At 45.2% G+C, this 144179-nt stretch overlaps 1 protein-coding gene across 1 annotated transcript; it reads right to left on the bottom strand.

The window, feature by feature from the left end:
• Window positions 1–71242: 71242 nt before the first annotated feature.
• On the bottom strand, window positions 71243–72587 carry LOC100502240 (uncharacterized). The gene has a single exon (NM_001196717.1). It carries the CDS (start codon window positions 72079–72081, stop codon window positions 71323–71325), a length of 759 nt encoding a protein of 252 aa, NP_001183646.1. The 5' UTR covers window positions 72082–72587; the 3' UTR covers window positions 71243–71322.
• Window positions 72588–144179: the final 71592 nt, after the last annotated feature.

Below are 144179 nucleotides of genomic sequence, written 5' to 3'. Positions count from 1 at the left end.
AGTTCCAAGGGGAGATGTGGTCGGGTTAGAGAGATATGGGGGTGGGAAGTTGTCTGTGTCCTAGCTGTCCAAACCGAGACAAAACTTGTGCCAAGTCGTGTCAAACGACTTTGGGTTTGGTTCAAACTTCTCCACGGTGTTCTAGAGGTATTTTGGCGCCACTTTGTCAATTGGTCCAATTGGTTTTAAGTTTGGGACCAAGGTGAACATGTTTGATCTTTGGAAAGGGGGTGGTTTTGGACTTAGAAGAATTCTGATTTTTCTTTTGTGCTCACCCCTTTGGTGAATCTTTTGGGATTTTTCTGAATACTTTTTGGGGTCACTTTCTTACTATCATTTGTAGGGTATTAAGTGTACTACATCTTTTATAATTGGCCCAAGTCATGATCATGTGGTTTTCATACCCTTTTATTCATGCTTATTTCTAGTGCTCCACTTGTCCAAAGGGGTTTGAATTAGGGTTTGGGCAATTCTCCTCATTATAGGTGCATAACAAGCCAAGGTATGACTTCTAAGGTGGGTTGCACTTACTTAGGATCTTGATCTCCAACTTTGGTGTACTTTTCCCAACTTAAGTCACATGTGATGATGAGCTTACTTGTGTAGTCTTGGGTGAAAACCCTAAGTAACACCTGGGATGTTACAGGTCTAGAAAAAGACAAAATTTTAATTTCATTGGTGAATAAAATGAAAGAAGACGAAGCTAAGTATAATGCTCAGGCCGAAGCCCAAAAAGCCGAGGTTGAAGACCTTCAGAGACAACTGGCAGAAGCCAAAGAAAACTGTGAAGTTGCGAAGGCCAGCCAAGAAATAAGTGAATGGTGGAAGGCCAGGCTGGAGCAGAATATTGAGGAGCTTCTTGAGTCCAAGGAAAGATGCTTCGAAAAGTCCTTGCACTTCGTGAAAAAATTGAAAAACAGCTTTGCAAAAGTTGGTGCCTACTCCTCTGAGGAAAACTTCATTCGAGGCAGCCCCGAAGGCGTCATTGAGTGGATAAGCAGGGAAGCCAAAGCTTTTGAGGAGATTTTGAATGATCGTGGAGATATTTGTGCTTTCTCCAGCGCCCGGGGAATCGCAGCTATTCTGGAGAAGGCTGGATGCGAACACGTGAAAGCTGCAGCGAATGCCGAAGCTGCCTTCTCCATAGATGATACAAAAGATCCTTTAGCCGAAGCGACTTTGATGGGCGGAAAATTCTATTCTGATATCTGGGTGAATGGTGGTCGAGAATTGGCCCATGAAATTATAAAAAAGAGTGAAAAAGACACCCACGACACCCGAGAAGAAGCTAGGCGAACTGAAGAGGCTGCTGAGCGTGAAAGGCACATATGTATTGTTTTTTGAATTTTAACTTTGGTACTTCCTTTATGGCTTCGCACTAATAGTTTATCTATTACAGCTAAGCTATCACCGCTGCCGGAGCCGTACAATCCCCTGGCCGATCCGGAGATGAAAGAAGCACTGGACGTTATGAGCCTTGGAAATTCTATTATCGATGAAGTTGTCGATAAATTATTAAACGAAGCCACAGAGAAGATCCTTAGAGAAGAGTAGACTTTGTTGTAATAAAACTTTGTAACTTCATTGTAAAAATAGTTTTGTAACATTTGGTGTATGGAACAATGGACGAGACATGTAAATTATTGTAATATATTTCTTTACGATGTGTGAAATTTACACACATACCGTTTTTGAGCCTTCGGCGAAAAAACACCTTCCCTTCTTTTCATCCTTCGTAAAGAAAGAAATCCCTTCTATAGCGAGTTTGATAAAACTATATTTCCCGAAGCTTACTTCGTGCCTCGGCACATTTTCATTTTGACGAAACATTTGCCGAAGATTTGCTTCGTATTCATTTTTTTGTGTCGTCGATGCAATATGATGTAATGTTATGTGAAATGATATGATATGATGCAAAATGATGAGGATGCCGAAGACACACACCCATGCGCCTACACTGGAATACACAAGACTCTGCATCCCCTTATGAACGTCTTTTGAGTCTTTAAGCTCTGTATCCCCTTAGGAACAACTTTTGAGCTTCTTCACCTTCTATTTCGGTGGCATTTAAGCTCTGCATCCCCTTAGGAACGACTTTTGAGCTTCTTCACCTTATATTTTGGTGGTATTTGGCTCTGCATCCCCTTAGGAACGACTTTTGAGCAGAAAACTTACGCTGCGCTCCCTTAGGAACGACTTTTGCATCTTTGGATTGTTGTAACGCCCCAGGTGTTACCATGACCATGGTACACTTGTGCACTAATGACTGTGATCACATGTGGAAGAGAAGAAGAGCATAAAACCTTGGAAACATGGGTTAACTAAGAGAAGTGAATGGCAAGGGTTTCAACCACACAAGTGGAACAATGGTCATTTGGAGCCAAGAAGATTAAACCCTAAAAAGGACACCTAAGAGCACTAGACTTCCAAGTCAGAGATCAGAGGATAAGTCAACCAAATTGCCAAAGCATGATCTTAGTTCTTAAACAAGTTTTAGTAACCTTGTAACCTAGCAAATGCACAGTGGGAACATTGCAAAAAGACCCCTTGAAGACCCCAATTTTCCCCCTTAAGGAGAGAGCACACTAGAGCTCTCTAATTCTTTCTAAGTTAAATTTTGAGCCTAATCTAAAGATCCACCGTGTTCACCTAGTAAATGGCACCAAACCCACATGGGTTGTATACTAAAAAGGTGTCATACCACCTAAGGCACCCACTGGAAAAGTTTGAAACCGAGCCCAAGACGTTTGACAAGATTTGGCATGGTTTTTGTCGCGAGGTGGACAGAGGGACAAGCCAGTTTTGGCGACCGCAAATCTCCCTACCTAGGGCATATCTGCCATGGGGACTCACATATAAGAGACAACCCTAGGTGCTAGGAGGAGGCCTGCGCCGGATTTTTGCCAAGATTCGCACGCTTGCGATCTCGGCGAGCTGTTGAACAAGGGAAGAAGAACACTTCCACGTGTTCGACGCGCTCTGAGCGCGCCAGAGCACGCCCAGCGCCCGACCCCACGCGCCCCGTGCCACGCCAAGCTGCGCCCGTGTCTCCTGGTCGCGCCCGCGCCTATAAATCCCACCAAAGCTTCAACCGTACTCCCCCGTGTGCTCTCGACCTCACCGGAGCCAGAGATCACCGGCATTTGCCCTGAAAACGGCATGCCTGCGGCCACCTGATCCACCGCCACCGTAGACCGGCCAATAAAGCTTTTCCCAGCCGCGCCCAACCCTCGGAATAGACCGTGCATGCCTCGGTGAAGCTCCCCGAGCAAGGAATCGGACTTTGCCTCGCCGGAGAAGCCAGTCCACGGTCACCGGACTTCACCCGATCGCCGGTGAACGTAGACCGGGTAAGTCTCTGCACCATTCCCCGATTCCCTGCGCACATAGCTTCTACGTCATCCCGTGGAGCTCATTGTGCCATTTAATTGAACTAGATCGCCGTGGTTAGGCCGGAGCCCTCGCCGCCGACGAGTTCGCCCGCCTGCGCACGTGGACCGGTCGATTCTGGCCACCACCGCCATCGAGCCGTACCTCGCTGTGACCGCCAGGACCTCCCGAAGCCAACCCCGCCCCTCGCTGGACCTCTCTCGCCACAGCGGTAAGCCGCGCCGCCCTTTTCCTTTCCGCGGTTACTGTTTACATAAGGGGAGGGACCTCGGGGTAGAAGAAGAAAAGGCCAGGGGGTTTTGTGCGATGTCAGTGACTCAGTGGAATAGTGGCGCAGGGGTATAACTGAAGGAATTAGTTTAGTAAGAACCCAGGGTCTTCGATGCAAAGTAGTTTTCCAGGAAACCTTTTAAATATTCTGATTTAAATCCAAACAGAACTTGAAAAATTCATAACTTCAGTTTGGTTTACCCAAATTGAGTCAAATCAATTTTGCCAGATTCTAAATAATGTAAACTACTTAGGAAAAATATAAAACTCCTAACCTGTTACAGAAAACTTTAAAGTTTTGATTTAAATGATTAACTGGTCAAAAGCTAAAAGAAATAAAGAAAAATAGCTACACTATTTGACTGGGGTTAAGAATATTTAGAGAAGTACTTAATCACTTCCTAACCTGTTTAAAAATAATAAACCCCTCTGTACACCAAGTTAAGGTAGAGTTTACCATTTAAATCATTTTTAGCCTAAAGTTAGAGAAAAGATTAAAGGTAGTTTAAAATAAGAACCAGGGAGCACCCACATTTTTGTTAGCTCCCTTATTCAATGTAGTTCACTAGAAAAATTTATTATACCCTTGTTTAGTGCAAAAGAAAGGAGATACCTTTTAAATTAGAAAAACAAGGAAACCTTAGAAAAACCCTAGAAAAATAACCCTGAAAAGAAAACACCCCAAACTTTGGGATAACTAATGTTTTGTTATTATGAACATAGGAAAAATATAGAATCTGTTGTTTGATATTTTTCAAATAACAAGTTAGTTATAAGCACCTTTTTGGCATAAAACTTTAGAAATTCACAACTAAATATCCAGTAGGCTATTTTCTGTGCTTTTTAACACAGAGGCCTAATATCACCTATGTATTTGGACAAAAATAAAATTTGGTACAGAAACCTCACTTGAATCACAGCTATAGTGTAAAGTGCCCTTTTAAAACTTGTTTTTGTTAATTTTGCACAAGTAATATCTTAATCAGCAACCACCTCAAATTTATAGGACAGACTGCAGTGACAAATAGTAACCCACTGTAATTTTGATAGAATTTTTGGGAAAAGTTAAATCATTGTTATAGTTCAAACCTACCCCAAAAGCATAAATAGAAAAGGAAAAAAAGGAAATTAATAATGGAGACTAATGTTACCCTAACTAAACCAGCAAAACCCCTTGAGTACCCAATAAAACATTAAAGGGGTGTTCCAAGTCTCAATCCATTATGCTTAGGCAAGAAACTCAAACCTAAATTGGTAGGCCTAAAACCCTAAGAGCCTCTTATAACAAGAAAACCCTAAATGATTAACCAACTTAGTTTTTCTGCACTAAGGCATAATTGCTATTAATTTCTGCATATCATAGCATGCATATATCTTATTCATTTCATTTGAAAGATTGCAACCTCACGGACGGAGAGTACATCCTCGTGCCAGATCAAGGAGTTGCTCAGGAGGTAGCCCTGGATCCAGCACCAGAGCCTGCCCCAGAGGATCTGCCTGCCCCAGCCTTGGAAGGCAAGCCCCGGTTTTATGAATAACCTATTTATTGTGCTATTTTACTCCACTTAATGATTGTAGGATTGAATGTGCACTTAAGTGTAGGAGTTGTTTGAAACCCTAGTTGCATGATCTCAGGAATCCTTTTGTGATGGATACTAGTATGCTAGGTCGAGTAGTTGCTTTACTAATTAGGGATCTCGGTAGAAGTCGAGTGATTTTTCTAGCACTCGCACGAGGTCAGGAATTGCTTGTATCCATTTACATATCGTATTGATGATGGTCTGTGGACAACGGTCCATGGGGATGCGTTGTCTACGAGACAGAAATTGGAATAAGGATTAAGGTGTGGTACCGTGTGTCAAGCATTTGAACGTACTAAGCACATGGCGAGAACCTGCCCGCAGACTTTGCCCCTCACGCGACCTGAGACGTGGTCTCCCATTCCGGTTATGGTGGGTACAAGTGCGGTCACTGCACAACGGCAGTCGGGGTCAGTGAGGCATTGTACGCCAAGGCGGTGAGCCCTAATTTGTTGCCAGGGAATCGATGGGGACGGTTGATGTGTGTGGGGATGGAGTGCCTCGCCATGTCGTGTGTGTTTACCTTGCAAGGTTTAAAAACTCGATTCGGATCGTCTGCTTCTCGCAGCTAATGAGACTGCTTGATCCATGCTGCTACATTGAGTAACAAGTGGAAATGAGACGACTTGGCAAAAGTTGTTGATTGCTAAATGTTTGATACCATGTATGATTAGATAGGTATACATATAGTCTTAAGAGAATCACACTAAAACTTGACAAAGCTAAAACTTGATTTATAAACTCAGCTAGTGCTTTTGGCAACCAAACCCCTCAGCCAAACAACTGCATGTCTAGATGTAGAGGAGTAGACTCCTCACACCGGGTAAGTCTAGCTGAGTATTAGTATACACAGCCTTGCTTGTGGCATAATTTTACAGGTTCTCTAGAGGACATGGTTGCTGGAGTGATGTCATACCCGGATTTCAGGGGCACCAAGACCCGGACGCGAACATAATCACTAGGTGTGCTAGGACCAAGTCTCACACATATGATGAATCATGGCACAGGATCGAATGTCACATCTTTACTATATAATAGGAGTTCAATACAAAATAAATGAATAATTACATTATAAGGAGTCAACAGTCCAACAACCCAAAGTTGACTGGGAGACAACGGCCTAGACCTCTCACGAACACAGCACATCATCCTCCATGCGCCTCATCTTGCGGTACCTGTTCTTGACCTGTGGGGGGGTGTGAGACAGCAAGAGTGAGCTCACATACGTTCATCGCTCAACAAGTTGTGGGGAATAATGTGCATGAACTCGCCAAAGGTGGGAGCTCATGTGAAGTGTAAGGCTTACCAAAGAGTTGGTCATTGCTTTTAAAGTTGGTAAAAATTTTATTAGCAATTACTAAGTATAAGTAAATACCAACCCAATTAAGTAGTAGAACAAAAGTAACAACATCACCTGCGATGCAATGCATATGACAAATTGAATTTAAGTTTCATAATTTAATCATCAGAGTCCTGAGATGCTCATGACCGTGAGCTCGGCTAGTATACCAGTTTTACACTCTGCAGAGGTGGTACCCTTTACCCACAAGTCATGTTACCCATCTGCCAAGGGATCGCGACTTCCCATACACCTCTACCGAGGAGGCGAGGCAGGGTAACACTACGAGGCCTTTACAAAGTTCCACTAGCTTCAGAAAACCCGCTACAGTTTATAGGAAGCTCCAATGCAGGGTTCTTGCCTGACTACCATCGCAGCAAAATCAACCAAGGACCTCCCTACACTGACCACTCCCCTATTGCCCTTGCCCCTTTCGGGTAAGGTAGTCCTCCACTAGCTTTCCTAATTAATCAGCCAAGGGCGTCCATAAACCCTTGTGGTGGCACGTGTTTCTCAAGTTAAGCTCTATGTTCCAATTAACATTAATGATCTTGACATGAACATAAATAGAATAACAAAATAACTGGAACATAGATATGATAAATAATTATCCCAAATCCATGTAAAGCAATAGCAAACTACCCAAGTGATTCAGGGGTAAACAAGGTAATGAGATAGACAATCTAGGGTAACCTATTGGGTCCCATCAAAATTAACCTATGCATGAATAAATGATATTAAAGAACATTATTGGGTAAAAAGTGGTCAAGGGCACAACTTGCCTGGGACTTGAGATTCCAGGTACCACTTGCTTTTCAGATGACTCGTGATCTCGCGCTAGTCGTAGCAATACAGACAAACATGTATAGGAAAAATTAACATCACACCAAACATAAGGACAAAATACATATTAATAATCTACATATTAAAATAAGATCATAGGAACATGAATTATTAATTTTGGAAGTATAGATTTTAAGTTATGAATTTTTGAAGGTTTTATGTGTTTTGCACAAGATTAACTAGGATAGAAATTTTATTCTTATATTCATGTCAAAACAGTGGTATTAAACGATAAACGATAATATTACAAAATTATAGGAATTGGAATGGATAAATTTGAACTTAGTATGAATTTTCTAAGGATTAAATAAGTTCTAGTAATTATTTTACATTAACAATCATTTTAGAAATGAATTTCCCAGATTTTATTATTGGCTAGACTGCGAACCAAATAATTAGAAACTCAGGGGCCCCGGGGTAAGATTTCCTAAGACACAGAGCGACCCTGGGTGTACTGCGGGTTCATTTGTTAAAAGGACAGGGACTCTTTAGTAAACCATACCCGCGAAGGGGTATGATCAAATCTGGGCCGCACGATCGCGAATGGACGGTGCGGATTAGATCCCGATTCACTCCGAACCGGTACGCAACGTGGGGCATCAGATTAAAATCCTGCGGCTAGAATTTTACGAGGGCGGGATCTAATCTCGGTCATCGAAATACCATCCTATGGCTCAGATACATTTGACGAAGGGGTACGCTACACGCGATCATGGCCGCCGGATCGACATCTAACGGACTAAATCCTTTCTTCCTCCCCTCCTCTCTCCCCGACGAACAACACGGCTGTGCACAGGAACCCAGCGGCGGCACCATTGCTAGAGAGGCTCCACTACGGCCCGGTGCCTAAAACTTCAACCGAGTGGGTCCTACACAATGCGGTGATAAAAACGAGTTCGGGCAAGCAGCTATTACCAAGAATCTGGCGCGCAGTCGCACTATCCACGACGAGGGGCGGCTCCACCGCGAGTCAGTGACTCCGGTGACAGATCTAGGGGTTCCTGGTCGTAACGACCGTGCACAGACGGTGGAGAGCCCGACGGTGAACCCTTAGGGACCGCGAGCAATCCCCGCCGGCGAGGAGCCCATTCGTGCACGCTGACACCCCGATGATTTCTCCTGGCGGCGGTGCTACCCCCGTTCTCTCTCCTGTTGCGCGGCAATGGAGGCCAAGGAAGCATAACCACGGAACATGTCAAAGCAGTAGCACCCGCACGACGCAACCGAGATCCGTATGCGGTCGGGGCGTGGCGGAGCTTCTCCCCACACATGGCCATGGTGGCGCGGATTCCTCCTCCCCTGGTCACTTTCTACCTTCTCTCTCCAGCACTAGCGGCGGAATACAGGTGGGGATATTGCGGCGCCCTGCACTTATATAGCCCAGCATCGCCCCGTCCCTCCGAAACGCGCGCGCAGAGCTCAGGCGGAGACCGCGGGATTCGCTTGAGTTTGTTACGGAGTCTGTTTTGCTGTAGAGGAGCCCGCCGCATTGGTTGGAGATGACGATTCTGGACAGTGGGCTCCACACGTAAGCGTGACGGAAGAGCAACAGAAGACATGTTGTCCGCCCAGTTAACTGACCGCGAGGCCCCACCAGTCAGGGTACCGTGTGCGCAAGGGTGAGTGCCTGCCCGCGGGCCCGCATGTTGGTGACCCACACGCATCCTAGTGAGCGCGGTTGGTTATATGGGCTGAGGTGTTGGCTGAGCGGGGGTTGGGAGCCAAGTGGGCCGAATACCAAATCTGCGGCCCAATTTAGGTAGTTTTCCTCTTTTTCTTTTTCATTTCTTTTCTAATTCCAATTTTAAAGGTTCAAACTGAATTTTAAATTTCATGTTTTAAATTTCTGAATTTAAAATATTAAATAACATTCAATTGTGATTATATTATCCACTATTTCTAATATTTTTATTTATTATCATCCTTGTCATCTATTTATAGGAGGAATATAGAGTTTCATAAACATTTTCTTTCTCTTTCAATCCTAAGTCTGATTCTGAATTTCAAGCATATATTTGATGCATCAAACAGAAATCACAGCATGACAATGCAAGTATAAATTATATATTTATTTATATTGGTTACTTTGTCCATGCCAAAAAAAACATATAATTCAATAAGGCATGATTTATGTAAAATATCTCACCATATTATTTAGTTGGGAAAATAGTTCAAATACATAGCCAAAATTTATATTAACTTTTTATTTCACTTTAGGAAAATATTTCAATTGATAAACTTATTAGAAATACACTTTTAAATTGTAAATCTTTAGTAAATTTTTCTCAAATACCAAAATAGGATTTTAGGGTGTTACAAATTCTACCCCCTTAACAGAAATCTCGTCCTCGAGATTTGTAAGAAAAGGGATATAAAAAGTCAATTGTTGGGTTGCAGTTTAGCTTCAAGTTTTTTTTCCAAATGGTTTTAAGCACAAATGATTTCTATATATTTTTTTTAAGTCATTTAAATAAGGAAATGATTAGGAACACATGGGTATACTATGTTTAGCTATTAGGCAGAAGTAGAGAAGGTTGCGTTAATAAGGATTATGGCAAAGAAAGATTCCATTATGGATGGTAGATCTTGACTCATCTGGTGATTCCATTTTGCCCTTCGAGACTTGAGTTGGTTCTTATCCTCTCTTGACGAGGTTGGTCTTCTTTGGCCCTTCTTCTTGGAGTTGTCATCCGAGTTAAGGACATATAGTTAGGATAACCGGGGTACACGAGGTGGGTAGGTTTGAACATAGTTTTACTTTGCTTTTTGAACAAATGGATTAGACAACCTATGATGTAGGTTAGGTGGTTGTTTACGGACGAATTAGTCCAAGGTATTAATTTAGGGTAAGATATGTTTATAGAATTATGGCCTAAAATTTTTCTTTTGTCGCCAACATTATCTAACTTATTTAAGTAACTCAATTTGGATTAGATCATGTTAGATTAGGTGGGATCTAGATCAAATTGAAATAAGATAAAATCTTTTCAAGATAAGATGAATCTATTAAGATAAGAGAGAATCTTTTAAGGTAAGATGGATCTATCTAGAATAGATACACTTTAATGGAGGATAATCTAGTTTGTCTAGTTTATCTTATAATTTTTTCCCATATGTATATGCAGATGTAATCGTGGACCTAAATCTACAACCCATCACACTCAATCAAAGATCCAAATCAGACAAGTGTCACAAGAACAAATATTCAAGCATACAGATACCTATAAAAATAGTTTTATTTTTTTTGTTCCTAAGAGTAGGTCTCCTATTCCTAAAGGTCACTTTAGGCACGAGATTTCAAGAGTGTGAAATCCACATTTGTCTTTAGAAGGAAAAGGTAAGAATAATCAGAGTAAGCGGAAATAGATGAGAAAAGATTAAGATAAATTTAGAAAGAATCAGAGTAGCAAAGGTAAGTAGATAAGGGTTATCCATTTCTATCTAGGTTTCGTCCTACAGTCAACATTCCTCTGATACCACTTCTGTCACACCCGGATTTCAGGGGCACCAAGACCCGGGTGCGAACATAATCACCAGGTGTGCTAGGACCAAGTCTCACACATATGATGAATCATGGCACATGATCGAATGTCACATCTTTACTATATAATAGGAGTTCTATACAAAATAAATGAATAATTACATTATAAGGAGACAACAGTCCAGCAACCCAAAGTTGACTGGGAGACGACGGCCTAGACCTCTCACGAACACAACACATCATCCTCCATGCGCCTCATCCTGCGGTACCGGTTCTTGACCTGTGGGGGGGGTGTGAGACAGCAAGAGTGAGCTCACATACGTTCATCACTCAACAAGTTGTGGGGAATAATGTGCATGAACTCGCCAAAGGTGGGAGCTCATGTGAAGTGTAAGGCTTACCAAAGAGGATGGTTAGAGTTGAGCACTGCTTTTAAAGTTGGTCAAAATTTTATTAGCAATTACTAAGTATAAGTAAATACCAACCCAATTAAGTAGTAGAACAAAAGTAACAACATCACCTGCGATGCAATGCATATGACAAATTGAATTTAAGTTTCATAATTTAATCATCAGAGAGTCCTGAGCTGCTAATGACCGTGAGCTCGGCTAGTATACCAGTTTTACACTCTGCAGAGGTGGTACCCTTTACCCACAAGTCATGTTACCCATCTGCCATGGGATCGCGACTTCCCATACACCTCTACCGAGGAGGCGAGGCAGGGTAACACTACGAGGCCTTTACAAAGTTCCACTAGCTTCAGAAAACCCGCTACAGTTTATAGGAAGCTCCAATGCAGGGTTCTTGCCTGACCGCCATCTCAGCAAAATCAACCAAGGACCTCCCTACACTGACCACTCCCCTACTGCCCTTGCCCCTTTCGGGTAAGGTAGTCCTCCACTATCTTTCCTAATTAATCAGCCAAGGGCGTCCATAAACCCTTGTGGTGGCACGTGTTTCTCAAGTTAAGCTCTATGTTCTAATTAACATTAATGATCCTGACATGAACATAAATAGAATAACAAAATAACTGGAACATAGATATGATAAATAATTATCCCAAATCCATGTAAAACAATAGCAAACTACCCAAGTGATTCAGGGGTAAACAAGGTAATGAGATAGACAATCTAGGGTAACCTATTGGGTCCCATCAAAATTAACCTATGCATGAATAAATGATATTAAAGAACATTATTGGGTAAAAAGTGGTCAAGGGCACAACTTGCCTAGGACTTGAGATTCCAGGTACCACTTGCTTTTTAGATGACTCGTGACCTCGCGCTAATCGTAGCAATACAGACAAACATGTATAGGAAAAATTAACATCACACCAAATATAAGGACAAAATACATATTAATAATCTACATATTAAAATAAGATCATAGGAATAGGAATTATTAATTTTGGAGGTATAGATTTTAAGTTATGAATTTTTGAAGGTTTTATGTGTTTTGCACAAGATTAACTAGGATAGAAATTTTATTCTGATATTCATGTCAAAACAGTGGTACTAAACGATAAACAATAATATTACAAAATTATAAGAATTGGAATGGATTAATTTGAACATAGTATGAATTTTTTAAGGATTAAATAAGTTCTAGTAATTATTTTACATTAACAATCATTTTAGAAATGAATTTCCCAGATTTTATTATTGGCTAGACTGCGCACCAAATAAACAGAAACTCAGGGGCCCCGGGGTAAGATTTTCTAAGACACAGAGCGACCCTGGGTGTACTGCGGGTTCATTTGTTAAAAGGACAGGGACTCTTTAGTAAACCATACCCGCGAAGGGGTATGATCAAATCTGGGCCGCACGATCGCGAATGGACGGTGCGGATTAGATCCCGATTCACTCCGAACCGGTACGCAACGTGGGGCATCAGATTAAAATCCTACGACTAGAATTTTACGAGGGCGGGATCTAATCTCGGTCATTGAACTACCATCCTACGGCTCTGATACATTTGACGAAGGGGTACGCTACACGCGATCATGGCCGCTGGATCGACATCTAACGGACTAAATCCTTTCTTCCTCCCCTCCTCTCTCCCCGACGAACAACACGGCTGTGCACAGGAACCCAGCGGTGGCGCCATTGCTAGAGAGGCTCCACTACGGCCTGTTGGGTCTATGCTTCATCGCCGAAGGTCTTCAAGGGAGAAGCGACTTAAAATGTGTGAGCAGGTATCTTCGGACTCGTATCAGAAAGGGAAAAGCTACAAAGGTTGACACAGCGCCGAAGCTGTGAAGCAGGAAAGCTTCGGCATGTTCGCAGAAAAGGGAACCGACTTAAAGATGAAAAGGCCATTTAGACCTCGATAGAGTGCTATAGAATTATCACCAAATGTAAAGGGCATGTATGTAATTTTGTATGAGTTGTACCCCGTGCCTATAAATAGGTGAACAGTACCCCCGTGCTGTTCACGTTGACTTGGCATTTGCTTTTGCGTCACACTTGTATTTTCATCTCCTTCCAAGCCGAAGGTACATTTATAATTCGATATCGTCTCTATTTCTCTATGATGATATAATAAAGTTAAACGAATAATGTTATATGATTATTCGTGCTATCTTTTATGTTTCATATGCTTCGTCTTTCATTAATGTATACCGTGATGATGAAGGTTCGTCCTTCATGACCTTCGTCCGGAGATCGTTATATCCTAAGGGAAATAATGCCTCAAAGGACGAAGGACTTTATCGTTTAACATTCTCTGTGTTGCCTTGTTCTTAACTCATAGCATTTGAGAACAAGTCCCCAACATTGGCGCCCACCTCCGGTGAACTTACTTCCACTTTTTGAGCTGATGGCTTCGTTCAACGACCAAGCTGGAGCTGCTTCGGACCCGAAGCTGGTGCTCCCGATCACAGGTGGCTCGTCCTCAGAGCCAGCTAACAAGAAACAGAAGAAGGAAGCACAGAGAAGGGTACAGCATGTTGGGGTGCAAGGACCCTTCATAAAGTCAAGATGGTCTCACATTCCTATTACCTTCTCCCAAGAGGACCTTCAGCTCAAAGATTACCCACACAACGATGCCATGGTTATCTCTTGTATTATCAAAGGATTTCTGGTCCACAATGTTTTGGTTGACACAGGCAGTGCAGCTGACATCATATTTGCTAAGGCCTTCAGACAAATGCAAGAGCCAGAAGATAAGATTCATGATGCTACACATCCTCTCTGTGGCTTCGGAGGAAGACAGATTGTAGCATTGGGCAAGATCACCATGTCAGTGACCTTCGGGTTCATCAACAACACTAGAACTGAGCAAGTTGTGTTTGACATTGTCGACATGGAATACCCTTACAATGCAATTATTGGTCGTGGTACTCTCAATGCCTTCGAAGCAATCCTTCATCCTGCCTATCTTTGCATGAAGATACCTTCGGATCAGGGACCCATCGCTATCCATGGAAGTCAGGAAGCTGCAAGAAGGGCCGAAGGTAATTGGACTGACTCAAAAGCAATTCATAACATCGATGGAGCTGAAGCTTGTGAACAGTACAAATTCAGAAGGGAGAAAGCAGCTTCAGCAGACCAGCCGAAGCCTATGCTTTTATGTGAGGACATAGCAGAGCAGAAGGTGCTGTTAGGCTCTCAGTTATCCGAAGAGCAGGAGAAAACCTTGATAAGGTTTTTGTTCAATAACAAGGATGTTTTTGCATGGTCAGCCAATGATCTCTGCGGAGTTAATAGAGATGTTATCGAGCACTCACTCAATGTCGATCCATCCTTCAGACCCAGAAAGCAAAGGCTTCGGAAGATGTCAGATGATAAGGCCGAAGGTGCTCGCAACGAAGTCAAAAGACTCCTCAGTGCAGGAGTTATCAGAGAAGTGAAGTACCCAGAATGGCTGGCTAACACTGTTATGGTAAAAAAGGCCAATGGCAAGTGGCGAATGTGCATCGATTTTACAGATCTTAACAAAGCTTGCCCGAAGGATGAATTCCCACTACCAAGGATAGATTCTTTAGTTGATGCAGCAGCTTCTTCAGAGCTCATGAGTCTGTTAGACTGTTATTCAGGCTATCACCAAATTTGGATGAAGCAGGAAGATGAGCCGAAGACTAGCTTCATAACTCCAAGTGGCACATATTGCTATCTTCGGATGCCTGAGGGGCTCAAAAACGCTGGAGGAAGTTTCAGCCGAATGACTGCGAAGGTTCTCCAATCTCAAATAGGCAGAAACGTGCTAACTTATGTTGATGACATCATTGTCAAAAGCACGAAGCAGGAGAATCATATTGCTGATCTGCAGGAGACCTTCGCCAGTTTCAGGCAAGCTGGCTTAAAGTTAAATCCAGAAAAATGCGTCTTCGGAGTGAAGAAGGGGAAATTTCTTGGATGCTTGGTTTCAACAAAGGGGATTGAAGCTAATCCAAGTAAAATTGAAGCTATACTTCGGATGGAGCCACCAACTACAAAGAAGGGGGCTCAAAGATTGACAGGAAGATTGGCATCTCTCAATAGATTCATATCCAGATCAGCAGAGAGAAACTTACCATTCTTCGAAGTACTGAAGTCAGCCGAAGTCTTTCAATGGGGACCAATCCAACAGAAGGCCTTTGAAGAGCTAAAACAGTATTTAATAGATCTAACAACATTGACTCCACCAATGCCAGGGGCTCCTTTGTTATTATATGTGGCAGCTTCGCACTCAGCGGTAAGTGCAGCGCTTGTCCAGGAGAAGCTTGATGGTCAAGTCAAGAGGCAGGCCCCAATATATTTTGTATCCGAGGTTCTTAGTTTGTCAAAGAAAAATTACACAGAGCTGGAGAAGGTATTGTATGCTGTCTTGATGGCCTCCAGGAAGCTTCGGCACTATTTCCAAGCTTACAACATAATTGTTCCTTCATCACAACCTCTGAAGGATATTATGAGGAATCGAGAAGCTACTGGAAGGATTGGAAAATGGGCTGCAGAGCTCAATGAATTTTGTATTGAATATGTTCATAGATCTTCAATTCAGTCACAGGCGCTGGCAGACTTTATTGCTGATTGGACGCCAGGGACTCAGGAGGAGGAAACGAATAAAGACAACGAAGCCTGGACAGTGTTTTGTGATGGATCTTGGGGAACCTTCGGAGCAGGAGCGGCTGCTGTGTTGGTTTCACCTTCCAAAGTCAAAATTTGTTATGCGGCAAAGCTTGATTTTAATTGCACAAATAACATTGCTGAGTACGAAGCATTGGTTCTAGGTCTTCGGAAGTTAAAAGCAATGGGAATCAGAAGGGCCATACTTAAAACTGATTCCCAGGTTGTTTCGGGTCATATTGACAAAAGTTGTAAGGCTAAGGATCCGAAGCTTGAAAAATATCTGGATATGGTTCGAAGAGTCGAAGCTTCCTTCGAAGGGTTTTCTGTCAAGAATATCCCTCGAGGACAAAATGAGCATGCTGATCTGCTAGCTAAGTCAGCAGCACAGGGGCTGCCTTTACCTTCGGATGTGTTCTTCGAAACAATAAAAGCACCTTCGGTGGAACTTCTTGAAAGAGCAGTTCTTAATATATCTCCTGTTTTTAGCGAAGATTGGAGAACCGAGATCATCTCTTACCTTCAGGGTAAATTTCTTTCAGATGACGAAGCTTATAACAAGAGGATAGAGGCAAGAGCTCGTCCATATGTCATGATAGAAGGGGAGTTGTACAAACATGGAGTTTGTGCTCCGCTGCTCAAATGTTTATCCAGAACCGAAGGTATAGAGTTAATGAAAGAAATACATGCAGGCCTGTGTGGATCTCACATCGGATCTAGGCCGTTACTTGGAAAAGTTTTCCGTCAAGGGTTTTACTGGCCGAAGGCAGCTTCGGATGCAGCAGAATTGGTTCAAATGTGCGAAGGATGTCAGAAATGTGCAAGAGATCAAAAACAACCTTCGTCCTTAACACAGCTCATACAACCCACTTGGCCATTACAAAGGTGGGGCCTTGACTTGTTAGGTCCGTTACCACCGGCCCAAGGGAACCTGAGGTATGTTGTAGTAGCTGTGGAATATTTTTCTAAATGGATTGAGGCGAAGCCTTTAGCCACAATAACTTCGGCTACCGTCCAAAAGTTTTTCTGGCAAAATATTGTTTGTCGTTTCGGGGTGCCAAAGGCTATCACTGTGGACAATGGAACACAGTTTGACTCCGAAGTTTTCAGGGATTTCTGTGACCAAATTGGTACGAAGATCCATTTTGCATCAGTTAGGCACCCGGAGTCAAATGGACTCGTTGAAAGAGCCAACGGCATTATAATGACAGGAATAATGAAGTTAATCTTCAATCAACCCAGAGGAAAATGGCCAGATCAGTTAATCAAAGTGGTGTGGAGCCACAACACGACAACATCAAGGTCTACAGGCTTCACTCCATTCAAGTTGTTATTCGGTGACGAAGCAATAACTCCAGAGGAAGCTAAAACCGGATCAATAAGGATAGTAGCTTCGGCAGAATCAGATTCCGAAGCTGCTTATTCTATAGAAAAAGATGCTTTAGAAGGGATCAGACTGCAAGCCGTGGAGAATATCAATAAATATCAAGCTGAAACAGTTAAATGGCGGGATAGAAAGGTTCGGCTAAAAAATATTGGGCCAGGGCACTTGGTGCTTCGGAGGGTGGCCAACTCGGAAACAGTGGGCAAATTGCAGTTGAAATGGGACGGGCCTTTCTTAGTAGCATCTTCGTCAAGACCCGGTTCATACAGATTGAAAGATATGGACGGCAATGACATTCCTAGATCTTGGAATGCGGATGAGCTTCGGCGATATTATGTATAATTCGATGTAATTTTTCAAATTTTTTTTTCTAGTTCTTCTTTCATGGCACCCTTTTCCTTTCCGAAGGGGGAGAAAGGTTTTTAATGGGGCCATCACGTGTAATTTTCTTTTTTAGTTCTATAAGAGCAAAATCCCCCAAAGAATGTAAATGTAAAAGCTGAGAATGCACCATCGAGTGCCAAAAAGAAAAAAAAAGAGAAGCTCCAAAGACGTTCCTAAGGGAATGCAGAGCTTACAGCGAAAAGTCAACGCTGATTCCGCCAAAAGTAAAGGCGAAGAAGCTCCAAAGACGTTCCTAAGGGAATGCAGAGCTTACAGCGAAAAGTCAACGCTGATTCCGCCAAAAGTAAAGGCGAAGAAGCTCCAAAGTCGTTCCTAAGGGAATGCAGAGCTGAGGTGTGATTGTTTTTAAGAAAATGAATATGGCTTCGGATACGTGTTTGGCCATTCATTTGCACATCACATTACATCATAGCATTTGCATTCATAAACATTCATCTAGGCATATGTAGGATAATCATCTTCATCGCATAAAATGGTTGCTTCGGCAAGAAGAGAAAAAAGAAGGGGAAAAATTTCTATGAAGAAGAGCTTCGGAGAAAAGGAAAATGTTGTTTTTTATGAAGGAGAGCTTCGGAGAAAAGGAAAATGTTGTTTTCTATGAAGGAGAGCTTCGGAGAAAAGGAAAATGTTGTTTTCTATGAAGGAGAGCTTCGGAAAAAAGGAAAATGTTGTTTTCTATGCTTCGTTGCGTACGAAAAGAAGGGAAGGTGTTTTTTTCGCCTTCGGCTCAAAAAAAGGAAATTTCGTCCACATCAAAGCATTTCTCATGCATCAGTGAAAGGTTAAGGATATATTACAAGGTATGAACAGCATACATTAAAAACAAGTTTTTGTTTACATTTACAAAAGTTATCTCAAAAGTTTTTCAAGTACTGTCTGCAGTCTACTATCTAAATCTCCAAGGAGCTTCGGCTTCGGCGCTATTTTTGATCATCAGCTTCGGCTTCGTCATCCTACATGAATAAGGTCGTTGGAAGTCAGAACCAAGTTTACAGGAAAAGGTAAGCACAAGGTATGATTTCTTACTGGATCAAGGTGACTACGAGCTTCGTCTCCAGCTTTCTCTCGACCACCTTTTGTCCATATCATTTTTACAAATCGATTCGAGATGCTTCGGGCGAGATCAGGGATGTCATCCAGGATTGATGGTGACAAAGTAAAATTTGGCCTATTGACAATTTTCCCATGATCACAGCCAGCCTTCATGAAGGCTGCAGCAGTCCCTCGAGAAGCCACCCAGGCACAGAAGTCACCATGCCCAGCTATGACTTCGTCGAGCTCGTCAATCTCCCCCTCAATGTGTTCGAAGGTTTTTGGTAGATCTTCAGCTGAGGGGGTAAATTTTTCGCTGCTAGCTCCAACCGAGTAAAAAATCTTTCTTAGTCGTTGAATGCACTTGTTGCTAAATTCCAGGCATTTTTCTTGAAGATTTGTCAGTAGTTTTCTTAAATCCAAATTTTGCTGAGCTTCGGCTTCAAGTTTTGCATTGAGATCTTGCTTTTCTCGTTCGAACTGCTCAGACTGGCGGAGAAGCTTCGAGTTCAGTTCTGATATTTTTGCTTCAGCTTCCGCCAGTAAGCCTTCGGCTGCCTGAAGCTCAAAGTTCTTTTTCTCAAAAGCATCTGATTGCTCCTTTATTTTGTTTTCCAAATTTCCGATTATAATTTCATGCTTTTTATCTTCAAGATCTTGCTGCATTTGCAAGGCTTTGCTCAATAACATACTCTACACAAACACAACCTTCGTCAGACATGTTTTTATTAGAAGCAATAAAGGTTAAAGGACAAGTCATTCACCTTGAAGTTGGAGTAAAATAAACTACCAACGACATGTTGTCGTCGGTAGCGGCTGATGTCTGTTTCTAGCTTCGGGAATCCAATACTCTTGGACAGAGTACTGATAACTTTGGCCCCTGTTTGGTCCCGAATACACTCTAGTTTCTCGTCATCAACGCCTCCGAAGAGGAGTGCCCCAGGTTTGTATCCACAGGATTGGGCATACTCTTTAAGCTCTTCTATTTCAGCTTTTGTTAGATGTTCTCCAACTAAGTTTTGGAACGCGAAGGCTTCGTTTTCTGAAGCTTCATCAGCAATTTCTTTTCCTTTCTTTGACGCTGCGGTCACAGTCTCTTCGGCAGCAGTGGCAGCTTCTTCTGCAGCCATGTCTAGCAGCATTTGGTCAATATGTTCAATTGTGCTCTCTAAATTCAAATCTTCAGCTGAGGTAACTTCGGCGGCTGCGGCCTCCGAAGGTGCAATTTCAATATCTGCCCCCTCTAAAGCTGCTCGTGTTTTTTGGGCCGAAGCTCTTGGCGGCGTTTTGTCAATTACCTCTGTCACGGTAATGATTCTTTGTTTCCTTGCCTTGATTGTTTTCTTCGATTTCTCGGGCTCCTTGTCCTTCTGAAAAAACTTTGTCAGTTGAGGACCCAGTGGACTTAGCTTCGCAGGTAAGGATTCAGTCATTACCTTCAGAATTTCCTCAACAACAGCAGCAGAAGGTGATGCGGGAGTTTCTTCTGCTTCGGATATTTGTTGCTTCGGAGAAGAAGCTTTCCTTTTCTTCGGAATTTTCTTCGTTACTGGCTCTTTTTCACCTTCATCTAAGGCTTCATTTACCCTTTTCCTTTTTTGGCCTCCGGCACCTTTGTTCAGATTTTCGTAGTCTGGGTATTCGAAACCCAAGGCGTCCAACACTCGATTTAGCCTTCGTTTTGGACGGGTGCCGAAGGCTGCGGTCATCAATTGATCTTCTTTTTTGGAATAATTGCCAAGTATTTCATTACACATCGCTTCAATCGTATCTAGCCACTCTTGGCAGGGTGCTTTAAAGTACTTTTTAAACTTGAAATAGTAAGGTAAACGTACGAGTTCACCTTCTTTCTTTTCCCCCTGTAGCTTCGGCATTTCCCATTCTCTCAAACTGGGAAAAACTTTGAATGCTAAAAACTCTTGAACCAGGTCCCTTGTGCTGATATGCTCTGCAATAATTCTAAATTCACTCATTGCTTGTTGTGTTGGACCTTCGGGTGTCATATTGCAGCGAGGTCGGGTTTCTCCGAAGATTAATTCCAGCGGGCTTTGTACAAGCTTTTCCTTGTCGTCATCAATCTTGACATAGAACCACTCTGATTTCCAGCCTGCTGCCCACTTGCTTCGGTAGCTAATTACAGGGAACTTCGTAGTTTTCCGATAGGCAAAGTTATAGCAACCAAAATTATCGTGTAATCCATCTTTTCTAGCCTTTGTTTGATAATGTAGCTCGTGAACCCGGCAGAAGCTGTCTGCAAATGGTTCCACTGCTTGGCTTCGGAGTGCCCAGATATAAACAATAAGCCTAACGATAGCGTTAGGGGTCAGCTGATGAAAATAGATACCGAACCTCTTCAGTACCTCTCCAATAATCCCGTGTAGGGGGAACCTTAATCCAGCCTTTAGAAAACTTTTAAAAATAACAATCTCATCCTTCTCTGGCTTCGGGGTAGTCTCTTCTCCACCGAAGTGCAACAACTTCTTCTGATTTTCAGTAAAAAAGCCCGCTTTTACCATCTTGGACAAATCAGCCTTCGAAACAGTAGATTTCCCGAAGTCCAGGTGGCTCGGCTTGCTAGGCATGGCAATGCGGTAATCATCTTCGGAATCAGTTTCCTCAATATCTTCTTCCTCTGCTTCAGCGATTGCTTGTTCTGCTTGTTTTGCATCATCATGAGGGATCTTTTCTGAAATCACTAGACCCGATCGTTGCATGGCTTCGGAGATGGGAAGAGTCTCCGAAGCTTCAGTTTCCTCCCCCTCGCGCTCAACCCTGGCGGTAGAGCGGACTCTGGCCATTCAATTATGAACTTGTGAAACTTTAAAATTTTCTTCCTCCGAAGCAGGTTTCAAACTGGAGCTTCGTTCGTTTCTAACGGACAAGCTTCGGCGATGGTTAAAAATTTTGGCAGGAAAACAGTGCAAATAGCAATGAATGTTGTGGTAACTTCACACCTACTCGTCTGTTTATATAGTGCTGCAGGTAAGAAGGCGAAGCGCCAGAGTTTTTACACCAGGCGCACACCCGCTTGCGCTCGCTGCGCGGTGGACCGCAGGGACAAACAGTAAACTCTGCAAGGTGGGACCGCTGCGTGCTGGGAAATTAAATCGTTTCTCGGCAACGAGCTCAGGGAAGGTGTTTTTTGGACCTTCGGCTCCCCGAAGCTTAAGAGACTTTTTTCACGGATCAAGCTCGTTACGAAAAACGATCTAGCACCGCGAAAGGGGCTACTGTTGGGTCTATGCTTCGTCGCCGAAGGTCTTCAAGGGAGAAGCGACTTAAAATGTGTGAGCAGGTATCTTCGGACTCGTATCAGAAAGGGAAAAGCTACAAAGGTTGACACAGCGCCGAAGCTGTGAAGCAGGAAAGCTTCGGCATGTTCGCAGAAAAGGGAACCGACTTAAAGATGAAAAGGCCATTTAGACCTCGATAGAGAGCTATAGAATTATCACCAAATGTAAAGGGCATGTATGTAATTTTGTATGAGTTGTACCCCGTGCCTATAAATAGGTGAACAGTACCCCCGTGCTGTTCACGTTGACTTGGCATTTGCTTTTGCGTCACACTTGTATTTTCATCTCCTTCCAAGCCGAAGGTACATTTATAATTCGATATCGTCTCTATTTCTCTATGATGATATAATAAAGTTAAACGAATAATGTTATATGATTATTCGTGCTATCTTTTATGTTTCATATGCTTCGTCTTTCATTAATGTATACCGTGATGATGAAGGTTCGTCCTTCATGACCATCGTCCGGAGATCGTTATATCCTAAGGGAAATAATGCCTCAAAGGACGAAGGACTTTATCGTTTAACATTCTCTGTGTTGCCTTGTTCTTAACTCATAGCATTTGAGAACAAGTCCCCAACACGGCCCGGTGCCTAAAACTTCAACCGAGTGGGTCCTACACAATGAGGTGATAAAAACGAGTTCGGGCAAGCAGCTATTACCGAGAATCTAGCGCGCAGTCGCACTATCCACGATGAGGGGCAGCTCCACCGCGAGTCAGTGACTCCGGTGATAGATCCAAGGGTTCCTGGTCGTAACGATCGTGCACAGACGGTGGAGAGCCCGACGGCGAACCCTTAGCGACCGCGAGCAATCCCCGCCGGCGAGGAGCCCATTCGCGCACGCTGACACCCCGATGATTTCTCCTGGCGGCGGTGCTGCCCCCGTTCTCTCTCCCGTTGCGCGGCAATGGAGGCCAAGGAAGCACAACCACGGAACCCGTCAAAGCAGTAGCACCCGCACGACGCAACCGAGATCTGTATGCGGTCGGGGCGCGGCGGAGCTTCTCCCCACACATGGCCATGGTGGCGCGGATTCCTCCTCCCCTGGTCACTTTCTACCTTCTCTCTCCAGCACTAGCAGCGGAATACAGGTGGGGATATTGCGGCGCCCTGCACTTATATAGCCCAGCATCGCCCCAGCCCTCCGAAACGCGCGCGCAGAGCTCAGGCGGAGACCACGGGATTCGCTTGAGTTTGTTACGGAGTTCGTTTTGCTGTAGAGGAGCCCGCCACGTTGGTTGGAGATGACGATTCTGGACAGTGGGCCCCACACGTAAGCATGACGGAAGAGCAACAGAAGACATGTTGTCCGCCCAGTTAACTGACCGCGAGGCCCCACCAGTCAGGGTACCGTGTGCGCAAGGGTGAGTGCCTGCCCGCGGCCCCGCATGTTGGTGACCCACACGCATTCTAGTGAGCGCGGTTGGTTATATGGGCTGAGGTGTTGGCTGAGCGGGGGTTGGGAGCCAAGTGGGCCGAATACCAGATCTGTGGCCCAATTTAGGTAGTTTTCCTCTTTTTCTTTTTCATTTCTTTTCTAATTCCAATTTTAAAGATTCAAACTGAATTTTAAATTTCATGTTTTAAATTTCTGAATTTAAAATATTAAATAACATTCAATTGTGATTATATTATCCACTATTTCCAATATTTTTATTTATTATCATCCTTGTCATCTATTTATAGGAGGAATATAGAGTTTCATAAACATTTTCTTTCTCTTTCAATCCTAAGTCTGATTCTGAATTTCAAGCATATATTTGATGCATCAAACAGAAATCACAGCATGACAATGCAAGTATAAATTATATATTTATTTATATTGGTTACTTTGTCCATGCCAAAAAAACATATAATTCAATAAGGCATGATTTATGTAAAATATCTCACCATATTATTTAGTTGGGAAAATAGTTCAAATACATAGCCAAAATTTATATTAACTTTTTATTTCACTTTAGGAAAATATTTCAATTGATAAACTTATTAGAAATACACTTTTAAATTGTAAATCTTTAGTAAATTTTTCTCAAATACCAAAATAGGATTTTAGGGTGTTACAAGTGACTTAGCCGTCCATCTTGCCACTGGGTTGGACAGTCGAGTGGGACCCTGCCTCGGCTGAGGAGGAGCATGAGGAGTGATGGGATAGGCTTCCCCATCTCTCTATTTATTTATCGTTAGTTTTATTTCGCTGCACTTCGAACAATGGTGACTACTTTTGCTAAAACTCCGATGATGATGTAATAAGTTTAATACTCCTTAATGTATGGTTTTATGCTTTATTGTATTTGCTCTGTGACTCACCATCGAGTGAGACTGTGGTACTTGATCCTGTCAGTGGCCTCGTCGGACTAGATCCGAGGGATTGATGGGTTATTCCCATTTAAGTGTGGTCTAGCCTCTAAGGCGGGACTTAGGCACTTAAGTTGGAATAATTCGGGCAGTTCCGCCACAATTGTAATTTTTGGCTCTGCATTCCCTTAGGAACGACTTTTGAGCAGAAAACTTACACTATGCTCTCTTAGAAACGACTTTTGAAGCTTCAGATCGTAATTTTCGGCTCTGTATTCCCTCAGGGACGACTTTTGAGATTCAAAATTTGCTTTGTTCCCTTAAGACTCATTTTTTGAGCTTCGTAAATCTATGAAAAAGATATATTTCACTCTGGTGTAGGCACAATTATTACAAGAAATTGAAAATAAGTTCTTCATTACTTGTTTCTCACACAGAAAATAAAATGGCATAAAAGATAAAAGTACTTCAAAAGTAGGATATTCCTCAGTATAAGTGCTTCGACTCTGGTGCTGTGCTGTTGACTGTACGAGCTTCGGGCTCCTCCCTGAAGTCGTGTTGCTGTTTGTTGGGGACTTGTTCTTAAGTGCTAAGAGTTAAGAACAAGGCAACATAGAAAATATTAATCGTTAACATCCTTCGTCCTCCGAAGCATTATTTTCCTTAGGATATAATGACTTGCGGACGAAGGTTATGAAGGACATACCTTCATAAATTCATTAAACAATGACGAAGGATGAAATATAAAGAATGTAAAAGAAAACATGAACAATCATTTATTATTATTGAGCATAAACAAAAATATTATTGAACTACAAGTGTACCTTCAATCGGAAGGAAACGACAGTACAAGCGTGACGCAAAAAGCGAATGCCAAGTCAGCGTGAACAGTACGGGGATACTGTTCACCTATTTATAGACACGAGACATAGCCCTTACAAAATTACATTCATGCCCTTTACATTTGATAATAACTCTATAGTAGTCTATCGAGGTCTGAATAGCCTTTTCATCTTTAAGTCGGTTCCACTCTTTGCTGTTACGCCGAAGCTTTCCTGATTGACACCTTCGGCTCTGTATCAAGCTTCGTATTATTCCGGTCTACTTCGATGTCGACTTTAGTCCGAGGGTACCTGTTCACACATTGTACTACAGAAATACTGTTAGATCCTGTTTTTGAGGACCTTCGGACGCCGAAGGTCCCCAACAGTAGCCCCTCGCAATATTAATTTGTTTGAAATAATAAATTTAGATTGCGATATGGACGAAGGCTTTACGCCGAAGGTCCGAAAAAACACCTTCCCTTTGCTAGAATAGCAACATTCAATGACAAGTGGGGTCTTTCAACTTTCAACGCACCGAGCGTATAAATACGGCCATACCGCAAACTCATTTTGCACGCTTTCTGGCCAACCACTCCCGCTCACTTCAATTTTTAGCTCCTGTGCACTGTGATTTGCTAAGCTTTTAGCTTTGAAGCTTCGGCTTTGAAAACAGTTTTTTAGTGTCTCCGAAGATGTCTGAAGCTGCTAAGAAGGCTGCTGCTGAGATGAAGCTGAGTCTTGATGAAGAGAAGAACTTAGGATTTCTTATAGCGATGTCGAAGACCAACACAGAAAAAATCACCAAGGAGATTCTGGAAGGGCTGTCTGAAGATACTGGTGACAGTGAAAGTTATGATGTGGACAGTGGTGGCGAAGACTCCGAAGATCGCCCCTGGCGACCAAGCCATTCAGTTTATGGTAAATCAACTATCAAAGAGAATCATCTTGTTAACATGAGAGGAAGGTATTTCCGGGATTTGTCCGTTGTGAGGGCCGATGAAGGGGAGAAGACTTGTCCACACCCCGAAGAGAATGAAGTTGTAGTGTTCCGAAGCTTTTTGAAGGCTGGGCTGCGATTGCCCTTGAGCAGCTTCGTCGTGGAGGTGCTGAAGATTTTTGAAATCTATCTTCACCAACTTACCCCCGAGGCAATCATAAGGCTGAATATCTTCGTGTGGGCCGTGCGAAGCCAAGGTCTGAAGCCTGATGCAAAAAGTTTCTGCAATATGCACGAATTATCATACGAGACAATACCTTGGGGTAAGGAACAGTATCACAATAACTTTGGCTGCTACAGTTTTGTTTCTCGGTCTGGGTCAAGCTGCCCCGTGCCAACTTTTCGGAAAAGATGGCCCAGCGGCTGGATGATAGAATGGTTCTATGTAAAAAATGATCTGAAAGCACGAGAAGATATCAAGGGTATAATTATGCGCCCTATTTGGCAAAGCTTCGGCCTTCGCAGGCCGAAGGTTGAAATGAATGAAGCTGCCGAAGAATGCCAGAGAGCCTTCGGCATTGTTTGCTCTTTTATAGGAACAAGGGACTTAGTACAAGAGCACATCGCCTTCAGGGTGTGGCCGCTTGCAGAGAAATGGGAAATGCCACAAGAAACCATGAAAGAGGCCGACGAAGGTGAACTTATCAGGTTTAAGTACACTTTTAAGTTTGGAGATAAATTTATTGAGCCAGATGATGAGTGGTTGAAAAGCATTGATAATTTAAGTGATGAGCTTGGGACCTACTCGAAGGCCGAAGATACTGCAATGTCAGCAGCCTTCGGAGGCCGAAAAAAGAAGAGGTTGAATCGGGTATTTGATGCCATCGGGTTTGTCTACCCCGACTATTGCTATCCCACCCGAAGGCAGAAAAGAAAAAACACAACCTCCGCAAAAGAAGAAACTGCAGCTGCTCCTAGCGAGCCGGAACCGAAAAGGAAGAAGATAAAGGTTCTTACGCATCGGCCGCGCTATATTGAACCAGCTTCGGTGCCTGAATTTACCGGAGAAACTTCTTCGGCCATCGAAGCTAAAAAACCAGCCGAGCCAACTTTGCTGCCAGAAGTTGCAGAAACGGCCGAAGTGCCAATAAAGACAAAATTGGAGCAATCAAAGATTTTGTTACCAGAAACGAAAGAGAAGGCCGAAGCGCCATTCACAGAAAAAATGGAGGAGATAAAGGAAACAACTGAGGGCTCCAAAACATCAGAAGTTTTGAGTCCTACAGCAATCATTGGGACAGCAAAAAATGAAAAAGTGCCAGCCGTAACTCCGAAGAGAAAGAGAATGGCTAATATGCTAGATGTACTAGAAACGATCAAATCTTCGAGCACACCTCCGAAGAAGGCTGCTGCTACTCCTGAAATAACAGTTGAAACTTCTGGTTCTAAAATTCCAGAGCAAGGGGCTGAAGCCGAAGCTGGGCCCTCAGAGCCCGCAAAGGGAAAACCCTTGGAAAGTGAGGCAGAAAAAATAACAAAGCCAACTTTTGTTGAAGAAACCGGTGTTGTTGCCCCCGAAGCATCCCCCGAAATCCGTGATTATATTTTCCGTCATGCTTCGGGGAAAAAATTATCAGAAAAAGAAAAACAAGAGGCCCAGCATTATGCCCAAAAACTGAAATATCCAAAGGGGGCGTTAATATTTAATGGCAGTGGAGAAGAAGACTTCTTGTATTGTCTTCCCGACAGCAAGGAAATTTCTGTCTGCCGGGAGATGAGCAAGAGCTTCGGATTCCCGACTTTAGAAGACGGGCTCTCAGTGCTGTCGAAGAACGATCTGGCCGACAGCCTGGCTTACAATAGCTTAAAGGTACGATATATGAAAATCCTTGTATTTTTCCGTTCGTTTAAACCTACTGACACACACACATATTTCTCTTTGCAGGGCTTGATACTTAGCAATGCTCTTAGAGCACAGAAAGATGATGAAGACGAAGGGTGTACTATAGCCCTGAGCAACCTTCGTTCCGAAGTAATTGAACTGAGGAACGAAGGTCTCGAAAAAGACAAAATATTATACTCATTGATAAATAAAAAAAAGAGGACGAAGCTGCTTTTAAAATTCAAGCTGAAGCTCAGAAACGCGAAATTGAAGACCTTCGGAAACATCTGGCCAGAGCCAAGGAAGAACGCATACTTGAAGAAACAAAGCGTGAACTCAGCGATCAATGGGCAGATCACCTAGAAGTGACTGTTGAAGAGCTTCGTTCGTCCAAAAAGAGATGCTACAATAAATCTATAGATTGTGTCAAGAAATTAAAGGCTAGCTTCGCCAAGGTCGGCGCATTCTCAAGTGAAGAAAACTTTTCAAGAGGCAATCCCGAAGGTGTCATCGAATGGATTAGCCACGAAGCCGAAGCCTTCGAAGAAATTTTAAATAGCCGAGGAGATATATGCGCCTTCTCTGGCGCCAGAGGGATTGCCACTATCTTAGAGAAGGAGGGCTGTGAACATGTAAAAATTTTAGCACAGTCCGAAGCTGCTTTGTCCTTTGAAGATACAAAAGATCCTTCGGCCGAAGCTAGTATAATTGGTGGAAAGTTTTTTACTGATATCTGGGATAATGGTGGCCGAGAGATGGCCGGAGAAATTATTCGAAGAAGTGAAAAGGGGATTCACGATGCTAGAGAAGTAGCTGAGGCTGCTAAAAAGGGCACAGAGGCCGAAGGTCAATTAGGTATCAACTAATAGTTTTTATCGTGTTGTAATCTTAGGCTTTAAGATTTGTTTATGATTTGTAATAGCAATATAGCCGTGTCCTGTCCTTCCTCAGATCCTACTGAAGTATCTCCGGGTGCTCGGCCTAGGGGTGATGATGAAATTAAAAAGATGGCCGAAGCTATTATGGATGAAGTTATCGATCGACTGTTGAACGAAGCTGCAGAAGTGGTACTTAGGGAGGACTAAATGCTATTGTAAAAACATTTTAAATGTAACATGTGTAATATCTTGTAATCCTGTATGTAATATATTTGTCTTATTTTTCTTTATGGTTCAGTTCTTTACGATGCATGAAACGTTACATACGTACCGTTTTTGAGTCTGGCGAAAAAAACACCTTCCCTTCTTTTCATGCTTCGTGAAGAAGAATTACCATTCATCACAACAATATCCGAAGTATCCCGAAAAGTGTTGAAGCTTCGTAGAAACATTCCTCAAGGCTTATGCTTCGGAGATCAATATTGTTTCTCCTTGTGACTTGGCATGATTTGCCTCTTTTTCAAAGCGTTTTCCCGAAGATTGATATCATATCTCTTTCTTATGCCACATGCAGTATGATGTATGATGCTTATGTTATGCAAAATGATGTGATGATGTTATGCTATGTAAGGTGATATTCCGAAGGCACACGCATATTTGCGCGATAAAACACAATCTTTTTGCGAGCCAGCGTTAACTTTTCGCTATAAGCCTCCCTTAGGAGCTTCTTCGCCTTTTACTTCAGCGGAATCAGCGTTGACTTTTCGCTGTAAGCTCTGCATTCCCTTAGGAACGTCTTTGGAGCTTCTTCGCCTTTTACTTAGGCGGTATCAGCGTTGACTTTTCGCTGTAAGCTCTGCATTCCCTTAGGAACGTCTTTGGAGCTTCTTCGCCTTTTACTTAGGCGGTATCAGCGTTGACTTTTCGCTGTATGCTCTGCATTCCTTTTGGAACGACTTTGGAGCAGAAAACTTACACTGCGCTCCCTTCGGAACGACTTTTTGTGACTTCATCAAACTTACTCTGCGTTCCTTAGAACGACTTTTTGTTGCTTCGAAGAATTTTCGATAGTCCGAAGGTCCTTTTTATTATCACAAGCCGGTGAAGAAAACATATTTTCCTTGTAGGAACCAACGAAACTAATTACATGAAACCTAACCAATGTCCTTTATTATAGAAAATAAAACTGAATGAAAAAGATTACTATTAAGGTAGGATATTTGTCAATAGATGTGCTTTGATTCTGGCACAGTGCTGTTGACCGTGCGAGCTTCGGACTGTTCTCTGAAGTCCCTTTGATGCGGAGCATATTGGCTCCCTTCTGGCTGCTGGCCTTGATGCAACGGAGGTGGAGGCGGAGGCTGTTGCCAGGAAGCTTGAGGCTGACTTGCCGAAGCAACAGAGACTGCAGGATGGTTGCCCACATATTCTGGGATGTAGGGCGAATGATACGAAGCTGTATGCATGACCTGCTTCGGCTGAGCTTGTTGTGCTGCTGCTTCAGCTATTTCCTTTTGCTTCTGAATAGTGACATGGCACATCCTGGTAGTATGGCCTTTGTTCTCACCGCAGAATAAGCAAAAGATTCTTCTCGGTTGATCGCCAAATCTTCCTCCGAAGCCCCTGGCGCCTCTGCCTCTTGGAGCTGGAGGTCGGAAGGAACTTTGTTGTTGCCCTGAAGCCTGTGAGGAGTATTGTGGCCTTTGTTGCTGACTCCCTTTATCATCATTCTGAGTGGAATTGTGAATTGACCTGACATGCCTCGGGTAAAACCTTCCTCCGAAACCCCTGGTCATTTCAGAAAACCTGAAAGCCTCCTCCCTTCTTTGACGAAAATCATTGTCAACTCGAATGTATTCGTCCATCTTCTGGAGCAGCTTTTCCAGCGTTTGTGGTGGCTTCCTGGCAAAATACTGTGCTGACGGCCCTGGCCGAAGCCCCTTGATCATAGCCTCAATGACAATCTCATTGGGCACTGTTGGCGCCTGTGCCCTTAATCGTAGAAACCTTCGGACATATGCCTGAAGGTACTCTTCATGGTCCTGAGTGCATTGGAAGAGAGCCTGAGCAGTGACCGGCTTCGTCTGAAACCCTTGAAAGCTAGTTAACAGCAAGTCCTTCAGCTTCTGCCATGAAGTGATCGTTCCTGGTCGAAGGGAGGAATACCAGGTTTGAGCAACGCTTCTGACAGCCATAACGAAAGATTTGGCCATGACTGAAGCATTGCCACCGTACGAAGACACTGTTGCTTCGTAGCTCATCAAAAACTGCTTCGGGTCTGAGTGGCCATCAAATACGGGGAGCTGAGGCGGCTTGTAGGACGAGGGCCAAGGTGTAGCCTGCAGCTCAGCGGACAGGGGAGAAGCATCATCAAAAACAAAATTCCCATGATGGAAATTGTCATACCAGTCATCTTCGTTGTGAAAACCCTCCTGATGAAGATCTTGATGCTGAGGCCTTCGGTGTTGCTCATCCTGAGCAAGATGGCGAACTTCTTCAGAGGCTTCGTCTATCTGCCTCTGCAGTTCAGCTAGCCTGGCCATCTTCTCCTTCTTGCGTTGAACCTGCTGCTGAAGGATTTCCAGATTTTGAATCTCCTGATCTAGATCATCCTCCGGAGGTGTTGGACTGGTAGCCTTCCTCTTCTGGCTTCGTGCTTCTCTAAGAGAAAGGACGTCTTGATTGGGGTCCAGTGGCTGCAGCGTGCCAGCCCCTGGTGTTGAAGTCTTCTTCGGCGGCATGACGAAGGTGATGCTTGCCGAAGGTGTTGAAACGCTCAAAAAATGGAAGTGAGTTCACCGGAGGTGGGCGCCAATGTTGGGGACTTGTTCTTAAGTGCTAAGAGTTAAGAACAAGGCAACATAGAAAATATTAATCGTTAACATCCTTCGTCCTCCGAAGCATTATTTTCCTTAGGATATAATGACTTGCGGACGAAGGTTATGAAGGACATACCTTCATAAATTCATTAAACAATGACGAAGGATGAAATATAAAGAATGTAAAAGAAAACATGAACAATCATTTATTATTATTGAGCATAAACAAAAATATTATTGAACTACAAGTGTACCTTCAATCGGAAGGAAACGACAGTACAAGCGTGACGCAAAAAGCGAATGCCAAGTCAGCGTGAACAGTACGGGGATACTGTTCACCTATTTATAGACACGAGACATAGCCCTTACAAAATTACATTCATGCCCTTTACATTTGATAATAACTCTATAGTAGTCTATCGAGGTCTGAATAGCCTTTTCATCTTTAAGTCGGTTCCACTCTTTGCTGTTACGCCGAAGCTTTCCTGATTGACACCTTCGGCTCTGTATCAAGCTTCGTATTATTCCGGTCTACTTCGATGCCGACTTTAGTCCGAGGGTACCTGTTCACACATTGTACTACAGAAATACTGTTAGATCCTGTTTTTGAGGACCTTCGGACGCCGAAGGTCCCCAACACTTTTGGGGGTGTTGGCGCCCTTCTGGCTGCTGGCTTCGGGTATGAGCAGGTGGCAATGGTGGTGGCAGTGGGAGCTGAGGCCAGGAAGCTTGTGAATGGCTTGCCGAAGCAACAAAAGCTGCAGGTTGATTGCCCACATATTCTGGTATGTAGGGAGAGTAGCACGAAGCAGTATGTAAAACCTGCTTCGGTTAATTTTGTCGCGCTTCTGCTTCGGCAATCTCTTTTTGCTTCTGAATGGTGACCTGGCATGTTCTCATAGTGTGGCCCTTGTCTTCACCACAGAATAAGCAGTAGAGTTTTCTGGGTTGATCCCCATATCTACCTCCGAAGCTCCTGTCGCCTCTACCCCTTGGAGCTGGTGGCCTGAAGGAGCTTTGTTGCTGCCCTGAAGACTGTGAGCTGTGGTGGGGCCTCTGAAACTGGCTTCCTCTGTCATCACTCTGACTGGAGCTGTGGATTGATCTGACATGCCTAGGGTGGATTCTTCCTCCGAAGCCCCTAGTCATCACAGAAAACCTATAAGCTTCTTCCCTTTGGCAAAAATCGTTGTTGGCTCGGATGTACTCATCCATCTTCTGAAGCAGCTTCTCCAGGGTCTGAGGGGTTTTTTGGTGAAGTATTGAGCCGTAGGTCCTGGCCGAAGCCCTTTGATCATGGCCTCAATGACAATTTCATTGGGCACTGTGGGCGCTTGCGCTCTTAGACGCAAGAACCTTCAGACATATGCCTGGAGGTATTCTTCGTGGTCTTGCGTGCACTGGAACAAAGCTTGAGCAGTAACTGGCTTCGTCTGAAACCCTTGGAAACTAGTGATCAGCATGTCCTTCAGCTTCTGCCATTATGTGATTGTTCCTGGCCGAAGAGAGGAGTACCAGGTTTGTGCGACATTCTTGACTGCCATGACGAAGGATTTCGCCATGACCGCAGTATTGCCCCCATATGAAGATATGGTTGCTTCGTAGCTCATCAGAAACTGCTTCGGACCTGAGTGCCCATCATACATGGGGAGCTGGGGTGGCTTGTATGATGGCGGCCATGGGGTAGCCTGCAGTTCTGCTGACAGGGGAGAAGCATCATCAAAAGCAAAATTTCCAATATGGAAATCATCATACCATTCATCATCATCATAAGGATTGTCCTGACAAAGCTCTCTGCGTTGAGGTCTTCGGTCCTAGTCATCTTGAGTGAGATGACACATTTCCTTAGCAGCTTCATCGATCTTCTTCTGCAGATCGGAGAGACGAAGCATATTCTCCTTCTTCCTCTGGACCTGCTGATGGATGGCTTCTAGGTCCCTTATTTCTTGATCTAGCTCCTCCTCCAGAGGCGTTGGGCTTGTAGCCTTCCTTTTTTGACTTCTGGCTTCACGTAGTGTTTCCTGATTGACGTTGAATGGCTGCAGTGCAGCCCCTAGCCCTGTAGCTTTCTTCGGCGGCATGTCGAAGGTCATAGCTTGCCGAAGGTGGTTGAATGAGTTCACCGGAGGTGGGCGCCAATGTTGGGGACTTGTTCTCAAATGCTATGAGTTAAGAACAAGGGAACACAAAATGTTAATGGTTAAAGACCTTCGTCCTTCTGAGCATTATCTCCCTTAGGATATAATGATCTTCAGACGAAGGTTATGAAGGACATACATTCATCATCTCAGTATATAATAATGAAAGTACGAACATGTGAAACATAAGAAACAACATGAATAATCATATATCATATTCATGATATTTTTATTATATCATCACGAGTAAACATGAACAATATTAGATTACATTTATACCTTCGGCTTGGCAGAAGGTGAGGATTTAGGTGTGACGTGCGAGTGAATACAAGTCAGCGTGAACAGTACGGTGCTACTATTCATCTATTTATAGACATAGGACGCAGCCTGTGTAAAATTACATCCATGCCCTTAACATTTATTACTGACTTAGGGTAATCTATCAAGGACTAGACAACCTTTTCCCCTTTAAGTCGGTTCCATTTTTCAATGTTAAGTCGAAGTTTCTCCACAGGTAGCTTCGGAACTGGTTCATCCTTCTCCCGAACCGCGCTTTTCATATCGTGTACAGCTTCATCCTAAGGCCGAAGGTCCCTACATATATATATTATACATGGAAAACATGTTAGCCGTGAGGACCTTCGGAACATGAAGGCCCCCAACAGTGTCGTTGAACACTAAGGCCCCCTTCGGCCATTTCAGTTCTCAGGCATAGTGTTTGGCTTCTGAAATTTCTTCTTCGGACAATTTTTTCCCGGAAGCATGTCGAATAATATAGTCGAGATCTTCGGACAGTGCTTCGGGAGCAGGGGATTTGGCTTCTTCGGCCACATTCTTCTCCAGAGCTACGCTAGCATCTGGAAACTCTTCTTCGGCCCCCTGCTCAGTTGCGGCAGGTTCTGCTTCCGCGGACGCTGAGGGCCCAGCTTCAGTTTTAGCACGCACCACTACAGCTTTGGCAGCTATCTTCACAGGGGTACGAGTTAAAGACCTTGTTCTCTAAATGACAACGTCTAGTACGCTAGTCATTCTTCTCCTCTTGGGAGTCATGGCGGGAGCTTTCGCAACCTTCAGCAATTCTGCTTCTACCGGTGGGCTCAGAATTTCTGGCAGCACTATTGTTTTTTCTAACTCTGGCTTTTTGGCCGCCTTATCTTCGGCTTCGACTGGCTTAACTATAGGCACCTTCGGCACTATAGTTGATTCCTCAGCGCTCCGAGCGGCAGGAGCAGCTTGTTATGCTTTGGCAGCGGAAGATGTCTCTTCACCAAATTTTGGCACTGTGGCCGTCTCAATATACCTCGGCCGATGCGTCAGAACCTTGATATTTTTGCCCTTCGGCACAACAGAGATGGCCAAAGCGATAGTTTTCCTCTTTTTTTTCCCTGCCTTTGCGAGGGGTATATGAAACCAATTGCATCGAAAACCATGTTCAACCTTCTCTTGCCCTGACCCCCGAAGGCTAAGGACAAAGCATCATCTTTGGCTCTAGTATATGCCCCAAGCAACTCGTCGTTAGTAGCCTCGATACATTTCAGCCAGTCGTCATTTGGTTCATCAAACCGGTCTCTGTATCTGAAGGTATATTTCAAACGAATTAATCCATCTTGACTAGACCCGGCAGCAGTTTCCTTCGGCATCTCCCAGTTATACACAAGTAGCCATACCCTGTAGGCTATGTGCTCTTGGATCAGGTCTCTTGTACCAATGAAAGCACAGACATTGCTGAAAGCCTTTTGACATGCTTTGGCATCATTTTCCATCGTCACGGTCGGCCTTCGAAGGCCAAAGCGAGACCAGATGGGGCGTTGGATAACCCCCTTTATGTCTTCCCTTTTAACCAGATCATTTTTGACATAAAACCATTCCTCCATCTAGGACCCGGGCCACCTTTTCCGAAATGTTGGAACCGGGTAGCTTGCATTAGAACGAGCTATGAAGCCATAACAACCAAAGTTGTTGTGATACTGCTCTTTGCCAGTGGCCTACGTCTCGTACAACAGTTCGTGCATATTGCAAAAACACTTCGCGCTCGGTTCCAGTCCTTGGCTTCTCACAGCCCAAACAAACAAACCCATTCTAATTATAGATTCAGGAGTAATTTGATGAAGCAAGATCTGAAATATCTTCAACACTTCAACCAAAATTTGCTCAACGGGAACCGAAGACCCGCCTTCATAAAGCTTCTGTAGACAACAACCTCATTTTTTTCGGGAGCAGGGGCGGTGCTGTCCCCTCCAACCCTAACAATAGACATGTCACGAAAGTATCTTCCCTTCATGGCGTCAATATGACTTTGTTTAATGGTCGACTTTCCAAAGATGGTATGGCTTGGCCACCAGGGCCGGTCTTCAGAATCTTCATCCCCACTTTCCACATCATAGTCATCGCTATCATCATAATCTTCAGACAAATCCGCCATTATTTCCTTTGTGATCTTCTCTGTATTTGTTTTTGCCATAGATTCGTAAAACCCAGCAATAAAAGGGTCCACAACTTTCTTCTCCTCAGACATCTTCTTCTCTTTAGACATCTTCTTCTCCTCAGACACCTTCTTCTCTTCGGACATGCAACATGCACCTGTGTATATCACGAAGCTCGAAAATCAAGCGAGAGCTGACAGCAACAGTTAAAAATTTGAGAAAATAACACAAGCAACAAAAATGGCGTTGCAAATGATGCTGCTGTGGGTTTCTATTTATACGCCTACTGCATTGCAACTTGGCGGGCCCCATTTGTCATTGACTTTCGCTATTCTAGCGATGGGAAGGTGTTTTTTCGGACCGTCGATTAAAGGCCTTCGTTCACGTCGCAGTCTGAATTTGTTAGATACAAGAACAAATTAATACTGCGAGGGGCTACTGTTGGGGGCCTTCGTCTTCCGAAGGTCCTCAAAAACACGACTAACATGTTTTCAAAGTATAATATACTGTAACAGGAACCTTCGACTTTAAGGTGAAGGTGCACACGGTATGAAAGGCACGGTCTGGAAGAAGGATGAATCAGTTCTGAAGCTATGAATGGAGAAGCTTCGGCTTAGCGCAAAGACAGTGATGGAGAATGAAACCGACCTAAAGGAGAAAAGACTACTTAGTCCTCGACAGATTACTCCTTAGTCAATAGCAAATGTAAAGGACATGGATGTAATTTTACCCAGGCTGCGTTCTGTGGTTATAAATAGATGAACAATAACATCGTACTGTTCACGCTGACTTGTATTCACTTGCACGTCACTCTTGGATTCTTACCTTCTGTCAAGCTGAAGGTATAGATGTAATTTAATATCGTTAACGTTTGTTCATGATTATATAATGAGAATATAGATAATCTAATGATTTGACATGATTATTCATATTCTTTATATGTCCCATATTTTCCTGCTTTTCATTTCATATTGAGATGATGAAGGTATGCCCTTCATAACCTTCGTCTGAAGATCATTATATCCTAAGGGAGATAATGTTTCGAAGGACGAAGGTCTTAACCATTAACATTTGTGTTGACTTGTTCTTAACTTGTAGCATTTGAGAACAAGTGACCAACAGTGGGTTTCCTTTTCATTTTTCTTTATGATTTTGGTGGCTAATTCTCGGCCACCGTTCACCCAAACATCGGAGTAAAACTTTCCGCCTAATAAAGTAGCTTCAGGCGAAGGGTCTTTGGTGTCATCTGTGGAGAAGGCAGCTTCGGTCTAGGCTGCAGCTTTAACATGGTCGCAACCAGCCTTCTCCAGAATTGCCGCAATCCCTCGAGCGCTAATGAATGCACAAATGTCCCCGCGATCACTTAGGATCTCTTCAAAAGTTTCGGCTTCCCCGCTTATCCAATCAATAACACCCTCGGGGTCACCTCGAATGAAATTTTCCTCGGAAGAATATGCACCCACCTTGGCAAAGCTGGTTTTCAATTTTCTTACACAATCCAAGGATTTTCAAAGCATCTCCCCTTAGATTCGCGAAGCTCCTCAACATTTTTCTCCAGTCTAGTGTTCAACCATTCACTTATTTCTTGTTTTACTTTTGCAAGTTCAAAATGTTCATTGGCTTCGGCAAGTTTTTTCCGAAGGCCTTCAACTTTGGCTTTATGAGCTTCAGATTGATCGTTAAATTTTGCTTCATCTTTCTTCACTTTGTCCACCAATGAAAGCAGAATTTTATCTTTTTCCACGGCTTCATTTCTCAGCTTGATAACTTCTTACCGAAGGTTGCCGAGGGCTATCTGGCAGCTTTCATCTTCAGCATTCTTTTGCGCCCTCAAAGCATTGCTAAGAATTAAGCCCTGCAAAAGATAGAATCAGCACAAGAATACAAGACAAGATAATCTATTTTTAAGTTCATCACTCTCGTACCTTTAGACTGTTGTGCGCAAGGCTGTCCTCGAGGTCATCTTTTGACATGGCGGAGAGGCCAGCTTCAAGCTTCGAAAATCCCATATTTTTGGCCATCTCCCAGCAGACGGATATTTCCTTGTTGTCTGGGAGACAGTATAGGAAATCATCTTCGTCTGTGCCATTGTACACCAAGGCCCCCTTCGGATATTTCAGTTCCCGAGCGTAGTGTTTGGCTTCCATGATTTCTTCTTCAGATAACTTTTTCTCGAAGCATGTCAAATAATAAAGTCAAGATCTTCGGACGGTGCTTCGGGAATAGGAGATTTAGCTTTTTCAGGCGCATCCTTCTTCTCCAGAGCCATGCTAGTATCTAGAGATTCTTTCTCAGATCTCTGCTCAGTTGCAGCAGACTTTGCCTTGGCAGGCGCTGAGGGCCCAACTTCGGTTTCAACACGAGCCATAACAATTTTGGCAACCTTTGTTGCAGGGGCAGGAGTCAATGCCCTTCTCGACTCCATGACAGCGTCCAGCATGCTTGCCATTCTCCTCCTCTTGGGATTTATTACAGAAGTTGTTTCCACCTTTGACAATTCTGGCTCCGGTGGTCCTGCCGTTTCCTCTCGATCTGGCTTCTCGGCCATCTTTCCTTCAGCTTCGGCAGTTTGTATCGGCACTTTGACTCATCCAGTTGCAGAAACCTTCGGTGCTACAGCCGATTCTTCGACGCTCCGACCAGCAGGAGCAGCTTGTTCTGCTTTGACAGTGGAAGATGTTCCTTAACCAAGTTTCGGCATTGTGGCCGTTTCAATGTATCTTGGCCGATGGGTCAAGACCTTGATCTTCTTGCCCTTCGGCACAACAGAGATGGCTAAGGCGGCAGTTTTCCTTTTCTTCCCCTGCTTTCGCGAGGGGTAAATGTAGTATGGGTACACGAAGCCGATAACGTCAAAAACTCTATTCAACCTTTCCTTGCCTCGCCCTCCGAAGGCTAAGGTAAAGGCATCATCTTCGCTCTTGTGTACGCTCCAAGTAACTCATCGATAGTCGCCTCAACACATTTCAGCCAGTCATCATTTGGTTTGTCAAACTGGTCTCTATATCTGAGGGTGTATTTCAAGTAAACCAAACCACCTTGGCTGGACCCGGCAGCAGTCTCCTTGGGCATCTCCCATTTATCCACAAGTAGACACACCCTGTAGGATATGTGTTCCTGAACTAGGTCTCTTGTGCCAATGAAGGCACAAACATTATTGAAAGCCTTCTGACATGCTTCGGTATCATTTCCAAGTGCAGTAGCCGGCCTTCTGAGGCTAAAGCGAGACCAGATGGGTCGTTGGATAATCCCTTTTATGTCTTCCCTTTCAATCAGGTTATTCTTAACATAAAACCATTCCTCCATCTAGGCCCCTGGCCACCTTTTCCGAAATGTTGGAACTAGATAACTTACATCAGAACGAGGAATGAAGCCATAACAACCGAAGTTGTTGTGATACTGCTCTTTGCCAGTGGCCTTCGTCTCGTATAGTAGTTCGTGCATGTTGCAGAAGCACTTCGCGCTCGGTTCCAGCCCTTAGCTTTCATGGCCCAAACAAAAATACCCATTCTGATTATAGCTTCAGGAGTAATTTGATGAAGAAAGATCTCAAATGTCTTCAAAACTTCAACCAAAAATTTGCTCAATGGGAACCGAAGACCTGCCTCATAAAGCTTCTGTAAACAACAACCTCATCTTCTTCGGGTGTAGGGGCGGCGCTGTCCCCTCCAACCCTCACAATAGACATATCACGAAAATACCTTCCCTTCATGGCATCAATCTGACTCTGTTTGATGGAAGACTTTCCGAAGATGGTATGGCTTGGCCGCCAGGGCCGATCTTCGGCATCTTCATTCCCACTTTCAACATCATAGTTATCGCTATCATCAGAATCTTCAAACAAAACAGCTAGTATTTCTTTTGTAATCTTCTCTGTGTTTGTTTTTCCATAGCTTCGTAAAACCTAGCTAGAGCAGGGTCCACAACCTTCTTCTCCGTATACATCTTCTTCTCTTCAGACATCTAGCGAGCACTTGTGTATATCACGAAGCTCGTAAATCAAGCGAGAACTGACAACAAGGAAATTAAAATTTGAGAAAATAGCACAAGCAATTGAAATGATGCAGCAAAATGTTGTCGTTCTGGGTTCCTATTTATATACCTAGTGCATTGCAACTTGGCGGGCCCTGCATGTCACTGACTTTCGCTATTCTAGCAAAGGGAAGGTGTTTTTTCGGACCTTCGGCTAAAGGCCTCCATTCACGTCGCAGTCTGAATTTGTTAGACACAAAAACAAATTAATACTACGAGGGGCTACTGTTGGGGGCCTTCCTCTTTTGAAGGTCCTCAAAAACACAACTAACATGTTTTCCAGTATAGTATACTTCATAGGAAGCTTCGGCTTTGAGATGAAGAAGTGCATGATATGAAAGGCCTGGGAGAAGGGTGAACCAGTTTCGAAGTTGTGGATGGAGAAGCTTCGGCTTGGCACAAGGACGGTAATGGAGAATGAAACTGACTTAAAGGAGAAAAGATTGCTTAGTCCTCGACAGCTTACCTTTTGGATAGTAAAAAATGTCAGGGAGATGAATGTAATTTTGCCCAGGCTACGTCTAGTGCCTATAAATAGATGAACAGTAACACTGTACTGTTCACGCTGACTTGTAATCGCTCATGCGTCACTTCAGGACTTTTGCCTTCTGTCAAGTCGAACGTACCGATGTAATTTAAACATCATTGATGTTTGTTCATGATTATATGATGATAATATGAATAATCTAATGATTTGAAATGATTATTCATGCTATTTCTGCGTTTCACATGTCCTTGTTTATATCTTTGCATATTGAAATGATGAAGGTACGCCCTTCATGACCTTCGTCTGAAGATCATGATATCCCAAGGGAGATCATGTCACGAAGGACGAAGGTCTTTAAACATTAACATTAATTTGTGTTGCCTTGTTCTTGATTTATAGCTTTTGAGAACAAGTGACCAACACCTTTCTTATTTTTCTAAGGTTTGGGCAGAAATAGTTTTTAATGGACATTCTTGGGTTATTCTTGTATACTGGGGTGCTTAGTATTTTTAAACAGTGTGTATGTTGGGTATGTATCTCTACAAATTTTCTTCAGCCTAGTATAGAAGTATTCCTATTTTTCTCTGGATTAATAAGGTTTGGGTATTTTCCTAATTTAAATCAAAACTCTAGAAAGTATTGTAGGAACCATGGGGTTTACTATTTTTGCTTGATAGTTTATAATATGTAGGTCCTAGCAAAATTTGTGTTACCAATTTGGTTGACCATAACTCAAGTTATGAATTTTTCAAGTTCCCTGTTCATTTGGAAAAGAATAAACATAAAAGTTTAAAGGAAAACGACTTTGCATCGGGTCCCTGGACTTATTCTTATCCGAGTCGTTTAAACCGTGCCCCTAGAGAACTATTCGTGTGTCACTGACTTAACACTTAACCCCCTGTCCTTTTACCCTCTCTAACCTACACTCCTCCCTCGCCTAAATAGTAACCGAAGAAGAAAAAGCAGTGGCGCGGCTTACTGACGACGGTAGAGGTCCAGCGAGGGGTCGGGTGAGGTCCAGGGGTCTTTGGCGGTCACGTCGAGGTGTGGGTCGCCGGCGGTGGTGACCGGAGGTGGGCTGGTCCACGTGCGCAGGCGGGGAGTTCGTCGGCGACGAGTATTCCGGCCTGCTTACGGCGAGACAGTTCAATTAGTTGTCTTGGGAGGCTAGACCGGGTGAGGCTCTGCTGGGTCTGAGGGCTTGGGGAGCTTCACGGGTCTCTAGCGAAGCTAGCTGAGCCGAAATCGTGGACTGGGGGTGGCTAGGGTGGGCTGGCCACGGTGGCCGAAGCTCGGGTAGCTTGGCGAGCGGTGGCGCTCACTCTCTGTGGCGATCTCCGGTGATCTCCGGCTTGGACGAGAGTGAAGGCGTGCGAGGGAGCACGGCTAACACCGTGGGTGTACTTATAGACGGGGCGAGGCACAGGCGCGCGGCGAGAGGCGACCACGTGCGCGGGCGCGCGCTGCCGCGGCTAGTCCGTGCTCGGCAGGCCTGACACGACGTCGAGCATGTGGCTCTTTGCTTCTGCCCGAGTTCAAATGCCCATAGGTTGCAAATCTTCGCATATTTGGGCATGATCACTGTACAAGATATGTTCCCCTCGATGTAGCTTTGTCGTTTGTGTGTGGAAGTTGAGTGGTTTTGGGTCATGGACAAAGAGTTGTCGCATCACCAATATGTCAGTATCTCACGGCCGAGTCTCGAGGAAATCTGCGCCAAGATCATGTCAAACGGTTGAGAAAATTTCTCAAACTTCACCAGGGTGTGTTCAAGGTAGTTTGGCGCCACTTTGATATTTGGACTTTGTGGATTTGAGTTTTGAAAAACAGAGAACACAATTGATCTTTGGGAAGAGGTCGAAATTCAGATTCTGAATTTTCTGAATTTTTCCATAGAGGCTTTACTTCATGGGCTATTTTGGGAATTTTGAAAAATCCAAATGATCAATCTTCCTTACTACATTTTGTAGTTTATTTAATGCACTATAACTTTGTTAATTGGTCCATATTAAGATTTTGTATTTTTCCCAAGTCTTTTCTCTAATTCCCTTTTTGTGCTCAAATGACCAATTTGAATAGTGTTAGGGTTTTGAATGATTTTCTCACTTGAGATGCATGATGTGCTTAGTGTATGATTCTTAAGCTGAAAAAGACTTAACTTGGGCTTTAATCCCTTAAGTTTAGGTGTCTCTTGCATCATTAGGGCCACATGTGATAATGGTCACAAGTTGGGGTACTGGGAAAAACCCTAAGTAACACTGGGGTGTTACAGCCTTCCCCCCTTAAAGAAATCTCATCCCAAGATTTGGGTCGGAGTCCTCCGGGGTGAAGAGAAGGTTATGGCTTGCTTGCTTGGTGTGGATTTGTTTATTGAGGTTCTTTAGTAAACTGCTCTTCGAATGTCATCCACTTTGCAACTTCAGAAGGAAGTCCTTCTTGAGTTAGTTTTATAGCTTAGTTTATGTTAAGATCATCTTTCTTATATTTGGATTCAAAGGGCAGGGGGAGGGGCTGGGGCATGGTTACATACCGATTCCCTTAGGTAGACAATCAGGGTAGTTCGATCATAGAAATTCCTCAGTCTCCCAAGTAGCTTCTTCCTCTGAGTGATTGCTCCATTGGATCTTATACATTTTGATCGACTTCGCACGAGTTGATCTTTCCTTGCAATCTAGAACCTTGGAAGGGTACCCTTGATATGATAGATCTAGCTCTATCTCCACTTCTGGTTCTACTATAAACTCGGTTGGCAAACGAACACACTTCTTCAATTAGGACACATGGAACACATTATGGATGGCACACATTTTCGGAGGTAGCTTCAATTTGTATGCCATGGATCCACATGCTTCCATGATTTCATAAGGTCCAATGTAGCGATGGGCTAACTTGCCTTTGATCCCAAACCTTTGCACTCCTTTTGTGGGTGATACTTTCAGATATACGAAATCTCCTATTTCAAACTGGAGGGGTTTTCTTCTCTTATCATGGTAGCTCTTCTGCCTGGCCTGAGCAGCTTCTAGATTCTTCCTGATCAATTTGTCTTTCCTTTCGGCTTCAGTCACTAGGTCAGGTCCAAAGATTTCTCTTTCTCCAGGCTGAGACCAGTTGAGGGGTGTTCGACACCTCCTTCCATATAGGGCTTCGAAGGGTGCCATCTTTACGCTGGATTGATAACTGTTGTTATAAGAAAACTCTGTCAAGGAGAGGTACTTATCCCAGTTCTTGCCGCAATCGATCACACAAGCTCTTAGCATATCATCAAGAATTTGATTTACCCTCTCGGCCTAACCATCTGTCTAGGGTGGTAAGCTGAACTTCTTATTAGCTTAGTTCCCAAGGACTCTTGCAATTGCTCCTAGAATCTGGCCACGAATTGGGCTCCTCGGTCAGAGACAATTGTCCGGGGTAACCCGTGCAAACACACGATTCGATCAATATACAATTCTGCATACTTCTGAGCCTTATCGGTGGTGTGCACTGGAAGAAAATGTGCCACTTTCGTCAATCGGTCCACAATGACTCAAATTGAATCATGATGCTGAGAGGTGTTGGGCAGACCCACAATGAAATCCATGCTAATGTCATCCCAATTCCATGAAGGTATTGATAGGGGTTGCAAGGCACCAGCTGATTTTAAGTGGATTGCCTTTATCCTCTGACATGTGTCACATTCTGATACATATTAGGCTATTTCCCTCTTCATTCTGGTACACCAATAAAGGGGCTTCAAATCATGGTACATCTTGGTGCTTCCCGGGTGCATGGAGAATTTGGAGAGATGAGCCTCATCCAAGATTTTCTTCTTGAGGTCTTTATTCTTAGGAACCACCAATCTGTCTTCAAACCATAGTATCCCCTGCTATCTTGGCGAAAACACTTATACTTCTCCACTTTCTGATGAAGATTCTCCTTAATAATTTGCATTCCCTTGTCACTGAGTTGGGCCATAATTATATGGTCTTGCAAAGTTGGCTCAATGGAGTTGTGAGACAAGGTAACCGAAGGAATCACTTCGATCCTCATCTTGCTCAACTCGTCACACAGGGTATTGATGCGAGAATCCATCATCATACAGTTGCATTGCGACTTTTGACTTAAGGCATTAGCTACCACATTAGCTTTTCCCTAGTGTAGTGTACTTCCAAGTCGTAGTCCTTGATCAATTTTAGCCATCTTCTCTGTCCCATGTTGATATCTGCCTGAGTAAAGATGTACTTGAGGCTCTTATGATCTGTATAGATGTTGTAGTGGGTTCCTATCAAGTAGTGCCTCCACATTTTTAATGCATGAACCACGACTGCCAACTCTAAGTTATGAGTGGGGTAATTTTGCTCATGAGTCCTGAGTGCTCTTGATGCGTAGGCAATGACTCGGTTGTCTTGCATCAAAACACAACCCAGTCTAGTGCCAGAGACATCACAATACACATCAAATGGCTTGTGGTTGTCAGACTGCACTAACACAGGGGGCTATGGTCAGATGCTGCCTCAAGGTGTGGAAAGCATCTTCGCACTTCTGATCCCATTCAAATTTTGCTCCCTTCTTCAACAATTCAGTCATGGGCTTCGCAATTCGAGAGAAGTCTGGAATGAATCGTCGATAATACCCGGCCAATCCTAGAAAACTTCGAATCTGGCGGACAGTTGTGGGTGGCTTCCAATTCATTAATTCTTGCACCTTATCTGGATCAACATCTATGCCATCTTGAGAGATAGTGTGACCTAAGAATTTAATCTCTTTAGCCTGAAATCACATTTAGACAGTTTGGCATAAAGACGGTGTTCTCTCAGACGTTGGAGCACTACATGCAAATGACCGGCATGCTCTTCTTCATTCCTTGAGTACACCAAGATATCGTCGATGAAAACCACCATGAACTTGTCTAGTTCAGGCATGAAGACTGAATTCATCAGATACATGAAGTATGCTGGCGCATTAGTTAACCCAAACGACATCACCAAATACTCATACAGCCCATATCTGGTTGAGAAGGAAGTCTTTGGAATATCACTTGCTCGTATCTTGATTTGATGATAGCCGGAGCGAAGGTATATTTTGGAAAACACTTTGGCTCCGACTAATTGGTCGAAAAGAACATCAATATGAGGCAAAGGATACTTCTTTTTGATAGTCACCGCATTGAGTGGGCAGTAATCTATACACAGTCTCAAGCTTTCATCCTTCTTCTTCACGAACAAGGCTGGACATCCCCAAGGTGAAGTACTTGGGCGGATGAAACCCTTGTCCAACAACTCTTGCAGCTGTTTCTTCAATTCTGCCAATTCAGCGGGTGGCATCCGGTAGGGCCTTTTGGAAATAGGTGTCGTTCCTGGTTGCAATTTGATGTCGAATTCAATATCCCCGTCTGGCGGCATTCCTGGCAACTCGTACGGAAAAACATCTGCATAGTCATAGACCACTAGAATTTTCTTCATGGGTAACTCTATCATAGCAAAAGCATTAGACCAAGTGATTTCTTGGCTGGGCAGAAATAAGGTGAATCTTCCACAGATTGGGGATTGGATTTCAACGATGCGGTTGGCTACATCTAGCACCACTTGGTGCAGGGTCATCCAATTGGCTCCCAAAATAATATCCACATTATCCATCCCTAGAATAAGGAGGGTGGTTTTGACAATGTTGCTTCCCAGTCGAATAGGCACACTTTGATTTAATTGATTTGTTGCAACCTTGCCTCCTAGCGTTGCGATCATAAGAGACCCTCTGTGGCGGAACCGCCCGAATTATTCCAGCTTAAGTGCCCATACGTCTTTCACATGGCTCACACGGTTGCACCACATGGTGTCATCCCTCTTCTTAGCGGGGAAGAGTCCCAATAGGTGCATTACCATCTCCAAGGGATGGTAGCTGCAGAAAGTCATCAGGGTCTTCATAGCTGCAGCCTCGGTGTTGTCGTTCGACCTGAATCCAATAGTCTCGGAGTCAAGGGAACACCAATCCGGCTGTAGGGGGTGAGCCTCCAGAGTCGGCCAGACTCGGCAACATGGCACCCGATGCTCCTCGTATAGCAGCACCGTGTACAAAGGGGGTGTAGGGTAACCGGCGGAGCTGAGCACCTCCCACAAGATGGAAGGGAACCCTCGTGGGGAAGAAAATAGGAATTGAAACGAGTGTCTCCTCTGTTGGCAGGGGTGGGTGAAGTCATCTGTGGAAAGAGGATTAGACGTAAACGTTACGGTAGTGGAAAGGAAAAAACATGTGCCCAGGTTGTTGAAAAGTGGTGGGTTAGATTTGATTCTACTCCTTATGTTATTTATTATTAACCCTATTTGCGACATTCACACTCGGATGCATTTTCCTTAAATTTCTAATATTTTCATGTTTTATGATGCATGCATGCTAGAAAGAACGTCTCCTCACAGATCAGAAGGGTGCTTTTAGGGCATCCTTGCAATCCTAAGATTGGCCCATATAGCCTATTTAATTAGCCACCTGTTTTTCCCCACTATTCCTAAGGCCTTTCGTTCTAGGTCTAGCGTTCTAGTCCTGACGATTCCAATACCGGTTTCTAAGCAATTTTTATTTTTGAAAAGTTGGCATTGATGACTTATTGATTTCTCCATGGTGGTATTCGCTCCGATACCAGCTGTGGAGGAACCACTCGAATTATTCCAGCTTAAGTGTCCAAGTCACGCCATAGAGGCAGCAACACACCTAAATTGGAATAACCCGTCAGTCCCTCAGATCTAGTCTGATAAAGCCACTTCCCCGTGATCGAATACCACTAGCTCACTCGAAGGTGAGTCACAGAGGGAATACAATAAAACATGAAACAACAATTTAAAGTACTAGATTTATTACATCAATCGGAGTTTTAAATGTAAGGGAACAAGTTCGTCATAAAGTGCAGCACATAATCGGTAACGTCGAATGCCGAGGAATAGGGCAAGGCCTGGCCCACTACTCCTCCTGATCCTCTTCTGCCGGAGCAGCATCCCACTCGACCGTCCAACCCGGTGCCAGGGTGGAAGGCCAAGTCACACCATCAACCATGTCCTATAGCGTACCTGCAAAAATTGTGTCACAAGCAAGGCTGAGTATGCTAATACTCAACTAGACTTACCCGGTGTGAGGAATCTAGTCCTCTACCTCTAGACCATGCAGCTGTTTGGCTGGGGGTTTGGTTTACCAAAAGCGCTAGCTAAGTCTAAAATAAATTTTAGCTTTTCCAATTCTAGCATCATTAATTTAGCTAGGTTGGCTCCTTTCTAAGCATACATGGTAACAATCATTTAATACAATCAACAAGTTATCTCAAGTAAAACCTCACTCCACTTCTTACTCAATGCAGTACAAGGGGTCAAGCAGATTCATTAGCTGCGAGAAGCAGACGATTCGAATCGAGTTTTTAACCTTGCAAGGTAAACCTAAACACACGACATGTAGGGGCACTCCGTCCCCGCACACATCAACTGTCCCCATCGATTCCCCGTTCGCGGCCAGGGCTCACCGCCATGGCATACAATGCTCTATTGTCCCCGGTTGTTGCCGTGCATTGACCGCACTTGTACCCACCATAGCTAGCATGGGAGACCTAGTCTCAGGACGAGTGAGGAGGAAAGTCCGCGCCCGGCTTCACTCAGGTACTAGGTTTACCGGTTACCATATTTCCCAACATGTGTTTAGTACTTTCAAACGCTTGACTCGGGTATCCACACATTAATCCTTAATTCCATTTCCGTCTCATGGACAAGGCATCCACCCTGGATCCAAGTCCATAGACCATCATAGATCCTTTATCAAGATGTATACAATCAATGCCTCACCTCGCGCGAGTGCTAGAAAAATCACTCGACTTCTACCAAGATCCTGATTAGCAAAGCAGCTATTCGACCTAGCATACTAGTATCCATCTCAAAAAAGAATCCTGAGTTCATGCAACTAAGGGTTTCAAGCAACTCCTACACTTAAGTGCACATTACAAGCCTACAAACATTAAGTGTAGTAAAGTAGCATATATAAATTGGTTATGCATAAAACCGGGGCTTCCCTTCAAATGCTAGGGCTGCGGGGAGATCCTCTGTGGCAGGCTCGAGAGCTGGCTCCTAGACTTCCTCGTGGATAGCTCCTTGCTCGAGAATGAGCACGTACTCTCCGTCAGCGAGGTTGCAATCTAATTGTTGGTGTTTTGCCTACCAGGGCAAATTGATCCAACAAGGGAGTGGAAAGTGTGTTTGCAAAGTTTAGCACGGAATGCCAAAAGCTTTGTTAATCTCCCGAGTGAGGGCACTGTACGGGGGTATTTATAGGTACTCGAGGGGCCGCCTATCCCTATCAAAGACGTTTATACCCTCGAGTACCCGGTTTATCCCCAGAATATTCCCACGAGGGGAGGTTACAGACAGTCATTAAGGTAAACCCTATTACAGACACGACACTAATCAGACCTGACCTCGCGGGGCCCATCACTATGGGCCGAATCACACATGAGCCTTCCCCGGCGATGGGGACGCGGGTGGCCCGTAGACATCATGCGGGGCCTTCGTCTGTGACACCAGAGCAAAGGGGGTCGCACCGGTCTCCGTCCGGGTCGCACCCTCGGCTTGTTCTGGCATGTTGTGGATGCAGCCTTCGTTAGAGTGATGAGGAGACGAAGGCGTAGAGTGAAGAGTAGCGTGTTTGCCTTTGCCCCAACATTGCCCTCCGAGGAACCAGTTCGACTAAGTCAGCTGGTGCCGAAGATGCCGCTAGATGGTGAAGACGCTGCCCTCGCTCGAAGTGGTCCCACGGGGGTTTTTGAAATGTGATCGTTGATGGACGTGTTACTGTTGGACTGTGTGTTTCTTGAGGCGTCGCGTCCTGCCTATAAAAAGGCGACCGCAGTCGGCCTGGTCCCATCTTCCACTCACTCTGTAGAAACCCTAGCTTTCCTAAACTGCTCGCATGCCCTCCTTGCTCTCCCGCTTCGAAATTCTGGCCCGCATCAAGCAGACCGCGCGCCACCGCCGACGGTACGTTCCAATGCCTTCTTCTTCGTCTGCTGCGAGTGCATCGTCGGCCGCGCCATCGTCCGAGGATACTTTGAGCGATTTGGCGGTGATGGAGTTGCATCCTGGCCATACCGTAGAGTTCGGCACCTCGAGGATTTCCTCGGTCTGCGTGCTGGAGATGCAGCGGCTTTGATACTTTGGTGACGATGTCGGGCGGGTGCCGGGTGCAGAGGAGATCCCCAAGCCTGAAGGCGAAAAATGATGGTTTTTGAGTCCTTTTTCGTCGCCGGTCTTTGCCTCCCAGCACATCGCTTCGTGGCGGAGGTGTTGCAAAGGTTCAAAGTGCAGGTTCACTAGTTGACGCCTAACACCGTGGTTGCGCTGGCGAAGTATGTTTGGGCGGTTACTTCTTACGGCGGGCAGCCGTCTGTGGAGGTCTTCACCAAGAATTATTGTCTGCATTGGCAGAAGAGAGAGATAGGAAATAAGATTACTCAATTTGGATCGTGCACCTTCACGCCGAGGACTGGAAAGACTTCGATGGAGGTCGTGGATATAGTCCCTTGCGCCAGGAACAAGTGGGGCAACTGGTGGGATTATTGATTCTATGTTTCTCCTGGTGATGTTGAAGACCTACCTGGCCTACCTCTAGCCATTCTTTGCTCACATTGTTATGTGGCGTTCCCTCAATTCGAGGTGGCGGAAGATGACGAGGACGAAGGGGGCCTTTGGTATGCTGCCCGCTTGAGTAGCGGGCGCGATTTGGTTGAGGAATTTATCGGGTATGGGGTATGGCCCTTGGCACATGGCTGGGTGCTGGGCGAAGTGTGCCCCCAGTGGATGCCGACCCTGGGCGACCGGTTGGTGCGAAGTCCTGCCTTCGCTGTGGATCTGCGTGGTCGGAACTCAGCCGCATTTGTGCGTGAAGTGGAGGCCGAGGCAGTGAAGATTGTGGGAAAGTATGTTCCGAGGATGGAGACCCTGAGGAGTTGGGATATCCACTGTTCAAACGTTCAGTTGAACCGCGTCTTTGAGTTGAACAGTTTGCCATATGCCGGCTACCCAGGGGACGACGACGCCAATGATGCTGTCAGTCGGGGGAAAAAGGCGATGGCGACGGTTGACGAAGGCCCATTGCGGGGAGCAGCGCCGAGCGCGGCCGCCAAGAAGAGGAAATTAGGTACAACAGCCGAAGGGTTGGGGGCTTCCGAATGTTTTGCTGCGGAATTATTGGACACCTGCGCAGTTCCTGGGGAGACGATGTCTTCGCCCGAGCTCTGGGAGTCTTCTGCGCGAATGCTGAAGGGGTGGCCAACGAGATTTGTTATCCTCGTCGTTCGGGACGAGTATTGGTGAGGGGGATCTGCGGAATCTTTTTGAGGGTGGTGAGTTGAAAATGATGTTGTTTAATATACGGGAGGCGGGCCTTATCCCGAAGGCTGAGCCGATGTAGCATGTTTGCTGCCCTCACTCTTGTCTTGTGGTAGTGAGTAAAAACGTTGCCCTCCCCCGGCTCGCAATAAAGAGGGAGGGGCAACAAAATGCGATTTGTACTTATTTGTGCGGTGTGGTTGGTGACCCTTCACTGTGTGTATGTAATATGTGACAACATTGTTTGTTGTTTGTTTAATGTGGCCGGTGACCCTTCGCTTGCCAGTGCGATGTTGTTGAATGAGATGGGGACTTCGTGCTTGTTATGATTGTCCAATTGCACCCTTAGGCGACTTTTGCATGGGTTTGACTTTTAGTAAAGACTTTGTATCGTGCACTTATTGTGCTTGTCCGACTGCACCCTTAGGCAACTTTTGCGTGGATTTGTCTTTTAGTAAAGACTTCGTATTGTGCACTTATTGTGCTTGTTCGGCTGCACCCTTAGGCGACTTTTGCGTGGATTTGTCTTTTAGTAAATACTTAGTATCGTGCACTTATTGTGCTTGTCTGGCTGCACCCTTAGGCGACTTTTGCGCGGAACTTGTCGCATGCGAGGGTAGTTTATGCTACCTGTCACGGTGACTTCGTATCGGTCGAATGCCGAAGGCCGTCGGAGAGGTCTTTTTCGACATGGTGATGATGCTTGGAATTTTTTGCAGCGGCTTTTCACTAGTACATTACATGGTGCCGCCTCATTAAAAACCTCGCCCCCTGGGAGGAAAAGAGTGTGGGCCTGAATAGCATTGTTTGAAGAATTACAAAGGCGCGTAGGCATTGGGACTTAAACAAAAAATTTCCGAAGATTATCGATGTTCCAGGTGTAAAACCCTAGGTGTTACTTTGAGTGTTCACCAAGGCCACCCCTTTTAACCTACTATCACATGTGGTTTAGTTTGAGCAAGTACACCAAACATGGAAATCCAAATCCTAAGTAAGTGTAACCCATCTTAGATGTCATACCTTGGTTGGTTATGCAAGTATAAAGTGGAGAATTGCCCAAAACCCTAATGCAAACCCCTTTGGACAATGGGAACCCTAGAAGTAAGTATGACCAAAAGGTCATGAAAACCTTATGATCATGGCTTGGGCCAAATATCAAAGTTGTAGTACACTTAATAACCTACAAATAATAGTAAGAAAGTAACCCCAAAAAGATTTCAGAAAAGCCCCAAAAGGTTCACCAAAGGGTTGAGCACAAAAGAAAAATCAGAATTTTTTCTAAGTCCAAAACCAACCCTTGGCCAAAGATCACACATGTTCACCCTATTTCAAACTTCAAAACATTTCGACCCATTTGACAAAGTGGTGCCAAATTAATTCTAGAATGCCCTGGAGAAAGTTGACACCTACCCTAAGACGTTTGACACGACTTGGCACAAGTTTTGTCTCGATTTGGACATCTCTGACATAGCCGACTTCCCACCCCCGTATCTCTCTAACCCGACCACATCTACTCTTGGAACTCACATGAACTAGGTAGCTCTAGGTGCAGGGAAGAGATCTCTCATAGGCTCTAGGGCAAGATTCGTACGTTTTGGCCGCTCAGCAGAGGGAAGAACAGGGGCAGAAGCAAAGAGCCACGTGTTCGACGCGCTCTGAGCTCGCCAGAGCACGCCCGACGCGGGCCCCCGCGTGCCCCGCGTTGCGCCAAAGCCAAGCCGGCGTCATGGCCCGCGCCCGCGCCTATAAAGCACCCAGGGACTTCGACCGTACTCCTCCGCACGCGCTCGACCTCACCGGAGCCCAAAACCACCGGTGTTTGCCCGTGCACGGCGTGCCCGCAGCCGCCCGATCCCCCGCCACCATAGACCGGCCAACCGAACCCTTCCCAACCCTGTCCAACCCTCGGAGAAGACTGTGCACACCTCGGTGAAGCTCCTCGAGCGAGGAATCGGAGTTTGCTTCGCCGGAGAAGTCAGTCCACGGTCGCCGGACTTCGCCCGACCACCGGTGAGCGTAGACCGGGTAATCCTCTGCTCCATTCTTCGATTCCTTGTGCACACAGCCTCTACGTCACCCCGTGAAGCTCACTGTGCCATTGGATTGAACTAGATCGTCGTGGTTTGGCCGGAACAACCGCCGCCGACGAGAGCACCCGCCTGCGCGTGTGGACCGGACGATTCCTGCCACCCCCGCCGTCAAGCTGTACACCGTTGTGACCGCCAGGACCTCCCGGAGCCAACCCCGCCCCTCGCCAGACCTCTCTCGCCGCCGGTAAGCCGCGCCGCCCTTTTCTTTTTCGCGGGTACTGTTTAAACCTAGGGAGGGACTGCGGGGGAGAAGAAGAAAAGGCTAGGGGGTTTTGCGCATTGTCAATGACTCAGAGGAATAGTAGCGCAGGGGTATAACTAAGAGAGTTAGTTTGGAAAGAACCCGAGGACTTCGGTGCAAAGTGGTTTTTCCAGGAAACCTTTTTAAAATCTGATTTAAATTCAAACAGAGCTTAAACAATTCATATCTTTTGTTTTGTTCACCCAAATTGAGTCAAACCAATTTTGCCAGATCTTAAATAATGTAAACTACTTAAGAAAAATATAAAACCCCTCAGTGTTACAGACAACTTTAGAGTTGTGAATTAAATGATTAATTAGCCAAAAGCAAAAAGAAATAATTAAAAATGAGGTTAAGAAAATTTAGAGAAGTACTTGATCACGTACTGACCTAATTAAAAATGATAAACCCCTCTGTATACCCCATTAAGGTAAAGTTTGCCATTTATTTCACCTTATGCTTAAAGTTAAAGAAAATAGAAAAGGTAATTTAAATAGAGAACCAGAGAACACCCATATTTTTGTTAGTCTACTTATCCAGTATAGTTCACAAGAAAAATCTATTATACTCTGGTTTAGTACAAAATAATTGGGATACCTTTTATTTTAAGAAAACAAGGAAAACTTAGAAAAACCCTAGAAAATAACCTCAAGGTGAAGACACCCCAAACCTTGGGATAATTAATGTTTTGTTATTAAAAACATAGGAAAAATATGAAATCTGTTGTTTGACATTTTTCAAATAACAAGGCAGTAGAAAGTGCCTTTTTGGCATTAAACTTTATAAAATCACAACTAAATAACCATCAATTAACTTTCTGTGATTTTTGGCATAGAAGCTTGTTATTCCTGTTAGATGCCAACAAAAATGACCCTTAGGACAGAACCCACCCCTAGTTAAGAGTTGTAGTGCAAAGTGACCCCCTTTGCCCAACTTTTGTTATTTTTGTCCAAGGCATAGTCTTTTTATTCTGGACCTCAAATTCATATGACAAAGTGGGAATTGATAATGGAAACTTATGTCACCCTAGCCCAACTAGCAAAACCCTTTTTAGATTGCCCACTGAAATATGTAAGGGGAAAAATACAAATCCACTATGCTTATTCTCAACCAAACCTAAACCTAGAATGATAAGCATAAACCACTAAAGGCCACGTATGACCAAGAAACCCTAAGTTACTAACTAACTTAGTTTTCCTTCCTTTAGCATAATGTTGTTTAATCCTGCATAATCATGACATACATATTCATTGCATTTTGATAGACTGCAACCTCGCTGACGGAGAGTACGTCCTCGTGCCGGAGCAAGGAGCTGCTCAAGAGGTAGCCCCGGATCCAGCACCAGAGCCTGCACCAGAGGATCTGCCTGCCACTGCTTTAGAAGGCAAGCCCCGGTCTATGCATAACCTGTTATTTATGCTATTTTACTACACTTATTGATTGTAGGATTGAATGTGCACTTAAGTGTAGGAGTTGTTTGAAACCCTAGTTGCATGATCTCACGAATCCTGTTGAAATGAATACTAGTATGCTAGGTCGAGTAGCTGCTTTATTAATTAGGATCTCGGTAGAAGTCGAGTGATTTTTCTAGCACTCGCGCGAGGTCAGGAATTTGTTGTACTCACTTTCATATCATAACGAGGTTGGTTTGTGGGCAACAATCCATGGGGATTTGTTGTCTACGGGATAAAAATTTGAATAAGGTTTATGGTGTGGTACCATGAGTCAAGCGTTTGAACGTACTAAACATATACCGAGAAATATGGTAAATCGGTAAGCCTAGTACCTGATTGAACCTGGCAGCAGATTGCCCTCCTCACGCGACCTGAGACGTGGTCTCCCATTCCGGTTATGGTGGGTACAAGTGCGGTCACTACACGACGGCAGTCGGGGTCAGTGAGGCATTGTATGCCAAGGCGGTGAGCCCCTCTCTGCTGACGGGGAATCGATGAGGACGGTTGATGTGTGTGAGAACGGAGTGCCCCTACATGTCGTGTGTTTAGGTTTACCTTGCAAAGATAAAAACTCGATTCGAATCGTCTGCTTCTCGCAGCTAATGAGACTGCTTGATCCATGCTGCTACATTGAGTAACAAGTGGAAATATGATGAGCTGATACAAGATGTTGATTGCTAAAAATGTTTGCTACTATGTATGAGTAGATAGTACATATTTAGCCTTAAGAGAGTCACACTTAAACTTGACAAAGCTACAACTTGATTTAGAAACTCAGCTAGTGCTTTTGGCAACCAAACCCCACAGCCAAACAACTGCATGTCTAGAGGTAGAGGAGTAGACTCCTCACACCGGGTAAGTCTAGCTGAGTATTAGTATACTCAGCCTTGCTTATGGCATAATTTTACAGGTTCTCTGGAGGACATGGTTGCTGGAGTGACTTGGCCGTCCATCTTGCCACCGGGTTGGACAGTCGAGTGGGATCTCGCCTCGGCTGAGGAGGAGCATGAGGAGTGATGGGACAGGCTTCCCCATCTCTCTGTTTAATTATCGTTAGTTTCATTCCACTGCACTTCAAACAATGATGACTACTTTTGCAAAAACTCCGATGATGATGTAATAAATTTAATACTCTATAATGTATGGTTTTATGCTTTATTGTATTTGCTCTGTGACTCACCCTCGAGTGAGATTGTGGTACTTGATCCTGTCAGTGGCCTCGTCGGACTAGATCCGAGGGATTGACGGGTTATTCCCATTTAAGTGTGGTCTAGCCTCTAAGGTGGGACTTAGGCACTTAAGTCGGAATAATTCGGGCAGTTCCGCCACAGCTGGTATCAGATCTTGTACCACCACAGAGGAATCAATAAACTATAAATATCATCTTTTTCCAAAGTAAAACTTGATAGAAACAAATGTTGGATAGATCGTAGGACGATCAGGATAGACCTAGGACGTGAAGCCTTAGGAGGATAGAGGGGTAGTTAGATGGCTAAGTGATTAAGCCCTACAGGCTACTATGAGGGATGGGAGTTCTTCCCTATTCCCTTTACGTTGATGTGAGGTCGTTCAGGACGAGCATGCATGCATTCTTAATTAAACTAATGGATAATTGGGTAAGAACTTTAATACAAACTGATGACCAACTAAGTACCCCAGTACCATTGTTGTAGTTAGAAGAGAGGCTGAGTTGTATTTCCTTTTCTTTTTATAATTCTTTTTCTTTTACTTACGCTTAACCGTACACAGATGACTTCCCACGGATCCTCGGACGAAGGGAATGCACTGTCCCACACTGACGGGCTTGCACGAGAGGGCTTTCCCCATATTTTGTGGGAGGTACTTCAGGGGGCCGGTTACACGACGCCTCCTCAGTACGCGGTGCAGCAGTTCGAGAAGCACCGAGTGCCCCGCTGTAGGGTGAGGATGACCCTGGAGCCTCATCCCCTACAGTCAGGCTGGCGTTCGCTGGACTCTGAGTCCTTTGGATACCGGGCTAAGGATATGATCGAGGCGATTGCTCTGCACGGATTGACCACTTTCTGCGGATTCCACCCCTTGGAGTTGTCCACCCACCCCATTGGCTTGTTCCCCGCTGAGAAGGAGGACAACCCAATGTGGAAGGACCGAGTGGAGCATGCCAAGGACATCTGGGCTATCTACCCAGGTCAGACTGCTCACTTGACAGTGCGGTGCATGAATGCCCTGTACCGTCTGCAAGTGATGCGTGGTGAGGCAATGTCTCATCTGATGGCATTGTTGGAGGCAACTAAGATTACCCTGGATAACAGAGAGGAGCTTGTGGTTGACTTGTCCACTGAGATGGTGGAAAAAGACTTGCAGGTGGAGCAGTTGTCAAATGAGATCCAAGAGCTTGAGGAACTGATGGGAACAAGGGAGAACACCATCGAGGTTCTCGAGGATCAGCTTATCAACACTCAGCAGCAGCTTGCTGAGGCTAACGAGCACCTGGATATGCATCACCAGGAGATCCAGGACATGGAGGCCAACGAGGATGTCGACATTGAGGGAGGAGAGGAGCCTGCATCCAGCTTGGACACTGCTGGCTCAGGGAGACCACCTTCCCCCGAGTCGAGTGTTGCCTCGTTCTCTCACTAGGTATCAGGGGTAGAGCTAGAAGTCGGTGATGGTAGGACTCCTCGAAGCTAGCTTAGCTTTTGCACCCTTGGGGTACTAGGCTAGATAGAGTTGAGTCTTTTGGGCTATTGATGTAATCGTGATAAATTCTTTTGGAAGCATGGTTGATGGAGGATGTTAGTCTTAATTTGAGAAGAAAAGTTTATGCCTTGTGAAATCCTTTATGTTATGCAAGAATCTATCAATTTCGCCTTTTGACTCTTTCATCGCGATTGAACCTTGAACCTTAAAGATGTGTTATTGAGAATATATGTGATTTTTCAGTTGGCCGGGAGAGCGTGTCGTGGTCAAAATGAGCGCGTTCCTCCACCGCCGCCACCGCCTCCCACTCTGCAGGAGCTAATGGCTCAACAGAATGAGATCTTGAGGCAGCTAGCTCAGCGCCAGCCACCACCTCAGCACTATGGTGGTGGAGATCATCAGCGTCACCCCGCGGCAGCCACCTACCAGGAGTTCCTCAGTACCCAGCCACCATTGTTCACCAGGGCAGAGGACCCACTTGATGCGGATGTATGGTTGAGAGTAGTGGAATCCAAATTCCCGCTACTCCATGGAATTTGCTCAGAGGTCACTAAGGTCAGGTTCGCCACCCAGCAGCTTCGCGGACCCGCAAGGACTTGGTGGGACCATTTTCTTGCCATGCAGCTAGATGACCGAGAGGTGGAATGGAGAGAGTTCAAGGCAGCTTTTAGGGGGCACCATATACCAGCAGGCATTATGGACTGAAAGCTCAACGAGTTTCTGGCACTCACTCAGGGAAACAGGACAGTGCTACAGTATGCTCAGGCCTTCAATGACCTGTGTCAGTATGCCGGATATCATGCAGACACGGACGAGAAGAAGAGGGACAGGTTCAGGAGGGGGCTCAGCACTAAGCTCTGTGACCGTCTCAACACCGTCAGGGCCAACAGCTATAATGAGTTGGTCAACATGGCCATTTCTCAGGAGGACTGTATCACCGCTCGTCAGGCAGAGAAGAAGAGGAAGACCCCTGTGGCAGGACCTTCATCTCAGCCACAGCGTTTCAGGATTGTGTCTAACACTCAGAACAGGGGACCGTAGCAGCAGCAAGGGCGTTGGGTGATCCAACCACAGCAGCAGCAGCAGCAGGCACCCAACCGCACCCAGTTTCCAGCTCAGAGGAACAATCAACAGCAGCAGCAATATCGCCAGGCAAATGACAACAGGTGTTTGACATGTGGCAACACCGAACATTATGCCAAGAATTGCCCCAGAAACCAGCAGAGGCAGGGGCAGAATGTTAATCAGAATCAAGGCAAGAGACAGAAGGTGCAAGTGAGGCAGGGCAGGCTGAACTTCACCACCATGGCTGATATTCTAGAGGGGGCACCCATCATGACTGGTATCTTTACTGTTTTGAATTATCCTGCTATTGTTCTTTTTGATTCTGGTGCATCACACAGTTTTATCAGTGCCAAATTTAGTGCCAAGTGCCAATTACCTTTTCACCACACCGATGGGGGTATTACAATTTCAACACCCGGAGGCAGGGTTGCCACCTACCAAATCAACAGGCAAGTGCCTATAAAATTTGGTAGTCTTGTGATTAGAACCACCCTTCTCATCTTAGGATTGGATAGCGTGGATATTATATTGGGAACTGATTGGTTAACCAGGCATCAGGCAGTATTGGATATTGCAGCAAGGGCCATTGAAATTCACTCCCCTGCTTATGGCGAGACTATTTTATATTTGCCTGATCAGGGTTGTACCCGTTCTTGTGCATTCACTATGATAGAGTCACCAGTGGAAAGGATCCCAGTGGTCCGGGACTACCCAGATGTTTTTCCGGATGAATTGCCAGGGATGCCACCTGATAGAGACATTGAGTTCGCCATCGAATTGCAACCCGGGACTGCTCCTATCTCCAAGAGACCCTATAGGATGCCTCCCGCGGAATTGGCAGAATTGAAAAAGCAACTGCAAGAGTTGTTGGACAAGGGGTTCATTCGCCCAAGCACCTCACCTAGGATGCCCGACCTTATTTGTGAAGAAAAAGGATGAGAGTTTGAGAATGTGTGTTGATTACCACCCTCTCAATGCGGTGACTATCAAGAACAAATACCCACTGCCCTGCATTGATGTTTTGTTCGATCAGTTGGTGGGAGCCAAAGTGTTCTCCAAGATAGATCTTCGCTCGGGTTACCATCAGATCAAGATCCGTGCCAGCAATATTCCCAAGACATCCTTCTCAACCAGATATGGGCTTTATGAGTTTTTGGTGATGTCTTTTGGACTGACCAATGCCCCGGCTTATTTCATGTACTTGATGAACTGAGTATTCATGCCAGAGCTGGACAAGTTCGTGGTCGTTTTCATTGATGATATTCTGGTCTATTCCAAGAATAAAGACGAACATACTGAGCATCTGCACATTGTGCTTCAGCGACTGCGCGATCATCGTCTTTATGCTAAGTTGTCTAAATGTGAATTATGGCTGAAGGAAATCAAATTCTTGGGTCACGCAATTTCTCAGGATGGGATATCGGTGGATCCTGAGAAGGTACAAGAGGTGATGGATTGGAAACCTCCTACCACAGTGCGGCAGATCTGGAGTTTTCTGGGATTGGCTGGGTATTATTGACGATTTATTCCAGATTTTTCTAGAATTGCCAAGCCAATGACTGAACTGTTGAAGAAACAAGTCAAGTATGATTGGAGCCAGAAGTGTGAAGAAGCCTTTCATAAATTAAGACAGCACTTGACAACAGCCCCAGTGCTAGCTCAACCTGATAACACCAAGCCCTTTGAAGTGTATTGCGATGCTTCGGGTACGGGATTGGGATGTGTCTTAATGCAAGATAACAGAGTAATTGCTTATGCTTCCCGAGCACTCAGACCCCATGAGCAGAACTACCCTACACATGATCTGGAGTTAGCAGTCGTGGTTCATGCTCTCAAGATATGGAGACATTACTTGATGGGGGCTCATTGTAACATTTACACTGATCATAAGAGTCTCAAATACATTTTCACTCAGGCAGATCTTAACATGAGGCAGAGGAGATGGTTAGAGTTAATCAAGGACTTATGATTTGGAGGTGCATTACCATCCGGGCAAAGCCAATGTTGTGGCAGATGCCTTGAGCAGAAAGGCCCAATGCAATTGTATGAGCATGGATGCAAGAGTTACCACCTTGTGTGATGAGTTGTGCAAGCTGAACCTGGAAGTTGTTTCTTCAGGTGCTTTGAACTATATCTCGGTGGAGCCCACATTACAAGAGCAAATAGTCAGGGCACAGATTGAAGACAGGGGTGTTCAGGTTATCAAAGAAATGATCAAGCAGAAAGCAGAAAAATACAAGTGCTTCCGTCAGGACAGCAAGGGAATTCTATGGTTTGGAGATCGATTGGTTGTTCCCAAGGACCCTGAGCTCAAAAAGAAGATATTGGATGAAGCTCACCTTTCAAAATTCTCCATGCACCCCGGCAGCAACAAGATGTATCATGATCTCAGATCTTTATACTGGTGGACCAGAATGAAGAGGGAAATTGCCAAGTACATATCCGAGTGTGACACTTGCCAGAGGATCAAAGCTAGTCATTTGAAGACCGCAGGCCCTTTGCAATCCCTTCCCATACCATCTTGGAAATGGGAGGACATTTGCATGGACTTTATCGTGGGATTGCCCAATACCTCCAGGCACCATGATTCCATTTGGGTCATTGTGGACAGATTGACCAAGTCAGCTCATTTCTTGCCAGTACACTCCACCCACAGGACGGAGAAGTATGCGGAGATCTACATTGACCAGATAGTTCGTTTGCATGGAATACCAAGGACTATAGTATCAGACAGAGGAGCACCATTTGTGGCACGATTTTGGGAGCAATTACAAGAATCACTTGGGACCCATGTAATACGAAGCTCAGCATACCATCCTCAAACAGATGGTCAGACAGAAAGGGTAAATCAGATTTTGGAAGACATGTTGAGGGCATGTGCGCTACACTATGGAAAGGATTGGGACAAGTGTCTTTCTTTGGCAGAGTTTTCTTATAATAACAGCTACCAGTCCAGTTTGAAGATGGCACCTTTTGAAGCCTTATATGGGAGGAGATGTAGGACCCCGCTGAATTGGTCTCAAGCAGGAGAGAGGGAAATATTTGGGCCAGATTTGGTACTTGAAGCAGAGGAAAAGGTCAGAGTCATTAAGAACTTAGAAGCTGCTCAGGCCAGGCAAAAAAGCTATCATGATAAGAGGCGGAAGCCTCTACAGTTTGAAGTGGGAGATCACGTTTACCTTAAGGTGTCACCCACCAAGGGTGTCCAGCGATTTGAAATCAACGGCAAGTTAGCTCCTCGCTACATTGGACCCTACGAGATCAAGGTGACTTGTGGACCAGTGGCATATCAATTGAAGTTGCCACCACACATGTCAGCTGTTCATATGTGTTCCATGTATCTCAGCTGCGAAAATGTGTCCGCCTACCCACTGAAGTGCTACCTGAGCCAGACCTTTAGATAGAACCAGACTTATCTTATCAAGAGTACCCCGTCAAGGTATTGGATCAGAAAGAGAGGTCAACGTGGGCAAGGTCGATCAGAATGTATAAGGTTCAGTGGAGTCACCATTCAGTAGAAGAAGCTACATGGGAGACTGAGAATTTTCTACGCTCTCGCTTCCCCGACTTTCTGCCCAAAGGAGTCGGTACGTAACCCAAAACCCCACCCCACCTGCCCTTTGAATACAAATATAAGAAAAACTTAGATGATAAGGGTAGTATAAGTTGTGGTTTTAACTTAAAAAGGACTTCCTTCTGAAGTCGCAAAGAGAATGACATTCGAAGAGCAGTTAACAAGAGAAACTTGGGTAAAAGAAAGGGTAGCACACCAACACACCTTCACGGCACCCCTCCAAGGGACTCTACCTAAAATCTCGGGACGAGATTCTTTTAAGGGGGGAGGGCTGTAACACCCCAGGTGTTACTTTGAGTGTTCACCAAGGCCACCCCTTTTAACCTACTATCACATGTGGTTTAGTTTGAGCAAGTACACCAAACTTGGAAATCCAAATCCTAAGTAAGTGTAACCCATCTTAGATGTCATACCTTGGTTGGTTATGCAAGTATAAAGTGGAGAATTGCCCAAAACCCTAATGCAAACCCCTTTGGACAATGGGAACCCTAGAAGTAAGTATGACCAAAAGGTCATGAAAACCTTATGATCATGGCTTGGGCCAAATATCAAAGTTGTAGTACACTTAATAACCTACAAATAATAGTAAGAAAGTAACCCCAAAAAGATTTCAGAAAAGCCCCAAAAGGTTCACCAAAGGGTTGAGCACAAAAGAAAAATTAGGATTTTTTCTAAGTCCAAAACCAACCGTTGGCCAAAGATCACACATGTTCACCCTCTTTCAAACTTCAAAACATTTCGACCCAATTGACAAAGTGGCGCCAAATTACCTCTAGAATGCCCTGGAGAAAGTTGACACCTACCCTAAGACGTTTGACACGACTTGGCACAAGTTTTGTCTCGATTTGGACATCTCTGACATAGCCGACTTCCCACCCCCGTATCTCTCTAACCCGACCACATCTACCCTTGGAACTCACATGAACTAGGTAGCTCTAGGTGCAGGGAAGAGATCTCTCACAGGATCTAGGGCAAGATTCGTACGTTTTGGCCGCTCAGCAGAGGGAAGAACAGGGGCAGAAGCAAAGAGCCACATGTTCGACGCGCTCTGAGCTCGCCAGAGCATGCCCGACGCGCGCCCCCGCATGCCCCTCGTCGCGCCAAAGCCAAGCCGGCGCCATGGCCCACGCCCGCGCCTATAAAGCACCCAGGGACTTCGACCGTACTCCTCCGCACGCGCTCGACCTCACCGGAGCCCAAAACCACCGGCGTTTGCCCGTGCACGACGTGCCCGCGGCCGCCCGATCCCCTGCCACCATAGACCGGCCAACCGAACCCTTCCCAACCCCGTCCAACCCTCGGAGAAGACTGTGCACACCTCGGTGAAGCTCCCCGAGTGAGGAATCGGAGTTTGCTTCGCCGGAGAAGCCAGTCCACGGTCGCCGGACTTCGCCCGACCGCCGGTGAGCGTAGACCAGGTAATCCTCTACTCCATTCTTCGATTCCTTGTGCACACAGCCTCTACGTCACCCCGTGAAGCTCACCGTGCCATTGGACTGAACTAGATCGTCGTGGTTTGGCCGGAACAACCGCCGCCGACGAGAGCACCCGTCTGCGCGCGTGGACCGGACGATTCCGGCCACCCCCGCTGTCAAGCCGTACACCGTTGTGACCGCCAGGACCTCTCGGAGCCAACCCCGCCCCTTGCCGGACCTCTCTCGCCGCCGGTAAGCCGCGCCGCCCTTTTCTTTTTCGCGGGTACTGTTTAAACCTAGGGAGGGACCGCGGGGGAGAAGAAGAAAAGGCTAGGGGGTTTTGCGCATTGTCAGTGACTCAGAGGAATAGTAGCGCAGGGGTATAACTGAGAGAGTTAGTTTGGAAAGAACCCGAGGACTTCAGTGCAAAGTGGATTTTCCAGGAAACCTTTTTAAAAATCTGATTTAAATTCAAACAGAGCTTAAACAATTCATATCTTCTGTTTTGTTCACCCAAATTGAGTCAAACCAATTTTGCCAGATCTTAAATAATGTAGACTACTTAAGAAAAATATAAAACCCCTCAGTGTTACAGAAAACTTTAGAGTTGTGAATTAAATGATTAATTAGCCAAAAGCAAAAAGAAACAAGGAAAAATAGTTACACTATTTAACTGAGGTTAAGAAAATTTAGAGAAGTACTTGATCACCTACTGACCTAATTAAAAATGATAAACCCCTCTGTATACCCCATTAAGGTAAAGTTTGCCATTTATTTCACCTTGTGCTTAAAGTTAAAGAAAATAGAAAAGGTAATTTAAATAGAGAACCAGGGAACACCCATATTTTTGTTAGTCTACTTATCCAGTATAGTTTACAAGAAAAATCTATTATACTCTGGTTTAGTAAAAAATAATTGGGATACCTTTTATTTTAAGAAAACAAGGAAAACTTAGAAAAACCCTAGAAAAATAACCTCAAGGTGAAGACACCCCAAACCTTGGGATAATTAATGTTTTGTTATTAAAAACATAGGAAAAATATGAAATCTGTTGTTTGACATTTTTCAAATAATAAGGCAGTAGAAAGTGCCTTTTTGGCATTAAACTTTAGAAAATCACAACTAAATAACCATCAATTAACTTTCTGTGATTTTTGGCACAGAAGCTTGTTATTCCTGTTAGATGCCAACAAAAATGACCCTTAGGACAGAACTCACCCCTAGTTAAGAGTTGTAGTGCAAAGTGACCCCCTTTGCCCAACATTTGTTATTTTTGTCCAAGGCATAGTCTTTTTATTCTGGACCTCAAATTCATATGACAAACTACAGTGTCCAATAGTAACCCACTGTAATTTTTACCAAATTTTTGGGAAAAGTTAAACCACTGTTGTAGTTCAAACCCACACTAGAATTCATAATTAGAAAAATGAAAAAGGGGGAATTGATAATGGAAACTTATGTCACCCTAGCCCAACTAGCAAAACCCTTTTTAAATTGCCCACTGAAATATGTAAGGGGAAAATACAAATCCACTATGCTTATTCTCAACCAAACCTAAACCTAGAATGATAAGCATAAACCACTAAAGGCCACGTATGACCAAGAAACCCTAAGTTACTAACTAACTTAGTTTTCCTTCCTTTAGCATAATGTTGTTTAATCCTGCATAATCATGACATACATATTCATTGCATTTTGATAGACTGCAACCTCGCTGACGGAGAGAATGTCCTCGTGCCGGAGCAAGGAGCTGCTCAGGAGGTAGCCCCGGATCCAGCACCAGAGCCTGCACCAGAGGATCTGCCTGCCGCTGCTTTAGAAGGCAAGCCCCGGTCTATGCATAACCTGTTATTTATGATATTTTACTACACTTATTGATTGTAGGATTGAATGTGCACTTAAGTGTAGGAGTTGTTTGAAACCCTAGTTGCATGATCTCACGAATCCTGTTGAAATGAATACTAGTATGCTAGGTCGAGTAGCTGCTTTATTAATTAGGATCTCGGTAGAAGTCGAGTGATTTTTCTAGCACTCGCGCGAGGTCAGGAATTTGTTGTACTCACTTTCATATCATAACAAGGTTGGTTTGTGGGCAACAATCCATGGGGATTTGTTGTCTATGGGATAAAAATTTGAATAAGGATTATGGTGTGGTACCGTGAGTCAAGCGTTTGAACGTACTAAACATATACCGAGAAATATGGTAAATCGGTAAGCCTAGTACCTGATTGAACCTGGCAGCAGATTGCCCTCCTCACGCGACCTGAGACGTGGTCTCCCATTCCGGTTATGGTGGGTACAAGTGCGGTCATTGCACGACGGCAGTCGGGGTCAGTGAGGCATTGTATGCCAAGGCGGTGAGCCCCTCTCTGCTGACGGGGAATCGATGAGGACGGTTGATGTGTGTGAGAACGGAGTGCCCCTACATGTCATGTGTTTAGGTTTACCTTGCAAGGATAAAAACTCGATTCGAATAGTCTGCTTCTCGCAGCTAATGAGACTGCTTGATCCATGCTGCTACATTGAGTAACAAGTGGAAATATGATGAGATGATACAAGATGGTGATTGCTAAAAATGTTTGCTACTATGTATGAGTAGATAGTACATATTTAGCCTTAAGAGAGTCAAACTTAAACTTGACAAAGCTACAACTTGATTTAGAAACTCAGCTAGTGCTTTTGGCAACCAAACCCCACAGCCAAACAGCAGCATGTCTAGAGGTAGAGGAGTAGACTCCTCACACCGGGTAAGTCTAGCTGAGTATTAGTATACTCAGCCTTGCTTGTGGCATAATTTTACAGGTTCTCTGGAGGACATGGTTGCTGGAGTGACTTGGTCGTCCATCTTGCCACCGGGTTGGACAGTTGAGTGGGATCCCGCCTCGGCTGAGGAGGAGCATGAGGAGTGATGGGACAGGCTTCCCCATCTCTCTGTTTAATTATCGTTAGTTTCATTCCGCTGCACTTCGAACAATGATGACTACTTTTGCAAAAACTCTGATGTTGATGTAATAAATTTAATACTCTTTAATGTATGGTTTTATGCTTTATTGTATTTGCTCTGTGACTCACCCTCGAGTGAGATTGTGGTACTTGATCCTGTCAGTGGCCTCGTCGGACTAGATCCGAGGGATTGACGGGTTATTCCCATTTAAGTGTGGTCTAGCCTCTAAGGCGGGACTTAGGCACTTAAGTCAGAATAATTCGGGCAGTTCCGCCACACCAGGAATGTTCTAAGTCTTCGCTGGATGACGTTGCCAACCTGTTAGCACTAGGGGATGCCTTCGTCTTGACTATGTATGGACCTTCCCACTTTGGCTCTAGCTTGCCCTGGGACTCTGTCTAGGTGGTTCTTACGTGTTCGAGGTCCCCTTCGTTGAATTACCTTGGGACGACTGTGTTGTCACGCCAGGCCTTGGTCTGAACCTGATATTTGTCACGGTCTCCGTCGATGAGATCTTTGGAAGTTGGTTCGTCGACATCGGGGACGACTGATTTGTTTGTTCGGGGGGACCCGTGCTTTAACTCTTGCGACGTCATGGCCTCAGATCCATACATTAGGCGGAAGGGTGTGAACCCGGTTGTCTGGCACTCTGTCGTGTTTAGAGCCCATACAACTTCGGGTAATTGGTTGGCCCATTTGCCCTTTTTGTCGTCAAGGAGCCTTTTCTTTATGGCGCTAAAAAATCTTGCCATTGGTGCGCTCGACAACACCGTTGGATTGTGGGTGGTACACAGAGGCGAAGACAGGCTTGGTACCGATGGAACAACAGAATTCCCTGAAGTCTTGGCTGTTGAACTGTGAGTTCAGATGGGACCCCGAAGCGGCAGACAATGTTTTGCCAGAAGAATTTTTGGGTGGTCTCTGATGTTATTGTGGAGAGTTCCCTGGTCTCAATCCACTTTGTGAAATATTCAACGGCGACGAAGGTGAACTTGAGATTCTCTTGAGCTGTGGGCAGTGGTCCAACGATGTCCAGCACCCAGCGTTGAAGTGGCCATGTATGGGCGATGAGCTTGGTGAATTGCAAAGGGTGGCCTGAGCGAGGAGAGAACTTATGGCATGCTTCGCATGACCTTGTGACTCGATTGGCAGTGCAAATTATTGTGGGCCAGTAAAATCTATGATGAATCACCTTGGCAGCGAGGGCCCTGGGTCCTGAGTGAGAGCCGCAGGTTCCGCTGTGGACTTCGCGGAGGATTTCTATGCCTTCGGTTTCGGTTATGCATTTCAGCATGGGCTGGCTGATTCCCTTTTTGTACATTTGACCCTCGACTAATGTGAAGTCCCTGCTCATGTGCTTTAGTCGTTTGGCCTCATTGCGATTGGTTGGATGGTAGTGGGGCCCGCCAGTCTTCAGCCATGATGAGGTTGACGATGCGGTGGCCTTCGGTGTCCTGAGTTATTTGCAGGCCTTCGGGGTTGTGGACAGCTGGCGTGCCGATGACGTGGTAGAACACGTCGGAGGGCAAGGCCTCACCCTTGGTCGCTGCTTTGGCCAACGCGTCGGCCTCTTCGTTCTTGTTGCGGTCGACATGATGCAGAGTGAAACCCTTGAATTGTCTCTCAAGGCTGTGGACAGCGGTGAGATATTGCATGAGCACGGGCTCTTTTGCTGAGTACTCCTTCTCAACCTGGCCGGTGACTACTTTGGAGTCTGTCCTGATTATGCATGTGGTGACACCGAGTGCTCGTAATTTGCGAAGTCCTAGGATGACGGCTTCGTACTCTGCTATGTTGTTAGTGCACCTGTCGGACTCTAAGGCAAAGCTGAGGCGCGCTGCGTATCTGTAGTTGATGCCTACGGGTGATGTGATGATCGCCGCGGTGCCTGCCCCCACATGGCACCATGCGCCATCGCAGTGGATGGTCCAAACTTTCTCTGGGGACTCTTCTTGTGGCCATGCTGGTCCTGTCCAGTCGACGATGAAGTCTGCCAGGACTTGTGATTTGATCGTTGTTCGGGGTTCGAAGGTGATGTGGTACCCAGAGAGTTCGGCTGCCCATTTGGCGATTCTGGCGGATGCCTCCGGGTTCCTGAACAATTCTCCCAGACCCCTGTCCGAAGTGACCCGTACTTTGAATGCCTCGAAGTAGTGTCGCAGTTTGTGCGATGCCATGACAACTTCGTATGAAATTTTTTCTAGTTCAGTCATGTTGCACTTAGAAGCTGTGGGGACTTCGAAGACATAGTACACTGGGCACTGCCGACTTGTGCCCTCTCTGTCCTGCTCTTGGACTAATGCTGCGCTGACTGCACATGGTGAAGCCGCAATGTATAGAAGAAGAGGCAGCGAAGGGTCGGGACTTGTGAGGGTTGCTAAGTCGGACATGTGTTGTTTGAGCGACTCGAAGTCCGTCGCCTGTTCTGGTCCCCAAGCGAAGTCTTTCGCACCACGCAATGTCTTGAGGAAAGGTAGACTACGCTCTGCGGATTTAGAGATGAATCTGTTCAGGGCGGCCAATCTGCCTGTCAGTCGCTGGACATCCCTGGTGGACTGTGGAGGTTCCATGTTGATGATCGCTTGGATCTTAGTTGGGTTGGCCTTGATCCCTCGGTGCGATACCAGGTAACCAAGTATTTTCCCCTGGCGAACTCCGAAGACACACTTCTCAGGGTTGAGCCGGAGTCGTGCATCGCGCATGTTGGCAAATGTTTCTGCAAGATCGGCCAGGTGATCCTCTTTGTTTTTGCTTGCGACGACAATGTCGTCTACGTAGGTGAAAATGTTGCGGCCTACTTGACTTTCGAGGACCTACTTGACTTTCAAGGACCTTCTTCGCAAGTCTTACCCGACTAAGGAAAAAGACTCTCAAGGATATGCTGGATTTAGGAATCAAGGAGTGGCTCTTAGCAAGAATCAACTTTGATACTTTTGTAGAAAAAGCTTACTAAAGTGAGTCGTTACTTTTAATATTTTAACGCCAGATTAAATATTAATAGACTCTGGTTGCACCTAGTCTAATTTCACCATCTCATCAATACAACATCATTTTTACTCATAATGTTTACATCCTGACTTAGGTTGTAGGTCGGAGATCAAGTCTCCACTCTCCGGGGATATAACGGCGATCCGAATCGATTTACTCAGCTGAGGATCTCTAACCACACGACATATGTTTATCATAACTCTTGCATATGTCTACCATTCTCACGGATCCTCCACTGCATAAACAGGTCCGTGCCACCCGAGAGCACACCACCCCTTTTAGGCGGTCCGTTGCCAGGAGGGTACGTGCCAATCTCGCCATCTCTCCACTCCCAGTGCGCGATTGTCTTTACATGTATGGAATAGCCGGGTTCAAGCTTACCATGTCCCATATACAGGGCATGTGGCTAGTTAAGATAGTCCTTGATCAACAGGCCTACATACGCATCCAATCCTTAATTAACCTGGGTAGAACATCACCTGTTCCTAACCCAAGTCCCGATTTAAGTACTTACATCCTTAGGATTGTTTAAGTTCCTTAGGATGAAAAGAGCATTATAGGGAACTTTGCAGTAAGATCCCACCATATGCTCCCAATGAAAATATTCTTGCAGGTAGAAGTCGTCCTTCCTCAGGATAACCCCTGAGCTAAGCATTAATGCAAAAGACAACCTCTATCCACAAGATCTAAGCAAGGCTAAGTATTTTTGTAAATCATATTTTGATACTTCATCAGAAGTATCTATAAAGGTATGATATCAAGGTAGGCAATGCATCAAAGGGTTTCCAAGCAACTCCTATAAACCTAATGCACATTTCGCTAGACTTAAAGTGTGTAAAAATTATTTAAAACACAAGGAAGGGGTTGCATGCACCGGGGCTTGCCTGGATAACACTAGGTTAGTGTTGTTAGACGATGTCCACTTGACGATCATCCTTGTCCTAGCACTTGATCAGGCAGGTTCGTCCATCAGCATCACCATGCGGAGTAGCCCGCGGTTGGGGTCGACTTGGGTCGTCTTCCGCATCACACAATTAATTATCGTACCTCATGAGATGCACAATTCACATGTATGAGCATAAAGTAACTGGATGATACAGAAAAGAAAATCGAATACTTAGCGGCAAGACATCGACACAATCCTACGTAAGCACTAGACACCTATAACTCACTGAACACAACAATCATGATTTTCTAGTTTTACTAGATTTAACTCAAACATCAAGGAACAATAGATTATATGCACGTCTACTTTCCTTAGCTAAGGCCCAACACCAGAAGACTATCAAACCTACATTCATTTATTAGGAAAACAATAGACCATATGAGTTCCACCTTTCTATTTGATTAAAGCATAATACTGAAAGACTAATTACTTAGACTCATTATTTTGGGACACGAAACTCGAAGTATGGACCGAAACAACTTAACTAACTATTTAAACCACTATTTTGAATTAATCCTTAAAATATCCTAACTAATAAAACATCACATTATACTTAATCTATCAAGTAAAGCATCATCACACATGCCTACTAATATTCTACTCGGTCCATCAATTCAGCTAATTGACTGTAATAGCGAAATAACTCGTTATAACTAAATCTGGCTCGATAATCGCAAGAACCGCTAAGTCGACGAGAGTCGACGAGAGTTCCGTGACTCACGCAATTTATCGAGCACCTAGTGAACATCACACTAGTACATTAATTTATTAAACGATTGAACTATTCTGAATAATTCATCGGCTTACCATGACCGGAACGATTTAATAATCGTAGAACAACGATGAGTATTGGTTCAGGCTTCCTATCAAACACTTAGCAAGGGTTGTGTTCGAAGGCGGCTTACAGGGGAAGAGCTCGACAGGGGCTTCAGAGCTCAATACAAGTGGCACACAACTGGCAGATAGAGCGTCGGGATCGACGGGCACGTCGCGACGCGGTGTGGGTTGACGACGAAGAATAAAGGGGCTACTGGCTTCGACTTCAGCACCAAATCTCCTTTCAAAATTATAATTGGCTTGAACTTCACACGAACAATGATGAGACCGTGGTTCAGGCTTTACGTCGAGTACTTGGCAGGCGTCACAGTTGGCTTTCGCTGTCTTCGCCGCCCACACCAAGAACTTCTCTCCCAAACACAAGCAAGGGACCACACCACAGGTATTCGACGAAATCAACATAGGACTGCAGCAAAGCTTCTGGAATAGGAAGATGGCAACAAGGTCGACGATCAGGCGCGGCGCTAATGCAAGAATGCAGAACCCAAGGTACCATGGCGCAGAAGCGCGCGAGATCCAGCGTCCAAGGCTGAGCAGCAGGGGCACCGAAGGAGCAAGGACGCAGAGACGTGCCATGGGAACTTCACGGCTAGTGAGAGCGCGCGTCGCACGCAGGAAACACGGCGACCATGGCGAGGGAGCAGAGACGGCGCGCAGGGCTGAATCCGAGCTGGAGCTCGCAGCAACCGGGAGCAGCAACCGGCGAGCAAAGAACTGAGTGGACAAGGGAGCAGGCGCGGCCATGGTGGAGACTGGGCAGAGCACCGGCAAAGGAGAGAGGTGGGGCGAGGGTGGCCGGACAGAGGGAGCAGGCGCGCGCGTTAAGGCTGGAGCAGGAGCACGCCGGCGAGCTCGCGCGGCCGACAAGCAAAGCAGGAGGGAGCTCCGGCCGGACTCGGCAGAGGAAGCTGGGGGTCGCGATTTCCATGGCCGAGCAGAGAACCGGCAAGGGCGCGGCGGCCAGCGCCATAGCGGGGCGGAGTTCGGGGAGGAGCTCGACAGAGCGCGAGCCAGCAGAGAGCGCGGCCAAGCAGAGGAGCCTCGCGCGCGGCCATGGAAGATGGGGACGAGCTGTAGGGGAGCTCGTAGGGGATCCAACGCCGGGAGCTCGGTTGGGCGAGCTGAGGAAGGTGGAGAAGAGGCCGAGCGTGAGGGACTCAACTCCAGGGAGAGGCGCAGAGAGAAGCTCCAGCAGCCGATTGCGGAGGGAGGCAAGATTTGTCGGGAGCTGAGCGCAGAGGGAGGTGTCGTGAGCAGATGAAGCCTCCAGGCTTCCGTCGGCTGGGAGATGAAGGCACGAAGATGATAGGGCTGAAGAAAATATCCCATCAGAGGGTGGTGTCGAGATAAGGCCGATGGGAACAAAAATCAGAGAGAGATATTTGCAACCAGCCATTGTTGGGAATTGGGATAAGAAAGGGAGGTTTGACGGTGATCAAGGAGACATCCACCACAACGATACTTCACAAGGGTATAGCTGGGAGATATTCCAATGAGCTGAGTGCACATGATAAGGAGACGGTTGAGCGGTGGAAAGGAGAAAGAAAATTCAGATTCTTACTTTTTTCCAATTTTTGTTACAAAAGGCTACACAGATAATTTAGTTCTCAGATTAAGTCTACGTGAGATATAAACCGGATGAAACAAAAGATACCAGTCAAACTAGTACAGACTACATTTAATTTAATTTAGAGTAGATAATTTACTGAGCGAATAAATCTCAATTTTAAATCCTCGGATGTGATTTCTCGGCTGATGGGCGGAGATAGAATTAATTTTCACCTAAAACTTTAGTTGTCGAGTTCTAATAAATCTCGTTTGAGAGGAAATCGGAGGACTGGACTAAATTTTCAAATTCGTATATGCGCGAGCGATGAATTTTAAATAATCACCGGACGCACCGATTTTCGGAACAACTATGTTCCGAACATCACGAAAATTTAGGAAGAGCCCGGATGGATAAAGACTGAAACGATGTCGAACTCGCGACAGACAAAATAGATACGATTTTAAAATCGCGATAGATGAAGATGATTAAAATTTATCATCTGTTTTATCCACTGATATTATGTGCTTAAATCCATACTCGTTGTCGAGCGGAATATAAACACCAGGGGTGTTACAGACATGACCTCGCAGCCTGCTGCGCTATCGACTATTTTGTCGATACGTGGCAAGGGGAAGTTATCCTTGGGACAAGCCTTGTTGAGGCTCGTGAATTCTATGCACATGCGCCACTTGCCACTCTTCTTTTGCACCATGACCACGTTGGCGAGCCATGTGGGATAAGCGATTGGTTCGATGAATCTGGCTTCCAATAGGCGGTGCGCCTCGGCCTTGGCTGCTTCAGTTTTCTCATCTGACATTTTCCACAGTCATTGCTTTTTCGGGCGCAACGAAGAGTCGATGCCCAGGCTGTGCTCGATGATAGAGCGGCTGACCCCGACCAGATCTAGTGCAGACCAAACGAAGACTTCCTTGTTTCGGGAGAGACAGGAAAGGAGTTTTTCCTCGTCTCGTGAGGTCAGGTCTCGCGATGGTAGAGGTTCGACTAAGGGTCGGGTGAGGTCCGGGGGTCTCTGGCGATCACATCGAGGTGCAGATGATCGACGGTGCTGGTCGGAGATGGCCTGGCCGCGTGCACAGGCGGTCGGGCTCACCGGCGTTGCGTGCTCCGGCTTGCTTACGGAGGTAGACTCAAATTAAAGTGCTCAGGGAGCTTCAGGGGAGGTCAGCGATGATGTGGGTGCAAGGAATTGGAGAGTGGCTCACCGTGTGACCCGGTCTACTCGCGGTGGCGGTCGGCCGAAGTCCGATGAGGTCGCACTCGCTTCTCCGGTGAGGCAATGTCACGGCTCAAGCTCAGGAAAGCTTCACCGCCTCTCGGGGAAGCCGTCTAGGGGCTAGGGTGAGGGTGGGGTCGTCGGGAAGGGCTGGCCATGGTGGTTGTGCTCGGGCAGGGATGGCGGGCGGTGGAGAGCTCACCGGAGTTGGAGTTTTTGCTCGGGGCGTGAGGCAAAGTGAAGAGCAGACTGCTGCACACCAGAGGTACTTATAGGCGCCCTCGGGCATGGCTTGGGAGCAGGGACGGGGAACAGGAGTCGACCGTGCGCGGCGCGCGAGCAGGGGACAGCCATTGCGCGGTCGAGCGCTTGAGCACGCGATCAAACACGTGGAAGTGTGATTCTGCCCGAGTTCAAACTCATGTTGGCCGACCTAAACATATCTTGCCAAGTATACTATGTAGCGTCTCTTCACCGTGTCCATGTCTTTCTGTCGTGTGTGAGTCCCGAGTGAAGATATGGCCTGGATGAGAAGATATAGTGGCGTGAAGATAGCTCTGTCAGCATTATTCAAACCAAGACAAAACCTATGTCAAATCGTGTCAAACGATTTTGGTTTGATTTCAAACTTCACCAGAGTGTTCCTAGGGTATTTTGGCGCCACTTTGATATTTGGACTTTATGGATTTGAGTTTTGGAAAACAGGAAACACATCTGAACTTTGGAAATGGTCTAAAATTCAGTTTTCTGAATTTCTGAATTTTTCCGAGAGGCTTCACTTCATTGGCTATTTTGGGGATTTTGGAAAATTCAAATGACCAATCTTTATTACTACACTTTGTAGTTTATTTTATGCACTATAACTTTGTTAATTGGTCCATATTAAGATTTTGTATTTTTCCCAAGTCTTTTCTCAATTTCCCTTTTGTGCTCAAATGGCCAATTTGAAAGGTGTTAGGGTTTTGGATGTTTTTCTCACTTAAGGTGCATGATGTGCTTAGTGTATGATTCTTGAGCTGAAAAAAGACTTTTCTTAGGCTTTTAGTCCCTTAAGTTTGGTGTTTCTTGCATCATTAGAGCCACATGTGATAGTGATCACAAGTTGGGGTACTGGGAAACCCTAAGTAACACTGGGGTGTTACAGCCTTCGCCCCTTAAAGGAATCTCGTCCCGAGATTCGGGTCGGACTCCTTCAGGGCGAAGAGAAGGTTATGGCTTGTACGTATGTTGTGGGTTTATTTATTAAGGTTCTTTAGTAAACTGCTCTTTGAATGTCATCCTCTTTGCAACTTCAGAAGGAAGTCCTTTTTTATTTAGTTTTACAACTTACTCAGTTCATGTTAAGACTATTCTTCTTATAATTTGATTCAAAGGGCAGGGGGAGGGGCTGGGGCATGGTTACGTACCGATTCCTTTAGGTAGATAATCGGGGTAGTTTGATCATAGAAAATCCTCAGTCTCCCAAGTAGCTTCTTCCTCTGAGTGATTGCTCCATTGGATCTTGTACATTTTGATCGACTTCACACGAGTTGATCTTTCTTTGCAATCTAGGACCTTGGAAGGGTACTCTTGATATGATAGATCTGGATCTATCTCCACTTCTGGTTCTGCTATAACCTCGATTGGCAAATAGACACATTTCTTCAATTGGGATACATGGAACACATTGTGGATGGCAGACATTTTCGGAGGTAGCTTCAATTTGTATGCCACGGGTCCACATGCTTCCATGATCTCATAAGGTCCAATGTAGCGAGGGGTTAATTTTTCTTTGATCCCAAATCTCTTCACTCCTTTGGTGGGCGATACTTTCAGATATACGAAATCTCCCACTTCAAACTAGAGGGGTTTTCTTCTCTTGTCATGGTAGCTCTTCTGCCAGGCCTGAGCAGCTTCTAGATTCTTCCTGGTCAGTTTGACTTTCCTTTCGGCTTTAGTCACTAAGTCAGGTCCAAAAATTTCTCTTTCTCCACGCTGAGACCAGTTGAGGGGTGTTCGACACCTTCTTCCATATAGGGCTTCGAAGGGTGCCATCTTTAGGCTGGATTGATAACCGTTGTTATAAGCAAACTCTGCCAAAGAGAGGTACTTATCCCAGTTCTTGCCGCAATCGATCGCATAAGCCCTTAGCATATCTTCAAGAATTTGATTTACCCTTTCGGTCTGACCATCAGTCTGGGGGTGGTAAGCTGTACTCCTTATTAGCTTGGTTCCCAAAGACTCTTGCAATTGCTCCAAAAATCTGGCAACGAATTGGGCTCCTCGGTCAGAGACAATGGTCCGGGGTAACCCGTGCAAACACACGATTCGGTCAATATACAATTATGCATATTTCTAAGCCTTATCGGTGGTGTGCACTGGCAGGAAATGTGCCACTTTCGTCAATCAGTCCACAATGACCCAAATTGAATCATGATGCCGAGAGCTGTTGGGCAGACCCACAATGAAATCCATGCTGATATCATCCCATTTCCATGAAGGTATCGATAGGGATTGCAAGGCAGCAGCTGATTTTAAGTGGCTTGCCTTTATCCTCTGACATGTGTCACATTACAATACATAATGAGCTATTTCCCTCTTCATTCTGGTCCACCAATGCAAGGGCTTCAGATCATGGTACATCTTGGTGCTTCCCGGATGCATGGAGAATTTGGAGAGATGAGCCTCATCCAAGATTTTCTTCTTGAGGTCTTTATTTTTAGGAACCACCAATCTGTCTTCAAACCACAATATCCCTTTACTGTCTTGGCAAAGACACTTATACATTTCCACCTTCTGATGAAGATTCTCCTTGATGATTTGCATTCCCTTATCACTGATGTTGGGGACTTGCTCTCAAATGCTATGAGTTAAGAACAAGGCAACACAGAAAATGTTAAACATTAAAGTCCTTCGTCCTTCGAAGCATGATTTCCCTTGGGAGATAATGATTTTCGGACGAAGGTTATGAAGGACGTACCTTCATCAATACAACATATAAATAATGAAGAAGGAATCATATGAAATATAAAAGATAACATAAACAATTATGTATTACTATCAGCTCATTTCTATTTTATTATTATGGAAAAATAGAAATGATAACAAATTACAAATGTACCTTCGGCTTGAAAGAAGGTAAAAGTACAATTGTGACGCAAAAGCAAATGCCAAGTCAGCGTGAACAGTACGGGAGCACTGTTCATCTATTTATAGGCACGAGACGCAGCCCATGTAAAATTACACCCATGCCCTTTACATTTGCTAATGATTATATAGTAACCCATCGAGGTCTGAATAGCCTTTTCCTTTTTAAGTCGGTTTCATTTTCTGCCATCGTGTCGAAGCTTTCCTGCACATAGCTTTGGCTCTGCGCCAACCTTTATATCCCTTGTGCTTCTTCACACTATAGTTCTAATCCGAGTCCAAAGATACCTGTTCATGTATTATACTCCAGAAATATTGTTAAATCATGTTTTTGAGGACCTTCGGAAGCTGAAGGCCCCCAACAGTAGCCCCTCGCAATATTAATTTGTTAGAATGATAAATTCAGATTGCGATATGGACGAAGGCCCTAAGCCGAAGGTCCGAAAAAACACTTTCCCTTTGCTAGAATAGCAACAGTCAATGATAAGCGGGGCCCTCCAACTTGCAATGCACTAGGCGTATAAATAAGAGCACACCACAAGCTCATTTGGCACGCTTTTTGCCATCTGCTCTGCTTGTTCAATTTTTAGCTCTTGCCTACAAACGCTTGCCTGGCTTTTTAGATTTTCTAAGCTTTGGCTTTAAGAGCACATTTTCACCATTTCCGAAGAGATGTCTTAAGATAAGAATGATGTTGCTGAAACGAAGCTGAGCAAGGAGGAGAAGCTCCTTAAGGAAAAAACTGCTGGATTCATCGAGTCAATTGCAAAGACAAACACAGAGAAAATTACAAAAGAAATTCTGGAAGGCTTATCTGAAGATACCGATGACAGCGACAGTTATGATGTGGAAAGTGGGGGCGAAGACTCTGAAGATCGGTCGTGGCGACCAAGTCACGCAGTCTTCGGAAAATCAACTATTAAACAGAGTCATCTCGATAATATGAGGGGAAGATATTTTCGAGATATGTCTATTGTAAGGGCTGACAATGGAGACAAGACTTCTCCTACTCCCGAAGAGAATGAAGTCGTGATCTTCCGAAGCTTTTTCAAAGCTGGGCTTCGGCTCCCCTTAAGCAGATTTGTGGTTGAAGTCTTAAAGATATATCTGATTTTCCTTCACCAAATTACTCCCGAAGCAATCATAAGAATGGGAATCTTCGTGTGGGCCGTGAGGAGTCAGGGCTTGGAGCTAAGTGCAAAAAGTTTTTGCAATATGCACGAGCTTTTATATGAGACGAAGCCCTGGGGTAAGGAGCAATATCATAACAATTTTGGTTGCTACAGCTTCGTCGCTCGTTCAGGCTCAAGCTGCCTAGTGCCAACCTTTCGGAAGAGGTGGCCTGGAGACTGGATGAAGGAATGGTTCTATGTAAAAAATGATTTAAAGGCACGAGAAGATATTAAAGATATCATCATGTGCCCTATCTGGCAACGCTTTGGCCTCCGGAAACCGAAGGTAGATATTGACGAGTCAGCTGAAGAATGTCGAAGGGCCTTCGGCATAGTTTGCTCTTTCATTGGGACAAGGGATTTGATCCAGGAGCACATAGCCTTCAGAGTGTGGCCACTTGTAGAGAAGTGGGAAATGCCAAAGGAGACTATCACCAAGTCTGACGAATGTGGGCTGGTTAGGTTGAAATACACCTTCAGATATGAAGGTAAGTTTGTTGAGTCGGATGATGATTGGCTGAAATGTATCGAAGCTACAAGCGATGAACTGCTTGGGCCGTACTTCAAAGCGGAAGGTAATGCGTTATCTGCGGCCTTCGGAAACCGGAAGAAGAAAAGGCTAAATAGAGCTTTTGATGCTATTGGGTTCATGTACCCTGATTACCGCTACCCGCCACGGGGGCAGAAGAGAAAGAGTGCAACTTCCGGGAAGGATGCTGCTTCAGCTGCTCCAAGCGAACCCGCGCCGAAAAGGAAAAAGGTGAAAGTCCTTACTCACCGACCGCTCTTCATTGAACCGGCCACAGTGCCCGAATTTGGCGGTGAGACCTCTTCGGCTACTGAAGCCAAAGAACCTGCGCTTATGCAGAAGACTGAAGAGCCGGCTGCAATGCCGAAGGCATCATTGGCCAAATTAGGTGAGCCGAAGGCCGATAGTATTGAAGAGACAAAGGTCGAGAGAACAAAGATATTAGAAGTTACAAGCCCTTCGGCAGAAGTGACAGTGCCGAAGGCACAAAAAGATCTTGCAGTTACCCTCAAGAGGAAAAGGATGGTCAACGTATTAGATGTACTGGGGACAATAAAGACTTCAAGCTCTACTCCAGGGAAAACTGCCGAAGCTTCAAAAACACAAACTGAGACAAAACTCGCCGAGGCCGAAGCTACAAAGAGCCAGACCGAGACCGAAGCTGGGCCTTCAGAGCCTGCCAAGGAGAAATCCTTGGAAACCGAAGAGGAAACGGAAAAAGAAGCTGCAGAACAAATTCTGTCTGAAAAAACTGCCACTCCTACTCCCGAAGCATCTTCCGAAGTTCTTGATTATATTGTACGACATGCTTCGGGAAAAAGGTTATCTGTAGAAGAAAAGCGAGAAGCTCAATACTATGCCCAGAAACTGAAATATTCAAAGGGGGCACTGATATTCAACGGCAGCGGAGAAGAAGATTTCTTATATTGTCTCCCAGAAAGAAAGGAGATTTCTGTCTGCCGGGAGATGAGCAGAAGCTGCGGGTTCCCGACACTAGAAGACGGGCTTTCGGTGCTGTCAAAAGATGAATTGGCCGACAGCTTAGCATATAATAGTTTAAAGGTACGAGAATGAGCTTTTTGTACTTAAAAAACAAAAGATTTTTTATTTGCTTATACTTAAAATCGCACTCCTTTCGCAGGGCCTCATTCTTAGCAACGCCCTCAGAGCGCAAAAAAATGTCGAAGACGAAGGATGCACTATAGCTTTGAACAACCTTCATTCTGAAGTAGTTGAACTAAGGAACGAAGGTCTTGAAAAAGATAAAATATTAAACTCATTGTTGAATAAAATAAAAGAAGACGAAGCTACTTTCAAAGCCCAAGCTGAAGCCCAGAAATGCGAAATTGAGGATCTTCGGAAACAGCTGGCAGAAGCAAAATTAAAATGTGCTATTGCTGAAGCTGACCGAGACGCCAGTGATTACTGAAAGAATTATTGGGAGAAGACAGTTGTAGAACTTCGCTCTTCGAAAGAGAGATGTTATGAAAAATCCATAGAATGCGTGAGAAAAATAAAAACTAGCTTTGCCAAAGTTGGCGCATACTCCAGCGAGGACAACTTCATAAGAGGCGATCCTGAGGGCCCAATTGAATGGATCAGAAGCGAAGCTGAAGCTTTTGAGAAAGTTTTAAGTGGCCGTGGGGACGTCTGCGCCTTCTCTGGCGCGAGGGGAGTTGCAGCTGTCTTGGAGAAGATAGGTTGCGATCATATGAAATCTTTGCACAAACCGAAGCTGCTTTATCTGTTGAAGATACAAAAGACCCCATGGCCGAAGCAAGCTTAGTTGGCGGAAAATTCTTTACTGACATCTGGGAAAATGGCGGCCGAGGGATGGCCCATGAGATAATAAAAAAGAGCGAAAAAGATACTCACGATGCAAGAGAAGCAACGAAGGCAGCTGAAAAAGCTGCGGAACTCGAAAGGCGGATAGGTATCGCTTAATAGCTTTTAGCTTGATTTTTTAAGTTTGTGACTTCGAACTTATTTACGTTTTCTATCGTAGCTGAACTATCTCCTCCCCTAGAGCCATTCGAGTCATTGGACAACCCAGAAGCAAAGAAGGAAGATGAAATTACTAGCATAGCCGAAGCTATTATGGACGAAGCTGTTACTCGACTGCTAAACGAAGCTGTGGAATCAGTTTTAAAAGAAGAATAGCTGTTATTGTAAAACATTTGGAATATTAATGTAATATTTGCTGAACAAAGTATGTAATATTTTATAGTTTTTGAATGTAATATATAAGCTGTTTGTAATTCGATTGTTTACGATGCATGAAACTTTATGTACATACCGTTTTTGAGCCTTTGGCGAAAAACACCTTCCCTTCTTTTCATGCTTCGTGAAGAATATCCATATTCCGTAAAATCATCCAATCTCCGTAAAAACATTACGCTTCGTAAGCAATAGATCTTTCATATTAGAGTTGATGAAACTGTACTTCAAAACTTATTTTGTGCCTTGGCACTTCTTCGAAGCAATTTCTGAAGATCAAGATTGTATCCCCTTCTTGTGCCATTGATGCAATATGATGTATGATGTTATGTAATGCGAATGATGTGATGATGTTATGCTATGCAAAATGATATTTGTGCTGAAGATACACACACATTCCCATAGTAGAATACACAATCTTTTTGCCGTTTATTTTTCGGCTTCACCGCTTATTTTTCAGTGTATTAGCGTTGACTTTTCGCTGTAAGTTCTGCATTCCCTTAGGAACGTCTTTGGAACTTCTTCGCCTTCTATTTCGGCGGTATTCGCGTTGACTTTTCGCGCTTCATCTTATATTTCGGTGGAATCAGCGTTGACTTTTCGCTGTAAGCTCTGCATTCCCTCTGGAACGACTTTTGAGCAGAAAACTTACGCTGCGCTCCCTTAGGAACGACTTTTTGTAACTTCAGCAGACTTACACTGCGTTCCTTAGAACGACTTTTTTGTTGCTTCGGTAAAACTTGTAATGCGGTTTCGGACCCCGTGTTCCCTTGAGAACAACTTGTGTTTCACCGACTTTTTGAACTTCATGAGTCTGTGAAGAAGGTATATTATACTATGACAATAACGAAACTTTTACAAGAAATTGAAAACAACAAAAGAACTAAGCTTTCAATGATTGTTCCTTATTAAAAAAGAAAATGATGACTAATGCAAAAACTGTTTCAGAGGTAGGATATCTCTTAGTAGATGTGCTTCGACTCTGGCACACTACTGTTGACTATGCGAGCTTCAGACTCCTCCCTGAAGTCTCGCTGTTAGTGATTATGCTGGCTCCCTTCTGGCTGCTGGCCTCGGGAATATGCAGGTTGTACTGGTGGTGGAGGTGTGCCAAGATGCCTGTGGTTGGCTAGCCGAAGCAACAGAAGCTGCAGGATGGTTACCCACATACTCTGGTATGTGTGGTGAGTGATACGAAGTAGTGTGCATAACTTGCTTCGGCTGGTTCTGTTGGGCTGCAGCTTCTGCTATCTCCTTCTGTTTCTGAATGGTGACATGGCACATTCTTGTAGTATGGCCCTTGTCCTCACCGCAGAATAGGCAATAAATTTTCCTAGGCTGATCCCCAAACCTTCCTCCGAAGCCCCAGGCGCCTCTGCCCCTTGGAGCTGGCGGCCGAAGATAGCTTTGTTGCTGACCCAAAGCTTGCGAGGAATATTGTGGCCTCTGTTGCTGACTTCCTCTATCGTCATTCTGGGTGGAGTGGATTGATCTGACATGCCTTGGATGGATTCTTCCTCTGAAGCCCCTAGTCATCTCAGAGAACCTGTAGGCTTCCTCCCTTCTTTGACGAAAGTCATTATCAGCACGGATGTATTCATCCATCTTTTGAAGCAATTTCTCCAGGGTCTGAGGGGGTTTCCTGGCGATGTATTGGGCCATAGGTCCTGGCCAAAGCCCCTTGATCATGGCCTCAAGGACAATTTCATTGGGCACTGTTGGCGCTTGTGCCCTCAGACGCAAGAACCTTCGGACATACGCCTGGAGGTATTCTTTGTGATCTTGCGTGCACTGGAACAAAGCTTGAGCGGTAACCGGCTTCGTTTGAAACCCTTGAAAACTGGTGATCAGCATGTCCTTCAGCTTCTGCCATGATGTGATTGTACCTGGCTGAAGAGAGGAGTACCAGGTTTGCGCAACATTCTTGACTGCCATGACGAAAGATTTCGCCATGACTGCAGTATTGCCTCCATATGAAGATATGGTTGCTTCATAGCTCATCAGAAACTGCTTCTGATGTGAGTGCCCGTCGTACATGGGAAGCTAAGGTGGCTTGTAAGATGGGGGCCAAGGTGTAGCCTGCAGTTCTGTTGATAGAGGAGAAGCATCATCAAAAGCAAAATTTTCATGATGGGAATCATCATACCATCCATCATCATCGAACAATCCTTCTTGATGGAGCTCCCTGTGCTGGGGCCTTCGTTCTTGCTCATCTTGAGCAAGATGACGTACTTCTTCAATGGCTTCGTCAATTTGCCACTGAAGGTCGGCTAGTCGATCCATCTTCTCCTTCTTCTTTTGTACTTGTTGATGAAGCATCTCCATGTTCCTGATCTCTTGGTCCAACTCGTCTTCCTGGGGTGTTGGACTAGTGGCCTTCCTCTTCTGGCTTCGGGCCTCTCGAAGAGAAAGGGTCTCCTGGTTCGGATCCAGCGGCTGCAGAGCGGCAGCCCCTGTCGCTGAAGCTTTCTTTAGTGGCATGATGAAGGTCAGTGCTTGCCGAAGGTGGTCGAAAAGAGTTCACCGGAGGTGGGCGCCAATGTTGGGGACTTGCTCTCAAATGCTATGAGTTAAGAACAAGGCAACACAGAAAATGTTAAACATTAAAGTCCTTCGTCCTTCAAAGCATTATTTCCCTTGGGAGATAATGATTTTCGGACGAAGGTTATGAAGGACGTACCTTCATCAATACAACATATAAATAATGAAGAAGGAATCATATAAAATATAAAAGATAACATAAACAATTATGCATTACTATCAGCTCATTTCTATTTTATTATTATAGAAAAATAGAAATGATAACAAATTACAAATGTACCTTCGGCTTGAAAGAAGGTAAAAGTACAAGTGTGACGCAAAAGCAAATGCCAAGTCAGCGTGAACATTACGGGAGCACTGTTCATCTATATATAGGCATGGGACGTAGCCCATGTAAAATTACACCCATGCCCTTTACATTTGTTAATGATTCCATAGTAACCCATCGAGGTCTGAATAGCATTTTCCTTTTTAAGTCAGTTTCATTTTCTGCCATCGTGCCGAAGCTTTCCTGCACATAGCTTCGGCTCTGCGCCAACCTTTATATCCCTTGTGCTTCTTCACACTATAGTTCTAATCCGAGTCCGAAGATACCTGTTCATGTATTATACTCCAGAAATATTGTTAAATCATGTTTTTGAGGACCTTTGGAAGCCGAAGGCCCCCAACAACTGAGCTGGGCCATAATTATCTGGTCTTGCAAGGTTGGCTCAATGGAGATATGAGACAAGGTACCAGAAGGAATTACTTCGATCCTCATCTTGCTCAACTCATCACACAGGGTATTGATGCGAAAATCCATTAACATGCAATTGTATTGTGACTTCCGACTTAAGGCATCAACTACCACATTGGCTTTCCCCGTGTGGTAGTGTACTTCCAAGTCGTAGTCCTTGATCAGTTCTAGCCATCTTCTCTGCCTCATGTTGAGATCAACCTGAGTAAAGATGAACTTAAGGCTCTTATGATCTGTATAGATGTTGCAGTGGGTTCCCATTAAGTAGTGCCTCCACATTTTCAATGCATGAACCACGGCTGCCAACTCTAAGTCATGAGTGGGGTAATTCTGCTCATGAGGCCTGAGTGCTCTTGATGCGTAGGCAATGACTCGGTTGTCTTGCATCAAAACACAACCCAATCCAGTGCCAGCGGCATCACAATACACATCAAATGGCTTGTTATTGTCGAGTTGCGCTAACACAGGTGTTGTGGTCAGATGTTGCCTCAAGGTGTGCAAAGCATCTTTGCACTTCTGACCCCATTCAAACTTGGCTCACTTCTTTAACAATTCAGTCATGGGCTTCGCAATTCGAGAGAAGTCTGGAATGAATCTTCGATAATACCCGGCCAATCCCAAAAAACTTCGAATCTGGCGGACGGTTGTTGGCGGCTTCCAATTCATCACCTCTTGCACTTTATCCGGATCAACAGCTATGCCAACTTGAGAGATAGTGTGACCCAAGAATTTGATTGATTTTAGCCAAAAATCACATTTAGACAGTTTGGCATAAAGACGGTGCTCTCTCAGACGTTGGAGCACTACATTCAAATGACCGGCATGGTCTTCTTCATTTCTTGTGTACACCAAGATATCGTCGATGAAAACCACCACGAACTTGTCCAGTTCAGGCATGAAGACTGAATTCATCAAATACATGAAGTATGCTGGCGCATTAGTTAACCCAAACGACATCACCAAATACTCATACAGTCCGTATCTGGTTGAGAAGGCAGTCTTTGGAATATCACTTGCTCATATCTTGATCTAATGATAGTTGGAGCGAAGGACTATCTTGGAAAACACTTTGGCTTCGACCAATTGATCAAATAGATTGTCAATACGAGGCAAGGGATACTTGTTTTTGATAGTCACCGCATTGAGTGGGCGGTAATCTATACATAGCCTCAAGCTTTCATACTTCTTCTTCACGAACAAGGCTGGACATCCCCAAGGTGAAGTACTTGGGCGGATGAAACACTTGTCCAACAATTCTTGCAACTGTTTCTTCAATTCTGCCAATTCTGCGGGTGGCATCCGGTAAGGCCTCTTGGAAATAGGTGTCGTTCTCGGTTGCAATTCAATGGCGAATTAAATATCCTGGTCTGGTGGCATCCCTGACAACTCATCAGGAAAAACATCTGCATACTCACAAACCACTGGAATTTTCTTCAAGGGTAACTCTATCATAGCAAAAGCACATGACCGAGTGGGTTATTGGCTGGGCAGATACAATGTAAAGTTTCCGAAGGTAGGAGAACAGATTTCTAGAGCTCTGGCAGCTACATCCAACACCACCCGGTGTTGAGTCATCCAGTCAGCTCCGAGAATGATGTCCATGCTCTCTAATCCCAAAATCAGGAGTGTGGTTTTGAAGATTTTACTTACCAGTGAGATAGGCACATTTCGATTTAATTGGTTTGTTGCAATTTTGCCCTCAGGTGTTGCTATCATGAAAGACCCTTTTGTATGATAGAAAGGCAGTTGGCATTTAACGTTGAACTTCTAGCTAATGAAGCTTATGTGATGCACCAGAATCAAACAGAATTAATGCAGGTTGATTAAAAACTAAAAAGATACCAGTCATGACGGGGGCTTCTTCAAGTAGCTCCTCCAGAGTAGTGAAATTGAGCTTTCCTTATCTGACTTGCACCTTCTGCCTTCTTCCTCTGTCTTGGTTTGGTGCTGGCATCTGCCTCGGCTGATTCCTCGGGCAATTCTTGGCATAATGGCCCACATTGCCACACGTGAAGCATTTGTTTCCATTTCCCTAGCGGAATTGTTGTTGCTGCTGCTGGGGTTGATTGTTCCTTGGGGAGGGAGCTAGAAAACGGTTGGGTACTTGCTGCTGCTGAGGCGGGCTGATAACCCATCTTCCTACCTGCTGCTGAAATCCTCTGCTCTGATTGCTGGAGACAATCCAGAACCTCTGGGGGGAGCTGAAGGTCCTGACATTGGTGCTCTCCTCTTCTCTGCCCGGTGAGCTACAATATTGTCTTCATGTGATATGGCCAGGTTGACCAACTCATTGAAGCTATCAGCCTGAACAGTGTTGAGACGCTCACGCAACTTGGTGTTGAGACCTCTGCGAAAGCAGTCTCTCTTCTTCTCATCAGAATCAGCGTGATAACCCGCATACTGGCATAGGTCATTGAAGGCCTAGGCATACTGCAGCACACTGCGGGTTCCCTGAGTCAATGCAAGAAACTCATTCAGCTTGCGATCCAGAATTCCTACTGGAATGTGGTGTCCCCTGAAAGCAATCTTGAACTCTTCTCATGTCACTTCATGATCAGCGGGTAATATGGCGCGGAAATGGTCCCACCATGTTCGAGCAGGTCCATGAAGCTGCTGCAGGGCGAAGCGAGTCTTAGTGTCATCAGGGCAAGCTCCCATGAGGAGGGGAAACTTGGACTCCACGACCCGTAGCCACACGTCGGTGTCAAGCGGATCCTCTGCCTTAGTGAACAGGGGTGGCTGCATGCTCAGGAACACTTGATAGGTTGTCGCGGCCGGAGGACGCTGCGGCTGGCCTCCATCATATTGCTGAGGGTGGGGCTGGCATTGCAATAGCTGCCGCAGAATCTCATTCTGCTAGGCCATCAGCTCCTGCACCATGGGAGCTAGAGGAGGTGGCGGGGGAACTTGCTCGTTTTGCCCATGACGCTGCCTAGCTGCCATCTAAAAACAGATATTGTCGCCATTGTTATACCAATTCACGACTCCGAACAATATTCTTTATATCATATGGAAAGGAAATGTCATAATATATCATCAAATCGGACGAGGATAACATGATTGCATTCAATTCACCACTCTCAAAAGTTTTCCTGGCTTCCTGGGTTACATCAATTTAGGGAAAAGTACCCATAAGCCTAGTCCAAAATCTGATGCCAACTAAGCTCACGTGGGTTTCTATTCTCCAAATGCGTCAAGCTAACCCATCAACCCTGAGTGGTAGAGGCAACACTGGATGCGGGTGAAGGGGGCATCCCGGAGGGAGTCGCATTGGTACAAGGGGTTGGTTCTAACTCCTTGGGAGCCTCCTCTCCCTCGCTTTCGGCCTTGTTCGCCTCCATATCCTGGTGGTGCATCTCCAGGTGGTCGTTAGCTTCCTCAAGCTCTTCCTGTACATCACGGAGCTGGTTCTCCAGGACATCAATGGTGTTGTCCCGGATCTCCACCTGCTGCTGCAGGGTGGCGATGCGCTGGCTCAACTGTTCCACTTGTAGGTCTTTCTCCACCAATTCTAAAGACAGGTCGACCATGAAGTCCTCTCGGCTGTCGAGGGTGAGATTAGTGGTCTGAGCAAGGTTAGTGAGGTGTGCCATGGCGTCGCTCTGTAGAGCCTCAGGGTGGTAGGTACAGTGCGCTCATGCACTGAACAGTGATCCTCCCAACTTGGTCGGGATGCATGGCTCACACATCTTTCACATGGCTCACACGGTTGCACCATATGGGGTCATCCCTCTTGTCAGCGGGGAAGAGTTTCAGTGGGTGCATTACCATCTCCAAGGGATGGTAGCCGCAGAAAGTCGTCAGGGTCTTCATAGCTGCAGCCTCGGTGGTGTCGTCCGATCTAAATCCAATATTCTCGGAGTCAAGGGAACGCCAACCCGGCTGTAGAGGGTGAGCCTCCAGAGTCAGTCAGACTCGGCAACGTGGCACCCGATGCTCCTCGTACATCTGCACCGTGTACAAAGGGGGTGTAGGGTAACCGGCGGAGCTAAGTACCTCCCACAAGATGGAAAGGAAACCCTCGTGGGAAAGAAAATTGGAACTAAAATGAGTGTCTCCTCCGTTGGCGGGGGTGGGTGAAGTCATCTGTGGAAGAGGATTAGACGTAAACGTTACGGTAGTGTAAAGGAAAAAAACGTGTGTCCGGGTTGTTGAAAGGAGGTGGGTTAGATTTGATTCTACTCCTTATGTTATTTTTTATTAACCCTATTTGCTACATTCACACTCGGATGCATTTTACTTAAATTTCTAATCTTTTCATGTTTTATGATGCATGCATGCTGGAAAGAACGTCTCCTCACCGATCAGAAGGGTGCTTTTAGGGCATCCTTGCAATCCTAAGATTGGCCCATATGGCCTACTTAATTAGCCACATGTTTTTCCCCACTATTCCTAAGGCCTTTCATCCTATGTCTAGCGTTCTAGTCCTGACGATTCCAATACCGGTTTCTAAGCAATTTTTATTTTTGAAAAGTTGGCATTCACGACTTATTGATTTCTCCGTGATGGTATTCACTCCGATACCAGCTGTGGCGGAACCACCCGAATTATTCCAGCTTAAGTGTCCAAGTCACGCCATAGAGGCAGCAACACACTTAAATTAGAATAACCCGTCAGTCCTTTAGATCTAGTCTGATAAAGCCACTTCCCCGGGATCGAATACCACTAGCTCACTCGAAGATGAGTCACAGAGAGAATACAATAAAGCATGAAACCACAATTTAAAGTACTAGAGTTATTACATAAATCGAAGTTTTAAATGTAAGGGAACAAGTTCGTCATAAAGTGCAGCGGATAATCTGTAACGTCGAATGCTGAGAAATAGGGCTAGGCCTGGCCCACTACTCCTGATCCTCTTCTGTCGGAGCAGCATCCCACTCGACCGTCCAACCTAGTGGCAGGGTGGAAGGCCAAGTCACACCATCAACCATGTCCTGTAGTGTACCTGCAAAAATTGTGCCACAAGCAAGGCTAGGTATTCTAATACTCAGCTAGACTTACTCGGTGTGAGAAATCTACTCCTCTACCTCTAGACCATGCAGTTGTTTGGCTGAGGGGTTTGGTTTGCCAAAAGCACTAGCTGAGTCTAAAATAAATTTTAGCTTTTCCAATTCTAGCATCATTAATTTAGCTAGGTTGGCTCCTTTCTAAGCATACAAGGTAACAATCATTTAATACAATCAACAAGTTATCTCAAGTAAAACCTCATACCACTTCTTACTCAATGCAGTACAAGGGGTTAAGCAGTCTCATTAGCTGCGAGAAGCAGACGATTCGAATCGAGTTTTTAACCTTGCAAGGTAAACCTAAACACACAACATGTAGGGGCACTCCGTCCCCGCACACATCAACTGTCCCCATCGATTCCCCGTTCACGGCCAGGGCTCACCGCCTTGGCATACAATGCTCCACTGACCTCGGCTGCCGCCGTGCAGTGACCGCACTTGTACCCACCATAGCTAGCATGGGAGACCCAGTCTCACGATGAGTGAGGAGGAAAGTCCACGCCCGGCTTCACTCAGGTACTAGGTTTACCGGTTACCATATTTCCCGACATGTGTTTAGTACTTTCAAACGCTTGACTTAGGTATCCACACATTAATCCTCAATTCCATTTCTGTCTCATGGACAAGGCATCCACCCTGGATCCAAGTCCATAGACCATCATAGATCCCGTTATCAAGATGTATACAATCAATGCCTCGCCTCGCGCGAGTGCTAGAAAAATCACTCGACTTCTACCTAGATCCTGATTAGCAAAGCAGCTATTCGACCTAGCATACTAGTATCCATCTCAAAAAGGAATCCTGAGTTTATGCAACTAAGGGTTTCAAGCAACTCCTACACTTAAGTGCACATTACAAGCCTACAAACATTAAGTGTAGTAAAATGCATATATAAATTTGTTATGCATAAAACCGGGGCTTGCCTTCAAATGCTGGGGCTGTGGGGAGATCCTCTGTGGCAGGCTCGGGAGCTGGCTCCTAGACTTCCTCGTGGACAGGTCCTTGCTCGGGAATGAGCACGTACTCTCCGTCAGCGAGGTTGCAATCTAATTAATGCAATGAGTGAGATATATGTATGCCATGATATGCAATGTAGTAGTAATTAAAATGATTAGATTGATAAGGTAAAGTTTAATCTTACTACGGGAATTCTAGTGGTATACTTAGCAATTTTATGGTCAAGTATGGTTAAGGTTATTGTGGTATTCCACTGGTTTTCTTTTAGTGTCTTAGTAAAAGTTTATTATGATCCTTGCTGAATTCATTGGGGTGAGATTTATTATTCTTACTAATTCTCTCTTTTCCCTATTTCTATTATGCTTTTTAAAGTGGGTTTGAACTACAACATAGCTTTATAAATTTCCAAAAATTCTGTAAAAATTACAGTAGTTTTTTACTGGTGTATAACTCTCAGTATCAAAAATTGAGGCTTAAAATGTTAAGGGTTCACGTGGTACAAAAATATTAAGTTTTAGGGCAGAGGGGATGCTTTGAACTACAACTCTCTTCTAACAGTAGATTATTCCCTAAGGTTTATTTTTGCTGGCATCTAGGGGTAATAATATGACTTCGTATCAAATTTTAGCCACTGGTACCTATTGGTCATTTTATTATGATTTTCTAAAGCTTTTGGCCTTAGTGGTGCTTTCTACTACTACTATATATGAAAAGTGTCAAACAACATATTTCTTAATTTTTCCATCTTCTTCTTTGTGCAAGAGCAATCATTCTAGAATTTGGCAACTTTGTGCTTAGGGGAAAGGGTGGTAGAATTTCTTGGAATATATGGCATTTTTCATGGGGTAGGGGGTAATGTGTGTTACCTTATATTTTTAATTGGGTTTTATATTTTTCTCTGATGGTTTACCTCATAAGTAATTGGGTAAAAATTTGTTTGCCCACTGTTGCATAATTTTAGGCTTTCTCATGATTTAATTAAAACATGGACCAAATTCAAGTTTTAATTGTTTAACTCACTTATTGTAATGGGTTGGAGTGTTTATCATTTTTGTAGTGGTGTTCCATCAGTTAGGAGTCTACTGAATTTTTCTTGCTATTTTTGCAATGGTCCTTATAATTTTAATCATCGCTTTTCTTGATTTCTTAGTGCCTAATAAAATAAATAACCTTGGATTAACTCTGAACTAGGGTTCTCTGCATTTTTCCTATGTCCTTTATTACTTAGGTATTTTAGGAAAAATATGTTCATCCTATGGTTATTATTTTCCATTGCCTTTCTTATTTTTCTAAGTTTTGGGCAGAAATAGTTTTTAATGGACATTCTTGGGTTATTCTTGTATACTGGGGTGCTTAGTATTTTTAAACAGTGTGTATGTTGGGTATGTATCTCTACAATTTTTCTTTAGCCTAGTATAGAAGTATTTTTATTTTCTCTGGATTAATAAGTTTTTGGTATTTTCCTAATTTAAATCAAAACTCTAAAAATTATTGCAGAAACCATAGGGTTTACTATTCTTTCTTGATAGTTTATAATATGTACGTCCTAGCAAAATTTGTTTGATCAAATTTAGTTGGATATAACTCAAGTTATGAATTTTCCAAGTTCTCTGCTCATTTGAAAAGAATAAATACAAAAGGTTAAAGGAAAAGGACTTTGCATCGGGGTCCCTGGGCTGATTCCTATCTGAGTTGTTTAAACCATGCCCCTGAAGAACTATTCACAAGAGTCACTAACTTAGCACTTAACCCCCTAGCTTTTAATCCCCTCTAACCCGCGCTCCTCCCTCGCCTGAACAGTGACCGAAGAAGAAAAAGCGATGGCGTGGCTTACCGGCAACGGTAGAGGTCCGGCGAAGGGTCAGGTGAGGTCCGGGGGTCTCTGGCGATCACGTCGAGGTGCGGATCATCGGCAGTGGTGGTCAGAGATGGGCTGGCCGCGTGCGCAGGCGGTCGGGCTCGCAGGCGGTGTGTGCTCCGGCCTGCTTACGGCGGTAGACTCAAATTAAAGTGCTCGCGGAGCTTCAGGGGAGGTCAGCGATGATGTGGGTGCAAGAAATTGGAGAGTGGCTCACCGTGTGACCCGGTCTACGCGCGGTGGCGGTCGGCCGAAGTCCGGTGAGGTCACGCTCGCTTCTCCAGTGAGGCAATGCCGCGGCTCAAGCTTGAGAAAGCTTCACCGCCTCTCGAGGAAGCCGTCCAGGGACTAGGGCGAGGCTAAGGGTCGTTGGGAAGGGCTAGCCACGGTGGTCGTGCTCGGGCAGGGATGGCGGACGGTGGAGAGCTCGCCGGAGTTGGAGTTTTTGCTCGGGGCATGAGGCGAAGTGAAGAGCAGACTGCTACGCACCAGAGGTACTTATAGGCGCCCTCGGGCATGGCTAGAAGCAGGCGCGGGGAACAGGAGTCAACTGTGCGCGGCGCGCGCGCAGAGGGCACCCGGTGCGCAGCCGAGCGCTTGAGCACGCGATCAAACACGTGGAAGTGTGATTCTGCCCGAGTTCAAACGCCTGTTGGCCAACCTAAACGTGCATATTGTAACACCCTGGGATCCACAAACACCCCAGAATGCTACTAAACTACACGTCTAACATTCATATATAAAATTTCGACAACATCTCCTTTGAAAATTGCATAAACGGGGAAGCAACAAAGTATAAATAGATATCATGATAAGAAAACATAATAGACATTAATAATCTGCTAGCAATGGGAACACAACCATAACAACATGAACTAAATTAACCAGTGCGCACGACTAGTTAAAAACAAACATCCTTTGAGAAGAAGTTTCTAATTAAATCATGACTGCGCCTAGGCAACGTTATTATGAGAGTGAAGGTGGATGTGCTGCTACTTCCCACTTCCCTTGATGAGCAACAAGCACCTACATTGAGTAATGCAAGAGTGAGATGAAACATCTCAGCAAGCGAATTGTTTTAACGAGATATTTAAACCAAAAATTGAATTAATCAACATTTTAAAAGAATCACAATTAAGATCAGAAATACTTATAGATATAGAACTCAATAGTCCCAATATAACAAATACCATCTCATTTGCTCGAACAACCACAATAGGTTGTACAACACTTCCCTGCGTCAACAATACCTGCAAATATCACTTCAATGTATGCATAGGAACACAATGTGTAGGTGCTCTGTCTTCATACCTCTGAGGGTATAAAACCACATCATCTGCAAATATCGCTTCAATGAATGCATATGAATGCAATGCATATGTCCTCTGCCTTCATACCTCTAAGAGTATGAAGCCGCATCGTACCCCTCCTCGGGCAACGTACGATGCTAAGTTGTACCGGTACGGTCGGACCATAGGTCACGACAAAACTTCAGATGCAAATGAGTCATGCAATGTATATGGCATGATGCATTTATCAATTAACTACACTTCCTTCAGATACAATACAAACCTCAATTAATACTTCATCTGCCTTCAGATACAATACAAACCTCAAATAATACTTCATCTGCCTTCAGATACAATACCAACCTCAAATAATGCTTCATCTGCCTTCAGGGGTGTGAATTAATCTCATGGGTCATACTCGAACCATAATCATCATTAATATATGATAGAACATCAATATAATACAATCAAGTAAAACATTATCATATAGTTCAATTATAAAAGAATCCAATATTATTAGAGTGTAGGCGATAGAAGTAACAGGTCAAAACGGTAGCAACCACCGCTACATTCACTTGCCTTCATCGAAGAAGAAAAATGTACTGGGCATGATCTGGAGTGTAGCCACCTGCTAGCGCGCATAAAACTTAGTACAAATATTTCACAAACATTTGCCAACAATCAACAATTCGCTTCTACACTGGAAACCAAGACCTGGTGGAAAGACTCCCACCCTGAACCACATGCCATACATCAGCAGCGCTGTTTGTTAATTTTGTATCTTTAAAATTATAACAGTGGTGATATCAAACAAATACTCTAGGAGTATCTACACAAAATACTCTACAACTTCAGTATTCAATGGATAATTAAATTCAGCTATCTATAAGTTCTAAAATATCTGACAAGATAACTGACTGAATCTGTTTCAGACAGCAGCATAGTTAATTTCAAAATTCGATATCTCACAAACTACTCAGCCACAAATCATGAAATTCTACTGGCTGTAAGAACTTTTATCCCTCTACAGAAGTCTCCATAGTTGGAAGAGCCAATTCGGCCATTTACCTGATGAAACCTACCAGTGAACAGATCCGATCATTTTTGTCAGGCAAACAGGAACAACCACAGTAAAACAAACATAACTGGAGTTTCATAATTCATATGAATGCACTCTTTAACAATCTGGAAAGCTTATGAAATTATCTACAACTTTTCTTAAAAACCCAAGGTTTAATTCCGTTGATAAAATTGCCTAAATCTGAAGAGAACAGATTCTGCACAGAATTATGAGACAGAAAAACTGCTATAATCAAACTGCAATAACTTTCTGATTTGATGTCCGATTGAGGTGTTCTTCGCGGCCACAGAAAGATCTACAAATTATCTATGACTCATAGATAGACTTTTTATTTTTTTGAGGCCACTAAGAGCACGGAAAACTGGTAGGAACAGAAACAGTCGAATCTGTCATTCTGCAGAAACTAATTTCGAGATAAAAAACTAACCCCCCATCTAATCCAACCTCTAATCCTTCAATCCCCGTGATTCACAACCTCCAAAAACACATAATTACAGGGAGGAACATGGATCTTATCCTTACCTAGGTTTCCCCAAGAATATCTTCAAGAAGAGATGGGGAAGAACATCTCCTTGATCCTCTCTCCCTCTTCAATTCAATGTGTTCCTTCTCTTCTTGATCCTTGCTGCGTGGGGGGAGATCTAGAGGGAGGAAGAAGCCGTGGAGAGGGGCTGCCATGGGAGGAGAGGACGACCAACCAAGGGGAAAGGGGGAGGGGCGGCCAAGTGTGGGAGGGGAAAGGGGGTGGGCGGCCAAGAAGGGGCAAAAGGGGAAAAAAGCCACCACTAGGGTTTCTTTGCGGGAGAAACGAAACGACGCCACAGATGACTCTGACTTAGCATCCAACGGCCCACAACCCTTTTTCCCACATCCACGCATCGAACATCAACCTTTGGCAACATTTTTTTGGGATACTACACATATCTTGCCAAGGATCCTATGTAGCGTCTCTTCACCGTGCCAAGGTATTTCTGTTGTGTGTGAGTCCCGAGTAAAGATATGGCCTGGGTGAGAAGATATTGTGGCGTGAAGATAGCTCTGTCAGCACTGTTCAAACCGAGACAAAACCTATGTCAAATCATGTCAAACGATTTTGGTTTGATTTCAAACTTCACCAGAGTGTTCCTAGGGTATTTTGGCGCCACTTTGATATTTGGACTTTATGGATTTGAGTTTTGGAAAACAGGGAACACATCTGAACTTTGGAAATGGTCTAAAATTCAGTTTTCTGAATTTCTGAATTTTTCCTAGAGGCTTCACTTCATTGGCTGTTTTGGGGATTTTGGAAAATTCAAATGACCAATCTTTCTTACTACACTTTGTAGTTTATTTTATGCTCTATAACTTTGTTAATTGGTCCATTAAGATTTTGTATTTTTCCCAAGTCTTTTCTCAATTTCCCTTTTGTGCTCAAATGGCCAATTTGAAAGGTGTTAGGGTTTTGGATGTTTTTCTCACTTAAGGTGCATGATGTGCTTAGTGTATGATTCTTGAGCTGAAAAAAGACTTTGCTTAGGCTTTTAATCCCTTAAGTTTGGCGTTTCTTGCATCATTAGAGCCACATGTGATAATGATCACAAGTTGGGGTACTGGGAAACCATAAGTAACACTGGGGTGTTACACCCTCGGGCATGACAGAAAGGCAATTGACATTTGACACTGAACTTCTGGCTCATGAAGCTATGTGATGCACCAGAATCAAACATAATTAATGCAGGTTGATTAAAAACTGAAAATGTACCAGTCATGACGGGTGCTCCTTCAGGTAGTTCCTCCAGAGTAGTGAAATTGAGCTTCCCTTGTCTGAATTGCACCTTCTACTTTCTTCCTCTGTCTTGGTTTGGTGCTGGCATCTACCTCGGCTGATTTCTTAGGAAATTCTTGGCATAATGGCCCACATTGCCACATGTGAAGCATTTGTTTCCATTCCCCCTGGCGGAACTGCTCATGCTGCTGCTGCTGAGGTTGATTGTTCCTTGGGGCCGGATCTAGAAAATGGTTGAACGCTTGCCGCTGCTAAGGCGGACTGATAACCCATCTTCCTGCCTGCTGCTGAAATCCTCTGCTCTAACTGTTGGAGACAATCCGGAACCTCAGGGGTGGAGCTGAGGGTCCTGACATTGGTGCTTTCCTCTTCTTTTCTTCCCGGTGAGCTACAATACAGTCTTCCTGTGATATGGCCAAGTTGACCAATTCATTGAAGCTGTTAGCCCGAACAGTGTTGAGACGCTGACGCAACTTGGTGTTGAGACCCTTCGAAAACGGTCCCTCTTCTTCTCATCGGAATCTGCGTGATAGCCCGCATACTGGCACAGGTCGTTGAAGGCCTGGGCATACTGCAACACAGTGTGGGTTCCCTGAGTTAAAGTCAGAAACTCATTCAGCTTGCGGTCCAGAATCCCTACTGGAATATGGTATCCCCTGAAAGCAGAATTGAATTCCTCCCATGTCACTTCATGATCAGCAGGTAACATGGCGCGGAAATGGTCCCACCATATCCTAGCAGGTCCACGAAGCTGCTGCGCGGAGAAGCGATTCTTGGTGTCGTCAGGGCAAGCTCCCGTGAGGAGGGGAAACTTGGACTCCACAACCCTGAGCCACACGTCGGCGTCTAACGGATTCTCTGCCTTGGTGAACAAGGGCGGCTGCGTGCTCAGGAACTCTTGATAGGTTGCCGCGGCCGGAGGACACGGTGGCTGGCCTCCACCATACTGCTGAGGGTGGGGCTGGCGCTGCAATAGCTGCCATAGAATCTCATTCTACTGAGCCATCAGCTCCTGCACCGTGGGAGCTGGAGGAGGTGGCGGGGGAACCTACTCGTTCTGCCCGCGACGCTGCCTAGCTGCCATCTGAAAACAGAAACTTTGGCCATTGTTATCTTGACTCATGGTTCCAACAGAATCCTTTATACTATGAGATGAAAGATCATAACATAGTACTGAAACCAAACGAGAATAACATGATTGCATTCACTTCATTACTCATAAAAGTTTTTCTTATGTTACAACAATTTTAGGGGGAAGTACCCATAAGCCTAGTCCAAAATATGGTGTCAAACTAAGCTCGTGTGGGTTTCTATCCTCCTAATGCGTCAAACAAACCCATCAACCCTGAGTGGTAGAGGCAACACTGGATGCGGGTGAAGGGGGCATCCCGGAGGGAGTCGCATTGGGACCAGGGGCTGGTTCTAATTCTTCGGGAGCCTCCTCTCTCTCTCGCATCCGGCCTCGTTTGCCTCCATATCCTAGTGGTGCATTTCCAGGTGGTCGTTGGCTTCCTCAAGCTCCTCTTGCACCTCATGGAGATGGATTTCTAGGGCATCGATAGTGTTATCCTGAATCTCCACCTGCTGCTCTAAGGTCACGATGCGCTGGCTCAACTATTCCACCTGTAGGTCTTTTTCCACCAATTCTGAAGACAAGTCGACCACGAAATCCTCTCGACTGTCGAGGGTGAGCTTAGTGGTCTGAGCAAGGTTAGTGAGGTGTGCCATGGCATCGCTTTGTAAGGCCTGAAGGAGGTATAGTGCGCTCATGCACTGAACAGTGATCCTCCCAACTTGGTCGGGATGCATGGCCCACACGTCCTTCACGTGGCTCACTCGGTTGGACCACATGGGGTCATCCCTCTTCTCAGCGGGGACGAGTCCCAGTGGGTGCATTACCATCTCCAAGAGATGGTATCCGTAGAAAGTCGTCAGGGTCTTCATAGCTGTGGCCTTAGTGGTGTCGTCCGCTCTGAATCCAATAGTCTCGGAATCAATAGAACGCCAACCCGGCTGTAGAGGGTCAACCTCCAGAGTCAGCCAGACTCGGCAACGTGGCACTCAATGCTCCTCGTACAACTGCACCATGTACAGAGGGGGTGTAGGGTAATCGGCGGAGCTGTGCACCTCCCACAAGATGTAAGGGAAACCCTCATGGGAAAGGTAATCGGAACTGAAACAAGTGTCTCCTCCGTTGGTGGGGGTGGGTGAAGTCATCTGTGAAAGAGGATTAGACATAAACGTTACAGTAGTGGAAAGGAAAACACATGTGCCCGGGTTGTTATCAGGAGGTAGGTTAAATTAGATTCTACTTCTTATGTTATTTATTATTAACCTTACATTCCTACTTAGATGCATTCTCCTTTAATTTCTAATCCTTTCATGTTTTATAATGCATGCAGGCTGGAAAGAACGTCTCCTCACCGATCAGAAGGGTGCTTTTAAGGCATCGTTGCAATTCTAAAACTGGCCCATATGGCCTACTTAATTAGCCACCCGTTTTCCCACTATTCCTATGGACTTTCGTCCTAGGTCTATGTAACGCCCTGAATTTGGGGGTAGAATTTTTTTCTTCTTTTCTCTCACCAAATTTGGGCGTTACTCTCTTTTCTCTTTTCCCGTTTGCTCCTTCTTCCCAATTTCAAACCAGTATAGCGGCAGGTGTCCGTGTCATGTATAAACCAAAACCTAAGTGTCATGGGTGTTGCATCATGCCGAAGCACATTTCTTTGTCTGATGTTGAGTGTTCGTCTCGTTCCGTTCCGGATTTCGATTCGCGATTTAATTCCGTTTAGTGGTCCTCGCTCGTCGTGGGTTTTCGATCTGCGAAGTGACCCGGCCCAGCCAACCTAGTCCAGCCCAGCCCAACCGGCCCGGCCCGCCCCGGCCTGCGCGCCCCTGGCGCCCAAACCCCCCCATGCGCCCCCCTCCCCTCTCTCTCTCTCATTTGGATCTCTCGCGCAACAACCTCTCCTCTCCCTCTTCCACCTCTCTCTCCCCGTGGTGCCCTAGGATTTGGAGACGGCGATCACCGGATTTTGGACCCCGAGGTGAGCTCCCCTCCCCTCCCCTTCTCCTCTCTCTCTCTCCCTCCCCTTTTCCCCTGCCCGTGCGCGCCCCTGCTCGCTCCCGCCCCGGCGGCGCTCGGCCCCGCCCGGCTGCCCTCCCCGGCGGCGCTCGCCCGCCCGCCCCCTCCCGCGGTGGCGCTCGGCGCCCGTCCCCGGCCCCCCCCTCGCGCGGCCCCTCCCCCTCCCTCCCCGGCGGCGCTCGCCCGCCCGGCCTCCCTCCCCGGCGGCGCTCGGCCCCTCCCCCGGCCTCCCCGGCGGCGCTCGGCCCCCTGCCCGCCCCTGCCCGGCCCCGCGCGGTGGCGCCCGCCCTCCCCTGGCCCGCGGCGGCGCTCGCCCGCCCCTGCCCGCCTGGCGGCGCCCGCCCGCCCCTGCCCCTCCCCTGCTCGCGCGCAGCGCGGCTCCAGCGCGCCCCCGGGGTGGCCCGGCGCGCCCCCGGTGGCCCCTGCTCGCCGGCGCGACCCCGGCGCGGCCCCGGCCGGCCCAACCGCCCCCGGCCGGTTCAACCGCCCTGGCCCCAGCTCGGCCGCCCGTTCCCCCGTCCCGGCCTCGCCCGACCGTATCTTCGCACGCCCGCACTCGCGGTGATTATTCGTTAATTAGTGTGTTGCGTCGCGCGCTTCGCCGCGCGACGGATTTGTCTAAATTCAGATTCTATCTTGTGTTGCGTCGTGCGCTTCGTCGCGCGACGATCCATTTTTGTTTCAGGTTGTTTAAGGTGTAACGCCGCGTGCGTATTCACGCGACGTTCCACTTTGGACTCAGTTTAGTCGACGTATGCCGTCATGCGCTTCGTCGCGCGACGCTTAACGTCTCCTCGTAGCTAAGGCGAAGTATCTCGTTGCGTGCTCGGTCGCGCGACGAGTCGTTAACTTCTTAATTTGTTTTAGAGAGCTTTGTCGCGTGTCTCGCCGCGCGACCATCCTTTTATTTATCTCCACCTACTTATAATAATTAGACATGAAACATGACTTTACTTTACGCTAAACATAGTGTCTACATTAAATTTCCTTCCATTAAGCGAGTGGTTAATTTATAATCATGTAACGTGATCGTTTCTCGACTGTCTTTTCCTATTTCTTTCTTAACCGTACTCGCGAGCCCGCGTGGAACGTCTGTTTACTTATTGCATTCTATTGTATGGTGTACTGTTCTTTGGTATTAAATATGTGGATGTATGTATGTTTGCACTCGCATAGAGAACGATCCGGTTGAAGAGCCCGAGGAACTCGCAGGAGAAGCCCCTGAGCAGCAGTCGGTTGGTGGAGGCAAGTGTCCCTTGACCTATCTATGTCCTATTCATTATTTAATTCACCTCCCGCTTTACACATTTATGCCTAAGGATTGACTAGCTTTTGTTATCCATGTCCTTGTTTACCTATCTGGGTTGGATTATTATTGTTTAGCTTTATGCTATTGCTCAAACTCTAATCAATGAACATGATGAGATTATCTATGATACGCTGTTTTCCCTTCTCTTATTATGATGTTATACTTGTGGTCTTCAAGGGGGCTCGAGCGGTTTCTCGAGTGCCTCTCCGTAAGGACCTGTTCTATGGATGACCGCCCGGGAAAACAGTGCAACCATGAGGGTGGAATGGGATGCCCTTAGCTGAATAATTAGAGGATCCGGGGTGTAGTTCGCTTAGCCGTCGTGCCGTCAATGGGGCTCGGTGTATGCGGCTCGCTCTGCCAAGTTTGGGTTCGCCCCTTGGGGAGGAGTGCGCTGCATTTAGGAAACCTAACGGGTGGCTACAGCCCCGGGGAATCTCTGTAAAGGCTACGTAGTGATGCCCTGCTGGGTCACCTTGGTAGTGATCAATGGAGAGTCATGATCTCCGGGCAGAATGGGAATCACGGCTTGTGGGTAAAGTGCACAACCTCTGCAGAGTGTTTGAAAACTGATATATGAGCCGTGCTCGCGGTTATGAGCGGCCAAGGGAGCTCCAGTGATTAGTGGTACTTGATCAGAGATACTTTGGTACAGGTGGTTATGAGATTGATGGTTCTGGTTATGACTCTGGTGTTGGTAAGTGGTACTCTTTCCGTTTGGAAAGGAGTACGTTTGGGTTAATAACTTGGGTTAATGCTAAAACTTGGCTTTCTACTAGTAAGTAATAATCTGACCAACTAAAAGCAACTGCTTGACTTATCCCCACATAAAGCTAGTCCACTACAGCCAAAACAGGATACTTGCTGAGTATGTTGATGTGTACTCACCCTTGCTCTACACACCAAACCCCCCCCCCATCCCCAGGTTGTCAGCATTGCAACCACTGCTCAGACGAAGATGAAGCTGTGGAAGGAGACTTCCAGGAGTTCCAAGACTACGACGAGTTCTAGGTGTGGGTTAGCGGCAACCCCCAGTCGGCTGCCTGTGAAGGCCGCGGTTATCTACGTTTCTTTTCCGCACTTTGATTTATTGTAAGGACTATATGGACGTCTCAGACGTATGATGTAATCGACTATTTCCCTTATTAATACTATTTTGAGCACTGTGTGATGATGTCCATGTTATGTAACTGCTGTGTACGTGAATAACTGATCCTGGCACGTACATGGTTCGCATTCGGTTTGCCTTCTAAAACCGGGTGTGACATAAGTGGTATCAAAGCCGTGCTGACTGTAGGACCGCTAACCTAGAGTAGAATGGTCGTTCTAAGGACTATAGACCTCTGTCTCTGCCTTGACTTTGATATCCCTTCAAAAGTTGGTCATACCGACCAAACCTATGTTCTACTATATATTATACCTTGCTGAAAATGATGTTTTATTCTAATCCTTCATTTACTTATGTATCATTACTTGCTGGTCATATTAATTCTGTTCTCACCCTTTTGCTTGCGATGTCTTTTGTAGATGGCTCGACTTAGACACACTGCACGAAAGTCAGTCATCCCCTTCTTACCCTCCCGCCTTGCTGAGCGTCCGCTTCGCCGTCCCGTGGCCGGACAGTCCAGCCACTTGGAGAGACTGCACCACCGCCTGCATGAGGAGCAGGAACGTCGACGACAGGAGCAGCAGGGCTCTTCCTTCTCGCTCCAACAGGAGATAGAGTCTGTGAGGAGCTGCTCCCCTGTGCTTCCTTTGGAGGCGCCCCCTGCACCACCACTGGGCGTCCCAGCTTCTGGAGTAGCCGCTGGAGGAGACCCAGACGACGGAGGTGGCGACGACAGCTCGAGCCACGACACCGACTTCTCTGCTAACCATGAGCCGGAAGGATGGGTTGCTCGACACATCACTCGCGACGCTGCTCGCGGGTGTCACTTCCACGATGCGCTCGACACCCTGCTACGTCGGGCATTTAACCGGCATACTTGGTCCGTCAAGTATCGCTGTGTGGTCTACCAGCACAGTCGCGGGGTCTACCCGGACCGCTGGGAGGCAACCTGCTTGGTGCGCTGCCCGGAGAACAGTCTCCAGGGTGCGGAGGCCTGCTCAGAGCACTATTCTATCTCTGAGCGGGACTCAGCTGAGGCAGCCATGCAAGATGCTGCACGGCGTGCGCTTTCGCACTACTGCTCGATTTTCGGTGGGGCAGCTGATGGTCTTGACCTGAAGTATTACCCCCGCCGTCCATCTGGCAGCACAGGAGGCGTGATTGTCTCACCTGTCGGTGAGGGCAATCCTAGGTTGAGCAGCACAGTCAACCTAGCCGCCGTGCTAAACACGGAGCTGGACCATGCATTAGACAAGCTGAGTAGGGCTCGTGCAGAGATCGCCCTGCTGCGGGCTGAGCGCGCGGAACGTCGTCACCTGGATGGTGGTTCCCCCGCCCCCGTCGGGACTCAGCACCCGTACCGCTCACCTCAGCGTGGACATCAGTCCTATGGCAACCCTGACTGCAAGACCAAGATAACTCTAGAACCATAGCTCGTTAGAGTTGGATCTTGTAATTAATACGAAATATATACGTAGAAGCTACAGTCTTAGCGTTAGTCTCGGTCTTAGTTAGTCCTAGTTAGACAGGGTAGTTTGCTATATCCTGTGCATCTATGTTTGTCATGATGAACTATGTTTGGTTTGGATCTTTATAATGACTATCACCAGAGTGTGGGTATCCCCCGCATTTTGGTTTACCTATTATGTTAATGGAGTTAACTATATAGTTGGGAAACCTTTTATTCCCCTTTCCTCTTTATCTGAGAAGCTGCGTGGTCTGTGTTGGAGATCAGTGAAGATGCTTATCTGTTCAGTGCTGTTGAAGAATTCTATACTCTTTTCTTATGCTGCAAGATTTGCCAGATCAGTTCTGATGTGTGGTTGCATTCTGCAGATGTCAGAGAACAGGCGCAGAGGAGGAAGGCGTGCTCAGCAGGAGTGAGCCGCTCAATAGGATGAGGTGCCCCAGCAGCAGCACCTGCCGCCCCCCCATGTCCATCGAGCAGATGTTTCTGATGCAGACTCAGGCAGTTCAAGCCATCGGTCAGACTTTGGCCGCCATTCAGCAGCAGCAGCAACAGCAGCAGCAGGCCCCACCTCAGCCTCAGATGCCTCAGATGCCCAGAGACAAGCGTGCTGAATTCATGAGAGGTCATCCACCAACGTTCGCTCACTCTTCTGACCCCATGGATGCTGAAGATTGGCTGCGCACTGTGGAGCGGGAGTTGCATACCGCTCAGTGCGATGACAGGGAGAAAGTCCTGTATGGTCCCCGTCTCTTGAGAGGAGCAGCCCAATCATGGTGGGAGTCTTACCTCGCCACCCATGCCCACCCTGATGCCATCACCTGGGAAGAGTTCAGAGGTAGCTTTCGTTAGTACCATGTTCCTGCAGGTCTGATGACAGTGAAGAAGGAGGAGTTCCTGGCTCTCAAGCAAGGGCCATTGTCTGTCAGTGAGTATCGGGACAGATTTCTGCAGTTGTCTCGCTATGCTCCTGAAGATGTCAACACCGACGCCAAGCGACAGTACCGTTTCTTGAGAGGCTTGGTTGACCCTCTGCAGTACCAACTGATGAATCAAACCTCCCCGACATTCCAGCACCTGATTGACAGAGCAATCATGACAGAGAGGAAGCGTAAGGAGATGGAAGATCGTAAGCGCAAGATCAATGGACCGCAGCCTGGAAGCAGCAATCGTCCTCGTTTCTCAGGCAATCAACCTCAGCAGTTCAGGCAGAACCAGCGTCCACCTCAGCAACATTAGCAGTTCCAAAGGCAGTATCCTCAGCATCAGTACCAGAACCGTCAGAGCAATCAGTCAGGAGGTCAGTTTCAGAGGCTGAATCAGCAACCACCTCGCCTTCCTGCCCCAGCAAACCAACAGAACAGTCAGGCAGCACCAGCTCAGGTTGGAAACAGAGCATGTTTCCACTGTGGAGAGCAAGGCCACTGGGTGATGCAATGTCCGAAGAAGGCAGCCCAGCAGCAGTCAGGCCCCAATGCCCCCGCCAAGCAGAATGTGCCTCAGCCTGGATCAGGCAACCGCTCTCAGCCGCGCTATAATCATGGGAGACTGAACCACTTGGAGGCTGAAGCAGTTCAGGAGACCCCCGGCATGATAGTAGGTATGTTCCCAGTCGACTCCCATATTGCAGAAGTGTTATTTGATACTGGAGCAACGCATTCTTTCATTACTGCATCATGGGTAGAAGCACATAATCTTCCAATTACTACCATGTCAACCCCCATTCAAATTGACTCAGCCGGTGGTAGAATTCGAGCCGATAGCATTTGTTTGAATATAAGTGTGGAAATAAGGGGGATAGCGTTTCCCGCCAACCTTATAGTAATGGGTACTCAGGGAATAGATGGCATCCTAGGGATGAATTGGCTAGATAAGTATCAGGCAGTTATCAGTTGTGATAAAAGGACCATCAAGTTGGTGTCCCCACTAGGAGAGGAAGTGGTGACCGAGTTAGTCCCGCCTGAGCCAAAGAAAGGAAGTTGTTATTAGATGGCTGTCGATAGCAGTGAAGCAGACCCAATTGAGAGGATCAAGGTTGTGTCCGAGTTCCCAGATGTGTTTCCAAAGGACTTACCGGGTATGCCACCAGAGCGGAAAGTTGAGTTTGCCATAGAGCTTCTTCCTGGAACCGCCCCTATCTTCAAGAGAGCTTACAGAATATCTGGACCAGAGTTGGTTGAGCTTAAGAAGCAAATCGATGAGCTGTCAGAGAAAGGTTACATTCGGCCAAGCACCTCGCCTTGGGCCGCCCCTGTCCTATTTGTGGAGAAGAAAGATGGCACCAAGAGGATGTGTATCGATTATCGAGCTCTGAATGAAGTCACGATTAAGAACAAGTATCCCTTGCCCAGAATAGAAGATCTGTTCGACCAGTTGAGAGGAGCCAGTGTGTTCTCCAAGATTGATCTGAGGTCAGGTTATCATCAGCTCAGGATCCGACCTTCGGACATTCCGAAGACGGCATTCATTTCCAAGTATGGTTTGTATGAGTTCACAGTGATGTCTTTTGGTTTGACCAATGCGCCAGCGTTCTTCATGAACTTGATGAATAGTGTATTCATGGATTACCTTGATAAGTTTGTGGTGGTATTCATTCATGACATTCTGGTTTATTCTCAAAGCGAAGAAGAACATGCAGATCATTTGAAGATGGTATTGCAGAGATTGCGAGAGCACCAGTTGTATGCGAAGTTGAGCAAGTGAGTTCTGGATCAGTGAAGTCCTGTTCTTGGGTCACATAATCAACAAAGAAGGATTGGTTGTGGATCCGAAGAAAGTGGCAGACATTTTGAACTGGAAAGCGCCAACAGATGCTCGAGGAATCAAGAGTTTCATTGGAATGGCCGGATACTATCGGCGATTCATTGAAGGGTTTTCGAAGATTGCGAAACCGATGACAGCGTTGCTAGGCAACAAGGTTGAGTTCAAGTGGACCCAGAAATGTCAAGAGGCCTTTGAAGCGCTGAAAGAGAAGTTGACTACAGCGCCTGTCCTAGTCTTGCCTGATGTGCACAAGCCCTTCTCGGTGTATTGTGATGCTTGTTACACAGGTTTGGGATGTGTGTTGATGCAAGAGGGAAGAGTTGTGGCTTACTCGTCCCGACAGTTGAAGGTTCATGAGAAGAATTACCCAATCCATGATCTAGAGTTGGCAGCAGTGGTTCACGCACTGAAGACATGGAGGCACTATTTGTATGGACAGAAATGCGATGTTTACACAGACCACAAGAGTCTGAAGTACATATTCACTCAGTCCGAGTTGAATATGAGGCAACGAAGATGGTTAGAGTTGATCAAAGATTATGAGTTGGAGATTCATTACCATCCAGGCAAAGCAAACGTAGTGGCAGATGCTTTGAGCAGAAAGAGTCAAGTCAATCTGATGGTTGCTCGTCCGATGCCTTATGAGTTGGCCAAGGAGTTTGATAAGTTGAGTCTCGGTTTTCTGAACAATTCGCGAGGAGTCACAGTCGAGTTGGAACCTACCTTAGAGCGCGAAATCAAAGAAGCGCAGAAGAATGATGAGAAGATCAGTGAGATTCGGCGACTGATTCTAGATGGCAAAGGCAAAGATTTTCGAGAAGATGCAGAAGGCGTGATATGGTTCAAAGACCGCTTGTGTGTTCCCAATGTCCAGTCCATTCGGGAGTTGATTCTTAAAGAAGCTCATGAGACAGCCTATTCGATTCACCCTGGCAGTGAGAAGATGTTTCAGGATCTGAAGAAGAAATTCTGGTGGTACGGAATGAAGAGGGAAATCGCAGAGCATGTGGCTATGTGCGATAGTTGCCGAAGAATTAAGGCAGAGCACCAGAGACCTGCTGGATTGTTGCAACCGTTGCAGATTCCTCAGTGGAAATGGGATGAAATCGGTATGGATTTCATAGTCGGATTGCCTCGCACTCGAGCCGGCTACGATTCCATCTGGGTAGTAGTGGACCGCTTGACCAAATCAGCCCACTTCATACCTGTCAAGACCAACTACAGCAGTGCAGTATTAGCAGAGTTGTATATGTCTCGGATCGTTTGTCTTCATGGTGTGCCAAAGAAGATAGTGTCAGATAGAGGAACGCAGTTCACCTCTCATTTCTGGCAGCAGTTGCATGAAGCTTTGGGCACGCATCTGAATTTCAGTTCAGCTTATCATCCGCAGACAGATGGCCAGACCGAAAGGACCAATCAAATTCTTGAAGACACGTTGAGAAGCCAGTGCAAATCCTTGAGGTTGCAGACAGAGTCACCCGAAGGAAGACCATCAGAATGTGCAAAGTCAAATGGAATCATCACTCTGAGGAAGAAGCAACCTGGGAGCGTGAAGATGATCTGATGGCTAAATACCCTGAGCTCTTTGCTAGCCGACCCTGAATCTCGAGGGCGAGATTCTTTTAAGGGGGATAGGTTTGTAACGCCCTGAATTTGGGGGTAGAATTTTTTTCTTCTTTTCTCTCACCAAATTCGGGTGTTACTCTCTTTTCTCTTTTCCCGTTTGCTCCTTCTTCCCAATTTCAAACCAGTATAGCGGCAGGTGTCCGTGTCATGTATAAACCAAAACCTAAGTGTCATGGGTGTTGCATCATGCCGAAGCACATTTCTTTGTCTGATGTTGAGTGTTCGTCTCGTTCCGTTCTAGATTTCGATTCGCGATTTAATTCCGTTTAGTGGTCCGGGCTCGTCGTGGGTTTTCGATCCACGAAATGACCCGGCCCAGCCCAACCTAGTCCAGCCCAGCCCAACCGGCCTGGCCCGCCCCGGCCTGCGCGCCCCTGGCGCCCAAACCCCCCCCCCCCATGCGCCCCCCTCCCCTCTCTCTCTCTCATTTGGATCTCCCGCGCAACAACCTCTCCTCTCCCTCTTCCACCTCTCTCTCCCCGTGGTGCCCTAGGATTTGGAGACGGCGATCACCGGATTTTGGACCCCGAGGTGAGCTCCCCTCCCCTCCCCTTCTCCTCTCTCTCTCTCCCTCCCCTTTTCCCCTGCCCGTGCGCGCCCTGCTCGCTCCCGCCCCGGCGGCGCTCGCCCGCCCGCCCCCTCCCGCGGCGGCGCTCGGCGCCCGTCCCCGCCCCCCCCCCCCTCGCGCGGCCCCTCCCCCTCCCTCCCCGGCGGCGCTCGGCCCCCGCTCGGCCCCCCGCTCGGCCCCTCCCCCGGCCTCCCCGGCGGCGCTCGGCCCCCTGCCCGCCCCTGCCCGGCCCCGCGCGGCGGCGCCCGCCCTCCCCTGGCCCGCGGCGGCGCTCGCCCGCCCCTACTCACCCGCGGCGGCGCTCGCCTGCCCGCCCGGCGACGCCCGCCCGCCCCTGCCCCTCCCCTGCTCGCGCACAGCGCGGCCCCGGCACGCCCCCGGCGTGGCCCGGCGCGGCCCCGGTGGCCCCTGCTCGCCGGCGCGACCCCGGCGCGGCCCCGGCCGGCCCAACCGCCCCCGGCCGGTTCAACCGCCCTGGCCCCAGCTCGGCCGCCCGTTCCCCCGTCCCGGCCTCGCCCGACCGTATCTTCGCTCGCCCGCGCTCGCGGTGATTATTCGTTAATTAGCGTGTTGCGTCGCGCGCTTCGCCGCGCGACGGATTTGTCTAAATTCAGATTCTATCTTGTGTTGCGTCGTGCGCTTCGTCGCGCGACGATCCATTTTTGTTTCAGGTTGTTTAAGGTGTAACGCCGCGTGCGTATTCACGCGACGTTCCACTTTGGACTCAGTTTAGTCGACGTATGCCGTCATGCGCTTCGTCGCGCGACGCTTAACGTCTCCTCGTAGCTAAGGCAAAGTATCTCGTTGCGTGCTCGGTCGCGCGACGAGTCGTTAACTTCTTAATTTGTTTTAGAGAGCTTTGTCGCGCGTCTCGCCGCGCGACCATCCTTTTATTTATCTCCACCTACTTATAATAATTAGACATGAAACATGACTTTACTTTACGCTAAACATAGTGTCTACATTAAATTTCCTTCCATTAAGCGAGTGGTTAATTTATAATCATGTAACGTGATCGTTTCTCGACTGTCTTTTCCTATTTCTTTCTTAACCGTACTCGCGAGCCCGCGTGGAACGTCTGTTTACTTATTGCATTCTATTGTATGGTGTACTGTTCTTTGGTATTAAATATGTGGATGTATGTATGTTTGCGCTCGCATAGAGAACGATCCGGTTGAAGAGCCCGAGGAACTCGCAGGAGAAGCCCCTGAGCAGCAGTCGGTTGGTGGAGGCAAGTGTCCCTTGACCTATCTATGTCCTATTCATTATTTAATTCACCTCCCGCTTTACACATTTATGCCTAAGGATTGACTAGCTTTTGTTATCCATGTCCTTGTTTACCTATCTGGGTTGGATTATTATTGTTTAGCTTTATGCTATTGCTCAAACTCTAATCAATGAACATGATGAGATTATCTATGATACGCTGTTTTCCCTTCTCTTATTATGATGTTATACTTGTGGTCTTCAAGGGGGCTCGAGCGGTTTCTCGAGTGCCTCTCCGTAAGGACCTGTTCTATGGATGACCGCCCGGGAAAACAGTGCAACCATGAGGGTGGAATGGGATGCCCTTAGCTGAATAATTAGAGGATCCGGGGTGTAGTTCGCTTAGCCGTCGTGCCGTCAATGGGGCTCGGTGTATGCGGCTCGCTCTGCCAAGTTTGGGTTCGCCCCTTGGGGAGGAGTGCGGTGCATTTAGGAAACCTAACGGGTGGCTACAGCCCCGGGGAATCTCTGTAAAGGCTACGTAGTGATGCCCTGCTGGGTCACCTTGGTAGTGATCAATGGAGAGTCATGATCTCCGGGCAGAATGGGAATCACGGCTTGTGGGTAAAGTGCACAACCTCTGCAGAGTGTTTGAAAACTGATATATCAGCCGTGCTCGCGGTTATGAGCGGCCAAGGGAGCTCCAGTGATTAGTGGTACTTGATCAGAGATACTTTGGTACAGGTGGTTATGAGATTGATGGTTCTGGTTATGACTCTGGTGTTGGTAAGTGGTACTCTTTCTGTTTGGAAAGGAGTACGTTTGGGTTAATAACTTGGGTTAATGCTAAAACTTGGCTTTCTACTAGTAAGTAATAATCTGACCAACTAAAAGCAACTGCTTGACTTATCCCCACATAAAGCTAGTCCACTACAGCCAAAACAGGATACTTGCTGAGTATGTTGGTGTGTACTCACCCTTGCTCTACACACCAAACCCCCCCCCATCCCCAGGTTGTCAGCATTGCAACCACTGCTCAGACGAAGATGAAGCTGTGGAAGGAGACTTCCAGGAGTTCCAAGACTACGACGAGTTCTAGGTGTGGGTTAGCGGCAACCCCCAGTCGGCTGCCTGTGAAGGCCGCGGTTATCTACGTTTCTTTTCCGCACTTTGATTTATTGTAAGGACTATATGGACGTCTCAGACGTATGATGTAATCGACTATTTCCCTTATTAATACTATTTTGAGCACTGTGTGATGATGTCCATGTTATGTAACTGCTGTGTACGTGAATAACTGATCCTGGCACGTACATGGTTCGCATTCGGTTTGCCTTCTAAAACCGGGTGTGACAGTCTAGTGTTCTAGTCCTGACGATTCCAGTACTGTTTTCTAAGCAGTTTTTTTTAATTTTTTTTTGAAAAGTTCATATTCATGACTTATTGATTCCTCTATGGTGGTATTCGCTCTGATACCAGCTATGGCGGAACCGCCCAGATTATTCCAGCTTAAGTGCCCACGTCACGCCTCAGAGGCAGCAACACACTTAAATCGGAATAACCCGTCAGTCCCTCAGATCTAGTTTATGAAGCCACTTCCTAAGGATCGAATACCACTAGCTCACTCGAAGGTGAGTCACAGAGATAATACAATAAAACATGAAACCACAAGTTAAGGTACTGGAGTTATTACATAAATCGGAGTTTTAAATAAAAGGAAACAAGTTCATAATTAAAGTACAACGGACAATCGATAACGACGATAAGGAGGACTAGGGCAAGGCTCAGCCCACTACTCCTCCTACTCCTCTCCTACCGAAACAGTATCCCACTCAACCGTCCAACCCGGTGGCATGGTGGAAAGCCAAGTCACACCGTCAACCATGTCTTATAGCGTACCTGCAAAAATTGTGCCACAAGAAAGGCTGAGTATACTAATACTCAGCTAGACTTACCCGGTGTGAGGAGTCTACTCCTCTACCTCTAGACCATGCAGCTGTTTGGCTGAGGGGTTTGGTTTGCCAAAAACAGTAGCTGAGTCTAAAATAAATTTTAGCTTTTCTAATTCTAGCATAATTACTTTAGCTAGGTTTGCTCCTTTCTAAGCATACATGATAACAATCATTTAGTACAATCAACATGTTATCTCAAGTAACACCTCATTTCACTTTTTACTCAATGCAGTACAAGGGGTCAAGCAGTCTCATTAGCTGCGAGAAGCAGACGATTCGAATCGAGTTTTTAACCTTGCAAGGTAAACCTAAACACACGACATGTAGGGGCACTCCGTCCCCACACATGTCAATCGTTCCCATCGATTCCCCATTCGCGGTCAAGACTCATCGCCTTGGCATACAATGCTCCACTGACCCCGGCTGCCACCGTGCAGTGACCGCACTTATACCCACCCTAGCTAGCATGGGAGACCCAGTCTTAGGACGATTGAGGGGTAAAGTCCGCGCCTGGCTTCACTCTGGTACTAGGCTTACCGGTTACCATATTTTCCGACATGTTCTTAGTACATTCAAACGCTTGACTCTGGTATCCACACGTTAATCCTTAATTTCGTTTCTGTCTCATAGACAAGGCATCCACCCTGGATCCAAGTCCATAGACCATCATAGATCCCTTTATCAAGAATGAATACAATCAATGCCTGACCTCACACGAGTGCAAGAAAAATCACTCGACTTCTACCGAGATCCTGATTAGCAAAGCAGCTACTCGACCTAGCATACTAATATTCATCTCACAAAGGAATCATGAGTTCATGCAACAAAGGGTTTCAAGCAACTCCTACACTTAAGTGCATATTACAAGCCTACAATCATTAAGTGTAGTAAAGTAGCATATATAAACGGTTATGCATAAAACCGGGGCTTGCCTTCAATGCTGGGGCTGCGGGAAGATCCTTGATGGCAGGCTCGGGAGCTGGCTCCTGGACTTCCTCTTGGACAGCTTTTTGCTCGGGAATGAGCACGTACTCTCCGTCAGCGAGGTTGCAATCTAATAAATGCAATGAGTGAGATATATGTATGCCATGATATGCAAAGTAGTAGTAAGAGAATGATCAAATTGATAAGGTAAAGTTTAATCTTACTACTGGAAGTTCTAGTGGCATACTTAGCCATTTAAGGTCAAGTATGGTCAAGTTTAAGTGGTCAGATTATTTTAGTGTCCCACTGATTTCTTTTAGTATCTTAGTGAAAAGTTTATCATCATCCTTGCTGAAATCATCATGGGTGAGATTTATAGTGTGTTTGGTTTGAGGAATGAAGTGATCCATCTTCTTCTCACTCCTCACTTTTTTATTTGGTTTGTGGAATAGAATGGGTTGATCCATCACCACCTCATTCCTCATAAGCTAATAATTAGTATATACATGAGGAGTGGGTTGATTCCACCAAAATTGATGGAATGAACTTATGATGCATCACCTCATAAAGCATAGAGTGATTCCACAAACCAAACACACCATTATTGTTCTTACCAATTCTCTGTTTTCTCTTTTTCTATTATGCTTTTTAAAGTGGGTTTGAACTACAATATAGCTTTATAAATTTCCAAAAAAAAATTGTAAAAATTACAGTAGTTTCTCACTGGTGTATAACTCTCAGTCTCAAAATTGAGGCTTAAAATGATAATGGTTCACTTTGTACAAAAATGCTAAGTTTTAGGGCAGAGGGGGTGCTTTGAACTACAACTCTCTTCTAACAGGGGATTATTTCTTAAGGCTTATTTTTGCTGGCTCTTAGGTGCAATAATATGACTTTGTACCAAATTTTCGCCACTGATACCTATTGGTCATTTTATTGTGATTTTCTAAAGTTTTTGGGCCTAGTGGTGCTTTCCACTACCACTATACTTGAAAAATGTCAAACAACAGTTTTCCTAGTTTTTTCTTTCTTCTTTGCGCAAGAGCAATCATTCTAGAAGTTGGCAAATTTGTGCTCAAGGAAAAGGGTGGTAGAATTTCTTGGAATATATGGCCTTTTTCATGGGGTAGGGGGTAATGTGTGTTACCTTACATTTTTAATTAATTTTTATATTTTTCTCTGGTGGTTTACATCATAAGTAATTGGGTAAAAATTTGTTTGCCCACTATTGCACATTTTTTGGCTTTCTCATGATTTATTTAAAGCATGGGCCAATTTCAAGTTTTAATTGTTCAACTCCCTTATTGTGATGAGTTGGGGTGTTTATCACTTTTGTAGTGGTGTTCTAGTAGTTAGAAGTCTACTAATTTTTCTTGCCATTTTTGTAATTGCCCTTATATTTTTAATCATGGCTTTTCTTGATTTCTTAGTGCCTAATAAAATTTATAATCGTGGACTAGCTCTGGACTAGGGTTCCCTGTATTTTTTATCACTTAGGTATACTAGGAAAAATATGTTCATCCTCTCGTTATTATTTTCCATTACCTTTCTTATTTTTCTAAGGTTTGGGCAGAAATAGTTTTTAATGGACATTCTTGGTTTATTCTTGTATACTGGGGTGCTTAATATTTTTAAATAGTGTGTATGTTGGGTATGTATCTCTACAAATTTTCTTTAGCCTAGTATAGAAGTATTCCTATTTTTCTCTAGATTAATAAGGTTTGGGTATTTTCCTAATTTAAATCAAAACTTTAGAAAGTATTGCAGGAACCATGGGGTTTACTATTTTTGCTTGATAGTTTATAATATGTAGGTCCTAACAAAATTTGTTTGACCAAATTTGGTTGAACATAACTCAAGTTATGAATTTTTCAAGTTCCCTGTTCATTTGGAAAAGAATAAACATAAAAGTTTAAAGGAAAACGACTTTGCATCGGGTCCCTGGACTTATTCTTATTCGAGTCGTTTAAACCATGCCCCTGGAGAACTATTCATATGTGTCACTGACTTAACACTTAACCCCCTGGCCTTTTACGCTCTCTAACCCGCACTCCTCCCTCACCTGAACAGTAACCGAGGAAGAAAAAGCGGTGGCGCAGCTTACCAACGATGGTAGAGGTCCGACGAAGGGTCGGGTGAGGTCCGGGGGTCTCTGGCGGTCACGTTGAGGTGCGGGCCGCCGGCGGTGGTGACCGGAGGTGGGCTGGTCCACGTGCGCAGGCGGAAGAGTTCGTCGGTGGCGAGTATTCTGACCTGCTTACTGTTGGGACCATGCTTCGTCGCCGAAGGTCCTGCGGGAAGAAACAGCTTCGGCTGAAGCTGTCTGTACGTGATGCCGAAGGGTGCCGTTCATGGAACTTCAGAATTATAAACCGACTTAAAGATAGAATGACCTTTTAGTCCATAAGAGTTTGAGTCGTTGTTGTAAACTTTTATGAGGGGTATGATTGTAATTGCTCACAGGCTGTGTCCTGTGCCTATAAATAGTGAACAGTATTCCTTTACTGTTCACGCATTCTTGTAATTGCAATCACATCACTCGGAAATCATTCCTTGCCAAGGCAGAGCATTTGAGAACAAGTCCCCAACATTGGCGCCCACCTCCGGTGAACTCACTTCCACTTTTTTGAGCTGTTGGCTTCGTTCAACATTCAAGCTGGAGCTGCTTTGACTCCGAAGCTTGTACTCCCGATAACAGGCGGTTCGTGCTCAGAGCCAGCCAACAAGAAGCAGAAGAAGGAGGCACAGAGAAGGGTACAGCATGTCGGGGTGCAAGGACCCTTCATCAAGTCAAGATGGTCTCACATTCTTATTACCTTCTCCCAAGAGGATCTTCAACTCAAGGATTACCCACACAACGATGCTATGGTTATCTCTTGTGTTATCAAAGGATTTCTGGTCCACAATGTTTTGGTTGATATAGGCAGTGCAGCTGATATCATATTTGCTAAGGCCTTCAGACAGATGCAAGAGCCCGAAGATAAAATTCTGGATGCCACACATTCCCTTTGCGGCTTCGGAGGAAGGCAGATTGTAGCACTCGGCAAAATTTCAATGCCAGTGACCTTCGGATTTATCAACAACACAAGGACTGAACAAGTTGTGTTTAATATTGTTGACATGGAATACCCTTACAATGCAATCATTGGTCGTGGTACTCTCAATGCCTTCGAAGCAATTCTTCATCCAGCTTATCTTTGCATGAAGATACCTTCGGACCAAGGGCCCATTGCTATTCATGGAAGTCAGGAAGCTGCCAGAAGGGCCGAAGGAAATTGGACAGACTCAAAAGCAATCCATAATATAGATGGAACTGAAGCTTGTGAGCAATACAAGTTTAGAAGGGAAAAGGCTGCTTCGGCTGATCAGCCGAAGCCCATGCTCTTATGTGAGGATATAGTAGAGCAGAAGGTGCTATTGGGATCTCAATTGTCCGAAGAGCAGGAGAAAACCTTGATAAGGTTTTTGTTCAACAATAAAGATGTTTTTGCTTGGTCAGCTAACGATCTTTGTGGAGTTAACAGGGATGTTATTGAGCACTCGCTCAATGTTGATCCATCCTTCAGACCCAGAAAGCAGAGGCTTCGGAAGATGTCTGATGACAAGGCCGAAGGTGCTCGGAATGAAGTGAAAAGACTCAGTGCCGGAGTTATTAGAGAGGTAAAATACCCAGAATGGTTGGCTAACACTGTTATGGTGAAGAAGGCCAATGGTAAATGGAGAATATGTATCGATTTTACTGATCTCAATAAGGCCTGTCCGAAGGATGAGTTTCCATTGCCAAGGATAGATTCCTTAGTCGATGCAGCAGCTTCATCAGAGCTTATGAGTTTGCTGGATTGCTATTCAGGCTATCATCAAATCTGGATGAAGAAGGAGGATGAACCGAAAACCAGCTTCATAACCCCTAGTGGGACATATTGTTACCTTCGGATGCCTGAGGGGCTTAAAAATGCTGGAGGAAGCTTCAGCAGAATGACAGCGAAGGTTCTCCATTCTCAGATAGGCGGGAATGTGCTAACTTATGTTGATGATATCATTGTAAAAAGCACGAAGCAAGATAACCACATTGCTGATCTGCAGGAGACCTTCGCTAATTTTAGACAGGCTGGCTTAAAGCTGAATCCAGAAAAATGTGTCTTCTGAGTAAAGAAGGGGAAATTTCTTGGTTGCTTAGTTTCAACAAAGGGAATTGAGGCTAATCCAAGCAAAATCGAAGCTATACTTTGAATGGAACCACCAAGTACAAAGAAGGGGGCCCAAAGATTGACAGGAAGGCTGGCATCTCTCAACAGATTCATATCTAGATCAGTAGAGAGAAATTTACCATTTTTCGAAGTGCTGAAGTCAGCCGAGGTTTTTCAATGGGGACCAGTCCAGCAGAGAGCCTTCGAAGAATTGAAGCAATATTTGATAGATTTAACAACATTAAGTCCACCAACGCTAGGGGCTCCTTTGTTATTATATGTGGCAGCTTCACACTCAGCGGTAAGTGCAGCACTTGTCCAGGAGAAGCTTGAAGGCCATGTCAAGAAACAGGCTCCAATATATTTCGTATCCGAAGTTCTTAGTTTTTCAAAGAAAAATTATACAGAATTGGAGAAAGTACTGTATGCTGTTTTGATGGCTTCCAGGAAGCTTCAGCATTATTTTCAAGCTTATAACATAATTGTTCCTTCTTCACAACCGTTGAAGGATATTATGAGAAATCGAGAAGCTACTGGAAGGATTGGAAAATGGGCTGCAGAGCTCAATGAATTTTGTATTGATTATGTTCATAGATCTTCGATTCAGTCTCAAGCGTTGGCAGACTTCATTGCTGACTAGACGCCAGGGGCTCAGGAGGAAGAAACGAATAAAGATGCCGAAACATGGACAGTGTTTTGCGATGGGTCTTGGGGAACCTTCGGAGCAGGAGCAGCTGCTGTGTTGGTTTCACCTTCTAAAGTTAAAACCTGTTATGCGGCAAGACTCAATTTCAGTTGCACAAATAATATTGCTGAGTACGAAGCTCTGCTCTTGGGTCTTCGGAAGTTAAAGGCAATGGGAATCAGAAGGGCCATTCTTAAAACTGATTCTCAAGTTATTTCTGGTCATGTTGACAAAAGCTATAAAGCAAGAGACCCGAAGCTTGAAAAATATCTAGATACAGTCCGAAGGATTGAGGCTTCCTTCGAAGGTTTCTCTGTCAAAAATATTCCTCGTGGAGAAAATGAATATGTTGATCTATTGGCCAAGTCAGCAGCCCAGGGGCTGCCTATACCTTCGGAAGTATTTTTCGAAACAATAAAAGCACCTTCGGTCGAGCTTCTTGAAAGAGCAATCCTTAACATATCCCCTGTTTATAGCGAAGATTGGAGAACTGAGATCATCTCTTTCCTTCAGGGTAATTTCCTTTCAGACGACGAAGCTTACAACAGGAGAATAGAAGCAAGAGCTCGACCATATGTCATAATAGAAGGGGAGTTATACAAGCGTGGGGTCTGTTCCCCATTGCTCAAGTGTTTATCCAGATCCGAAGGTATAGAATTAATGAAGGAAATACATGCAGGCCTGTGTGGATCTCACATTGGATCTAGGCCCTTGCTTGGGAAAGTTTTTCGCCAAGGATTTTATTGGCCAAAGGCAGCTTCGGATGCAGCAGATCTGGTCCAAAAGTGCGAAGGTTGTCAGAAATGTGCAAAAGATCAAAAGCAACCTTTGTCTATAACCCAATTAATACAACCCACTTGGTCGTTGCAAAGGTGGGGCCTCGATTTACTAGGCCCATTACCACCAGCACATGGGAACCTAAGATATGTAGTAGTGGCAGTGGAATATTTTTCCAAGTGGATTGAGGCAAAGCCCTTAGCCACAATAACTTCATTTACTATTCAAAAGTTTTTCTGGCAAAACATTGTTTGTCGCTTCGGAGTGCTGAAGGCTATTACTGTGGACAATGGGACACAGTTTGATTCTGAAGCCTTCAGAGAATTTTGTGATCAAATTGGCATGAAGATCCATTTTGCATCAGTCCGACACCCAGAGTCAAATGGACTTGTCGAAAGAGCTAATGGGATCATAATGACAGGAATAATGAAGTCAATCTTCAATCAGCCTAGGGAAAGTGGCCAGACGAGTTAATCAAAGTGGTGTGGAGCCATAACACAACCATGTCAAGGTCAGCAGGCTTTACGCCCTTTAAACTATTGTTCGGTGACGAAGCAATAACCCCAGAAGAGGCCAAAGCAGGATCAATAAGGACAGTAGCTTCGGCAGAAGGCAAAGACGAAGCTGATTGCTCTATAGAAAAAGATGCTATTGAAGGGATCAGACTTCAAGCTGTGGAAAACATCAATAAATATCAAGCTGAAACAATAAAATGGCGTGACAGAAAGGTCAAGCTGAAGAACATTGAACCAGGACACTTGGTACTTCGAAGGGTAGCCAACCCTGAGACAGTAGGCAAGTTACAGCTGAAGTGGGAAGGCCCCTTTTTGGTAGTATCTTCGTCAAGACCCGGTTCCTACAGATTGAAGGATTTGGACGACAACGACATTCCTAGATCATGGAATGCGAATGAGCTTCGGCGATATTATGTTTAGCTTGATGTAATTTTTTATATTCTTTTTTGTGGCACCCTTTTCCTTTCCAAAGGGGGAGAAAGGTTTTTAATGGGGCCACAATATGTAATTTTCTTTATTTCAATTTTATAAGAGTGATATCCCCCAAAAAATGTAAATGTAAATGCAAAAGGAAAAGGAAATAGGGAGAAGCTCAAAAGTCGTTCCTAAGGGAATGCAGAGCTTACAGCGAAAAATAAACGTTGATTCCGCCGAAAGTAAAAGGCGAAGAAGCTCCTAAGGGAGGCTTACAGCGAAAAATAAACGCTGATTTCGCTGAAAGTAAAAGGCAAAGAAGCTCCCAAGGGAGGCTTACAGCGAAAAGTCAACGCTGATACACCGAAAAGTAAACGGTGAAGCCGAAAAGTAAACGGCAAAAAGATTTGAATCATTCCTAAGGGGATGAAGGGTTGTGCTTATGGTTTTTGAACATGTGTCCCAATATTCATTTGCACAGTACATTTCATCATGTCATTCGCATTCATAAACATTCATTTAAACATATATAGAATCATCATCATACCACACAAAAAAGACAGGTGCTTCAGCAATGAGGAAGAACTTCGAAGGAAAATTTTTATGCTTCGTTGTGTACGAAAAGAAGGGAAGGTGTTTTTCACCTTCGGCTCAAAAGAGAAGTTTCGTCCACAGCAAAGCAGATTGTACACAGATAGCAGAAACAAAATATATTACAAGGTATGTACAAATTTACATAAGTTGTTCCATAACTATATTACAAAAGTTTCTCCAGAATTTTTGCAGGAAAGTATATTGTAAACAACTATCAAGCTTCAGGCTAGGCTTCGTCAAGCTTCAGCTTCGTCATTCTTCAGCTTCGTCATCCTGCGTGTATCAAACAGTAGAATAAGAAAGGTGCAAATTTCAAGGAGAAGGTAAAAGTAACAAGTATAAGTTTCTTACCGGCTTAAGATGACTTCGAGCTTCGTCACCCGCCATTTTTCGCCCGCCACTTACCCAGATCTGGGTCATGAATCTATTTCCAATGCTTCGGGCTAGGTTTGCGATATCTATCAGATCTGATACTGATAAGCTGAAGTTTGGCCTATTCACAATATTTCCATGCGTACAGCCAGCCTTCAGAAAAGCGGTGGCTGTGCCCCGAGAAGCTACCAGGGCGCAGAAGTCCGCATGCCCACCAATAACTTCGTCAAGGGCATCAACCTCGCCTTCAATATATTCTAATGTGCTGGGCAGATTTTCAGCTGAAGGTGTAAATTTTGCAGAGCTGGCTCCGACAGAATGAAACACATCCTTCAGCCGCTGCACGCATCGGCTGCCGAAGCTTAGGCATTTCTCTTGAAGTTCTTTAAAGGATTTCTGCAAATTTGAATTTTTATCCACCTCAGTTTTCAGGCTTGCTTCAAGATATTTCTTTTCTTGCTCAAATTTTTCTGACTGTTGGAGCAATTCATTTTTTAAACTGTTATTCTCAGTTTGGACTTCAGCCAAAGAACCCTCCATAGTCTGAATAACAAAATCTTTCTTTTCTAATGCACCCTCGTGCTCTTTAACCATGATTTCAAGGTCCTGGATGATGAAGTCTTTCTTTTTCAGATTAGCTTCGTAATTTTCAACTTTTTCAGCCAGATCTTGGATGACGGCTTTATTCTTCTCTTCTTCGAGATCTTGTTGCATTTTTAGAACCTTACTTAATAATATGCTCTGTCGAAACGATCTTCGTTAGAAAACGACCTAAAAGATAATAATAATAATAATAATAATAATAATAAAATAACAAAAATATTTGTTACCTTGAAGTTAGCATAAAGCAAGCTTCCGGCGATATGGTGTCGTTGGTAACGGCAGAGGTCTGTTTCTAGCTTCGGCATGCCAATGTTTTTGCAGAGAGTTCTAACAATTTTAGCTTCGCAGCGGTTTCGAAGGCACCTCAGCTTTCCTTCGTTAACCCCACCGAACAGTGTAGCCCCTGGCTTATATCCGCAGGCTATGGCACATTTTTTAAGCTCTGCTTTTTCAGCGTCTGTCAGTTCTTGCCCAAGTAAATCTTGAAATTCAAAATCTTCCTCCCCCAAAATGTCTTCAGTTTGTTTTTTCCCCTTTTCAGTAGCTGTGCTCGCCGCGGCCACAACAGATTCTTCCTCAGTCATTTTTAGGAGTATGTTATCAATAACTTCAAGTGTCTCTTCTAGGTTCGGATCTTCTGTGGCCCCGGTTTCAACCCCGGCAGCTTCGGCTGCGCCAGTTTCAGCTTCGAAGGTTTCCGCTCTGGTGGCTTCGGCTGCGGCGCCTTTAGCTTCGGCGGTTTCGGCAGTCTGGTCAATAGCAATTCTTGATGCCGGTGTCGGTGACGGTGTCCCATGAATTACATCTGCTATTTGAATAATCCTTCGTTTTTTCGGCAGTGCAGGACCTTCTTCTGCCGAAGCTGCCTTGTCCTTCTGAAAAAACTTCGTCAATTCCAGCGCCAGCGGACTTAGCTTGACAGGCAAGGGTTCAGTCATTACCTTCATAATCTCTTCTACTTCAACAGCAGAAGGCGTTGCAGGAGTATCTTCTTCTTGAACCAACGTTTTTGGTTCTGGAGATGCAGTTTTCCTCTTTCTTGCAGTGGCCACCTTCGGCTCAGGGTTCAACTCTTCAGGGCTAAGTTTTTCAGAATCTCCCCTTTTCTTTTTGGCTACCTTGGCGACCTCTTCGTCAGCAGCGCTGGCAATTCTTTTTCGCTTCGGGCCTCCAGCATCTCCGCTCAGTCGACCATAATCAGCATATTCAAATCCTATAGCATCAAGCACCCTGTTCAGCCTTCGCTTCGGCCGAGTGCCGAAGGCTGCTGTCATCAGCTAGTCTTCTTTTTTGGAGTAATTTCCAAGAATTTCATTACTCATCACTTCGATTGTATCGAGCCATTCTTGGTAGGGTGCTTTAAAATATTTCTTAAACTTATAATAATAGGGTAGTCGGACAAGCTCCCCCTCTTTCTTTTCTCCTTTAAGCTTCGGCATAGTCCACTCCTTCATAGTTGGAAATACTCTGAAGGCCAGAAATTCCTGCACTAGATCTCTAGTGCCAATGTGTTCTGCAATAATTTTGAATTCAGCCAGTGCGGTCCAAGTTGGACCTTCTGCTGCCATATTGCATCGGGGTCTGGTTTCTCCGAAGATCAGTTCAAGAGGGCTCTGTACCAGCTTCTCTTTGTCATCGTCAAATTTGACATAAAACCATTCTGACTTCCAGCCTGCCGGCCATTTGCTTCGGTAGCTAATCACAGGAAATTTTGTGGTTTTCCGATAGGCAAAATTATAACAACCAAAATTTTCATGCAACTCATCCTTTCTGGCCTTAGTCTGGTAATGCAGCTCATGTACTCGACAAAAGCTATCGGCAAGCGGCTCCACCGCCTGGCTTCAGAGAGCCCACATATAAACGCTAAGCCTGACAATGGCGTTAGGAGTCAGTTGGTGAAAATAAATCCCAAACTTTTGCAACACATCAGAAATCATTCTATTTAAAGGGAATCTCAACCTAGCTTTTAGAAAACTCTTGAAAATAACTATTTCATCCTTTTCTGGCTTCGGGGTAGTTTCTTCTCCCCCGAAGCGAATCAGCTTCTTCTCATCTTCACTGAAATAGCCCGACTTCACCATTTTGGAAAAATCAGCCTTGGAGATAGTCGACTTTCCGAAGTCCAAATGGCTAGGCTTGCTCGGTACTGCGATATGGTAATCACCGTCAGAATCAGCTTCCTCAATATCTCCTTGTTCCGCTTCGGCAGCAGCTTGTTCTGTTTCGGCAGTGGGGATTCTTTCCGAGGTCACTAATCCGGATCACTGCATTGCTTCGGAGATAGGAACAGTCTCCGCACCTTCGGCTTCGTCTCCCTCACGCTCAACTCTAGCAGTAGAGCGCACTCTGGCCATTTAATTTTGAATTTCTTGAAAGATCTCTTGGGAATTAAATAACCTTTTCTCCCGAAGCTTTTCTTCTGACGAAGTAGGCACCAAACTGGAGCTTCGTCTGAATGCGAGAGTCAAGCTTCGGCTATGGTTAAAATTTTTTGGCAGCAAAACAGTGCAATAGCAATGAATGCTGTGGTAACTTCACACCTACCTGTCTGTTTATATAGTGCTGCAGGTAAGAAGGTGAATCGTCAGGATTTTTACACAAGGCAAACAACTGCTCGCACCCGCTGCGCGGTGGGCCGCAAAGACCAAAATAGTGAACCTGCATGGTGGGACCGCTACGCGCTCGGAAACTGTATCGTTTCTCGACAACGAGCTCAGGGAAGGTGTTTTTCGGACCTTCGGCTTCCTGAAGCCTAAGAGACTTTTTTCACGGATCAAGCTCGTTACGAAAAACGATCTAGCACCGCGAAGGGGCTACTGTTGGGACCATGCTTCGTCGCCGAAGGTCCTGCGGGAAGAAACAGCTTCGGCTGAAGCTGTCTGTACGTGATGCCGAAGGGTGCCGTTCATGAAGCTTCGGAATTATAAACCGACTTAAAGATAGAATGACCTTTTAGTCCATAAGAGTTTGAGTCGTTGTTGTAAACTTTTATGAGGGGTATGATTGTAATTGCTCACAGGTTGTGTCCTGTGCCTATAAATAGTGAACAGTATTCCTTTACTGTTCACGCATTCTTGTAATTGCAATCACACCACTCGGAAATCATTCCTTGCCAAGGCAGAGCATTTGAGAACAAGTCCCCAACACTTACGGTGAGACAGTTCAATTGGTTGGCTTGGGAGGCTTGACCAGGTGGCGCGGAGGCGGTACACGGAAGGAATTTGAGAATGGCGCAGAGACTTACCCGGTCCACATTCGCCGGTGAGCGAAAGAAGTCCGGCGAGGCGATTCGGGTCCTCCGGTGAGGCTCTGCTGGGTCTGAGGGCTTGGGGAGCTTCACGGGTCTCTGGCGAAGCTAGCCGAGCCAAAATCGTGGACTAGGGGTGGCTGGGGTGGGCTGGCCACGGTGGCTGAAGCTCGGGTAGCTTGGCGGGCGGTGGCACTCGCTCTCAACGGCGATCTCCGGTGATCTCCGACTTGGACGAGAGTGAAGGCGTGTGAGGGAGCACGGCTAAGGCCATGGGCGTACTTATAGAAGGGGCAAGGCACAGGCGCGCGGGGAGGGGCGACCACGTGCGGGCCGCGCGCTGCCGTGGCTAGTCCACGCTCGGCAGGCCTAACACGGCGTCGAGCACGTGGCTCTTTGCTTCTGCCCGAGTTCAAACGCCTATAGGTTGCAAATCTTCGCGTATTTGGGCATGATCATTGTACAAGATATGTTCCCCCGGCGTAGCTTTGTCGTTTGTGTGTGGAAGTTGAGTGGTTTTGCGTCATGGATAGAGAGTTGTCGCGTCGCCAATATGTCAGTGTCTCACGGCCGAGTCCCGAGGAAATCTGCACCAAGATCATGTCAAACGGTTGAGAAAATTGCTCAAACTTCGCCAGGGTGTGTTCAAGGTAGTTTGGTGCAACTTTGATATTTGGACTTTGTGGATTTGAGTTTTGAAAAATAGAGAACACAACTGATCTTTGGGAAGAGGTCGAAATTCAGATTCTGAATTTTCTGAATTTTTCCATAGAGGCTTTACTTCATGGGCTGTTTTGGGAATTTTGAAAAATCCAAATGATCAATCTTCCTTACTACATTTTGTAGTTTATTTAATGCACTATAACTTTGTTAATTGGTCCATATTAAGATTATGTATTTTCCCAAGTATTTTCTCTAATTCCCTTTTTGTGCTCAAATGGCCAATTTGAATAGTGTTGGGGACTTGTTCTCAAATGCTATGAGTTAAGAACAAGGCAACACAAAATGTTAAATGTTGATGCCCTTCATCTGTCAAAAAATTATTTCCCTTAGGATATAATGATCTTCAGACGAAGGTCATGAAGGACATTCCTTCATCATTGCAGTATATGTTAAAATAGAAGAAGAAACATATGATATATGAGAAACAACACAAATAATTATATAATATTATTCATTCTTCATTATATAATCATGGAAAGATAAGAACAATATTGAGTTCCAAAAGGTACCTTCGACTTGATAGAAGGCTAGAAAGTACAAGTGTGACACAAAAGCGAGTACAAGTCCGCGTGAACAGTACGGGGGTACTGTTCATCTATTTATAGGCACAAGACGCAGCCTGTGAGAAATTATAGTCATGCCCTTTACATTTATTATTGACTTGTAGATAAATCTATGAGGACTAAACAACCCTTTCCCCTTTAAGTCGGTTCCCTTTTCTGCGACTGAGCCGAAGCTCCCTTGAGCTTGGCTTCGGAGCAGTGGCAACCTTCGTCATGACCATGCTCCTCCCGTCGTGTATTCTTTTATCCTGAATCCGAAGGTACCTGTCCATAAGCCATACTTGGAAGACGTTGTTAAATTACTTTTTTGAGGACCTTCGGAGGACGAAGGCCCCCAACAGTAGCCCCTCACAGTATTAATTTGTTTAGGATAACGAATTCAGACTGCGACATGGACGAAGGCCTTAAGCCGAAGGTCCGAAAAAACACCTTCCCTTTGCTAGAATAGCAACAGTCAATGACAGGCGGGACCCTCCAATTTAGAGCGCACCGAGCGTATAAATAAGAACTCACCCTGACCAGATTTGGTACACTGTTTGTGCCACTTGCTTTGTTTGCTCAATTTTATAGCTCTTGCTCACCAACGCTTGCTTAGTTTCTCAGACTTTCTAAGCTTCGGTTTTAAGGACACGTTTTCGTCATTTCCAAAGAAAAGATGTCTCAAGACAAGAAAGTTGTTGCTGAGACAAAGCTCACTGAAGAGGAGAAGCTCTTTGAGCAGAAGAAGGCTGATAATCCTTATATAGCTGGGTTTATCGAGTCTATGGCGAAGACAAATATAGAGAAGATTACCAAGGAAATCCTGGAAGGCCTGTCTGAAGACACTGGTGACAGTGACAATTATGATGCAGAGAGTGGAGGCGAAGACTCCGAGGATCGATCCTGGAGGTCGAGTCATGCAATTTTTGGAAAATCGACCATCAAGCAAAGTCACCTTGAAAATATGAGGGGAAGATACTTTCGGGACATGTCTATTGTGAGGGTTGGCGAAGACAACAACGTTCCTGCGCCTGAGGAGAACGAAGTTGTGATTTTCCGAAGCTTCTTCAAAGCTGGGCTTCGGTTCCCTCTGAGCAGGTTTGTGGTCAAAGTGTTAAAAATTTATCAGATCTGCCTCCATCAGATTACCCCTGAAGCTATATTAAGGATGGGGATTTTTGTCTGGGCAATAAGAAGTCAGGTGCTAGAACCGAGTGCAAAGTGCTTCTGCAGCATGCACGAACTCATGTATGAGACGAAGGCCACGGGGAAGGAACAGTATCACAACAACTTCGGTTCTTACGGGTTCATCGCTCGTCCCAACGCAAGTTACCCAGTGCCAACATTTCGGAAGAGGTGGCCAGGGAATTGGATGGAAGAATGGTTTTATGTGAAGAACGACTTAGTGGCGAGGGAGGATGTTAAGGAGGTTATTATGCGCCCCATTTGGCCCCGCTTCGGCCTTCGAAGGCCGAAGGTTGAAATCGATGAAGTCGCCGAAACATGCCAGAAGGCCTTTGGTACTATCTGTTTTTTCATTGGTACAAGAGATTTAATCCAAGAGCATATAGCTTTCAGAGTATGGCCGCTTGTAGAGGATTGGGAGATACCGATGAAGACTGTCACCGAATCTAGCGAAGGTGACTTGGTTCGACTAAAATACACCTTCAGATATGGAGATAAATTTGATGAACCAAATGACGACTGACTGAAATGTATCGAATCTATAAGTGATGAATTGCTTGGGCCGTATTCCAAAGCAGAAGATAATGCATTATCCACATCCTTCGGGAGCCGAGGAAAAAAGAGATTGAATAGAGTTTTTGATGCTATTGGTTTTGTTTACCCCGACTACAGCTACCCACTGCGGGGATGAGGAAAGAAGAGGAAAGTTGCTGCTTCGGCCAAGATTGCTGCTTCGGCCACTCCAGATGAGCCGGCGCCAAAGAGCAAAAAGTTGAAAGTCCTTACCCACCGGCCACGTTATATTGAGCCGGCCATGGTGCCTGAGTTTGGCGGAGAGACTTCTTCAGCTGCTGAACCAAAGGAGTCCATTCCTCCTACGCAAAAGGCTGAAGAATCGGCCATCATGCCGAAGGCGCCCTCAGCCGAGCAAGCTGAGTCAAAGACTGGTAGACATAAGGCCGAAGAGCCAAAAAGTGAAGGAACAAAAATGTTAGAAATTTTAAGCCCTTCAGCAGAAGTGACAGTGCCGAAGGCACAAAAAAGTCTTGCGGCAACTCCAAAAAGAAGAAGGATGGCAAATGTACTAGACGTGCTAGAGACAGTAGAGGATTTAAGCTCAACTCCTTCAAGGAAAATTATCGAGGCTTCAAAAATGCAAACCGAAGCTAAAACGAAGCCGGCCAAAATTGAAGTTGCAGTAAGCCAAGCTAGTGTCAAAGCTGGGCCTTCAGAGCTTGCCAAGAAAAAACCTTCAGAAATTGAAGAGAAAGCAACAGAAGAAAAAGCCTCAGAGCAAACTTCGCCTGAAAAGGTTGCTACTCCTGCTCCCGAAGCTTTGGAAGAGAGCATTGATTATATCATCCGCCATGCTTCGGGAAAGATGCTTTCTTCGGAAGAAAAACGAGAAGCTCACCATTATGCCCAAAAACTGAAATACCCGAAGGGGCACTGGTGTTTAATGGCAGCGGAGAAGAAGATTTTTTATACGGTCTCCCGGATAACAAAGAGATATCCGTCAGCCGAGAGATAGGAAGAAGTTTCGGATTCCCGAAGTTAGAAGATGGCCTCTCAGTATTGTCAAAGGATGAATTAGCTGACAGCTTAGCATATAATAGCATAAAGGTATGCAAATCATTTTTTGTATTTGGAAATGAATTATTTGTTTATGCTTAATACTGTACTTTCTCTTGCAGGGCTTGATCCTTAGTAATGCCCTCAGGGCACAGAAAAACATTGAAGATGAGGGGTACACAATGGCTCTAAACAAGCTTCGTTCGGAAGTAATTGAACTAAGGAACGAAGGCCTTGAAAAGGATAAAATATTAATTTCATTGGTGAGCAAAATAAAAAGAAGACGAAGCTAGTTCCAAAGCTCAATCTGAGGCCCAAAAGAGTTAAATTGAAGACTTTCGGAAACAATTAGCTGAGGCCAATTAAAATGCGCTGTTGCCGAAGCTGATCGAGATGCCAGCGAATACTGGAAAAATTATATTGAAAAAACTGTTGCAGAGCTTCGCGCATCCAAAGAAAGGTGTTTTGAAAAATCTGTGGAGTGTGTGAAAAAGATAAAGACTAGCTTCGCCAACGTGGGCGCCTATTCAAACGAAGACAACTTCATACGGGGCGGCCCTAAGGGCGTCATCGAGTGGATCAGTAGTGAAGCCGAAGCTTTTGAGGAGATTTTGAGTGACCGTGGGGACGTCTGTGCATTCTCTGGTGCGAGGGGGTTGCAGCCGTTTTGGAGAAGGCAGGTTGCGAACATGTTAAAACCTTGGCCCAGGCCGAAGCTGTCTTCTCTGTTGACGATACGAAGGACCCCTCGGCCGAAGCGAGTTCAATAGGCGGAAAATTTTTCACTGATATCTGGGAAAATGGCGGCTAAGGGATGGCTCATGAAATAATGAAGAAGAGCGAAAAAGATATTCATGACGCTCGAGAAGCAACGAAAGAAGCTGAGAAAGTTGCGGAACTCGAAAGACAGATAGGTATTATTTAATGGCTCTTAGCTTTGTTGTTTATTTTTGTGACTTCAAACTAATTGATGTCTTCTACCGCAACTGAACTATCTCCTCCCCCAGAGCCATTCGACCCACTGGCCGACCCAGAGACAAAGAAAGCGATAGAAATTATTAATATGGTCGAAGCTATTGTCGATGAAGTTGTTACCAAGCTGCTTAACGAAGTTGCAGAGAAAGTTTTGAAGGAAGAATAGCAATTATTGTAAAAACATTTATAGGATATTAATGTAATATTTGCTGAACTAAGTCTGTAATGTTTGATGTTTATATTTTCAATGTAATATGTAAATTGTTTGTAATTCAGTTCTTTGCGATGCATGAAACTTTATGTACATACCGTTTTTGAGCCTTCGGCGAAAAAACACCTTCCCTTCTTTTCATGCTTCGTAAAGAAGAGTTTTTATGCCTCGTAAGAATCATCCACATTTTGTAAAATCATCAATGCTTCGTAAACAATATATCCCTCTTTCCACATCAGAACTGATGAAGCTGTAATTCTCAGCTTGTTGTGCCTTGGCATCTTTTCATTTTTTGTAAAGCATTCTTCGAAGATCGGCTTCGTTTCCAAAAGATGTCATTGATGTGATATGATGTATGATGTGATGCTATGCGATATGATGCGATGATATGATGCAAAGAATGATGCTAATGCCGAAGACACATACCCACGCTAAAACACAATCTCTGTGTCCCCTTAGGAGCCATCAAAATCTCTTTGCCGTTTATTTTTCGGCTTCACCGCTTATTTTTCGGTGTAAGTTCTGCATCCCCTTAGGAACGTCTTTTGAACTTCTTCGCCTTCTATTTTGGCGGTATTCGCGTTGACTTTTCGTGCTTCGCCTTATATTTCGGCGGTATTTGGCTCTGCATTCCCTTTGGAACGACTTTTGAGCAGAAAACTTACACTGTGCTCCCTTGGAAACGACTTTTTGTAGCTTTGGCAGACTTACGCTGCGCTCCTTAGGAACGACTTTTTGTAGCTTCGGTAAAACTTGCAATGGGATTTTTAGCTCTGCATTCCCTTAGAAACGACTTTTGAGCTTCAGCAGTTTTTGAGCTTCGTGAGTCTGTGGGGAAGATGTATTTCATTATGACAAGAACGAAGCTATTACAAGAAATTAAAAATGACAAGACTAGATTTACATTGATTGTTCCTTATTAAAAAGAAAATGACAATGAATGTAAGAATGCTTCAGAGGTACTGTTGACTGTGCGAGCTTCGGATTCCTCCCTGAGATCTCGCTGCTGATGAGTCTGATGGCTCCCTTCTGGCTGCTGACCTCGTGAATAGGCAGGTTGTAGTGGAGGTGGAGGTGGAAGTTGTGGCCAAGAAGCCTATGGCTGACTAGCCGAAGCAACAGAAGCTGCAGGATGATTACCCACATATTCTGGTATGTAGGGTGAGTGACACGAAGCAGTGTGTAGGACCTGCTTCGGTTGACTTTGCCGGGCTTCGGCTTCTACGATCTCCTTCTGCTTTTGGATGGTGATTTGGCACATTCTTGTAGTATGGCCCTTGTCTTCACCATAGAATAGGCAGTAGATCTTTCTGGGCTGGTCCCCATATCTTCCTCTGAAGCCCCTAGCGCCTCTGCCTCTTAGAGCTGGTGGCCTAAAAGAGCTTTGTTGTTGCCCGAAGATTGTGAAGTATATTGCGGCCTCTGCAGCTGACTTCCTCTGTCATCACTCTGAGTGGAGTTGTGAATTGACCTGACATGCCTCGGGTGGATTCTTCCTCTGAAGCCCCTGGTCATCTCAGAGAACCTGTAAGCTTCCTCCCTTCTTTGGCGGAAGTCATTGTCAGCCCTGATGTACTCATCCATCTTTTGAAGCAGCTTCTCCAGAGTCTGTGGAGGCTTTCTAGCGAAGTACTAGGCAGTAGGTCCTAGACAAAGCCCCTTAATCATGGCCTCAATGACAATTTCATTGGGCACTGTAGGCGCTTGTGCTCTCAGACGCAAGAATCTTCGGACATATGCTTGGAGATACTCCTCATGGTCTTGTGTGCAATGAAATAGGGCCTGAGCTGTGACTGGCTTCATCTGAAAGCCTTGGAAACTTGTCACTAGCATATCCTTGAGTTTCTGCCAGGAAGTAATAGTCCCTGGCTGAAGAGAAGAATACCATGTTTGAGCCACATTCCGAACTGCCATGACGAAGGATTTGGCCATGACGGCTGCATTGCCTCCATATGAAGATATAGTTGCTTCATAACTCATCAAAAACTGTTTCGGGTCTGAATGTCCATCATACATGGGGAGCTGAGGTGGCTTGTATGATGGGGGCCATGGGATAGCCTGCAGTTCTGCTTCCAAGGGAGAAGCATCATCAAAGGTAAAGGTATCACGATTGAAATCATCATACCATCCATCCTCGTTGAACAAGCCTTCTTGATGAAGCTCCCTGTGTTGGGGCCTTCGATCTTGTTTATCTTGAGCAAGATGGCGTACTTCTTCAGTGGCTTCGTCGATCTGCCTTTGAAGATCAACAAGTCGGGCCATCTTCTCCTTCTTCCTTTGTACTTGCTGATGGATTATTTCCATGTTTCTGATTTCTTGATCCAATTCTTCTTCCTGGAGTGTTGGACTAGTGGCCTTCCTCTTCAGGCTTCGGGCTTCTCAGAGAGAGAGAGTCTCCTGATTTGGGTCCAGTGGCTGTAGTGCAGCAGCCCCTGGCGCTGAAGCTTTCTTCGGCGGCATGACGAAGGTCAGTGCTTGCCGAAGGTGGTCGAAAAAGGGTTCACCGGAGGTGGGCGCCAATGTTGGGGACTTGTTCTCAAATGCTATGAGTTAAGAACAAGGCAACACAAAATGTTAAATGTTGATGCCCTTCGTTTGTCAAAACATTATTTCCCTTAGGATATAATGATCTTCAGACGAAGGTCATGAAGGACATACCTTCATCATTGCAGTATATGTTAAAATAGAAGAAGAAACATATGATATATGAGAAACAACACAAATAATTATATCATATTATTCATTCTTCATTATATAATCATGGAAAGATAAGAACAATATTGAATTACAAAAGGTACCTTCGACTTGATAGAAGGCTAGAAAGTACAAGTGTGACGCAAAAGCGAGTACAAGTCCGTGTGAACAGTACGGGGGTATTGTTCATCTATTTATAGGCACAGGACGCAGCCTGTGAGAAATTACAGTCATGCCCTTTACATTTATTATTGACTTGTAGATAAATCTATGAGGGCTAAACAACCCTTTCCCCTTTAAGTCGGTTCCCTTTTCTGTGACTGAGCCGAAGCTCCCTTGAGCGTGGCTTTGGAGCAGCGGCAACCTTCGTCATGACCATGCTCCTCCCGTTGTGTATGCTTTTATCCTGAATCCGAAGGTACCTGTCCATAAGCCATACTTGAAAGACATTGTTAAATTACATTTTTAGGACCTTCGGAGGACGAAGGCCCCTCTACAAATAGTGTTAGGGTTTTGAATGATTTTATCACTTGAGGTGCATGATGTGCTTAGTGTATGATTCTTAAGCTGAAAAGACTTAACTTGGGCTTTAATCCCTCAAATTTAGGTGTCTCTTGCATCATTAGGGCCACATGTGATAATGGTTACAAGTTGGGGTACTAGGAAAAACCCTAAGTAACACTAGAGTGTTACACAATCTTTGGCGTCCATGGGATCTGCATAATGGGCAAAGATAGGGGGATGGCCCTCATGAATTATGCCCGCTTGTCTCTGGGCACCTATGGCATCTGAACTTGCAACTGAGGTTGAGGTGGGGGTTGCTGCTACTGCACTTGCTGCATTGTTGCTAAAGTCTGACCAATTGCTTGGACTGCTTGGGTTTGTATCAGGAACATCTGCTCAATAGTCATCGGGGGTGCCGGTGGCAACTGCTGCTGAGCTGCCTCCTCCTAGGGTGCCTGCTGCTCCTGCTGAGCACACCTTCCACCTCTGCACTTGTTCTCAGACATCTGTAGAAAGCACACACATATCAGATCTGACTCTGCAGTCTTTCAGCATAAGAAAAGATATATGAAAATCTTTATAGCACTGAACAATTGATCATTTTCACTGACTCTTGAAACAGCTTCTCAGATAAAGAGGAAAGTGGAAATAAATAGGTTGCCCAACTAAACAACTGGCTTTCTTAATAACTACACCAAGTTGCAGGAGATGCCCACACCTTGATGATAATCGTTACAAAGATTCAACTCCATTACAAGTTCATCATGACAAGCATCAAAACATATGATAAGCAAACTAACTCTAACTAAGACTGGCTAAGACTAAGACACTGAATTAAGCATTATTACAGACTCCAACTTTGTCGATCTATGACTCCAAATCTATCTGGGTCCTACAGTCAGGGGTGCCATAATCAAAGTGGCCACAAGGTGGCGAACAGTAAGGGTGCTTAATACCGACAGGAGCGGGAGAACCAGCATCTTGATAGTGGCGCACTGCGCGCTCAGCACGCAATTTCACAACCTCCACCCGAACCTTGCCCAACTCGTCAAGGACGTGATCCAGCTCGGTGTTGAGCACGGCGACCATGTTGACCATGTTGTTCAGCCTAGGATTGCCCTCACCAATGGGCGAGACAATCACACCTCTAGCACTTCCGGTCGAACGGCGAGTGTAGTACTTCAGGTCGAGGTCGCCAGCTACCCCGCTGAACAACGATCAGTACTACGAAAGTGCACGTCATCCAGCATCTTGCATGGCTACCTCGGCAGTATCCCTCTCAGTGATAGAGTAATGCTCTGAGAAGGCCTCTGTACCCCGGAGATCATCGTCCGGACGGCACACCAAGCAAGTAGCCTCCCACTGGTCCGGGTATAACCCGCGACGATGCTGATAGACTACACAATGGTACTCAATAGACCAAGTGTGTCAGTCGAAGGCCCGACGCAGCAAGGTGTCGAGAGCGTCGTGGAAGTGACACCCGCGAGCGACATCGCGAGTGATGGGTCTAGCGATCCATCCCTTCGTCTCCTGCTCCTCCGAGAGCTACGTGATGTGGCTTGAACTGCCACCAGCGTCGTCTCCATCAGGGTCTCCTCCAGCAGCTGGGATGCCCTATGGTGGTGCAGGGGGCATCTCTGGCTAAGGTGTAGGGGAAGGTTGTCTCCCAGACTCCACCTCCTGATGAGGCGACGGGGAAGAGTCCTGCTGCTCCTGCTCCTGGCGTCGGCGCTCCTGCTCCTCATGCAGGCGACGATGCAGTCTCTCTAGGTGGCTAGACTGGCCTATCACTGTGCGGCGCAGAGGGCGCTCCGTCAGGTGAGAAGGCAAAAAGGGGATCACTGACTTACGTGCAGTGCATCTTATATGGGCCATCTACAAAAGACATCGTAAGCATAAGAGTGAGAGTAGAACTATGTGACCAGCAAGTAAACAGAAAGAAAAGTGAGACAAAATTTTGAAAGATAAGTAATAACATAAAATTGGTCAAGATGACCAACTTTTGAAATGACGCTAAGATCAAGGTAAGGGTAGAGGTCTATACTCCTTAGGGCAACCATTCTAGTCTAGAATAGCGGTCCTACAGTCAGCAAGGCTTTAATACCACTTATGTCACACCCAGTTTTAGAAGGCAAACCAGATGTGAACCATGTACGTGGCAGGATTAGAAACTTACGTACATAGCGATTACATAATTGGACATCATCACACATTGCTCAAAGTAAATAGCAGAAAGGTACTTTATTACATCAAGATGTCCAAGACATCCACAAAGTCTATAACATAGTCATTAACATAATCAAAGTGTGGAATACGAAACGTAGAAGATAAGGCCTTCACAGGCAGCTGACTAGGAGTTTGCCACTAATATAACTAGAACTTGTCGTAGTCCTGAAACTCCTCAAAGTCATCCATGTTGCCAGTATCTCCTCCTAAGCACTGAATACAGTGGGGACAACATGGGGTGGGGTGGTTTTCAAAGCAAGGGTGAGTACACATCAACGTACTCAGCAAATGTCCCGTTTGGCTAAAGTGGACTAGTTGTATGTGGAGTTAAGGTTAAGCATTTGCTTTTATTTGGTCAAGTATTTATTACTAATAGTATATCCAAATTTTAGTAATAAACCCAGTTATTACCCAAGTGTACTCCCTCCGAGAGGAAATACCAGAGATCAGAATTATAACCATCATTATTAATCATCATCATAAAAGTATCCAAAGTTCTTCTAATCAAAGAGAATCCCAAGGCTGCTCTTAACCGTGAGCTCGGCTGATATACCAGTTTCTAACACTTTGCAGAGGTTGCACACTTTACCCACAAGTCGTGATCCCTTTTTGCCTCGGGTCGATCAAACCCTCAAACACTACCAAGGTGAGTCGACAAGGTTTCACTACGTAGCCTTTACAAAGACTCCCCTGGTGCATAGCTGCTCGTTAGGTTTCGCCAGTCGTACAAACGTAGTACACCTCCCCAAGGTGGGTGACTAATAAAACCAAATCGAATGAACCTCTACACCCCCCCTTGATAGAGCGAGCACTATGCCCCGGCCCCCATTGATGGCCCTCAGGCAAAGCCAACTACACGTCTAGATTCATCTAATTATTCAGCTAAGGGCGTCCCATTCCACCCTCATGGTTGCACTGTTATCCTGGGTGGTCACTCAACGAACAGGTCCTTACGGAGAGGTACTCAGGAAAATGGCCTAAGTCCCCTAAAATATCACAAGATCATCATCGGGATAACATCATCGTATCATAAATGTTCACATCATGTCCATTGATTAAGTTAAAGCAATAGCATAAAGCTAACTATGATAACCCAAAAGGTAAGCAAGGACAAGGTAAATATAGACTAGTCAATCCTTAGGTTTCAATAATGTAATGCGGGACGGTGAATTATAAAGTAAGTAGGACATAATAGGTCAGAGGTCACTTGCCTTCACCCGATTGTTGCTCAGGAAGATCTTCGGCAACATGCTCAGGAACCACAGGCTGATCGTCGTCTAAATAAAGTGATCATACATTCAATACATTTGGTACACGACAAATGAACAGCACACCAATCATGTACAAATAATGGAACACATCTCAAAAAGAAAACGTGCTGTGACACCCCAGGTGTCTATTTCGGGTTATGTCGGAAGAATTATCCTAATCTCGGATGCTCAGTAAAAATTTTTATTTTTCGATCGTGTCTATCTCTGTCTATAAGGCCTTCTCATGGAAGTTCACCGAATTCGGAGTTAATCGATCGCGAGAAACAACCAATTTTGGAGCGCGTTAAAACTTTTAATTCTCGGAATGAATGCAGACTCGAAGATCATTCTCGAATTATAAATCTCATCTGAAGCTCATTAAATCAAACTCTCGACGGCTGTTATTTGGTCTGAGCCCGAGTTAATTCCTCGAACGTTGATCTATGTCTGATTATTTTATCTGAGTCCGTACTCTCAGACGAAATACTCGATGTGTCGTCCTCTAATCAATTTTATCCGACTCGGCTAAATATCTCATGTTCGAACGAACTCAAAACCCCGTATCGACAGCAAATTTTAAAATATCACGATTCGCCTTCTTCGACTAAAAATCCAAAGCCGATCGAATCTCAGGACGATTTATTTTCAAATCATGTGTAGGGAATTATTTTCGAGCAAAGTCAAATCAAACTCTCGACCGAGTTAATCGCGTAGTCGTCCGTTCGTCCGAACTCTGTTTCACTCTGTTCCGCGTACAGACAAATTCCGCACGAGCATTTTTATTTCGGAAAATATTTAGCGTAGCCCGATTTCGTGTTTTGGGCCAGGCCCAACCCAGCCCATTTGGCCCACTAAGGAAACCCTAACCCTAGCCATCTTCTATAAATAGGGGTGCCCTTCCCTTGCACTTGGGCTATTTTGCACTCCCACCCTCCATTTTTCCTAGCCGCCACCAGCCATACTCCCTGCCTTCTTCCTCGCTGCTCACGACAGCAGCAGCCAGCGCAGGGAGCTCAACTCCTCCCCTCGGCCACCATGGCGCCCATCTCTTCCTCCCTCTCTCTGTTGTCCATGGCAAGCAGCCGAGCGCCCTCCCTGTTCTCCTCTTGGTGCGAGCTCCCTGCTCCTTGCTCGACGGCCAGCAGAGGACAGCGAGGCCCTTCTTCCCCATGGCCGAGCATCTCCATGGCTGGCGCTCCCCTTTCCTTGGTGCCCCATGGCTGTTCGTTCAGGTGCCTGCTCCCCCTCGCACAGCGCCTGCTCTTCCCCTACTCGAAGCTTGCCATGGCGCCCAGAAAAATCCCCCAGCCGAGCCCCCAAGCAGGCGTCCAGAAATTCCAGCAGCCTCTCCATGGCCGAGCTCCCTGTTCCCTCTGCTCTAGCCGGCCATCTCCCGCAGCACACGCCGAGCTCCCCTTCGATCCGGTTCAGCACAGGCAGCAGCAGCTTCTATGGATGGCGCCCAGAATTTTTTTTTCCAGCGCCTCCCTGTTCATCTTCCTCCTAGCCGGCTTCTCTCCCCTGCTGCTGCTCGCCCCTTCCTCCTTTTCCCTGGTGCAGCAGCAAGGAGCCCCTGCTCGGACTGCAGCCATGGCGTCCAAGTCTCTGCGCAGCAGTGCCGATTCGCAGTAGGGAGCCCCCCTCCTCGCTGTCCTCCGTGGTGCCCGCCGGCTGTTCGACAAAATGCGCAGCAAGCCGTGCGATGCAGCAGCCCATCCGTGACGCCGTCAAAACCCTTGGTGAGAAATCCCCGCTGTTCCCGATGTTTATTTTCCGATGTGTGTGATGTTCGATGAACTGCCGCCAACAAATTTGTGTGTTTTCGCAGCTAGTGGTCGACGTCGCGCTTTGCCGTCCGATGAAATACCGAGCCATGTGGATAGCCCACGCGTCTAGTCGCGACTCGTTCAGGTTGATTGATTTATAGTTATAATGCATATGCTTTGGTTGATGTCGGACAGTGCATGTATATATGTGGATGTGTGTAATATGTTTCAGCTATACACGTCGGTAGGATCGCATTTGCGATTGGAAAACAAGAGGTTAATGGATGTGTGCGATTTGTAGTTAGCCTAATTAGGTTTCGGTCGATGATGTGCATGTGTGATTATGTGTGTGACAATATAGTTGTATGAATGGAAGCGTGTAGAGAAGAAAAATGAAGTAGAGAAGAACTCCGATGTTTTTATATTTTGATAGTGAAAATATGCGATGTGTTGTTTGATGCGAAGACTAAGTTTAAATAAATAAATGCGGATCATGTTTTAGGGAATGCATCGGTAGATGTTTATGTGAAGTGGGTATTGGTTTTATGCATGGGATCGGTGAATGTGATAGTCGATGCGAATGAGGAGTATGAGTAATCCGGATGGAGTCACTTGTGCAGTTGATGCCTTGTGCGTGTTGTGGGGACCCGTAGGTGCGTGGGTGAGCCGATATGTTATTTGATTGTTGGATTGGATATATACGCGACTGCAATAGTTCTTTGGTACGTCGTAGGGATTGGTCGCGGATGTATTAATTGTTTGCTAAAGCACTTCGTCGTAAAGTAGTGTGTTAGTTGTGGTAAATTAAATAAAGCGTAAAACATGCTTAGTGGTTTCCATAGTCGGCTAATGAGTTAGTCTATGTTAAATATATTTTATGCAATCATCGTGGTGTTGGTTGGATGTGATAAGTAGATTGGAAGTGTGGGTTTGCCTGGGCACGGTGTTGTCAAACGTGTATGCCGAACTGCGTAGTAGTAGTGATTGCGTTAAGTTGAACCGAAGTGCCTCGAGTGCACGCCACAAGATAGTTGTATGCGAGACATGGCAAAAATAGAGTGTGCTCGACATGAGTGTTTGGTCAATATAGGTAGAAATTGTCTTGGCTTAATTAGAGAGGTGATGTCATGCCATAAGTAGTCATCACTTCCTCTACAATTATAAGTCGAGTCTATACGCGTTAGGCGTTCCTTAAATTGTACTTCACAAATAAGTGTATGATTGTGCTTATGACTTGAATAGATGTCTTCGAGTGAACTAATAGGTTCCTAAGGCAATTAGGTGTAGTGTGTTTATAGTGACGCTTTATCCCGAAAGGTGTTAAGTCTCCGCATAAATAAGAGATAAGTGTATTTTGTGTAGTGTGGATTGATTTTGAGTGCCTGTGCCGCAAGAAACGAATTACTGCGCACATAGGCGATGAATGGGTGTGATGAAGTGGTGACATGCTGAAGTAGTCATCGCTTCCTTTGCGGTTAAGTCAAGGTCGTGTGTGATGATGCTATGTACGTGGTGAATGCATTTGTTAAATGTATGTGATAATTTTAGTGCACTAAATGATTTGGATAAAATTTGTAAGTCTATTTGTTAGTCCTCATTTAATTAATCCAACTCTAACAAAGGGTAAAGTGTTAGAATAATTCAAGTACTTAGAACGCGACAATTCTTGAATTGTATAGGAGCTGAAATTAATTAGTTGCTGTTTTGGGCTGCACGCATTGTTTTTGTTGTGCTGTTTGTTTGATAAACCAAATCATGTTTTCTGTAGAAAAGTCATATAGAAGAGTTGTAGATAACATGATTATCTTGCTTGTACTAAAATTTGACAGCCATAAACCTGATCGTTTAGGAGTTAAGCTTTTTACAAATTCAGTAACTGAATCTGTCCAAATTCTGTACAGATTTCAGAAACTGTATTGTTCGTTCAATTTAATGTTACAATCTGTTCATGGTTATTATAAGAAAGTTGTAGGTGCTTTTCTTATCTTGCTTGTGTTAAAATTTCATAACTAAAGGCCTGACGGTTTAAGAGTTATGAATTTTACAAACTGCTTGCTGTGTTCTGTCCACCGTCAGAACAGATTTCGAAAACTGTGTTGTTTGATTTAGTTAAACATTGAATCACTTCTTGGTGATTATAAAAGTTATGTAGTGCTTTTGCTGAGCTTTCCAAAAAGTCTTAGATCACTCTTTTTGGTGGTCTGAAGCTTAAGTTATGAATGTTTCAAATATGAAGACTGAATCTGTCCAGTTCTGGACAGCAAAGTCTTTTAGTGATGGTTATCCTTAGTTAAATATTGAATCACCTTGAGATGTTTATAAATGATATATAGACAATTTTATTACCTTTCCAGAAAGTCTAAGATCGCTTTGTTTGGATGTCTGAATTTTCAGTTGTGAATTTTTGAAGTTGCAAGTCTGAATCTGTCCAAATCTGGACAGAGCTGCTGTGATTGCACTTTTTGACCTTGCTAAGTGTTTAATCATGCTGTGATGAAAATACCAAAATTGTAGAGCAATTTCTAAGCTTTCCAGAAAGTCCTAGTTTGCTTGTTTTGGATTAATATTTGAAAAGTTATGATTAAAACAAGTAACGGCTGTATTGCTGTCCAAAAATCTGCAAGTGAGCAAATGAATGTTTAGTTCACCCTATTTGCTAAAAATGTTTGGTTGACACCTAAGTAATGTAGACTTGCCATGACTCAGCTTAATAATGCACGTGTGTCATGTTTTGTATGTTTCTTGCTCTAGTTGATTATGATATAGGAGTCCCGTAGTTAGTGATGCCTATGTCGTATTTAAGCTTACGTTGTCTTGGTTGGACTTGTGTGGTCGGTGATGCTTTTACGCGATTAATAGGAGAACTAATAAAAAGCCGTATCCAAACAAATAAAATGCGCGTACCTGTAATATCATAGTTGTGTTGCGTAAATAAATAAAATGTTGTGGTCTTTTTAAAGGTGTTAATGTTGGACGTCGATAACGTGTAGATAACTAATGCTAGCGTATGGTTGTTTGCGGTGTCTTCTCATTTAATGTTTGGTTCGCCGCTGTGTCCTTGTATATCTTGTGTTACTTTCATTATATTCATACATATGTATCTTGCATCTCATATAGGACCGAGAGATGATGATCGAGCAACCGATGTGGTGCCATCCACAAGATGCAGTTGGTGGACGACCTGAAGAATGGTGGACTTACCTAGTAGATGCTCACCAAGCGAGTACCTCCCCAAGCAAACACTATCTAAGTGTTAAATTAAAGGCAAGCCCCGGTTTTATGCATAACCGTTTATATATACTATTTTACTACACTTAATGTTTGTAGGCTTGTACTGTGCACTTAAGTGTAGGAGTTGACTGGAACCTTAGTTGCATGAACTCAGGATTCCTTTTGAGATGGATACTAGTATGCTAGGTTGAGTAGCTGCTTTACTAATTTAGGGATCTCGGTAGAAGTCGAGTGATTTTTCTAGCACTCGCGCGAGGTCAGGAGTTTGTTGTACTCACTTTCATATCATAATGAGGTTGATTTGTGGGCAACAATCCATGGGGATTGGTTGTCTACGGGATGAAAATTTGAATAAGGATTATGGTGTGGTACCGTGAGTCAAGCGTTTGAACGTACTAAACATATGCCGAGAAATATGGTAAATCGGTAAGCCTAGTACCTGATTGAACCTGGCAGCAGATTGCCCTCCTCACGCGACCTGAGACGAGGTCTCCCATTCTGGTTATGGTGGGTACAAATGCGGTCACTGCACGACGGCCAGTCGGGGTCAGTGAGGCATTGTACGCCAAGGCGGTGAGCCCCTCTCTGCTGACGGGGAATCGATGGGGACGGTTGATGTGTGTGGGGATGGAATGCCCCTACATGTCGTGTGTTTAGGTTTACCTTGCAATGATAAAAACTCGATTCGAATCGTCTGCTTCTCGCAGATAATGAGACTGCTTGATCCATGCTGCTACATTGAGTAACAAGTGGAAGTATGATGAGTTGAGATAAGATGTTGATTGTTAATAATGCTTGCTACCATGTATGAGTAGATAGTCCACTTTTAGCCTTAAGAGAGTCACACTTAACTTTGACTAAGTTAAAACTTTGATTTAGAAACTCAGCTAGTGCTTTTGGCAACCAAACCCCACAGCCAAACAGCTGCATGTCTAGAGGTAGAGGAGTAGACTCCTCACACCGGGTAAGTCTAGCTGAGTATTAGTATACTCAGCCTTGCTTGTGGCATAATTTTTGCAGGTACCTCCTTGATTTGTTTGATAGTGTGACTTGGCCTTCGTCCCTACCACCGGGACAGACGGTCGAGTGGGTTATTGCTTCCGCAGGAGAGGACCAGGAGGAGTAGCGTGGCCAGGCTTCGCCATGTTACTCGGTTTTCTCCGTTAGTTATTTCCGCTGCATTAAAATTTATGGTTATTATTTCTGAAACTCCGATAATGTAATCACTAATGATACTTCTTAAATTTGTGGTATTATGCTTTATTGTATTTCTCTGTGCCTCACATTCGAGTGAGCTAGTGGTATTCGATCCTGGTAAGTGGCTTTATCGGACTAGATCCGAGGGACTGACGTTTTATTCCTACTTAAGTGTGGTCTAGCCTCTAAGGTGGGACTTAGGCACTTAAGTTGGAATAATTCGAGCGGTTCCGCCACAGCTGGTATCGGAGCGAATACCATCACAGAGAAGTCAATAAGTCATGATTACCAACCTTTTCTAAAAGTAAAACTTGCTAGAAATCAATGTTGGATAGATCGTCAAGACGATCAGGATAGACCTAGGACGTGAAGCCTTAGGAAATAGATGGGTAGCTAGGTGGCTATTTATATAGGCCATAAAGGCTATTACTACTATTATTAAGAAGGATGCTGTAGCAAGCACCCAAAAAGTAGTTAGGTCTGAGAAGACGACTAGAATGAGCATGCATCATGATTGTCGCATAATTGTTTCTTCTGCACCAACATGCTTCTCTCACCTTTATTCCAATAATAAGAAATTGTGAATAATGTGTTGTATTGCTATTTATGAACAAAAAGAAAATGTCACATCCTGTGTTGTTTCGATAGTCTTGTTAGGTTCTGATTTCTCTTGTCTTGTTATCTTGGAGGTGTTGTAATTGTTCAACCCTTTTGACCCCCTCCAACCAACCTTGAGTTTAGCAAGTGAAATCAAAAAAAAATATGCTTGTGTTGGTATTACTAGCCCTTGTGTGTTTTACCCTTGAAGTTGCACCTGCATAGCTTATAGAACCCCATAGCTTGACCGCTATACCAACCCAAGTCTATTGTGCACTTGTTGTGTAAATTTTTTTTTGTTGGTGTCTAGTTGCGCAAACCCTATCAAGGCCATGTTTCTTTCCATAAATTCTTGCCCCTAAAATTTCATAGTATTTCTGTTGATCATCCTAGCTGATCCTGTTTGCCTACCTCTCCTTTTGCCTGGATCTGGTAATCCTTTTTCTTGTGAATCATGTTGGCTTTATCATCTAAATCTCGGGATTCCCTATTGATTCTGCTTCGTTATCTGGTTATCTGCTATAACCCGTTCTCAAGTATCAGATGTTGATCTTGCCTAAATCTCTCATTTCTGTTCATTCTCATACCCCCCTTCTCCGAGGATCATGACGCTGTTTTATCAATTTTTATCTCTAAACGGTGTATCCATCGGGTTCAATGGATTCCGTTGTTGTCCTTAGTTCTCTCATGCCTCTAAAAGCTCATTAATCATGATCTCGTGAGTGCTTCCTTCTCATATCCCATCTCATACTAATCGCTGGCCTGCTAATCTCTGTGATGATCAAGAAATAGTTCTCTGAGTTGAAGAAAATTCTTATGTGATGCTCTTTTGCCAGCAATCTCTGCTTCAACTCTGATCACATTCTTATTTTCTGAGCCATACTCTCATGGGCTCCATCTAATTATGCCAAGTGAATTCTTCATTGGTTACGTTTAGTAATGGTGTCATGACTAACGACTGATGGTGCCGCGACGAAATCGAGAGCCTACTATGGTGCACACATGGTTGAGCTGCTCGGCACGCGATGGTATCGTGGTTAATAGTCGTGATCCGTTACGAGACTATGCTGATGTGCTATCTTTTGTGGACATTCTCTCAGAGTGATCGCTGCATTTTGTCTCGATATGTCGCGATATTCTGTCCAAATCTATCTTCCATATCCATCTGATGACATCTTATGAATTGGCATCTATCATCAGTCTGGGAGTTACATGCTTCTCCACCCTTGAAGATCCTCATTCGAATCTCGGGACGAGATTCTTTTAAGGGGGGAAGGCTGTGACACCCCAGGTGTCTATTTTGGGTTATGTCGGAAGAATTATCCTAATCTCGGATGCTCAGTAAAAATTTTTATTTTTCGATCCTGTCTATCTCTGTCTATAAGGCCTTCTCATGGAAGTTCACCGAATTCGGAGTTAATCGATCGCGAGAAACAACCAATTTTGGAGCGTGTTAAAACTTTTAATTCTCGGAATGAATGCAGACTCGAAGATCATTCTCGAATTATAAATCTCATCTGAAGCTCATTAAATCAAACTCTCGACGGCTGTTATTTGGTCTGAGCCCGAGTTAATTCCTCGAACGTTGATCTATGTCTGATTATTTTATCCGAGTCCGTACTCTCAGACGAAATACTCGATGTGTCGTCCTCTAATCAATTTTATCCGACTCGGCTAAATATCTCATGTTCGAACGAACTCAA

Source organism: Zea mays, chromosome 2, assembly GCF_902167145.1.
Source record: "Zea mays cultivar B73 chromosome 2, Zm-B73-REFERENCE-NAM-5.0, whole genome shotgun sequence".
Lineage (NCBI taxonomy): Eukaryota > Viridiplantae > Streptophyta > Magnoliopsida > Poales > Poaceae > Zea > Zea mays.
The sequence above is the reverse complement of the archived record's forward strand: the minus strand, read 5'-3'. Positions and strand labels throughout refer to the sequence as shown.

Coding starts and splice junctions, on each gene's coding strand:
- LOC100502240 (NM_001196717.1), bottom strand. CDS start 72,081: ATGGCCGCGCCTGCTCCCTTGTCCACTCAGTTCTTTGCTCGCCGGTTG.